Raw genomic sequence first — 144,179 nt, forward strand, 5'->3', positions numbered from 1 at the left:
TTGGTTGCTATGGACAACATCCCATCTTTAACAGAACTCCCATCTTAGGAAATGTAACCCATTGTAGGGAAATGGGTGTATAGCAGTCTTTTTTACAGTTCCTTAATTCATCATTGCCACGACAAAAGCAATGTTCCTGTGGCTTCATGTCTGACCATGGGTTTAATCCCCTTGCACCCTGCCATGACAACCTCCTTACTTGGGGATATGTTTACTCATGACATAGGACGGTATTCAATGAGGCTGATTCGCCATGTTTTTATGGCGATTTTGTGCTGTTTGGCGAATTTCTGACTAAAACGGTGAATCACCCTATAATGACCAGATGGCGAATACATTTCAAGGTTTTTTTCGCCATGATTCACCGAGTAGCAATCGCTATCTTTTTAAGGTGAAGTGGAATGTGAACTTTTAAAATAAAGTGGTTTTTTTTTACAATTGATGTCAAAAAATCTGGAATTTTATTCTGAGGAGGGGCATGCTATTTTTATTCATGTGCTGTAAGCACATGAATATATATTTAATTAAAAAATATATTTTTTTTTTACACAGAGCAGCCAGCAGGGGGCCGGAGCCGAGCCGCTCATTAGATATTCATATATTCACTTCACCCGATCATTACATATTCATGATCGGGTGTAGTGAATATACGCGGTCCCCTGCTGGCACCCCCGGGGGGCAGCCTGTGCTGCCTGGCACTCGGGGAGCCCACCTCCCCCCACAAACGTTCTGGGGCAGGCAGGGAGACTCCCATCTCCCTGCCTGCCACCGTCCTCAGGCTCCCTGCGGCATTCGCCGCAGGAGCTCAAATTCGCCGGTCAGGGGCAGCGAGCCCCTGACTCGTTGAATACCGGAGCCGGCGAGGCTCCGGAACGCGGCGACCAGTGGCGAATGTGCAGCAAATCCTTAACAGGATTCGCTGCACATCGCCAAAATCCACATTGAATACCGCCCATAGCCTTAAGGTGCCCATACACGGTGCGATGACCTCCTTGCTTTTAGTACTAGATTGCATAGCATTAGGATCTAGTTCAAAAAGCATACAATGTGCTACAGCACCGTACTTTTTGTACTAGATACGATGTACTAGATACGATGAATCTAGTACTGAAAGCACGGGCTGCACAGAATTTGGGCGGGATGTTCTAACATCCGCAGCCCTCTAACGCCCCCCCTCGCGGGGTAACACAATGTTAAAAATTGCATATGCTCTAATATATGCGATCATTAATTGCGATAAGAGCTGTCCCTTGCGATGCGGCCACAGCGCTGGAATTCTGGGTCTGAGACCCGGGAGTCTGTCTGCGCAGAGCACCGGAGCCGGCCACAGGGCATGCTGGGAGGATCCCTTACACAGCGCTGCGGTAAGAAGCCCATAGGCTTCTGCAGGGAATCATCAGAGTTTGCTGGCGATTCCCTCTGCATCGCTGACACTGCGGAGGGGGGTTAGAGAATACAGAAATTAGGTAAAAACCCCGATAACTGGGGTTTTACCGCATTTCTGATTTAGAGCATCCCACCCTTTATGTGGTGTGTAATGGGATGCCCACAGGAGCGTGCACTGCATCGCACAGGACCAGCCGTGTATGGGCACCTTTAGAAAAAGCTGCCTGCCACTTACTAGGCATGGATCACTTGGATTATGTCTTCTGTACTCAGACTTTACGCTGAATTATGGTGCCAGTTTTGAGTATCACTTGGACGTACAGTACTGTAAAAGTTACATGCTGAAATAAGAAGAAAAAAAACCCCTCTCAGCCAATATATTTCCTATTAGTTGAGCAATCTGAACGGGAAAAAGTAAAGGTTCAAGAGGATTCCTCTATAGAGATCTCTTTGCAAAAAGTATCATTTTACCATTATAGTTTAAAAAAAACAGTGATTATTGTATGACATCACTAGGATTACTCTTTAGAGTAGAAAGTATATTATAATAATAATTGATGTTATAAATGAAGTTTTTTTGTTTTTTTACATCAGATGGCAATGGAGTGCATGATTAGTGCAAATGGCCCAGCAGGTGGATAAGGACAGCACTACCATATGTAAGGAGACAATCTCCATTCACAACTTGGTGTTGGAGTTACAGTAGTTGAACACAAATATGGGATAGGTTTGATAGCCAAACCAAACAATCCAGCCCCTTTTCATAATGTTCATCATTCATGCCAATACTCGAAAGACTACTGCAATTGCTGAAACAGACATTTTGTTGGCTGATCTGAATGTTATCAGTGCATGGCCACTATCAGTGCTGACAAAAAGGGCAAACCTATTGGTCTCAGCTCCTCCTGGTATACCCTGGTTTAAAGAAATAATAAGTTCATGAAAAAAAAAAAAATTCTCCTTTCTAAATGAAACTTTAGCCCTGCTTGATGTACATATATTGGTGTTGTGATACTTGTGAGAAGTCAGGAATAATATGTGGAGGGAATTTTCTCTACACTTATTACGTAAACGTGGGTTTGGTACAATTGGTCTAGAGTGACCATATTGACATCCGTCGTGTCTACATGGTGACCATGTCTACATTGTGGTGTAGATATTATGAATGTTAACATGGTTACTGTCAAACATCTGACTGGATACCATAGGGGTAATGTGAAAATCAATATGTGCAATATACAGGCAAACCAAAGTTCATGCTATTCTGTAAAATAAATTAATGTCAAAAGTTACAGAAGTTACAAATAAAAAGTTATATAATAAACCATATTAGTCACATATTGGTATGGTCCTGTAAACTACCTCCAGTCATGAGGGATAGCTATAAAATAATATCTCTCCAAAACAATACAAGAATAGAGAACTATTTGCATGTATATTCTTTACATGTAATAATCTTAATTATATAGTAATATGTAAGCTGCAGCATATTCACTTTAAATAAAAATAAAATCTCTTTTACGTATGTATCTCATCTTAGCATGTGTTTATTAGCTGTCTCTGCCACAGTGGTGGAATAGCCACGGGTCGATAGGGGCGGTCGCCCCGGGGCCCCCACAGTTCTAGGGGCCCCCACAACCGCCACCCCACTGCTGCGGTGGCAGGTCACGGGTGGCAGGCAGCGCGGTCTGGCAGCGCAGGGTGTGTAGGGGGGTCCCTGCGGCGTATGTGAAGTGAGTGGCAGGGTCCCTGCAGCCTCCTCTATCATCCTCAAAAACTGTCCTTCATATGGGGGCAGCCATTTTCCGATTGTCACTTTTTTTATAAGCAGCAGGAGCCGGGAGAGCCGGGACCCGCAAGACAGTCGGGATCCGCAAGGGCAGGAGGTACCGGCCGCACCGGGGGGGGGGGGGGGGGGGGTGTTTAACCCTATGGAGGGGGGGGGTTTCCTAACCCTACTGGGGGGGGGGTCTTTTTGTCCAGGGCCCCCACACACCTTAATCCGGCCCTGCTCTGCCATCTTAGTAGCTGCCTCTGCCATCCTTACTAGCTGCCTCTGCCATCCTTACTAGCTGCCTCTGCCATCCTTACTAGCTGCCTCAGCCATCCTTAATAGCTGCCTTTGCCATCCCTACTAGCTGCATCTGACATCCTTACTAGCTGTCTCTGCCATCCCTACTAGCTGCCTCAGCCATCCCTACTAGCTGCCTCTGCCATCCTTACTAGCTGCCTCTACCATCCTTACTAGCTGCCTCTGCCATCCCTACTAGCTGCCTCTGCCATCCCTACTAGCTGTCTCAGCCATCCCTACTAGCTGCCTCTGCCATCCTTACTAGCTGCCTCTGCCATCCCTACTAGCTGCCTCTGCCATCCCTACTAGCTGCCTCTGCCATCCTTACTAGCTGCCTCTGCCATCCCTACTAGCTCTCATCCTTACTAGCTGCCTCTGCCATCCCTATTAGCTGTCTCTGCCATCCTTACTAGCTGCCTCAGCCATCCTTAATAGCTGCCTCTGCCATCCCTACTAGCTGCCTCTGCCATCCCTACTAGCTGCCTCTGCCATCCCTACTAGCTGCCTCTGCCATCCCTACTAGCTGTCTCTGTCATCCCTACTAGCTGCCTCTGCCATCCCTACTAGCTGTCTCTGTCATCCTTACTAGCTGCCTCTGCCATCCCTATTAACTGCGTCTGCCATCCCTACTAGCTGCCTCAGCCATCCTTACTAGCTGCCTCTGCCATCCCTACTAGCTGTCTCTGTCATCCTTACTAGCTGCCTCTGCCATCCCTACTAGCTGCCTCTGCCATCCCTACTAGCTGTCTCTGTCATCCCTACTAGCTGTCTCTGCCATCCTTACTAGCTGTCTCTGCCATCCTTACTAGCTGCCTCTGCCATCCCTACTAGCTGCCTCTGCCATCCTTACTAGCTGCCTCTGCCATCCCTATTAGCTGTGTCTGCCATCCCTACTAGCTGCCTCAGCCATCCTTACTAGCTGCCTCTGCCATCCCTACTAGCTGTCTCTGTCATCCTTACTAGCTGCCTCTGCCATCCCTACTAGCTGTCTCTGCCATCCTTAATAGCTGCCTCTGCCATCCTTACTAGCTGAATCTGCCATCCTTACTAGCTGTCTCTGCCATCCTTACTAGCTGAATCTGCCATCCTTACTAGCTGTCTCTGCCATCCTTACTAGCTGCCTCTGCCATCCCTACTAGCTGTCTCTGTCATCCTTACTAGCTGCCTCTGCCATCCCTACTAGCTGTCTCTGCCATCCTTAATAGCTGCCTCTACCATCCTTACTAGCTGAATCTGCCATCCTTACTAGCTGTCTCTGCCATCCTTACTAGCTGCCTCTGCCATCCCTACTAGCTGTCTCTGTCATCCTTACTAGCTGCATCTGCCATCCCTATTAACTGTGTCTGCCATCCCTACTAGCTGCCTCAGCCATCCTTAATAGCTGCCTCTGCCATCCCTACTAGCTGTCTCTGTCATCCTTACTAGCTGTCACTGCCATCCCTACTAGCTGTCTCTGTCATCCTTACTAGCTGCATCTGCCATCCCTACTAGCTGTCTCTGCCATCCCTACTAGCTGCCTCTGCCATCCCTACTAGCTGTCTCTGTCATCCCTACTAGCTGTCTCTGCCATCCTTACTAGCTGTCTCTGCCATCCTTACTAGCTTCCTCTGCCATTCCTACTAGCTGCCTCTTCCATCCCTACTAGCTGTCTCTGTCATCCTTACTAGCTGCCTCTGCCATCCCTACTAGCTGTCTCTGCCATCCTTAATAGCTGCCTCTGCCATCCTTACTAGCTGAATCTGCCATCCTTACTAGCTGTCTCTGCCATCCTTACTAGCTGAATCTGCCATCCTTACTAGCTGTCTCTGCCATCCTTACTAGCTGCCTCTGCCATCCCTACTAGCTGTCTCTGTCATCCTTACTAGCTGCCTCAGCCATCCTTAATAGCTGCCTCTGCCATCCTTAATAGCTGCCTCTGCCATCCTTATTAACTGTGTCTGCCATCCCTATTAACTGTGTCTGCCATCCCTACTAGCTGCCTCAGCCATCCTTAATAGCTGCCTCTGCCATCCCTACTAGCTGTCTCTGTCATCTTTACTAGCTGTCACTGCCATCCCTACTAGCTGTCTCTGTCATCCTTACTAGCTGCATCTGCCATCCCTACTAGCTGTCTCTGCCATCCCTACTAGCTGCCTCTGCCATCCCTACTAGCTGTCTCTGTCATCCCTACTAGCTGTCTCTGCCATCCTTACTAGCTGTCTCTGCCATCCTTACTAGCTGCCTCTGCCATCCCTACTAGCTGCCTCTGCCATCCTTACTAGCTGCCTCTGCCATCCCTATTAGCTGTGTCTGCCATCCCTACTAGCTGCCTCAGCCATCCTTACTAGCTGCCTCTGCCATCTCTACTAGCTGTCTCTGTCATCCTTACTAGCTGCCTCTGCCATCCCTACTAGCTGTCTCTGCCATCCTTAATAGCTGCCTCTGCCATCCTTACTAGCTGAATCTGCCATCCTTACTAGCTGTCTCTGCCATCCCTACTAGCTGTCTCTGTCATCCTTACTAGCTGCCTCTGCCATCCCTACTAGCTGTCTCTGCCATCCTTAATAGCTGCCTCTGCCATCCTTACTAGCTGAATCTGCCATCCTTACTAGCTGTCTCTGCCATCCTTACTAGCTGAATCTGCCATCCTTACTAGCTGTCTCTGCCATCCTTACTAGCTGCCTCTGCCATCCCTACTAGCTGTCTCTGTCATCCTTACTAGCTGCCTCTGCCATCCCTACTAGCTGTCTCTGCCATCCTTAATAGCTGCCTCTGCCATCCTTACTAGCTGAATCTGCCATCCTTACTAGCTGTCTCTGCCATCCTTACTAGCTGCCTCTGCCATCCCTACTAGCTGTCTCTGTCATCCTTACTAGCTGCATCTGCCATCCCTATTAACTGTGTCTGCCATCCCTACTAGCTGCCTCAGCCATCCTTAATAGCTGCCTCTGCCATCCCTACTAGCTGTCTCTGTCATCCTTACTAGCTGTCACTGCCATCCCTACTAGCTGTCTCTGTCATCCTTACTAGCTGCATCTGCCATCCCTACTAGCTGTCTCTGCCATCCCTACTAGCTGCCTCTGCCATCCCTACTAGCTGTCTCTGTCATCCCTACTAGCTGTCTCTGCCATCCTTACTAGCTGTCTCTGCCATCCTTACTAGCTTCCTCTGCCATTCCTACTAGCTGCCTCTTCCATCCCTACTAGCTGTCTCTGCCATCCCTACTAGCTGTCTCTGCCATTCCTACTAGCTGTCTCTGCCATTCCTACTAGCTGTCTCTGCCATCCCTACTAGCTGCATCTGCCATCCCTACTAGCTGTGTCTGCCAGTTTCCACATTCACATATCAGCTGTACTGTGCATGAAAAGTGTCCATCTGTCCCAAGAAAATAATCTGCGCCTGTGGGGTCTGAGATTAATTACCACTCCCCACCTCCCCCATATCACTTACATTAATGAAACTGGTACACAGATCAGTCCAATTAACCCTGTTACAGTCATTAAATACCCGGCTTTCCATTTGGGTAATGACTAATGTGATTGATCTGCAGATTTGTGTTGGTTGGTGATAAATCCTAGAAGAATTTGCCATCCCATGGGCCTTCTATCCACACAGTGTCTGTATTTTAAGATCAATTCCTCAGACATTACATTGTCCCTTTCACATTCCTGCAGTGTCTCATGGGCAAGTATATGGAAAATATGCAGTATGTTACATAACATATGGCAGTGGTTCCCAAACATATTTAAATCACAGAGCCCCTGAACAAATCTTTATCATTGATAAAATCAGAAAAAAGATATAATTAAGTATATCTCATCCTTAGGGTCAGTTATGTGGTACTGGTAAGGATTCACCTCTGTTTGTCCACAATTTGTCTATTACATTGGTTATAAATAATTTTGAATTGGTCATGGACCACCCATTCAGGGTACCCGTGCAAGTTCCCAAGACACCCCAGGGTGCCACAGCATACAGTTTGGAAACCACTGACATATGGTTTAAATAGTGCATCAAATATTGGGGCAGATGTATTAAGCCTCGCAAAGAGATAAACTGGAGATAAAGTGGAAGTAGATAACGCACCAGCCAATTAACTCCCAACTGTCATATTTCAAACACAGCTGATTGGCTGGTGCGTTATCTCCTTCCAATTTATCTCCAGTTTATCTCTTTAGCATGTATGTTCTATATCAGTAGAACCCTATGTGCAAATCATTAGCTGAAGCAATATGGGTTTCACAGGGGTTCCATAGTCTGCACAAGGAAGAGTCCTGTAGGAGCAGTAATGTATCATCAGTAAATGGTGTACTGCATGGGCTGCACCTATCAGCCCCAGTCTCCCTGACAAAGTATAGCTACACTGCTCTTTCATCCAATTATTATTATTATTATTTTGCTTAAGGGGAGCAAAAGCCCAAATCTGATCTTTCATATCTGCAGCTCACGTACAAGCGGACTAGTCAGCTCATTGCTGTCCTGGAGCATTACTCTAGCTTAATACCCCAGGACACTCTGATAGACATGAGCAGCTTACCACTTCAGAGTCCGGAGCACTATCACACAACTACCCTAGCCATATTTTATTGACAAACTGTGCTAACAATAAGTGACTATAAAGAAATTGTCCTGATAGCCACAGAAAGTCCTTATATTCAAATAATCAAATGACCTTGTAAGGATTGGTCAGTACATGTTGGCTAGCACTGTGTTCTTGCCCCCCAGGCCCTTGCCTGTAGCCCATAGCAAGCAACCTTAAGTACCCAAGTGCCTCCATTGTGTATGGCAGTGGTTCCCAAACTGTGGGGGTTATCCTGGTTCACTCCTTCTGGCAAATTCCTTCTTAGATGGACAAAACCATATGCACTGCAGGCGGGGCAGATGTAAAATGTGCAGAGAGAATAAGATTTGGGTGGGGTTTTGCTTCAAAGTAGGCTGACAATGAGTGCGCCAGAATAATAGAGGATCCCTGCCACCTATGATCACAGTCACACGCTGCCTCTAGTTAACAGACAGCTTTATATTTATTTCTGATTCACTGCTGTCTGTGAAATAAAGGCAGCTGACAACCGGTCTTGTGTATATGACCTAATGCCAAACTGAGGAAAACAGCAGTGGCAGAGGACAGAGCAGAGGCTGTTGTGTTCCTGTCCCACGAAGGTACATGCCCAGTGTTCCCGGCAACAACATTTGTGTTTATACCGATCACTCTTTGCCTCGCCTTGCCTCTCACTGTAACCCTATGCATCCCCTTGCATTCAGTCATCACCGTCTGCCTCTCTATGTCAACCTCTCCCTCTTACCTACGGCTGTGTGATAAACAGTATTGTGAACTTAGGTTGTGGTCGATGATGGGTTTGAGCATTTGTTGAGATAAAACCATGGACCTTGTTTTGCCTTAAAATTAGTTGCAGCTTTATATCTAGCAGCTGTCTCAGACTGATGCCAGAAAATCGAAGAAAGTCAGTTGCTGAAACTGCAAGAGTATCGTTCCTGCATTTTGTCCAGGATCACTATTTTGGTGGACTTCTTGGGGATTATTTATTAGGATGGGAGTTCTCGTGAAGGTGGGATGTTGCTATGGGCAATCAATCTGATTCCATCTATTATCTTTTAGAAGATGCTAAATAATTAAGAAATAGATACTGATCGGTTGCCCATAGCAATAGAACTCCCATCTTAGTTAATAAACCCCTATGGGTGAAATGTAGGGTTACCACCTAGTCCCAAAAAGAGGGAATTCCCGCACCAGTATCTTTTGTTTGGATTCTCCTCCCCCAGTTATTTTCAAAATTTAGTGGAGATCCAATCTTCCTCTAAAAATGTCCGGGGGGTGCTGCCCACTACTTAAAGTTAAACCTATACACCCACAGAAAAAGAAGTATCTTATTGGGTGCACTGAGAATCAAATATTTATTATAAAATTTAACTTTTAATAGTTCCTATAAAAAGGTCTCTTTAATCAAACGGAGACCACATGACCTTGTCTCAGAGTGAAATATTAAAAGATAGAACAATGTGATAAAGATTGAAAAAATGTGAAAGAATTAAAAAATTAAAAGAAAAGGATGAACGTGTGTGTGTCAGTTACTTATATATTTCTTGGCTTTAATTGCCTTTATAATAAGTTGCTGCTTACTGCTGCTATTATGTTGCAGCTGAGTAAACAGTAGTGTTGCCACCAGGGTTTATAGAATCGGGTATTTAATGAGGAGGCACTCTATTATATTGCAATGTCAATTTTTCCTCATACGAGCAATATTTTATGCTGCCCAGTAATATGTGATTTTTCTCCTAATTAAGTAGCGATTTTATACACGCCTGCACTACAGAGGTATGTGGGGGGGAACCTTTATAGATCAGGTTGACAATGACATGTCCCTTCTATATTTATTATCCAATCTGCATATCCCTATATCCGTATTTGAGCGGACTATACCGCCAGATCGGGTGCAGTCGGACCGTGTGGTTTTATTGTCACACCTCTCCTTAAAATGGAGTTGGTTAATATAATACAGCCTATATGTATCAATAGGCTCTCTATTACCCAAAATTAAGCGATGTCCTCGCTGGGTTTGAAATGGCTGTGTAGGTATGTGACAGTCATGGACAGTCTAATAATAAAATAGTCCTTCCGGGGTCTAGGGTGGTTTATATCAGCACCTTGTCAAGGTTACCTTGAGGAAGCGATAGTGAAACGGTCGTTGGTAGTTAGACTAGGATGATACGTGTGTTGTAGTCAGTCAGTATAATTGTTCCACTTAGGGTTTACTTAAACGAGCACAAGTAATACCATTAAAACTGTCTGTTATATGTACCCAGCCTGTAATTGAAAGCCAACAGCGGCACGAGCGTACAGCAACGCCGGGAGCACATTCAAAGTGCTACCCGGGACCTGTACTACTAGGCAGCCTATTGTTGAAGCCGACAGCGATATAAGTGTACAGTAACGCCGGGAGCATATTACTAGTGCTACCCGGGATCTGCACTATTGGGCAACCTGTAAATAAAGTAGCGGCATGAATGCATAGTAACGCCGGGAGCACGCTCTCAGCGCTACTCGGGACCTGTACTATCAGGCAGCGGCGTAGCATACCTTGTGCGACCGCAGGGCAGGGAGCAGACGGACAGTGTCGGGAGCAGATACACTGTGCCACCCGTAATAGAAAACTGACAGGCGGCGGCGCAACAGTACATGCGACCGCTGATCACTGATATTGATAATTAATACTGTCTTACTGGGAACTTGCGCATAGCACTTTCCGTACTGGCACAGTTACTGTCATGACCCTTGTAGTACTGGGGTAAAGAAAGGGAATCGTGCGTATGAACGCATAGACCCTAATATCTCTATGGTAATAAAAGTATTAAAACTATACATAGTAATAGTTACTGCTCAGTATGTGTGGTGTTCATATGTGTAAAAAATACATTTAACGTTGTGTGTCCAATTGAAGCACATTTAATAAAATCTGAGTACATGACTGCACTTCCCGGCGGTAAACCGCTTAGTACCGGGATTGAAAAGAGGTGGGGAGTATCACAAGGGGTGCTGATATAAACCACCCTAGAACCCAGAAGGACTATTTTTTATTAGACTGTCCATGACTGTCACATACCTACACAGCCATTCCAAACCCAGCGAGGACATCGCTTAATTTTGGGTAATAGAGAGCCTATTGATACATATAGGCTGTATTATATTAACCAACTCCATTTTAAGGAGAGGTGTGACAATAAAACCACACGGTCCGACTGCACCCGATCTGGCGGTATAGTCCGTTCAAATACGGATATAGGGATATGCAGATTGGATAATAAATATAGAAGGGACATGTCATTGTCAACCTGATCTATAAAGGTTCCCCCCCACATACCTCTGTAGTGCAGGCGTGTATAAAATCGCTACTTAATTAGGAGAAAAATCACATATTACTGGGCAGCATAAAATATTGCTCGTATGAGGAAAAATTGACATTGCAATATAATAGAGTGCCTCCTCATTAAATACCCGATTCTATAAACCCTGGTGGCAACACTACTGTTTACTCAGCTGCAACATAATAGCAGCAGTAAGCAGCAACTTATTATAAAGGCAATTAAAGCCAAGAAATATATAAGTAACTGACACACACACACACGTTCATCCTTTTCTTTTCATTTTTTAATTCTTTCAAATTTTTTCAATCTTTATCACATTGTTCTATCTTTTAATATTTCACTCTGAGACAAGGTCATGTGGTCTCCGTTTGATTAAAGAGACCTTTTTATAGGAACTATTAAAAGTTACATTTTATAATAAATATTTGATTCTCAGTGCACCCAATAAGATACTTCTTTTTCTGTGGGTGTATAGGTTACCACCTAGTCCCTTTAATTCCGGACACATGTTAATTACACAGGTTCTGTGGCAGTTTAAAATCAGGTGAAGTGGAGTCTTGAAGTCAGCCAGCCACAGAACCTGTGTAATTAATATGTGTCCGGAATTAAAGGGACTAGGTGGTAACCCTAGTGAAATGTAAGAAATGCTGGCTTCACTAACAGGAATCTCAGCACATCGCCTGTTTGGTGGGCTGAAGCTGAAGATTGTAGCACTGTACTATCAACTCAAAATTTGTCACATGATTTTGTTCCACTAGTGTGGCTGTACCACAGGCTTTAAATGCTCTATGGCCCATAGTCTCCAGTGATAAAGATTTACGATGTCTCTGTGCAGGCCCAGTGCAAACCCCAGGAACCCCCCGCCCCCCTCTACTCCCCCTCTCCCCTCTGGTGGGGGAATTTCCAAGGCACTACACGCGCTCCGGGGGGGCTATGGACGATACTGCGGCTGTCCAGCACGGGATGCAGTTAAGATCCCGGCGGTCGGGATCCCGGCGTTCAGAATCCCGACGCCGGAATCCCGACCGCCGAAATGCCGACACTTTCTCCCTCCTGGGGTGTCCACGACACCCCTGGAGGGAGAATAAAATAGCGTGCCGAGCGTAGCGAGGCACCGGGCCCGCTGCGTGGGGGGGGTGATCGGACGCTTGCTTCCCGCTGCAGGGGGTGGGGGACACACAATACTGTGGCTGTCCAGCACGGGACCAGCGGGGGGGGGGGGGGGCAGTGTTTATTCACGGGCGGGATCTGGGCGGGGGGATGCACACTGACTCACATGTTCCCTGCTTTCAATAGTACCTGCTCTCCTCGGCGTCTCAGTACCGCCCTCCAGTGGACAGCGCCCTAGGCAAATGCCTATAACTGCGTAGTGGTGGTGCCGGTCCTGTCTCTGTGATAGAAAGTTTATGTCTAGCTATAAGAGAGGAAAACATATCAGGACCATGGTGGTCAAATATACAATAAGAGATACTGCATGTGACTCAGGTCAAAAAAAGACAAGTTGTTATAAATGCCCATCTTGTGTCACCTGTGGGTTTATGGAACCAGACAGTTACATAAACAGCCCCATTCTGGGTATAAATATAAAATGAATTATACTTTAACAAGTATATATATATATATATATATATATATATATATATATATATATGCGAAAAAACAGGAGACGGGCGCACAATGAGCAATAAAATACAATTCACTTTTATAAAGTATAGCAGCTCACATACATATAGGTTTACAGGTAAGAGCTTGCCAGCATATTATAGTAAAGAGCGGGTGGTCATCTCTCACAAAAACACCATAGCCGCAGAGCTCCCAGCGTCTCGTCGGTCAGATTTCCCGGCTCAACCAATGCGTCACAGCAGAAACACGCCCAACCGGTTTCGTCGCTTGTTGGACTTCGTCAGGGGGTGTATCTATCACTGCTAGGTCTGCTTCTTAAATACCTAGCTTCCTCTGGGGATCCTTTCTCTGTCTCTCTATTACTCCTCTGTCCTCCCAACTCTCCAACCAGTAACTGATCCAGCAGCTCCACCATGGTTGAACTTCAATAACAAGGAAACAGACACTCAACGCGTTTCCTCATAACGACTTCAGGGGTAATGTTCTATCAGATGTTCATAAACGTGGGAGAAAAAAATCTTTTTAATTCCACTGTAGGTAGATCACCTTCTGATCAAAATGGGCTGGCATGTCTCATAGAGTTCCTTTATTGGATAACGGTCAAATGGTCTCAATCCAAATGAATCATTTTGGAAAAAGTTTTTTTGCAGGTCTGGAAAGGGACCACAATTAATAGGTCTTCCACAGGTAAGTCTCTTAATAGTGAATCTAACAAGTGTGTCCTTCTCAAACTGCATATATATATATGCATATATATATAACTGCATATATATATGCATATATATAACTGCATATATATATATATATATATATATATATATATATATATATATATAAGAACTTTGTACCTGTTAGCAGAGGAGATTGGATGTTGTTACTGGGGCCATCTGCCAGCATTATATCATCTGTCAGCAGTTTGTTCAGAAATTAAAATTTTTGGGAACGCCATTCGTTGATGTGAAGGTACTTGTGGACCGGATTATTTTATCTCATTTTGTATAAATGGGTGGAGCTTATCCATGGACTACCAAGATTATGGTACATTTGCCCCACCTGCAGCACAACATGGATTTATCCATTTGTTAAAATAGCAGCTTGAATTAGGCCCTTAGTGACAACAATAACCAACGTATTACCAGACAAAAATAACCAAATTGGGTCCATGGTCTTCAGTTCTGTATCTAGGGAAGTGCGAGCAGAGCTGTAACCTGTCTGAATGAGGCCCTATGATATCATATTATAAATCTGGTAAATAATACCAAGGAAGTACTTATCTCTGTTCTGCACAAGCCATCAATTCCTGAAATTATACAGATTTAACAAACCTGAAAGGCATAATTTATTTCTAAAGCTATCATATTTTCTAAGTGTTCTTTCTGGAAGAGATCTACAATATGTGCTGCTGCTGTACGCTTTCCCTCTGCCTAACACTTCCATTAATGATGACTGGCAGTAAAACCTGTTACTGCTTTGTGAATTTATCTTTACAATTATTAACCTGTTAAATGGTGAAGATGATGGAGAACATTAAGGGATGTCAAATGAGAACTTTCTGACAGCTGACGTCAGAACTGTCATCAAGTGCAACATCAGTCCTGTAATCAACTAGCACAACCAATTGCAAGGACAATGCTAATGTAGAAATCAAATGTACTTGGGTTTATACTGTTATTGCTTTAGAAGCCATCATTACTGTCAGTTTTTGCATTGTCTCCCCAAGGATACAATGCAGCCTTTCCATCTGTTGTATCAGAACATAGACATAAGAAGCCTTATCCCACGACCTTGGATGATCCTTTTGGCTTGCGATAGTGGCTAGAAATGTAGTTGACATTTGGCATGCATTTCTTGGGTTAGAACCTTTCTTGGCATTACTTTGTAGGTGATGGATTATTGGCATTCATAGTGATGTCTGGAGCTGAAAGATCAGTTTTACTTACTGTATGAAAAAGGACTTCCTCATATTTTACCTGTACGCTATAAAGGATAAGTTCAAGTATACATTTATCTGTACTGTATATTAGACACTTAACTGTAAGATAAAAAAGGTAACAAATTTTGAAAACTTTCTGTTAAAAGGAAGTTAACAGTTAAGGTGTAAATAACTGTAATGTAAATATTTCACTGTTCGTGCAAAAATGTAATATATATGACAAATGACAGCTTGCACTGACAAAACATTTAAACATGGTCACTTCCTGTTCTGGCTCAGAGCTCTGCATCCAACGGCCACTACTAGCATTTTCCCCTGATCCCAACACCAGCCACAGGCATCAGCACAGGATGAGGCCACCCACTAGTACGTTCAGCTTACTATACCCTTGGCACCACCCTACCAGCCTGTGTGTGCTGCACTCACACCACTGTCTAGTGAGTGAAACAAGCAGGATGTCACACTACCTTGATGCAGGACCAGTGTGAGGCTTCTCAGCACCCTAGGCAAAGCTTCAAACTACTCTCCCCCCCCCCCCACACACACACACACACATACTGCCACCAATACCCACTTTCCAAACCCTTAAGGCATACTTGCCTAACATTCCTGAATGGCAGGGAGGCTCCCAAAAATGTGGTGGTCCAGCCAGCCCCCCGAGAAGGTGGGCAAGTCCCCTGCTTTCCCTGGAGGCCTCCATTTGACACAAACAATAGAATACAAGGAGGAGGGGGCAACAAAGTAAGCAATTATGCCTCAAGTGAAAGTATGGAGGTGAGGTCTTCTAAGTTCCACGGCAGCCACCAGCATTAAGTACAACAAGGATCCTCATAGACAGCTTTGATTTTTGATAGGCAGACTTGGTAGCGCCCCCCTAGATCCTGGCGCCCTAGGCAGTTGCCTAAAGCTCCCTAGAGATTGATGTATACAGTATATTTTATTTAGAAACAAAGGCACTCACAGGTAACTTTTATGTAGCCCATACACTTATGAGATATTGCATGCAATCATTCTATTTCATTTTTTTAGGGACCGTGCGACATGATGCGCGGGCCCGCCATCGAATGTTGCATCGATAGATAGTATGTGCTGCATATAATATCTATCGAATTGCAGGAGTTTGTAATCACACGCGATCCCTTGAATGCAACCCACGGGTGATGGGCGGAGGGAAAGCTTTTGGTTGTGTCGGGCTTGGGGAATGGGTGCCGGCGGTGTCCACCTGGGTAGTTTAGCGCTGTAAAGGATCGCTAACGGGTGTCGGAATTTGAAAAAAATGTTTAAACCAATCAGAGGGCCACCCAGTGTTTTAATTTTTTTCTCAAATTCTGCCCCTGCATTGACCCACACTGCCCATTAGCGCTCCTTAACAGTGCTACGCTACACCGCCACCTCTGCCCGCCCTCTGAAAGCACCCGACTTCGGGTGCTGAAAGGGGGCACTTTTTAGTGTATAGGCAGCAAAAAAAAACCTTATCTTATGGAAAGTACAATTTGACCCAGAACAGGTTCAGGAAACTAGTTCCTGGTGATCTCATATTTAATTAGAGGTTCAGGAACTGAGTTCCTGCTTGTTCCTGCTTGTTCCTGCTGAAAATAGCATTGATAACAACATTAGGCTTTCATTTGTGTGCTTTTTACATCCTGAAGATCTATACTGGACTACGATTGGCTAGTTTGAATTCTCATTGTTACTTTACCAACTTTCACTCTGTAACATGCATTACGCTTTGGCAGCACAGCTTTACTAACCTGTTCAGCGACAACCATTATTAACCCTTACAGAGAACTGTGCTAATCCTGCTTGCTGCCTCCATAATCCATATATATGTGCTTATGGAAACTTGCTGTTTAGAACACCTGCTAACTGTTGCTTGGACGCCAGCTTTTTTATAATTAGAATTATATTGTTTATTATATGTAAATGCTGATCTGATTAATCTGTTGAGATTTTATTGTATGTCTATTCTTTATATAATAATAAATTATTAACCTATTGAGTCTTGTGTCATCTATATTGCCAAAATGGACACCTTGGGTGAAATGTAATAGGATGAGAGATTCAGAAAGTGAGAGATTTGGTAAGAAATCTCCAGTTTTTTTAAAGCAGCAATCATTTACAATGCAAAACCAATTTGATATTGCCGTGTAAATGATTGCCACATTAATTCAGGCTTTAAAAAATGGTGGCAAGTCATAAGGGATAATCCCATCAGTGCTGTGCAGACATTTCAGCCATGTGGGTTAGGTTCTCCGGCCACAATACCCGCTCCCCAAGTGGGCCACCAGTTGGCCATAACCCAACAATTTGGCTCCTGGTCCTACAGTTGTTTTAGGAAAAAGGGAGCTACCTGGGGGTGGGGGGCTTTGGTTCCAGCCTAGACTGTCCATTCATATTGCAGTGGGCCTTTGCTCCTGCCGTATATCTCCTCATGGCTCATCATTGCTCCCAGTCCATGCTATGATGAATTTGTACCATTAGCACTGCAGCTTGTACCAGAGCCATTGTCAATAACTGGAAAGCCAATTCACAAACGAGTGTAAAGTACACTAAAATGGGATGAGCCTCTTTAGTCAAATCTGTAAAGAGTGTCACAACAGGACTAAAGACAGGGACAATTTATTTCAACAGCTTCACAGTTCCTAAGGTCAGTACCTATCTTGGAGTTGTGGACTGAGTACTGGTTGTCTCCACCGCTACTGATTTGGGCCCACCCCTGCCTCCTCCCACTCCATATCCCAAGTACAGCATCTTTGTCAATTCTAACCATCATCCATTTGTCCTAGCAAACACTGGAGAACACAAACACTGGAGAGCCTAATCTGCTAACACACATGACAGGATTTACAGCTCATCGGTCTGGTTAAGGGCAGTCACACAGAAGTCAGTGTGGCAGAGTTGGCAAACTATGGACAGGAGCATCAGTGGCCACCCCGATGCTGTGGTCGGCAGTTGTCTAGTTGCTGTGGTCTTTTCTTCTGGGATGAGCTGTGTTGGTGTAGAAGGAGATGACTATAATCTTGCCACTGGACTCTGTGTGATGGTATTAGCAAAGACAGTAATGATTCCACCACCAAGATAATTTTCCAAGACCAAGTCAATGATCGCAACATCTCTCTCAACCAGCTCCCCTGTCCAACTAGATCCTTGCCATGGGTACCTCTCTCCATTTCATTGGCCACGGTCACTATGGCTATGCGACCCTGCAATACTGCAGCAGGATCAATAAAGTGGGGACTCACAACAGTGATTGAGACCCCAGAGTTTGTTAGGTTTTTGTCATGTGATCCTATATATTTTAGGGTGCTTCCTTGACCATGCAAGGAACTCTCTCCATAGAGTCCATCTACTACACATAGAGATGCCGCCTTTCACCATTTCTGCACCCACTGCAAATGTGGGGATGAGCAGGCCAAGTAAACATGGTGATGACGACATAATAGACATTGAGGATGTATAAGTGCAACAGGATTAAGGGGATATTTGTGTACTATCTGACCATAAGGAGTATATTGATGATGATGATGATGTTTGTGTAAGTCAGTCACCAGTGGCAGCAGTTCTTGCACATAATAAAAAAAAAGACTTTGTGATTCCTTGGCATAAAACCAAAAACAAAAAAGCCACCTCTCAAGGGGGGGACTACTTTTACCCAAATCCTGACAACATCTAGGTACCTCCATGTTACATCATTTGCACTTATGTCATGAAATTTAGTTTACAAAATTATAATAACAAATTGGTTTGTGGGGGCCCAAACAAACAGAGCACTTTAGCCGCAAAAGTTGCAGCTGCTGTAACTAAAATGCTTGGTTTGTTAAATTGTGCATATGCTTTTTAATATCCAAAAAATGGAGTGAAGGCCGAGAACAATTCCATCTTGAAGCCCTTTTCTTTTCATAATTAGCTGTATTTGCCCACCCCTAGTAGGAAATTTCCTTTGCTTTGTTACATCTCAGCTGTATTGTGTACTGATAATTGTGGTACTTATTGTTACCTTTGCTCTGTTTTTAGTGTTTCAGTTAATGTAATGTCAAGTTCTGTGTACACAGTATTGTTCTAATATGTGCTATATGTATGGGGCAATGATTGTGGCATAGTGATTACAGCTCTTCTGCACTCCCAGGCCCATACAGAGGCCTGACACAGGGTCATCTGTACCCATCCCCGGCTTAGTGTCACTGCGCTGTATTAACCCCTTCCCGACATTTGACGTACATTTACGTCATGGCCGGGATGTACTTCCCGACGCATGGCATAAATGTACGTCATGGCTTTAAACTGTCACCGCGTCTAAAGACGCGGTGACAGTTTGGAGATGTCTGCTGTCCCTGACAGCAGACATGTCCCAGCATGTCCAGGGGGGGCGGCGATGCCTCCCCCCCGTCGGCGATCGCTGTGATTGGCTGTTCAAATGTGAACAGCCAATTACAGCGTTTTCTGTGTACCGGCGAATAACGTTCGCCGGTGACACAGGGATCGGTGGTGATTGGTGCTGTAAAGTACAGCACCAATCACCACGGGGTGTAAGGGTGACACTGGTGTCACCCCACCTCACCCCACCCGCCCCCAAAGGCCGTGATTGGTTCGTCGGACCGACGGACCAATCACAGCCATGGAGGGTGATTTAAACTAACGGTGACTGCACTGCAGACGCCATTCCAGTCTGGAATTGCGTGCAGTGCGGTCACCGTGCCTATCTGCCGTGATATACTGACCTGATCCTTGCAAATACTTACCTGATCACTGCTTGTAGCGTGCTGGATGCTTCCTGGATCTTGTGACTTCTTGTGACTTCCTGTGTTGTGCTGCTGCAGTGTGATAGAGTTATAGATAGAGAGATAGAGAGAGATAGAGAGAGATAGTGACAGAGAGTGCTATATTTTGTGTCTGCTGCCCCCCCCCTGTTGTGCTGATCAGTATATCTGTGCTGATCAGCAACTTTTTGGGGGTGCTGGTTTTTTTTTAAATATATATACAGCTGTGCTGCGTGTGCAACTGACTGCTGTCCCCCCTTTTGTGCTGATCAGTATAAATTAACTGATCAGCAACTTTTTGGGGGTGCAGAGTTTTTTTTATATATATATACCTGTCAGTGCTGCTGCTGCAGTGTCATAGAGTGATAGATAGTGAGAGATAGAGAGATAGAGAGAGATAGTGACAGAGAGTGATAGAGAGTGCTATATTTTGTGTCTGCTGCCCCCCCTTTTGTGCTGATCAGTATATCTGTGCTGATCAGCAACTTTTTGGGGGTGCAGAGTTTTTTTTTTATATATATACCTGTCAGTGCTGCTGCTGCAGTGTCATAGAGTGATAGATAGTGAGAGATAGAGAGAGATAGTGACAGAGAGTGATAGAGAGTGCTATATTTTGTGTCTGCTGTCCCCCCTTTTGTGCTGATCAGTATATCTGTGCTGATCAGCAACTTTTTGGGGGTGCAGGGTTTTTTTTTATATATACCTGTCAGTTGCTGCCAGTTGCACTGTCAGTTGCACCAAAGGTTGTGCACCTGCTGCCCCTCACTGGTAATCAGTGTCGCATCAGTGATCACCTTTTTTTTTTTTTGAGGGTGCTGTGGGGTCTTTTTTTAATTTTTTTTTTACACACACTGTGATTTTGTGGGTGTCCTGTGGCCACTGTGCGCTGATCAGTGACGTACATCACTGATCAGCTTTTTCGGTACAGGGTTGATCTTTTTTTTTTTTTTTTTTTATCAAATTCCTGTTGCCTTTGAGCGCTGTTCAGTGACGGACGTTACTGACCAACATCTGTGCTCAATTTTTGGCGCAGGACCTTTTTTTTTTTTTTGCACTACATACACACTACACACTACATACCCCCCCGGGTTGAAATAAAGTTTGTACCCCCCCTACACTATACACGTGTTGAAACATTTCACTACCAGAAACACAAAAATAAAAATGGCATCCCAAATGTCATCCCAGTCATCCAGAAGAATGTATTCAGCGGAGGAAGCATATGCCATGCTTGCCTCTGACTCTGACACAGCCAGTGATGCAAGCGGGGAATTTGAAGGATTCATCTTAAGCTCCTCTTCCTCCTCTAGTGATGAGGGACCCCCTCAAAGACGCCCCCGTAGAGCAGCTGAGACCCCCCCCCCCCCAATAATTGATCTCGCATGGACCCCACCACCAGACAATTTTGAGCCCCAGGTTCCTGAGTTTTTGGCCATCCCAGGAATCCAATTTGATTCCACAGGTCTCAGAGAAATTGACTTTTTCAAATTATTTTTCTCTGATGATTTTATAAATTTAATGGTGGACCAAAGTAATTTATATGCCCAGCAGTTTATTGCTCAAAACTCCACGTCATCATTTGCTAGGTGGACCCCTGTAGATGCAGTAGAGATGATGACGTTATGGGGTTTGGTGTTTCATATGGGCATAGTAAAAAAGCCAGAAATTAGGCAATATTGGAGTACAGATGTTCTGTACAGCACCCCACTTTACCGTATGGCCATGACCCGGACTCGTTTTGAGTTAATCCTTAAATTTTTGCATTACAACAATAATGCACAGTGCCCACCCAGAGATGATCCCACCTTTGACCGGCTATTCAAAGTGAGGCCGGTCATTGATCATTTCAGTGCCAAATTTGCAGAGATGTACATCCCAGATAAATTCATTTGCATAGACGAGTCCCTTATACATTTTAAAGGAAGGGTTAAATTCCGCCAGTACCTTCCCAATAAGAGGGCAAGGTATGGCATAAAAATGTATAAGCTGTGTGAAAGCACCTCAGGGTACACCCACAGGTTTAGGGTATATGAAGGGAAGGATTCAAGAATTGAACCGCCAGAATGCCCCCCCTCCCTCGTAGGTGTTAGTGGAAAAATTGTCTGGGATTTAGTGCACCCCTTCCTGGATAAAGGTTATCACCTCTATGTGGATAACTTTTACACTAGCATCCCCCTGTTTAAGGCCCTTGGTTCAAGAGGTACAGCAGCTTGCGGTACTGTGCGCAAGAACCAAAGAGGCCTCCCAAAAACGCACATTGCCCAAGTAATGAGAAGGGGTGAAAGCAGGGCACAATCCACCGAAAATATGTTGTTGGTCAAATATAAGGACAAGAGGGATGTCCTTATACTGACAACAATTCACGGAGACAGTACCACCTCCATCCCTGTACGAGGTACCAGTACCCACACCTCAAAACCTAATTGTATCCTGGATTACAATAAGTACATGGGCGGAGTGGATCTTTCAGATCAGGTACTGAAGCCGTACAGTGCCCTGCGGAAAACAAAAATCTGGTACAAGAAGCTGGCCGTGTATATCATCCAGATGGCACTGTATAACGCTTACGTGCTATTCCGTTCTACCAGCCAGAGGGGGACATTTATGCACTTTCAAGAGGAAGTCATAAAGGGCCTAATATTTGGGAACCAGCAGGCAGAGGGCCCCAGTACTTCTAGTACTGGCCCCCGTATTGTACCAGGGCAGCATTTTCCTGATGAAATCCCCTCCACTGGGAAAAAGGGCAGGACACAAAAAAGGTGCAAAGTTTGCTATAAAAAGGGAATAAGAAAGCAAACTATTTTCCAGTGTGACACTTGCGCCGACAAACCCGGCCTATGTATAAAGGAGTGTTTTAAAATATACCACACATCTATGGATTATTAGGTTCATCATTTCACCGTGCTTCGGGGGTCTTGCTAATGCCACATAGCACCCACCATTCATTCCACCAGAATCTGAGCCGCAAAATCCAAAAATCACTCCTTCCCTTCTGAGTCCTGCCATGCACCTAACTGGTATTTTTTGGTCACATGTGAGGCATTGCCGTACTCGGGAGAAATTGGGGCACAGATTTTGGGGTGCTTTTTCTCCTTCATACCTTATGAAAATGAAAAATTTTGAGCCAGAACTGCATTTTTGTGTAAAAAAAGTTAATTTTTCATTTGCACAGCCCAGTTGTATCAAAATTGGTGAAACCCCTGGGGGTTTGAAATGTACACTATACCCCTAGATGAATTCCCTGAGGGGTGTAGTTTGCAAAATGGGGTCACTTGTGGGGGGGTTCCACTGTATTGGTGCTTTGGGGGTCTTGCTAATGCGACATAGCACCCACCAACATTCCACCAGAATCTGTGCTGCAAAATCCAAATATCACTCCTTCCCTTCTGAGTCCTGCCATTTTTGGTCACACATGAAGCATTGCCGTACTCGGGAGAAATTGTGGCACAGATTTTGGGGTGCTTTGTCTCCTTCATTCCTTGTGAAAATGAAAAATTTTGAGCCAGAACTGCATTTTTGTGTAAAAAAATGTAATTTTTCATTTGCACAGCCCAGTTGTATCAAAATTGGTGAAACCCCTGGGGGTTTGAAATGTACACTATACCCCTAGATGAATTCCCTGAGGGGTGTAGTTTGCAAAATGGGGTCACTTGTGGGGGGGTTCCACTGTATTGGTGCTTTGGGGGTCTTGCTAATGCGACATAGCACCCACCAACATTCCACCAGAATCTGTGCTGCAAAATCCAAATATCACTCCTTCCCTTCTGAGTCCTGCCATTTTTGGTCACACATGAAGCATTGCCGTACTCGGGAGAAATTGGGGCACAGATTTTGGGGTGCTTTGTCTCCTTCATTCCTTGTGAAAATGAAAAATTTTAAGCCAGAACTGCATTTTTGTGTAAAAAAATTTAATTTTTCATTATTACTGCCCAGTTGTACCACAATTGGTGAAACCCCTGGGGGTTTGAAATGTACATTATACCCCTAGATGAATTCCCAGAGGGGTGTAGTTTGCAAAATGGGGTCACTTGTGGGGGGCTTCCACTGTATTGGTGCTTCGGGGGTCTTGCTAATGCGACATAGCACCCACCAAAATTCCACCAGGATCTGAGCTGCAAAATCCAAAAATCACTCCTTCCCTTCTGAGTCCTGCCATGCACCCAACTGGTATTTTTTGGTCACATGTGAGGCATTGCCGTACTCGGGAGAAATTGGGGCACAGATTTTGGGGTGCTTTGTCTCCTTCATACCTTGTGAAAATGAAAAATTTTGAGCCAGAACTGCATTTTTGTGTAAAAAAATGTAATTTTTCATTTGCACAGCCCAGTTGTATCAAAATTGGTGAAACCACTGGGGGTTTGAAATGTACACTATACCCCTAGATGAATTCCCTGAGGGGTGTAGTTTGCAAAATGGGGTCACTTGTGGGGGGCTTCCACTGTATTGGTGCTTTGGGGGTCTTGCTAATGCGACATAGCACCCACCAAAATTCCACCAGAATCTGAGCTGCAAAATACAAAAATCACTCCTTCCCTTCTGAGTCCTGCCATGCACCCAAATGGTATTTTTTGGTCACATGTGAGGCATTGCCGTACTCGGGAGAAATTGGGGCACAGATTTTGGGGTGCTTATTCTCCTTCATACCTTATGAAAATGAAAAATTTTGAGCCAGAACTGCATTTTTGTGTAAAAAATTTAATTTTTCATTTTCACTGCCCAGTTGTACCACAATTGGTGAAACCCCTGGGGGTTTGAAATGTACATTATACCCCTAGATGAATTCCCAGAGGGGTGTAGTTTGCAAAATGGGGTCACTTGTGGGGGGCTTCCACTGTATTGGTGCTTCGGGGGTCTTGCTAATGCGACATAGCACCCACCAAAATTCCACCAGAATCTGAGCTGCAAAATCCAAAAATCACTCCTTCCCTTCTGAGTCCTGCCATGCACCCAACTGGTATTTTTTGGTCACATGTGAGGCATTGCCGTACTTGGGAGAAATTGGGGCACAGATTTTGGGGTGCTTTGTCTCCTTCATTCCTTGTGAAAATGAAAAATTTTGAGCCAGAACTGCATTTTTGTGTAAAAAATTTAATTTTTCATTTTCACTGCCCAGTTGTACCACAATTGGTGAAACCCCTGGGGGTTTGAAATGTACATTATACCCCTAGATGAATTCCCAGAGGGGTGTAGTTTGCAAAATGGGGTCACTTGTGGGGGGCTTCCACTGTATTGGTGCTTCGGGGGTCTTGCTAATGCGACATAGCACCCACCAAAATTCCACCAGAATCTGAGCTGCAAAATCCAAAAATCACTCCTTCCCTTCTGAGTCCTGCCATGCACCCAACTGGTATTTTTTGGTCACATGTGAGGCATTGCCGTACTCGGGAGAAATTGGGGCACAGATTTTGGGGTGCTTTTTCTCCTTCATACCTTATGAAAATGAAAACTTTTGAGCCAGAACTGCATTTTTGTGTAAAAAAATGTAATTTTTCATTTGCACAGCCCAGTTGTATCAAAATTGGTGAAACCCCTGGGGGTTTGAAATGTACACTATACCCCTAGATGAATTCCCTGAGGGGTGTAGTTTGCAAAATGGGGTCACTTGTGGGGGGCTTCCACTGTATTGGTGCTTTGGGGGTCTTGCTAATGCGACATAGCACCCACCAAAATTCCACCAGAATCTGAGCTGCAAAATACAAAAATCACTCCTTCCCTTCTGAGTCCTGCCATGCACCCAAATGGTATTTTTTGGTCACATGTGAGGCATTGCCGTACTCGGGAGAAATTGGGGCACAGATTTTGGGGTGCTTTGTCTCCTTCATTCCTTGTGAAAATGAACAATTTTGAGCCAGAACTGCATTTTTGTGTAAAAAATTTAATTTTTCATTTTCACTGCCCAGTTGTACCACAATTGGTGAAACCCCTGGGGGTTTGAAATGTACATTATACCCCTAGATGAATTCCCTGAGGGGTGTAGTTTGCAAAATGGGGTCACTTGTGGGGGTTTCCTAACTTTTAGCATCTTATGGTGCCTAGAAACCTACATGGTGCCTAAAAAATAATCTCATAAAAAGGAGGCTCCAAAATCAAGTAGGTGCTCCTTCTATTATGAAGCCTGTGGTTTGGTCAACGTGCACACTAGGGCCACATATAGGATATTTATGAAAACAAAAGAATTGGGGGAATCAATTTTTAGTCACATTTCTCTAGGAAAAATGTACTGTGTTCCTTAGAAAAATGTATTAAAATTGAAAATCTGCAAAAAAAATGAAATTTTGAAATTTCACCTACACTTTGTTTTAATTCCTGTGAAACACCTAAAGGGTTAACAAACTTCCAAAATGCTGTTTTGAATACTGTGAGGGGTGCAGTTTTTGAAATGGCATCATTTATGGGGGTGTCTCACATACAAGTCCCTCAAAGTCACATCAGAACTGAACTGGTCCCTAAAAAAATCAGTGTTTGAAATTTTCTTGAAAATTTGAGAATTTGCTATTCATATTTTAAGCCTCCTAGTGTCCAAAAAAATTAAAAGGAGGTTGAAATAATGATGGCAACATAAAGTAGACATATGGTCTATGTTAGTTATTAACTATTTTGAGTGGTATGATTATTTGTCTCACAAGCAGAAAATTTAACATTTTGAAAATTGCAAAATTTTCCATTTTTTTACGACATTTTGGTATTTTTCACAAAAAAACACAGACTGTATCGACGAAAATTTACCACTAACTTGAAGTACAATGTGTCACGAGAAAACAATCTCAAAATCACTGGGATAAGTAAAAGCAAAAAAAAGTTATCCCCACTTAAGTGATACATGTCAGATTTGAAAAAAAGGGCTCTGTCAGGAAGGCAAAAACAGGCTGCGGCGGGAAGGGGTTCATATAGTTTACAATAGGGCACCACCGAAGTGAAAGTGACTGGTTTGCTTCATAGAAAGTGCTAAACCAGTATGCTAGGTCTATTGGTATACAGCAGGTATCAAAACCAATAGAGGTATCAAACAATGGTAAATGCACGTCTTCACCTCAGGAGCTAAGTGCCATACTATGTATACACAGTAAAGATAACTGCAGTTTGCACATGTGCAGTAACACTTCAGGCTGGAAATTGTACCTCACAGCTTTTACCTGTCTCCGGCTGCATAAAAAAACCCATATACATCGCTGTAAACCATGCTTGCCTACTTTTCAGCTGCCATGGGGGGTGGGGGAGTGGAGGGGGAGAGACATAAGAGCGGTGTGGCTAGGAGGCAGCTTACTGTTTTGGGGGTGTAGTCAGTGCATCAATGCATCACCATGCGCCCCCCACATGCAATGTCGGCATGCGCTGGACCTGGGACCGAAAAGCAGCCCATAGAGGCTGGGGCCAGCGTCATTTACAGTATTTAAGAAGCTACTACGGCAGCAGCAGGGACCACAAGCACAGCAGCGGCGGCAGCAGCAGAGGGGGGGTGCATCGTGGCAGCCCCCTCCTCCACAGAGATAAGCCGGTATAACAGGCATTGCACAGCAGGGGGAGGGGCTACAATGAAGTCATTAAAGTTGGGGACTTGACCCAGTGTAGGGGACTTGCCTTACTTTTTAAGGGGGGCAAGGAGTAGGATCCCAATTTTGGGGGGGAGCTTCCTGGCCAATACGAGAGGGTAGACAGCTATGAAAGTATGAAGTAAACAGAAAAAGTGGGGTTATGCAACAAATTAACGTAATAAAGCTTATAAAGATGCATACCTCTCAACTGTCCCGCTTTTCACGGGAACATCCCACGTCCCGCATGTGGCCGATAGTGTCCTGCGTGGGGGGGGAGGAGGAGTTGGAACCGCTAGCCATTCCCCCACAGCGGCAAAAAACCGGGCCTTGTGGGGACAAGCCCCGCCTCCTTGTCGCTAAGTCACGCCCCCAGAATTTCGGAAGTGCCTATGTCCCTCTTCACACTGGTTCGATGTCGGGAGGTTTGAAGTTATAAAGTGTGTTCTAGTTCACATCCCCTCAGGTGCACATTTAGGAAATTATATTATCAGTCCCTTTGTCTTCTATATTCTCACTCACTACAAAGATGATGCTGACAGACTTTTTCTCCACTTCACAGATGAAGTGATGTCTGATAGCTGTGTGCATAGACCTGCCATGGTGCTTTGGGCTGTAGGACAGGTCTATTGCCCCTTTGTCACACTCTGATGATGGTTTAAACATAACATTAATGATAGCGTCAGGGATTGTAGATGCCCAAAAGATCATCTTAACGCATGGGCTTACTGGGCAGCTGCCCTAGGGTCCTTCGAGCAGGGGTTTGCTGATGCCTCACAAGTTTTTTTTGGGAGGCTAGCAGAGATTGCCGCCCAGCTGCTTTTGTTGTGAATTACAGAAAATCAGAGCTGGGAAACATTCTCTAGCAGGCTGCAGCCAATCAGTTACTGGCTGTAAGCTGCTGATTGCTGGACGGCTGATAGCAGGATAAGGGACACTACAGGAAGTTATGTTTTTTTGTTTTGTTTTACTTAAGTAGGGGCCCCAGTGCATTGCTTTGCCTAGGGCCCCAATGCAGTTAAGATGGCCCTGAAAGAAACAGCATTTGAATTTCTCTTTCGGGCACCATCAATGGCCATCAGCACGCAAAAAAAACACTTGAGTTCCCCCCATAGAGGTGAGCCTTTATTATATAGGATAGTTACTTTGAGGGCCAAATTGTCAGAAATCCTACTGTAAGTCATAGAAAATTCCCACCTATTATATTCCCCAACATACAGTGCAGTGAAAATCTAAAATGCTAAAATAGTTTTTAGAAGATGCTGATTAAAAAAGTTACAAAACTAAATATTTAGATAGAAACATGCAAGGCAAATACATTAAACTTAAATAAAACACATATACACACACAAACACACAAGATAGCCAGCTTTTCAGTCCAACTATAATTCCCTAAGTCATGTGTCCACATAGAAGAGCCCGGCCACCTACAGTAGTGGACAGGAGTTAAGTAATATTGTTCCCAGATATAATGTGAATTATATAAATCAATGGACAGGAAGCCTTCCCCTCTTTTATTATATATATATATATGGATCCTGTATGAAAGACTGAGGGGTCCTTGGAGAAGAGTTTTCACTAACGAGCTTTGTCTCCTGTTTATCCATTAAACCCCTTACTTTCACCCTGCATATTCCATTAATCCACCTGCATTATTAATGGTACTGGGAGCAGAGCAGATGGGATGCACTGTGCATCCTTGTGACCCCCTGTTATGTTTCCATTGTACTACTGCCCGTTGACACCTCCTGTCTAGGTCTGGTAGCCTTACACCCTGAAGTGTTCTTAGAATATATGCAAAGTAGGGAAGCGATAGTCATTTTGCAGAGGGTGAATAAGCATGCTGTGCAACTAGGGGCAGAATATTTATTTTATATTTAGTTCATGAATATTCATCAATTATGGTGATTTTACTACATTTGCACAGATTATTCATGTGAATACACAAACTATTTCTACATATGCACTCATATACGCTGTGCGTGTGCTATTTAAATATGTGCTATGTAATAATTGTATTTAATAATTATCAAGTACTAAACAGGCAATGGATTTAGTGTTACTGTGCTTACTGTACCTGTGTGTTTCATTGATACAGTACAAATCCAGTCTACATACACAATAAATGTGTTACTACAAAGAAGGTTACAGACATGGTCATGATATACTGTACTTAACTAATAAACCATACAGTACAAGTATGCTGTATACTGTAACTTGTGAAACATATACCTGAGAAAAAGTCAGGGGGTAAATATATAAATACTGAGTGTCCCTCAAAATGACAATTACGGAGTATGGTATTCTACAGTATATTCTGACAGATACCCATCTACTGTATGTTGCAACTTTTATATTTATTATTTCTATATAGTACATACAATATAAAGTACACTGACTTGGGACAAGTTATGTTTTACAATGACTATCAATACTAATAAAATATTATTTCCATAATGTTAATATACAATACCCCTTTTCCACCAAAATGCTGGGTCCTACCCAGGTATTTGATCACAGTCCAACCTGTGATATTGTTGGCTCAGACTTCATTCACACTGTATTCTTTTCCGGCATGTTGGCGGGTAAACCACTTTCAGACTACACCAGTGTGCACTGTGGTCGGACTGTTCTGCTGGAGCTTCTAGATGACACCCATCTCTAAGCGCTGAAGACTCAGTTCCTGTTAACTTTTAGCAGCTGATGAAGTGATAAAGTGGAAGGTGATAAGGTACAAGCCAATCAGCTCCTAACTGTCATTTATGTGCACACACAAGGTGCAATATAATCATAACATATCGCGGCGTGTGTATACAGCTTGTGATATCGATGCACGGCATGGCACGAAAAAATAGTCTCTGCATACATGACTATATTGTATAAAGTCTAGTGTTCTAATATAGTCAAAATCTTAATAGCCATAATCTTAACATAGCTTAACATAACATAGTCAATTAGGAGCCGATTGACTGGTGCCCCTTCAACTTTATCACCTCTTTATTAGGCTAATTACATCTGCCCCCTAGGGTGTTATTCAATTGTTATATTGCGCCCGATCTCCCATCTAAAGTGAAGGGAGATTATGGGTGGGATGTATTAAGCGGAAAATGCGGTAAAACCCCCGCATTTTCCTATGTACTAAAACCCGGCCGCACCGATACCGCCGGGCAGGGTATCGCCAACTTTGGGTGGCGATACCCTATAGAAGCCTATGGGCTTCTTTTCGCCGCCCGCCACCTCGCCGACCCCCCTCCCCCTGGCTTACCTTCCTGCAGGTCTTTCTGGCCCCCGGAAGGTAAACCCCTCCTACCCCTAGCAAGGCAGCCGGACGTCCTTCCGGCTGCAAGGGGGAGGAGGAGGCACCGGGGACAGCCACGCTGAGCTGTCCTGGCATGATGGGAGGAGGAGAACCCAGGGAGGTGATGGAGACCCCCCGCACACCACATTACAGGTATCGCGGGGGGGCCTCCATCACTGTACCATGATGCCAGCCGAATATGTTAGTATATATGCACTGGCATCACGGTGACCGGGCGGCGATGTATATTAATACATCCCGCCCCGTGGAGCAATATTCGATTTAATCTATTTTTTGCACATAATTTTTTCACCTTAAATATGTTAAGGGTTAGCCATGCATTTGCGCATTTCTGCTCATCCACCCCAGCGATAGTGAACTGAAGTGCTGGTAGAAACATCATTTAATACCACCCATAGTGTTGATGATGCACCATTACCAGGGTTAGTGCCAGGTACTACCCTGGTAGATATCCAGGCCGGTTTTCCATGTAATGTGGCCCAGGTTATTTTTTTTTTTCAAACAAACCTCAATCCGGGTTGCCCCTGCAATAACTTGTGTTAAAAATTTGGTGGGAAAGGGAAATTGAACATCTCGGAGAACTTTCTAGTTATATAAATCACAGGCAAGTAACTTCCCAGTATGTCATTATACCATGGGGTAAACCAAAAACCTGCAGAAAGCCGTCTGAGCACAAACAAGCTCCACGCTGACATCACCTCAGTCAGTATAGAATTCGGGATTTAGTACAAATGTGTGAAATATATCTGTATGTTGTTTACATTCAAAAAGTTGTTACTGCAATGCTGAGTGCTATTGTCTCTATACACTGTTAATTAACAGATTATTCAGTTCACATTGAGTTCTACTGTATACCTGGATTGAAGTATAAGGAAAACATTGCATTTATCTCTATTATGATGTACCAGTATAAATAAAACTGACACAGTCTGTGCATCTGCCAATGTGTCTGTGCTACTGCTGCCCTCTGTCAGGGAGGACTCTGAAGAGAAAGGGAGGGAGTTAGAGAGACTGGAAAGAAGGGAGGGAGAGAAGGAGAGAGAGAGGGAGAGAAGGAGAGATAGGAGGAGCATATACTGATGCAGTCAGCTTGCAGTATCCTGATACACACACATATATATCCACACACTCTGAACCTGCACCCTCCTTCCTCGCTGCAGATTTCTGTGTGTGATGTGAACAGAGAGACAGAAGTACCCGCTGGTGTAGCACCTGTCTTTGGCATTCAGGTAGGATTTGTGATGTGTCACTGTTTGTGGTTGGCATGAAAACATTTATTTTGCAGCAGGTTATCCTTCTTATTCTTAGTCATTTACGGATGCTTATAGATGATTTTGGAGCACCTACTTTTTTGGCACAGGATGTTTTATTAAAGTGATTTTCCTGCATTAAGATTCAGGCTTTTAGATGGATAGTGTTTAACGTTAAATGCTCCCATGATTGGAGATGTACAGGAATGCATATCTTGGCAACATACATTAAGAGGCAGCTTGGCACCAAGTCAGGTGAGTCTATAGCTTAGTGAATACAGCAATAAACTCAGGGTGCTAAGCCTGGCCTTGGAGCCTCAGGAACACATTCTAGTAGACAGGGCACTTCTGGTGCTGATGCTGCATGGAAGTGTTCAGGCTCAACTAGGAAGCAATGCTTGGATAACCTGAAAACTGTGCTGCAGGAGACTAGACAGGTACAGGAGACTAGACAGGTACTGAACTCCTGCAGAACATTACATGGAAGACTATCGTACCCAGGTGATGGGAGTAATTCATCACAATAAGTTTGGATAAGTTTTAGCTGTTTTCCAAATGTATCAATATGAATAGTAAGTATGTGACTGACAGTCTGCAAATTATGGGGATGCTCTACAAAAAATAAACTTACTTGGTTCAGTTTGTATATTGGACCAGGTTCAGTAAGAGCAATACCTGAAAGATAATATGTGTTTGAGCCCAACTCTTCACTTTTCGTAGAACTGAATAGCGAGTAGGTGATGTGCGCTGATTGGGTGGACAAGACACAAGAACAAGTTTAAGTTCATATGAAAAGCCCTCGACTCTGAGGATGCTTTGACGTTTTGATGTCATGTACATTACTACCAGCTAAAGTTGGTATGGATGCTATGACTACATTACGCTATAGGCAATCCTTGTGGAAGATCTCATCCCTATGAGAAAAGATGACAGTGACTGCCCAGTAGTGTAACATTAGCCCTTATGGAAGTGTAACTACTGCTGTAAACTAAATCAAATTAATCAACATACAATCCTTAAATTGTGTTCTTATCTAGGCAATGAGAAAGATGCATATTATTAAAGGGCAGTACAATATGCTAGTAATATATAAGTAAATAACATATATGTATTTACTAGTCACATACAGTATAATATATGATGAAGCATCTATGGTAAAACAGCTTAGCATTAAATACAAAATGTAACCATTTAATAGAGTCACTGTCCAGCATGGCAAGAAGCCCCCTACTTCGTATAGCACTTACCCATTTACTCTCACTGCAGCCCGCTCTCAGCCAACGTGTACAGACTGACCACACCCCTTCTTAATCCTTTGAACCTTTAAGGAATACCCCTGACACCCCTTCCCTTACACTTCTCTTTCTCTGTTATGTATTTATTATATTATAATGAATGCAGTTTGCAATTTGAAATTTCAGATATTACTTATTAATTATTTAGTTTAGTTTTCTTTGCTTTAATCATTCTCACTGATTGTATCCCACTTCTGTTCACTAAAAGTTAAATTATAAAGAAAACCCTAAGTCTTATTTTATTTATATGTAGTAATGTGATTCTAACAACATGGTAGACCTGTGCTAAATCCAAGCATATATAAACAGCAAATTGTATACTGTGTGTTTGCCATGAGGATGGAGTTTGTTTCAAGTAGCTGATACTGTTTCAGTACAAACCTATGTTCTAGAATCACTCCTACTCTGTATGTCTACAAGTTTGAGAGAATTACCTATTTCTGTACAATTTAACATATATGTTCTCTGTTCTCATAGTGAATTTGTTTAAATCAATTTAGTTTCTCACCTGTACAGGTTAGGATCGATGAGTTTTGTCATATGTTGTCACACACACACTCTCTTAGCTGCCCATACAGTTTATACAGATTTATTGTCAGATCTGGCTGATTGGAACAAAAACCTGGTAATATCTGAGTGACAGTTTTCGGCAGTTTTCCAGCATTTCAAAGCAAATGGTTAATTGTTATCTGCTCTCATCCATTACCAGGTTTTTGTTCCAACCAGCCAGATCTGACAATCAATCTGTAGATGTATGGCCAGCTTTACTTTACATCCAGGTCTCCTCACAGAATAACAAGTGAGATAATTAGCTCCACCTGTGGATCTTTTAAAATGTGTCAGTGAGTAATGAATGCACCTGTGCACCTGGAAAACATGAACTGGGGGTACTTAAGGACCTAGGTTGGAACCACTGCACTAGAACCAGGGGAACACATGATTCTGCCAGCCTTTTTTTCTACTGTGCATCTGAGCAATTGACATTTTTACACTTATCCTAAATACCTCTGCACGTTTACAACAATGTGGTACATTTATATATTGCATACAGACAATCATTTTATTTAGTTTAAAAAGAAAAATAAAGTTTGTGGCACAAGTGACAATAAACTCCATGTTTCTTACAATACCAGGATAAGGCACAAATAAAATAAAAAAACTACACCACACCAAGCACAATAAATGGCAATAAGCCAGGGGTAGATAACATGGTTCCCCAGCTGCTGTGTAACAACAAGCCTCTGTAATGTGTTGACTGGGAATCCTGGGACTTGTAGCTCTACGAAGACAGGAGAAATGGTGTCTCGCTCTTCTACAAGGAATCGTGTCTCTGAAATGCTTTTCCAATCATTACTTCAATTATTATTTATATTTGTCTTTCTGTTTTCAAATTTGCAAACTCTCTTGATATACAGCTAAGCATATATACTGTAGATCAGCAGCAGACCCATTTAACAATGTCCTTTTTCTTTTTGGCTATGAAGTTAGAGCAGCTTATAACCCATCTGTTGCTGCACACCCTGCATATGAGTAACCTGGGGCAATGCACGCCATATCAAAAAAGCCTAAGAAATAGACAAATACTCTTTGTAGCTATCAACTGAGGAAGATCTAACTCAGACCACACACATCTCTCTTTCTCTCTCTCCCTACATTTAATGTGTGTTCTTATTTATATGTTATGCATCCACTACATGCAAATGTACACATCATTTTCTGAAATTTGAAGCACAAATAGCAAAACAAAGAAGCACAAAAAAACAAATACACATGTTTATACTGGACACCAACTTTAGATAGAAGATGAAATACAACAATATACTGTATCACTAGAGCATCAAGCATAGCTTTCATTCACATAAGAATAAACATCAAACATACTTATTCTAACGCTTAACGATAACACCTTTTTCTAAAATTTCCTACCAATCAAACAAACATGCCGTGCCAAGAAGTATATTGGTGCACCATGGTTATATAAGAACCTAAACAATAAATGTGCAAATGAGACATAAAACTACTACTTCTTATGTAACCCTTGCGAAATTATGATGTGTACAATTGCGGCTTTTCTTTGTTGTGTGTAATGTGTACTCTTATACTTTTCAATAAAAAGATTATTACAAAAAAAAAAGTGCAAATGCAGGGCTGCCACTAGGAATTTTGGGGCCCGGGATGGATTTCCAATCTGGGACCCTCCAGCCCCCACTTCCCCATCTACCCCCCCCCACCCCCCTCCCTTCACTTACCGCCCGACTCCTGCTGCAGGTCCCGAAGCACAGGCTTATTCAGTGCAGGATGCCAGCAGCCAATTTAAATGCAGCAGCGGCTGGTGAGCCAATCAGAGCCCGTGTACCGGCTGCCACTCTGATTGGTAACCGTACACAAGCTCTGATTGGCTCAAAAGTCGGTGCAGCATTTTAATTGGCGTCCTACATTAAAGGAGGCAGCACGGTGGAGGCAGGTTGCGATGCGCAAAATTAGTTGCCAGGGCCCTTCCAGGGGCCTGGGCCCGGGACAGCTGTACCCACAGCACCCCCCTGTCGGCGGCCCTGTGCAAATGAAAGCAACACAAATGTACCCAGAAGTATTGGTGTAAAGATCAGGAAAGGGGACTATAGCGAGATCAAGGACAGTCTATCAACCACATATCTAACAGGGATATCATCAAATTTGGTGTGGTTTATTTTGCTGACACTGACAATGCCTACATTCTTTATGTTGACATGAGCATATCAAAATCTTTGTAATGTCGGCATTGAACATTAAGCATGTTGGCACCAATGTAATGTTGAAATTTTTTAAATGTTGACACCAAAAATATTAAGACTGTGAATGTAGTCTATTTCTATGTCTATCCCTAACCCTGAAGGACATGTTGACATTGCAAATGTTACTATTTTGCAGGTGTCAGCATTAATGATGAGGTTTTTACTGTCACCATAATCAATGTCGATCTTCTGCTGACATTTGAACTGCATACAGATAGAGCCCGTCTCATTGTTGTCCGGCTCTTGCCAGACTGTTCCCGCTGGCGAGAGCCGGTGGAGAGGGACTCCATTAGACTTAGTCTCTCTTGTCGGCTGGGCAGCGGCATCCTGCCCTTTTACACTGGCGTCCACCCCGCCACCCCGAAGGTGGTGGTTTGTGAGCTGGTGGGAAATCTGCCAACAGGGACACCCACAAGTCATCTCCAGCTGAAGGGGCAAGCCCAGACCCAAGGTGAGCTGCTGGGTTGCCCCCAGCCTCTGTGCACTCCCCTAGCCCCCCAAAGTGAATGTATGCTGCACACAGGCATCCATTTACCTCCTCCCTGCCTGTATGCAGAGTACAGCAGACAGCAGCGGAGGCTGTGTGCATCCCCCTGCCGAACCTTCATCCATTGGTGTAAACAGGAACCGGGTCGAATGACCCTGCATACCTGTTTACACTGCCCACCACCCCATCCTCCGCGTGTTCCACCCTGGTCAGGAACAAGCTAGTATTCACAGGAAATTGGTGTTTTTGCCTCGGTGTAAAAGGGGTATTAGAGAAGAATGTAAATCTAACTAAAAATAACTAACAAGGTATTACAAGCAAGCTCATGGAAGGGTAAGAAGATGAAAACAAAAGAGGGCACCTCACTCTCTGAGAGAACAAGTACCGGGAGAAAAGGGCCTGATTCAAATATGTCACTTTTTCAGCTGAGCAATTATCGGTCAAAGTAGCGCACACGGAGGGGGGTGTTTTTCCAGAGACAGACTTGATACACCTGCGATCAGAGTTGCCCGGCTACTGACGGTTCAGCCGTCAGTGGTACAGCGTTGGGTGGCTTTAATAACCAAGCTGAATAACTACCACTGTACAGGCAGTAGCCTGTCAGCTCTGATGTGACTCCATTTCTCACTCTGGATGCACTGGGGCTGACCACAGAGCTGCATGAAAGACAATGCTGGGTCAGTGTCTCTTCTAGCACTGACTGGTTGCAGTGGCTGTAGTCAAGGTCCAGACCAGGCTGTCAGGGAGGTGGTGCAGTGTGTTGCCAGCCGCCAAACGGTGTATTGCCAGATGCTCACTGCCCCCCGGTTTTTATCACCCTGACTCCAGCCAGCTATACCTCCTGCACTGTGTCAGCAAGTGAAGATAGCTGCATCAGGCAGCTCCTGAAGAATAAGCGGCCAACCTGGAGGAACTCTGGGAGCAATGTCAACACCGTAGAAGTTTGGGGGGACTTGATTCAGTACGAATGGTGGTACGGATGGTGTAATGGTTAGCATTACTGCCTCACAGCACTGAGGTCATGGTTCCATTCCCACCATGGCTCTAACTGTGCGGAGTATATTCTCCCCGTTCTTGCTCCTAACAAATTAACCCTAGAATGTCTGTCTGTGCATGTGGTAGGGAATATACATTGTAAGCTTCACTGGGGCAGGGACCGATGTGAATGTTCATATATTCTCTGTAAAGCGCTGCGGAATATGTGTGCGCTATATAAGAAACTCTTAATAAATAAATAATAAATTCACTTCAGAGTTTTGATGTAGTACTTTATCTCCTACTGGCTATGAATGGCTCTTAGGTTTAGGCACTAGGGGTAAAATTAGATCTAGGCTGCGGAGTTGGAAGGTCTGTGGAGAGAGAAGGCTAGGGTGAGGCACTCCCTCACCTGAGGAAAAGGTGGTGAGGCTGCAGGGTGGGGGTTAGAATTAGGCAACGGGTACAGGGGTTGGGGATAAGTACTAGTGGCGAGGGAGGGTTAGGGTTATGCTGTATTGAGTAGGGTTAGGCTTTGAGGAGGGAGGGTTAGGGGAAAAGGTAACTAACCTGACCCCTATTGGAATTCCATCCTTCAGGCTGCCAGCATCAGGATTCAGAACACGGTCATCTCAGGGTTGCCGACTTTCAAAAAATCCTCTCCGGGAGAAGCCCGGAGAGGAATCTTGCATTACGAGTTTTGGGGGCGGGGCTTAACAGTGATGTCATTAAGCCCCGCCCCCATTACGACAAATAACAAAGGAACTGATATCCATGGAGGGGGCGGGGCTAAAACGTCACGATTGTGCCGTTTTAGCTCCGCCCCCTCCCCTGAGACCCGCGGATTGCGGCATATAAATGCAGCGATCGGGGGGCTCAGTGGGGGTCCCCCTGATTCCGGGAGGGTTGCCCACCCTTCCGGGGGCCGGGAGGAAGGACCCGATTTTCGGGAGACTCCCGCAAATTCCGGGAGGGTCGGCAACCCTGCGTCATCTCCAACGCCAGACATCCATATGTAAAATATATATATATATAGATAGTCCAAATCTGCCGTCACTCAATGATGAGAATAGGAATAAATAAACAGCGGGCCCCGGTGCCCAATGAAAGATCAGTACACAAACTCCAAAAGAATGGCACTCCAGAGGCAAAGGTACAGCATATGAAAAAAGCGTGTATTAAAACATCAAGCTTTCGGGGTTTGATCCCCTTCGTCAGGATACACTACAGCAAAGAAGCACCACACAAAACATACATAAATACCTGGTACCTGAAGTCCCTCCGCCCTCCGTCGTCCATTGCACGAGGCGCACGCACTCACCGCCGGAAGTCGGGCTTTAGTGACATCTTCAGACATGGAGTGTGCTGAAGCGCCGTTGCTAGGCAACCGGCGCCGCTTGCGTTCCACTCGGCATCCATCTTGCCACCCTCCACACTTATATATATATATACATACACTCGGACACAGTAGTTCAATGGAAAAATAAAGTGAATTCAGGCCAGAGGGTGTGGTATGGTGGTCTGACAATCGGGATCCCGACGGGCAGTATCCCAATGTCAGAATACTGACTGCCGACGCTCCAACGTAGGGCGAGCACAAAGAAGCCCCTTGCGGGCCCGTTGGCTAACTTCGCTCACCACATTTTCTATTCTCCTTCTATGGGGGTCATGGATACCCACAAGGGAGAATAGCCCCTGTGAGTTGGGATCCCCCCTGTTGGAGCACCAGCAGTCGGAATTCCAACCTCAGGATTTGTCCATTTAACTGTTTTGTCCGAGTGCCTCCTTTCTTCTTGGATTTAGATGTTTTCTATTTGGAGGGCACCAGAATTGGTGACTTATAGAGCTCAGTATATATACACACACGAACATGTAAATTTGGAAACCGCCCATAAAATTCCAGCGTTTGCCCCTGGGCCAGCTGCACAAGCATGATGACTGAATTATGATCAAATGCGAATACACCTGCAGTGATGATTATTATGTAAGGGATTGACAGACTTGGGTCATTATGTAAGAAGTACCAGGGACTGGTGGCAAAAACACTGGCATGTCATAACTATTTTCTGAGCATGTATCTGCCGTCTCAGTTCCCGTGGCCATTCTGTGTGACCATAGGGTTTCTTAGATGGCCAATTATTAAAGCATTAGCTGAGATTTGCGAGGCCATCGGTGGAAATCTACCTACATTTCCATCAATGGCACTACGGAGTTACCACCACAGTAGTCATAAATAAAATAAAGTGGGTACAAATCAGAGAGCCCAGATTGCAAGGAAGGTAGAAATTATGGGTCAGACCACATTAGACTCTGGGGATATTCAAAACTCTTCCATTCGGATAAATACAGTATTTGTGCTTCATGTGGAGTCTAGACAATCTGTCTTTCGCATGCACAATTAGGATTCTAAGATAGCACACGGCCAGAGTGAAATCATCGTAAAAAGAAGCCAACTAGGATGTCCCATCTACCAGAAATCCTCTGAGAACAATTAATATACATTTCATATACCGTAAATATGTGCAATTGACATACTTAATGTTTTATGAATGAATCTATACATGGCAAACAAAGCTTTGCATTTATTTCAATGTCATATTCTTTTTTATGGAGAGGATGGCATGTGAAAACCACACTGAAATTAATGGCAGAAATTAATGACAGAAGTTAATTAAGGAAGGCTTGCCTGCCATCTAAAGCCTGCATCTTAAGCAAGTCATCTAAAGCAAGCAATGAGTTAGAACTGGAGTTTGGACTGGATTTGGACATAAACCGAAACACTGCCACATTTTATTTTCGCTTTTTCCCAAATTACCATCTGTCTTAGCCTCTGAACTGAGGAAAGCTATGTATTACTCTTCGTTTTACTGTTTCTTTACCATGATCTTCATCATGTACCTCTGCCCCCACTGTATGCAAAGCCTGTATGCTGTACCTACACTGGTTGCACACCCTGCCAGCAACAATCTGTACAGTGCACCTCAGATATTTACCTCTGTGTGCAGGATGTAGTGTCCATTCTTGCACCCTCCATGTTTTGGGGCCTATGCTTTTTCCTCTGTACTGCATGGGGTGTTGCTCTCTGCCTTTGTGCTTCTGGTGCTCCTTGGTCTGTATTTCAGCACTGAGTTGCAGGCCGGGCAGTGATGGAAGCACCGTGGGGTAGAGCGGCACCCTGAGTAGGGGGGAGGGGCTGGGTTTTGGGAGTTGCAGGGTGCTAGAGTGTACACAGAGATTGTATTACTTAATGCAGAGTTATCATACTATTATACATATCAGTTTTCCCATATGTATCTCCTACAGCATAACCATCGTAGTGCGCCCAAAATGGCTGCCTTATTTGGTATGCCTGCGGATAGGATGAAAAACACATGGACCCGATGGTTACGATGGGACACTAGCACTAGGACGCTGAAAACACCCATTTTGTGTTATCTCTTCTGGGCGTGACCTATTTCCCCCAAGGTAATCCTACGTTGTGCACCCAAGACTGCTGCCGCGTCTGGTACCTTCTATGGTTGGAATATATAACCCATAGAAATTATTACCCAAAATGTCTGCACCAACCCAGCAGTATGCTTAATGTGCTCTCTACGTTAAATCCTTAATTCTCTCTGTTTTTAAACTTCAGGCAATTCTAATGCCTTTGTTCATTGTACCATGTTTTCAATGTATTTTAAGCGACTTTGAGTCCTATGGGAGAAAAGTGCTATATAAATAAAATTATTATTATATAATCAAGGAAATACAAAATAAGTAAATGTATCAATCATAACAAGGCAGAAAGACAAATATAATTTAAGTAAAGAAGCAAAAGAAGGTAATATATCTCCAGGAGAGGGCAGCCAGCTTGGCAAAACAGGGAGAGGGACCACATGGCATATTGCAAATGGGGGTGGGGTGTTTTCAAATAAGTAGGCTGTATAAAGAGTGTGACACACACGATTGCATCCTTGTGGCCACGCTCCCACTGCACAATGCTGGTTTATTGCATGAATTGCATCATCTGTGCACCACGAGTTGTGGTGGGGTGTGGGGGACTTGTGCACCTTTCTAGGGACTCTTGATGGGACTCCCAATTTTCAGGAGCCTCCCAGGTGTTTTGGGAGGGTAGGCAAGTATGTGTGAAAGTTGCGACTAATGAGTAATATTTAGCAGCAACAAAGGCATAAAAAAGCACTACAAAATCCAAATGTGTAAATAACATTACCCCATAAACATAAGCAACTAACACCATAAATGTTAAAGAAGAGTAGAAAGACAAACAGCAAGAACAGTATCTGAATTTCATTTACCACCCAAAGTAGCTATAGAGGTATGCATAGTGGCATTGGGTATGGATCATTGGATAGACACCAACTAGGTCGTCAAGCATTAGGTCAACACCACTAGGTCGACATGCATGAAGGTCGACATGACTAAAGGTCAACATGACTGAAGGTCGACAGGGTCATTAGGTCAACACAAGCATTAGGTCGACATGGGGAAGGTTGACAGTCCAAAGGTCGACTTGGGGTTTTTGACTTTTTTTTCCCCAAAAGTCGAAATGGACACTGAAGTGTAGCACCGCGTCCTCTCACATGGCTCGCTGCGCTCGCCATGCTTTAGGCACGGTGCCTCGCTATGCTTGCCATACTATTTTATTCTCCCTACACTCGGCACACTATTTTATTCTTCCACCATGCCCTAGTTGATGGTGGGGCATGAAATACCGACTGTTGTCACAATGGGGGTTATTCTAGTCCATTCTTTCTGACAAAATCCTTCTTAGATGGACAAAACCATGTGCACTGCAGGTGGGGCAGATGTAACTTGTGCAGAGAGAATTAGATTTGGGTGGGGTTTTTCTTCAAAGTGAGATCTATATTGAAGTGTAAAATCATGCAGTCAGTATTTTCCCTGCACAGAAACAAAATAACTCACCCAAATCTAATTCTCTCTGCACATGTTACATCTGCCCCCCTGCAGTGCACATTTTTTTGTCCATCTAAGAAGGATTTTGTCAGAAAGAATGAACTAGAATAAACCCCCAGATGACTATATCCCAAAAGCAGAACATGATCCCTAGAAAATGGTATGGGGTCCTCCGTTTTCAAACTTTGAAGATACATAACTTTGGAATTTATTAAAGGAGCAGACACCATCTGCAGATAGCATTGGTTCTCTGTGCCATGCTCTTGGATGTACATGGGATGTAGTACAAAGAGAGATCCATTCAGAACCCTCTGCCCTTGTTTCCCTCACTCTGCCAGACATCAAGCTCTTTGTACACATGTGTGAACCCCATGGGGTAATTTCAATAAGATGGGAGTTCTATTGAAGATGGGATGTTGCCCCTAGCAACCAATTAAATTCTACTTCTTATTTATTTATTTATTTAGCATCTTCTAGAAAATAATAGATAGGATCTGACTGATTGCTTTGGGCAACATCCCATCTTCAAAAGATCTACCATCTTAGTACATTTACCCGCAAGCAGGCACCTTAGCTTTGCCAAGTCCCACTTGGTGGTGTTACATTTTACTGCTACGGTACTAACAGTGATAGAGTTAACCCCTTCCCGCCGCAGCCTGTTTTTGCCTTCCTGACAGAGCCCTTTTTTTCAAATCTGACAGGTATCACTTAAGTGGGGATAACTTTTTTTTGCTTTTACTTATCCCAGTGATTTTGAGATTGTTTTCTCGTGACACATTGTACTTCAAGTTAGTGGTAAATTTGGGTCGATACAGTCTGTGTTTTTTTGTGAAAAATACCAAAATGTCGTAAAAAAATGGAAAATTTAGCAATTTTCAAAATGTTAAATTCTCTGCTTGTGAGACAAATAATCATACCACTCAAAATAGTTATTAACTAACATAGACCATATGTCTACTTTATGTTGCCATCATTATTTCAACCTCCTTTTAATTTTTTTGGACACTAGGAGGCTTAAAATATGAATAGCAAATTCTCAAATTTTCAAGAAAATTTCAAACACTGATTTTTTTAGGGACCAGTTCAGTTCTGATGTGACTTTGAGGGACTTGTATGTGAGACACCCCCATAAATTCTGCCATTTCAAAAACTGCACCCCTCACAGTATTCAAAACAGCATTTTGGAAGTTTGTTAACCCTTTAGGTGTTTCACAGGAATTAAAACAAAGTGTAGGTGAAATTTCAAAATTTCATTTTTTTTGCAGATTTGCAATTTTAATACATTTTTCTAAGGAACACAGTAGATTTTACTAGAGAAATGTGACTAAAAATTGATTCCCCCAATTCTTTTGTTTTCATAAATATCCTATATGTGGCCCTAGTGTGCACGTTGACCAAACCACAGGCTTCATAATAGAAGGAGCACCTACTTGATTTTGGAGCCTCCTTTTTATGAGATTATTTTTTAGGCACCATGTAGGTTTCTAGGCACCATAAGATGCTAAAAGTTAGGAACCCCCCCACAAGTGACCCCATTTTGCAAACTACACCCCTCAGGGAATTCATCTAGGGGTATAATGTACATTTCAAACCCCCAGGGGTTTCACCAATTGTGGTACAACTGGGCAGTGAAAATGAAAAATTAAATTTTTTACACAAAAATGCAGTTCTGGCTCAAAATTTTTCATTTTCACAAGGAATGAAGGAGACAAAGCACCCCAAAATCTGTGCCCCAATTTCTCCCGAGTACGGCAATGCCTAACATGTGACCAAAAAATACCATTTGGGTGCATGGCAGGACTCAGAAGGGAAGGAGTGATTTTTGGATTTTGCAGCTCAGATTCTGGTGGAATTTTGGTGGGTGCTATGTCGCATTAGCAAGACCCCCAAAGCACCAATACAGTGGAACCCCCCCACAAGTGACCCCATTTTGCAAACTACACCCCTCAGGGAATTCATCTAGGGGTATAGCGTACATTTCAAACCCCCAGGGGTTTCACCAATTTTGATACAACTGGGCTGTGCAAATGAAAAATTACATTTTTTTACACAAAAATGCAGTTCTGGCTCAAAATTTTTCATTTTCATAAGGTATGAAGGAGAAAAAGCACCCCAAAATCTGTGCACCAATTTCTCCCGAGTATGGCAATGCCTCACATGTGACCAAAAAATACCATTTGGGTGCATGGCAGGACTCAGAAGGGAAGGAGTGATTTTTGTATTTTGCAGCTCAGATTCTGGTGGAATTTTGGTGGGTGCTATGTCGCATTAGCAAGACCCCCAAAGCACCAATACAGTGGAAGCCCCCCACAAGTGACCCCATTTTGCAAACTACACCCCTCAGGGAATTCATCTAGGGGTATAGTGTACATTTCAAACCCCCAGGGGTTTCACCAATTTTGATACAACTGGGCTGTGCAAATGAAAAATTACATTTTTTTACACAAAAATGCAGTTCTGGCTCAAAATTTTTCATTTTCATAAGGTATGAAGGAGAAAAAGCACCCCAAAATCTGTGCCCCAATTTCTCCCGAGTACGGCAATGCCTCACATGTGACCAAAAAATACCATTTGGGTGCATGGCAGGACTCAGAAGGGAAGGAGTGATTTTTGTATTTTGCAGCTCAGATTCTGGTGGAATTTTGGTGGGTGCTATGTCGCATTAGCAAGACCCCCAAAGCACCAATACAGTGGAAGCCCCCCACAAGTGACCCCATTTTGCAAACTACACCCCTCAGGGAATTCATCTAGGGGTATAGTGTACATTTTAAACCCCCAGGGGTTTCACCAATTTTGATACAACTGGGCTGTGCAAATGAAAAATTACATTTTTTTACACAAAAATACAGTTCTGGCTCAAAATTTTTCATTTTCATAAGGTATGAAGGAGAAAAAGCACCCCAAAATCTGTGCACCAATTTCTCCCGAGTATGGCAATGCCTCACATGTGACCAAAAAATACCAGTTGGGTGCATGGCAGGACTCAGAAGGGAAGGAGTGATTTTTGTATTTTGCAGCTCAGATTCTGGTGGAATTTTGGTGGGTGCTATGTCGCATTAGCAAGACCCCCAAAGCACCAATACAGTGGAAGCCCCCCACAAGTGACCCCATTTTGCAAACTACACCCCTCAGGGAATTCATCTAGGGGTATAGTGTACATTTCAAACCCCCCGGGGTTTCACCAATTGTGGTACAACTGGGCAGTGAAAATGAAAAATTAAATTTTTTACACAAAAATGCAGTTCTGGCTCAAAATTTTTCATTTTCACAAGGAATGAAGGAGACAAAGCACCCCAAAATCTGTGCCCCAATTTCTCCCGAGTACGGCAATGCTTCATGTGTGACCAAAAAATGGCAGGACTCAGAAGGGAAGGAGTGATATTTGGATTTTGCAGCACAGATTCTGGTGGAATGTTGGTGGGTGCTATGTCGCATTAGCAAGACCCCCAAAGCACCAATACAGTGGAACCCCCCCACAAGTGACCCCATTTTGCAAACTACACCCCTCAGGGAATTCATCTAGGGGTATAGCGTACATTTCAAACCCCCAGGGGTTTCACCAATTTTGATACAACTGGGCTGTGCAAATGAAAAATTACATTTTTTTACACAAAAATGCAGTTCTGGCTCAAAATTTTTCATTTTCATAAGGTATGAAGGAGAAAAAGCACCCCAAAATCTGTGCACCAATTTCTCCCGAGTATGGCAATGCCTCACATGTGACCAAAAAATACCATTTGGGTGCATGGCAGGACTCAGAAGGGAAGGAGTGATTTTTGTATTTTGCAGCTCAGATTCTGGTGGAATTTTGGTGGGTGCTATGTCGCATTAGCAAGACCCCCAAAGCACCAATACAGTGGAAGCCCCCCACAAGTGACCCCATTTTGCAAACTACACCCCTCAGGGAATTCATCTAGGGGTATAGTGTACATTTCAAACCCCCAGGGGTTTCACCAATTTTGATACAACTGGGCTGTGCAAATGAAAAATTACATTTTTTTACACAAAAATGCAGTTCTGGCTCAAAATTTTTCATTTTCATAAGGTATGAAGGAGAAAAAGCACCCCAAAATCTGTGCCCCAATTTCTCCCGAGTACGGCAATGCCTCACATGTGACCAAAAAATACCATTTGGGTGCATGGCAGGACTCAGAAGGGAAGGAGTGATTTTTGTATTTTGCAGCTCAGATTCTGGTGGAATTTTGGTGGGTGCTATGTCGCATTAGCAAGACCCCCAAAGCACCAATACAGTGGAAGCCCCCCACAAGTGACCCCATTTTGCAAACTACACCCCTCAGGGAATTCATCTAGGGGTATAGTGTACATTTTAAACCCCCAGGGGTTTCACCAATTTTGATACAACTGGGCTGTGCAAATGAAAAATTACATTTTTTTACACAAAAATACAGTTCTGGCTCAAAATTTTTCATTTTCATAAGGTATGAAGGAGAAAAAGCACCCCAAAATCTGTGCACCAATTTCTCCCGAGTATGGCAATGCCTCACATGTGACCAAAAAATACCAGTTGGGTGCATGGCAGGACTCAGAAGGGAAGGAGTGATTTTTGTATTTTGCAGCTCAGATTCTGGTGGAATTTTGGTGGGTGCTATGTCGCATTAGCAAGACCCCCAAAGCACCAATACAGTGGAAGCCCCCCACAAGTGACCCCATTTTGCAAACTACACCCCTCAGGGAATTCATCTAGGGGTATAGTGTACATTTCAAACCCCCCGGGGTTTCACCAATTGTGGTACAACTGGGCAGTGAAAATGAAAAATTAAATTTTTTACACAAAAATGCAGTTCTGGCTCAAAATTTTTCATTTTCACAAGGAATGAAGGAGACAAAGCACCCCAAAATCTGTGCCCCAATTTCTCCCGAGTACGGCAATGCTTCATGTGTGACCAAAAAATGGCAGGACTCAGAAGGGAAGGAGTGATATTTGGATTTTGCAGCACAGATTCTGGTGGAATGTTGGTGGGTGCTATGTCGCATTAGCAAGACCCCCAAAGCACCAATACAGTGGAACCCCCCCACAAGTGACCCCATTTTGCAAACTACACCCCTCAGGGAATTCATCTAGGGGTATAGTGTACATTTCAAACCCCCAGGGGTTTCACCAATTTTGATACAACTGGGCTGTGCAAATGAAAAATTACATTTTTTTACACAAAAATGCAGTTCTGGCTCAAAATTTTTCATTTTCATAAGGTATGAAGGAGAAAAAGCACCCCAAAATCTGTGCCCCAATTTCTCCCGAGTACGGCAATGCCTCACATGTGACCAAAAAATACCAGTTGGGTGCATGGCAGGACTCAGAAGGGAAGGAGTGATTTTTAGATTTTGCGGCTCAGATTCTGGTGGAATGAATGGTGGGTGCTATGTGGCATTAGCAAGACCCCCGAAGCACGGTGAAATGATGAACCTAATAATCCATAGATGTGTGGTATATTTTAAAACACTCCTTTATACATAGGCCGGGTTTGTCAGGGCAAGTGTCACACTGGAAAATAGTTTGCTTTCTTATTCCCTTTTTATAGCAAACTTTGCACCTTTTTTGTGTCCTGCCCTTTTTTCCAGTGGAGGGGATTTCATCAGGAAAATGCTGCCCTGGTACAATACGGGGGCCAGTACTAGAAGTACTGGGGCCCTCTGCCTGCTGGTTCCCAAATATTAGGCTCTTTATGACTTCCTCTTGAAAGTGCATAAATGTCCCCCTCTGGCTGGTAGAACGGAATAGCACGTAAGCGTTATACAGTGCCATCTGGATGATATACACGGCCAGCTTCTTGTACCAGATTTTTGTTTTCCGCAGGGCACTGTACGGCTTCAGTACCTGATCTGAAAGATCCACTCCGCCCATGTACTTATTGTAATCCAGGATACAATTAGGTTTTGAGGTGTGGGTACTGGTACCTCGTACAGGGACGGAGGTGGTACTGTCTCCGTGAATTGTTGTCAGTATAAGGACATCCCTCTTGTCCTTATATTTGACCAACAACATATTTTCGGTGGATTGTGCCCTGCTTTCACCCCTTCTCATTACTTGGGCAATGTGCGTTTTTGGGAGGCCTCTTTGGTTCTTGCGCACAGTACCGCAAGCTGCTGTACCTCTTGAACCAAGGGCCTTAAACAGGGGGATGCTAGTGTAAAAGTTATCCACATAGAGGTGATAACCTTTATCCAGGAAGGGGTGCACTAAATCCCAGACAATTTTTCCACTAACACCTACGAGGGAGGGGGGGGGGGCATTCTGGCGGTTCAATTCTTGAATCCTTCCCTTCATATACCCTAAACCTGTGAGTGTACCCTGAGGTGCTTTCACACAGCTTATACATTTTTATGCCATACCTTGCCCTCTTATTGGGAAGGTACTGGCGGAATTTAACCCTTCCTTTAAAATGTATAAGGGACTCGTCTATGCAAATGAATTTATCTGGGATGTACATCTCTTCAAATTTGGCACTGAAATGATCAATGACCGGCCTGACTTTGAATAGCCGGTCAAAGGTGGAATCATCTCTGGGTGGGCACTGTGCATTATCGTTGTAATGCAAAAATTTAAGGATTAACTCAAAACGAGTCCGGGTCATGGCCATACGGTAAAGTAGGGTGCTGTACAAAACATCTGTACTCCAATATTGCCTAATTTCTGGCTTTTTTACTATGCCCATATGAAACACCAGACCCCAAAACGTCAGCATCTCTACTGCATCTACAGGGGTCCACCTAGCAAATGATGACGTGGGGTTTTGAGCAATAAACTGCTGGGCATATAAATTAGTTTGGTCCACCATTAAATTTATAAAATCATCAGAGAAAAATAATTTGAAAAAGTCAATTTCTCTGAGACCTGTGGAATCAAATTGGATTCCTGGGATGGCCAAAAACTCAGGAACCTGGGGCTCAAAATTGTCTGGTGGTGGGGTCCATACGAGATCAATTATTGGGGGGGGTCTCAGCTGCTCTACGGGGGCGTCTTTGAGGGGGTCCCTCATCACTAGAGGAGGAAGAGGAGCTTAAGATGAATCCTTCAAATTCCCCGCTTGCCTCACTGGCTGTGTCAGAGTCAGAGGCAAGCATGGCATATGCCTCCTCCGCTGAATACATTCTTCTGGATGACTGGGATGACATTTGGGATGACATTTGGGATGACATTTTTATTTTTGTGTTTCTGGTAGTGAAATGTTTCAACACGTGTATAGTGTAGGGGGGTACAAACTTTATTTCAACACGGGGGGTATGTAGTGTGTAGTGTGTATGTAGTGCAGAAAAAAAAAATACTTTATACAGGAATTTGATCCCAATAAAAAAAAAAAAAATTGAAGGGGTAAAAAAAAAAAAAAAAAAGGTCCTGCGCCAAAAATTGAGCACAGATGTTGGTCAGTAACGTCCGTCACTGAACAGCGCTCAAAGGCAACAGGAATTTGATCAAAAAAAAAAAATAGATCAACCCTGTGCCGAAAAAGCTGATCAGTGATGTACGTCACTGATCAGTGCACAGTGGCCACAGGACACCCACAAAATCACAGTGTGTGTAAAAAAAAAAATTAAAAAAAAGACCCCACAGCACCCTCAAAAAAAAAAAAAAGGTGATCAGTGATGCGACACTGATTACCAGTGAGGGGCAGCAGGTGCACAACCTTTGGTGCAACTGACAGTGCAACTGGCAGCAACTGACAGGTATATATTAAAAAAAAAAAACCCCTGCACCCCCAAAAAGTTGCTGATCAGCACAGATATACTGATCAGCACAAAAGGGGGGGTAGCAGACACAAAATATAACACTCTCTATCACTCTCTGTCACTATCTCTCTCTATCTCTCACTATCTATCACTCTATGACACTGCAGCAGCAGCACTGACAGTTATATATATAAAAAAAAAACTGCACCCCCAAAAAGGGGGGGTAGCAGACACAAAATATAGCACTCTCTATCACTCTTTGTCACTATCTCTCTCTATCTCTCACTATCACTCTATGACACTGCAGCAGCAGCACTGACAGTTATATATATATATATATAAAAAAAACCTGCACCCCCAAAAAGGGGGGGTAGCAGACACAAAATATAGCACTCTCTATCACTATCTCTCTCTATCTCTCACTATCTCTCACTATCTATCACTATCTATCACTCTATGACACTGCAGCAGCAGCACTGACAGTTATATATATATAAAAAAAAAAACTGCACCCCCAAAAAGGGGGGTAGCAGACACAAAATATAGCACACTCTGTCACTATCTCTCTCTATCTCTCTCTATCTCTCTCTATCTCTCTATCTATAACTCTATCACACTGCAGCAGCAGCAGGAAGTCACAAGAAGTCAGATCCAGGAAGCATCCAGCACGCTACAAGCAGTGATCAGGTGATCAGGTAAGTATTTTGCAAGGATCAGGTCAGTATATCACGGCAGATAGGTATGGTGACCGCACTGCACGCAATTCCAGACCGGAATGGCGTCTGCAGTGCAGTCACCGTTAGTTTAAATCACCCTCCATGGCTGTGATTGGTCCGTCGGTCCGGCGAACCAATCACGGCCTTTGGGGGCGGGTGGGGTGAGGTGGGGTGACACCAGTGTCACCCTTACACCCCGTGGTGATTGGTGCTGTACTTTACAGCACCAATCACCACCGATCCCTGTGTCACCGGCGAACGTTATTCGCCGGTACACAGAAAACGCTGTAATTGGCTGTTCACATTTGAACAGCCAATCACAGCGATCGCCGACGGGGGGGAGGCATCGCCACCCCCCCTGGGCATGCAGGGACATGTCTGCTGTCAGGGACAGCAGACATGTTTAAACTGTCACCGCGTCTATAGACGCGGTGACAGTTAAATGGCATGACGTACATTTATGCCATGTGTCGGGAAGTACATCCCGGCCATGACGTAAATGTACGTCAAATGTCGGGAAGGGGTTAAGGTGGCCATACATCTACAGATTGATTGTCAGATCTGTCTGGTTGGAACAAAAACCTGGTAATGAATGAGAGCAAATAACAGTTGACCATTTGCTTTAAAATGCTGGAAAACTGACAAACTGTCATTCAGATACTATCAGGTTTTTGTTCCAGCCAGCCCAATCTGACAATCGATCTGTAGATGTATGGCCACCTTAAGTTTGGCAGTTGAGCTGTCACCGCACTGGAGCAATGTTGGATTGTGTTTTAGTATCTAGTGCTGCTATTTTCAGGAAGTTGGACACTAAAGTAACACTGCCGAGACGCAATACTTGATGAATAGACCCTTATAAGGGAAAGCATTGAAAGGGTATAGTACTGCATACCAACAACTACCAGCACATACATTGTGCATCTGCTTTTTTTCCTCTTCACACTACTGAGATGCTGCTGTGAAATAGACACCTCCTGGACCATATTTCCATTTCAGTGCACTCTATGCGGAGGGAATGGTCTAAGGCAGTGGTGTCAAACTCATGGCCCTCCAGCTGTTGTGAAACTACACATCCCAGCATGCCCTGCCACAGAATTTATATAATTGCTGAAACTGTGGCAGGGCTTGCTGGAATGTGTAGTTCCACAGCAGCTGGAGGGCCATGAGTTTGACACCACTGGTCTAAGGAGCAAACTGATTATCCAGGGACATCTTTGGGGGTTCTTGCAGCGCCACTCAGCACATGTAGTATAGAAGATAAAGCTAGTGCTCTTCACAGCAGGAGGAGTGGAAGAAATGGAGAGGAACCTGGATGAATGTCTTAGTGAGAAGAAAACAATGTTGGTAAGAAATATATACATAATCCAAACTTAATGAAGTCTCCAAATAATGCCCCTATGCAGAGGTTGCATACACATACTACAATAGAGAGACATGAGTGTAGGGGAGATGTAACATCCCGCAATCATGGCCACCAATATGCACATCAAACTATTGTATGCAATGAACAGGTATAGCTGTGCTCCCTCCAGCCACTATGCACTTGGACCTGCCAATTTACAAATGTGGGTGGTGTACACAATTGGTATGGGTTAATCTAACTGGAGGTGTTAGCAAGCCAGATTTAAAGAATAAGCTGTGTACCATAATGTGTAAAAGGAGATGGGCACTCTGAGAACAAATATATGTAAAATATAATGTGTATGAGACCTGCTGTATCTGTGTTGCTTAGATTTAGAGTAAATCTGGGTACACAATATACGTTTATCTGTCCAATCTTACCACATTCAATGGTTTTCAGCATTATATAGTTTGCAACTTCACATCTGCAGTGCTGCTCAGATGGAATTATGCAACAGACAATGTTGTGTAGATAGTAAGCAAAGTGGGAGTTTGAAAAGCAGGATGTTAGGAGGTATGTACTGTATACTGCATTGTTATATGATAGATTGTGCAGCGTGTTTGACAATACAATGTTACATCACATGGTTATGTCTCTGGGGCCCCACGACAAAGTTATGTGATGTTACAATGTTGCCAAACACACTAACAGGGCCACTGACAGGGGGGTGCTGTGGGTACAGCTGTCCCACGCCCCGGCCTCTGGAGGGGCTCGGGCAGCTGCCCACAGCAACAGCGGCACAGTGCCACCGTGCCACCCCCACAGCCGCACACCGCCTCCCCCACCCGACAACCCCCCCCCCCCAGCCAGGCACGCACAATACACAGTGCAGCCTGCAGAGCGCAAAGCCTAGGACACAGAGGGGCTCAGCGCTCTGCAGGCTGCACTGTGTGGATAAGGAATGACTCCCCACGCAGCAACTAAACAGAAGCAGCCTGTATGTATAATCGCATTAACCCCCGTGTGCCGGGCAGTGTGCAGTGTAATAACTCGTGCTTGGCATAACTAATACAGCGCGCCGGCCATTGTCTTGAGGAGGTAACAATACTAATAATGGCAGGAGCTGTCCCGGGGGGGGGGGATGTCAGTCCCGGGCCCCATGATTCCTGGTGGCGGCCCTGCACACTAAGGTGTGTGCCCAGCTTAGAGTAGTTAAAAGAGCAGTGATACTTGCAAAATGTAGAAAGAGTATGAAATGCCAAACTTAAATGGATTCTCATATATTTTCAAAGTAACAAATGTGGCTGAAATGTATGGAAGCATCACATATTAAACACAATACGGCACTCTCTAAAGTCTAACATCTTTGAACAAATATGAACTGGTTTGACTGCTAAAGGCATATTTTATCATTAAATATGTGCAGCACATTCCTTAAAAACACCTGTTTTCCACAATTATTTACTATCACCACAAAGAGCTATATGAAGGTGGAACTGCAACAGGTATCTCTGTATCTACCACTGTCATATTTACATCTAGTCTCAATACACAATGCAGTGTGAGATGCCTTGTGTGATTGAGCCACCAGGTCCCGTGCAACGCCGCTAGCGTTGAATGTCTTTTGCTGAAAATTCATCGTAAGCCCCCATACACACTAGAAGATAAAGTGAATGATATCGTTCAGAAAGAGCGTTGATATCTTTTACAATTTCATCAGTGTACACTCAATATCGTTACACTCTCATCATATTTAACGATGAGTGATATTTACTGAACATGCAGATCAATTTGGCAATAAAGCCAAGTGACCTGCATGTTTAGCAGGCTGCGGCAGCCAATATCGTTCAGTGTGGAGGCACAATATCAGCTGTCCGCGGCCGCAGCCCCCATCGACTAGTGTGTATGGACTTAAATTGCAGTGATTTGACTGGGACGCATGAGAAGACCGTGCTGATTAATTTGATATATGACTCTTGTATATTGTGTGGTTGAGGATTTACAGTATACTGAACAGAACAAAACTTGTATTGGGAAAAAAAAGCTGCACACAGATATACACAGTGTCGCATATAAAAATGAATCAACACCATCTTCTGGTGCATCCTAGCTGCATTACCAGTGCGACTAAGTTGCATTTTTGGCAAATTATGAAATTATTCCCGATGCTGGCAGAGCCTCACAGGTGCACAGATAAGGGCAATGCAGCAATGGTGTATGAGTACACATCTGTTCTGAGCTCTGGAATGTGAAGTTTGGCTCCCTCAGCTAATATCTCCTGAACATAGAGTTGTGCTGCAGTGGCCTATGCATTACACTGCAGAACCCTCCCTGGCAATGACCTAAACCTGCGGTAGCCAACCCTAGTCCTCGAGAGCTACCAACAGTGCATGTTTTGCAGATCTCCTCACAGAATCACAAGTGAGCTAATTAGCTCCATCTGTGGATCTTTTAAAATGTGTCAGTGATTAATGAGTGCAGCTGTGCAGCAGCTAGGTTGTCTGGAACATGTGAACTGTTGGTAGCTCTCGAGGGCTAGGGTTGGCTACCACTGACCTAAACGCATGCATTGTCAGTAGACCAGGCATTTGCAGAAGTCCCATCACAGGAGAGAAGAGACCCCAGTTTATTAGACTCCTTCACTCTGAGCACATGCAGGGGTATAATCACACCCATCTAAACAATTTTGAGTGCTAATATCTCCCCCAGATAACATTGCATATATGATTATTGATAAAGTGCCCCTTTAAGAGTGTGCCATTAGGTCTACAGTGTCTAGGTAGACAGTCAAAAGGTTAATCACTATTGGTTGACAATCAAAAGGTAGACACATGAAAAAGGTTGACATGCATTAGGTCGATATGGTCAAAAGGTCGATACAAGCAAAAGGTCTACATGAAAAAAGTCGACATGAGTTTTTCATGTTTTTTTTTTTCAACCGACTTTATACTTTACCAACCTAGAGGGCAAAGAGAGAGAATAAAATAGTGGGCTGAGCTCAGCGATACACCCAGCCCAAAGCAACGTGAGAGCAGCGAGCCATGCGAGGGGACGTGGTACACTTACGACCTATGTCAACACAGACAACCATTTTTTCATATAAAAACTCATGTTAAACTTTTTTCATGACGACCTTTTGACCATGTTGACCTAATGCATGTCAACCTTATCATGTGTTGGCCTTTTGACTGTCAACCAATAATAGTCGGCCTTGACCGTCTTCCTAGACACTGTAGATCTAACAACCTATACCCAAGACTGTATGGGTTTCTCCATCGTCTCATACTGGGTGGGATGTTTTCGGGGGTTTTACCGCATTTTTAAATGTACCAAGACCTGGCCGCAGTGTTTTTGCCGCCCAGAGTATAGCCACCTTTGGATGGCGATACCCTATAGAAGCCTATAAGCTTCTTATCACCGGACGCCGCAATCCGCCATCTCCACTGACCGCCCAGGCAGATGCCAACCCCCCCTCCCTCCTGGCAAACCTTCCTCCAGTAAGCCTGGGCCCGGAATGTAAACTCCTCCTCACCCTGGCAACACAGCTGGAGGATATTGGCTAACCTTCTAGGACATGGGTCCTCAAACTGCGGCCCTCCAGATGTTGTGAAACTACAAATCCCAGCATGCCTTGCCACAGTTTTAACACTCCCTTATAGCAAAACTGTGGCAAGGCATGCTGGGATTTGTATTTTCACAACATCTGGAGGGCCGCAGTTTGAGGACCCATGTTCTAGGATATTTTGACTATCTAGTCAAAATCTACTGCCAAAATCTCACCATGTGTACGCCCCATGAGGACCACATGGGGAAGCTAAAATCTCTCCTTCCCTGGGGATGATCACTACAAGCTACAGAATGGCAGAGTTTGCTGCAGGTAGCCTATCCGGTATTCCGGGCTCCGTACTGTTACACTTTTTACCTAGTCCCAGGAAAAGCACCCACTTGCCAGTTGTAAATCTATTTAGACTCTACAATGTATTTTTTAAGCAAATTTTTATAATCCATTATCTCACAAGGTCAGCCTACTTTTTCTGCTAAAATATTATTAATCTTTTTATATGTGATAGGTCTTTGTTTCATATATGTGAAAGCACAGCCACAAAAGTAGTAACATCAGAATAAAGACAAAGTGCCTTATCTTAATCATTATAAAAGGGTACTTTGTAAAGTGGTCTATGATGAAATTAACTGCAAACGGTGGGGGTGCTCCCTGTGGTATTAGACAGATAAGATACAGGGTCGTGTGTCATCTAGAACTTGAACAAACACTAATGGAAACCCATAAGTCAGACCCGCTCATCCTTGTCATTAAGTAGCATCTCGTAATCTCATATGAGATCATAGAAATTAATTAGAGATGTACTTTAACGATATGATGTATGATGACTAAGTTATAGGTCCAACTAAACCGCAGCTGATATATTTTATACTGTTCATTAATGCAGATTCATTTAATATTTTTAATCACTTAAAGTTATTTCATGCCAATTTAAAACGTATTTTATCACAGGTCAAAGTTTTTGAAGCCTAATTTGGCAAAGAAAAAAATCGTTCTTTAGTACCACGGTGACTTAATGGAAATTACAGTTTCATCTTTATAAATAGCAATTAGATTACCGTATGAAAAAAATGTACAATTTAAATGATAAGTTACGGCTGCCCGTGTGGAAATCATGACATTACTGTATACATACACAGTAACTTATACACAGTACATATTTCAATCTTCCTATTTAAAGAAATAAAAAGGACATGATATTCTTTAATATTGAATGTAGTTTTGTTAGATAGTTCACTGCAATGTACTGTCCTATTCTTGTTATTGTAAGCTATTAGTTGTTCCCTCAGGCATGCTGTAATGTATCTGTAGACAGGAAGTCAGCTCTGCAAAGGAAAATGCTTCCCCCATAATTGTTAGACTATTGCCTTTTTTGCTTATATTTTTGAAAGTTGCTACAATGTTTTCACATAATGTAACTTGAATTTCATACTTCTTATAAATGATGTAAGTATATTAGCATGTAACCTGTCTCTGCACTTCAGTGACTGAGCACTGTGATAAATCGTGGTTAAGGAGAAATCTCATTTCTGTAAATAGAGCCTCAATTTTAAATCACTACTAGACAAAACACGGCCATTAATTCAGGACAATGGGAAAATTATAGCTCAGTTGTAATGATGAGAACATGTCTCTCTGTACTTTGACAGAGCTAAGGTTATTAAGGAATTGTCATTGCCTGTTTGTTTAACCATTTGAGTGCCAAGTGAATTTGTCAAAATATGTGTGAAAATTGGCAAGCAAACATTTTTATTTATTATAATGGCCTGTAATGTTTACCTTATATAGGAAATATTGCGCGTAATGTAATGCTGCCCAAGTTTGGTGGCAGTGCGGGATACCGGCTGAACTTGGATGTGTTTTTTTTAAAAAGGGCAATCACATACTAGGCATGGTTTTGCCTTGTAAGTGATTGCCCCTTTAAAAAAATGTCCGAGTTCAGCCGGCATCTTACACTGCTGATGAACTCGGTACGGCATTACCCATAATCTTTTTTAGCACAACATTTTTAATGTGAGTAGCTGGAAAAATACATTTTAAGATACTAGCAACTTTAAATATGACTTACATATATATGCATAATGTCTATCATCATTATCAAAAATTCAAGTTATACAAGTTTCACACAATGCACAAATCAAATAAGGATACCATTGGCGTGCCATTAGTGCACTGCACTTACAGGTGAACATTTATCCACCTCTCCAAGTGAAAGCAGCTGCAAATATAAACATTGCTGTACACAAATCACAGGGACAAGTTGTTTACATAGGAAAGATGTATTCTGACAGGAGGCAATGTACTTACAGCCATCTCCCCAGTGCTGAGGGCTTTGTATAAACTGCTCTTTACACACTGTATTATTTGGGCAGTATTCAATGCTCCCGATTCACCTTTTTTTCGGCGGATCGGGCTGTTTTCACTCCTTGCAGTGAATCTTTTTCACTGAAAATCTTATTCACCCTATTCAATGTTCGAACAGTGAATGCTGGCCAGTTCTCTGTTTCATGCTCGCTGCAATTCGCTGGTGTATTTCAATGGTTTTTTTTTTTTGGGATTCGCCGAGAGTGTATTCACTGCTAGGATGGAGAACTGCTTTTAGCATGATTTTCGCCATGATTTACCCTTTTGCATTCGACATCTTTTTAAGGTGAACTGGAAAGTGATCTTTTAAAATAAAGTTTTTTGGGGGTTTTTTGGTGTCGAAAAAAATCCGAATTTTTTTCTGTGAAGGGGCATGCTATTTTTATTCATGTGCTTGCAGCATATATATAGATATTATTTAAAATATATATATATATATATTTTTACACATTTGGGGACTGGGAGCCGGGAGCTGCTCCCGTTCATTACATATGCACCAGTGGGAGCAGTGCAGCGGCTCCCTACCTGTGTCCCCTGCCAGCTCTCCCGGGGGGGGCAGCTTCTGCTGCCTGTGTCCCCAGGAGCCCTCCTCCCCCCCACACACACACACATTCTGGGGCAGACAGGGAGGCTTCCATCTCCCTGCCTGCCGTCGTCCCCCAGCGTCAGGGGCAACGAGCCCCTGCGGCATTGAATAGGGTGACAGGGAGGGCTGGCAGCGAATGCTGCAGCCCTCTGGAACCCTGTAAATGTGCAGCGAATCCTAAACAGGATTCGCTGCACATCGTGAAAAAACGCATTGAATACTCCCCTTTGTGTTTTGCAACGAATTACACCTAAGGAATTTTGTGTTTTGTCATGATCACAGATTTATTAATCCTAGACATGTGTTATCATTGTGTTGCTCACAAGTGAATGCAATGCAGAATCTGATAGTGCTGATCATTGGTTGTATTCAGCCTCTATTTCCATGTCTTCCAGTGGCACACATGAGCATGATCAAAACATTGATGAGTGTAGATCAGGCATTCCCAACCACAGTCTTCAAGGCACACAAACAGTGCAGGTTTTAGTGATATCCAGGCTTGAGAACGGGTGGTTTAACTAGTACCTGGGTAATTTTGATTTAACCATCTGTGTTGAAGCCTGGACATCACTAAAACCTGCACTGTTGGTGTGCCTGGAGGACTGTGGAGGAGCATTGCCAGGGGCCTTGCCCCTTGACTATCCACGCCACCACTGGTTGCGTTTAGTAACCAGGTGGTAAACGAAGCGGAGTGGAGCGATCCACCATGCCCGAAGCTTGGCGTGGGTACCTTATTACAACCTTGCTCCTCCACTTTCTTCCCCCTCTGCTCCCCTGTCACGTGACCAGATCCTTTAGCCCACTTGAATTTAGCCCAAACCAATGCACTACTGGGTAATTACTCATATAGATCTGTACTTTCACTGTATACTTGTTACTTACCTGGCTGTTGCACATAAATTCAAATCTAATTCCTAGTATACGCAAGTATACCTGGCCAAATTAAGCTGATTCTGAATCTGACATGTTACATAAAACATTAAAGGAAATAAAAATGTTCAGAATCTTGTGCCTAATGATCACTTTAAATTGTAGAAAGTGACGTTATTTGGCTTGGCTGTTTACATCTTGTTTTGGTTTGGCACCGTGGAGCTGTCGTCTATACCTGACTGCCAACTTTGTTCTTCTGAAACATTGTATGCCGATTCCAAAAGGATATACATGGCAATACACATTTAGCATAAATGTCATTTAAAACTATATATTTTCAATATTTCCCTTGTGCAGCCCTTTTTATTACACTTACTGGCATCCTGTGCTATACTTAGAGGAAATAGTGTTTATTACTGGAAATTGATTGATACAGTAATTCATTCATATATGTTGGAAACCGTAACTAACTTTATACTCTTAGTATAGCAGAAGATGCCTCTTCTGTAGAATTTGCCACCTAAAGTACACTACCGTTCAAAAGTTTGGGGGTCACCCCGACAATTTCACGTGTTACATGAAAACTGACTCTTTTTTATCAAATGAGTTGCAAAATGAATAGAACATATAGTCAAAACATTGGCAAGGTTAGAAATAATGATTTTTACTTGAAATAATAATTTTGTCCATCAACTTTGCTTTCTTTAAAGAATGCTTCTGCTGAAGCAATTACAGCATTGCAGACCTTTGGCGTTCTAGCTGTTAATTGTTGAGGTAATCTGAAGAAATTTTACAGCATGCTTCCTGAAGCACCTCACACAAGTTGGATTGGCTTGATGGACACTTCTTGCTCCCACAACAGCTCAATGGGGGTTGAGATCAGGTGACTACGCTGGCCACTCCATTACAGACAGAATACCAGCTGCCTGCTCCTTCCCCAAATAGTTCTTTCATAATTTGGTAGTGTGCTGTGGGTCATTGTCCTGTTGGAGGATGAAATTGAAGGTGTGGCATGGCATTTCAAAATGGAGTGATAGCCTTCCTTATTCAAAATCCCTTTTACCTTGTACAAATTTCCTACTTTACCAGCACCAAAGCAGCCCCAGACCATCACTTTACCTCCACCATGTTTACCAGATGATGTCAGGCACTCTTCTAGCATCTTTTCACTTTTTCCTGCGTCTCACAAATGTACTTCTGTGTGATCCAAACACCTCAAACTTCGATTCATCTGCCCATAACGCTTTTTTCCAATCTTCCTCTGTCCAATGTCTGTGTTCTTTTGCGCATATTAAACTTTTTGCTTTTATTGTCCAGTCTCAGATATGGCTTTTTCTTTGCCACTCTGCCTTGACGGCCAGCTTCCCGAAGTCACCACTTCACTGTAGATGTTGACATTGGAGTTTTGTGGGTACCATTTAATGAATCTACCAGCTGAGGACCTTTCTCAAACTAGAGACTCAAATTTACTTGTCATCTTGCTCAGTTGGGCACCGGGGCCTCCCACTTTTCTTTCTCCTCTGGTTAGAGCCTGTTTGTGCTGTTCTCTGAAGGGAGTAGGACATGTTCAGTTTCTTGGAAATTTCTCGCATGGAATAGCCTTCATTTAAAAAAATAAAAATAAAAACAACTGTTGGGTTTCACATCACAGTTCTCTTTTTCTGGCCATTTTGTATGTATAATCGAACCCAAGATGTGATGCTCCAGATACTTAACTAGCTCAAAGGAAGGCCAGTCTTTTTAGCTTCTCTAATGAGCAAATCCATTTTCAGCTGTGCTAACATAATTGCACAAGGGTTTTCTAATCATCTATTAGTCTTCTAATCCAATATTGTACCATTGTACTGGAGTGATTGTTGCTGGAAATGGGCCTCTATACACCTACAGTATGTAGATATTCCTTTAAAAAACAGATTTTTGCAGCTAGTATAGTCATTTACCACATTAACAATGTATAAAGTGTATCTTTTATTAATGTAATATAATCTTCATTGAAAAAAAAAACTTTGCTTTTCTTAAAAAAAAAAAGGTCATTTCTAAGTGACCCCAAACTTTTGAACAGTAGTGTATATTATATGACAATAAATACTAACAAATCTTTCCTGTTCTACAAAACAAATAAAGAAAGTCATATGAGAAACTAAATGATGAAAAGAGAAAACTTGTACCACACATTTGTAAATATTTTGAAAAATAACAACAACAACCTAGGTTTTAACAATATAATACATATAATGCATGTTATTAGCTGCTGCATAGCATAATAACACCATGTGTGTTGCTGGGTACACACTAGAATGACAACCTATTTCATGACTGGTAAGGGCATACACATTTATCAATTGCCAGTCCAATGTGTCGTGCATAAAACACAATTTTGTGATAGCCAGAATCCCAGTATACAGAGTAGGATTAGGTTGTGGGGTGCATGTGTGTTGGGTGGGGGAGGGGGGGTAGGCACTAGGGGAGGGGCTATGGTCAGGGCCGTTTTTTCGTATGGGCTTAATGGGCACTTGCCCAGGGGCCCCAGGTGTATAAGGGCCCCATGCTGATAGCTGATGATCCCCTTTTTCCAGGGATACCAGAATTTTGGGTACTTGTTTCCTAGCACTGCCACAACGATCATGATCGTGGGCATCGTGAGGAAAAATCGGGGGCATCGCGGCCATCGCATGCACTAAAAAATCGGGTGCGATGGTACGACGCGATGCCCGTGATTTCCCCATAGGGAACAATGTTAATGCATGAATTTACCCGCGATGCCCCCCGATTTCCCATAGGAATCAATGTGAAATGGCTCAATTTACCCAAATCATCATAGGGAACACTGGTAAATGGGCCAGAAACCCAAAAAACACAGCTGAACAGTGAAATGTCCCCCCAAAAGTAGTTTACTCCACCCCACGATCAACGCGAACCCGAAGCGTGGCGAGCGCAGTGAGCCCGCGAGGGGCGGCGGTACGCGTCCTCCGACCTTTTCATACCCCCACTATCCACGTCGGCGTGGAGTTGAGAATAGAATAGTGTGGCGAGTGCAGCGAGCCACCGAGTCCGAAGCGTGGCAAGCGCAGCGAGCCCCGCGAGGGGACGCGGATACCTGTGAAGCCCGCGAAGGGACGCGTTTACCTGTGAAGGTATCCGCGTCCCCTCGCCACGCTTCGGGCTCGGTGGCTAGCTGCGCTCGCCACACTACCGAATTTTGAAAATCGGCCCTGGGGAACTGGAGATATCCAACTTCAAAGCAGCAGTCCACATCTGACCTGTTAATTGCAATTCCCAGTCATATTTCTCAGGTTCTCTCTGACGTAGAGTGTTTCTAAGAGTAAATTCCAAAAGTTTCTGTCGACACTAGCGGCTTGTCTCTATCATGCCCACAACCAGAGATATCATCCTTCCAGCAGCCGGTCCCTGCTCCAGCTCCAAACGTCTGGTGTACAGTTTTATATTTTTGTCAATGGATTGCTCTGGCTCAGTCCTGATCTCTGATCCCCAAGTTCCCAGCACCTCCTGAAAGTTGGGACTCTAGGTTTTTATACTATTGAAGACTAAGAAATCTATTTTCAGATAATGGCGATATCTGCAGTCAAATAAGCTGCACTTCCACCGGAAAATGACGAATATTAAGCCCACTCCATTATCCAACCCTCCACTACGTATAAAACACCCCCTACCTCCCTGGAAGTCATTTACAAGGGACCCTTCATTCAGCTTAGTGCCCCCTTCCACACGTTAGTGTTCTCCCTCCCACCACCTGTGCAGTAAAGGAGTAATTAGCAGAAGTTACTGCTCCAGGTCCTACATGTTGAGTGGAAGATAGAGCACCTCCTGCCACCCATGGGACATCAAAGCTGCAGCTGATAGCACCCCCATGGGTAAGGGCCCCAGTGCATTGCTTTGCCCAGGGGCCCACACTGCTGTTAAGATGGCCCTGGTTATGGTTAGGCTGCGAGACGAGGGGGGTTAGGGTTTGGCTGCAGGTAAGGAAGGTTACAGTTAGGCTGTGGGAGTGAGGGTTAAGGTTAGACTCTGGTTATGGATAGTTTGGGAGAGGTTAAGGGGTAGGGTTTGGTTATCTTCCACAAAGTGTTGAGATTCTAACAATCAGGATGCTGCTATTGGTATTCTAACCATTAGCATCCTGTACCCAACCCATTGGCCAGTATGTACCCAGCTTTAGCAAATAAAAGCATGGACATTGTGTATATATTTTGATTAAAACAGTAAAGTTTGCAACCCAATTTCGAAGGAACCTCAAATGTCTGCAAGTCCCTACACTGGCATGCATATATATCGCCTAGTTTTTATGTCAACAGTAGGCCTTCTTAAAAAATAAAACAATAATTTTTATAAATAAAAATCTCAAAGTTATGTATGAACCATTATTAAAGTGTGTGTTTTATACTATGTAGCTATGTAACTGTCTATATTCATGGCTGCACAGCTCTCTCCCGTTTGTGTGGCACTTTGGGCACTTTGGAACATTTTACTGTCCCATAAATAAATTATGGCATGGTGGATACACTTTGTTCTCATCTTCTAAGAGCTTGTAAATGAGCTGTCCCTGACTCTTCCCTCTTAATCCTGTCCCATAAGGAGGCTTTAGCAAAATAAGGATGTCTTATTAATAATTGTGTGTGTGTGTGTGTGTGGGAGGGGGGGGGGGGGTGTTAAGAAAGAGAGGCCGGGGGCCTAATGAAAGAAGGTTCTAGGAGGAGCACTATGTGACCTACTGTAATGGATCCAATGACCCCTCCAGGGAGCAATGAGAAGGGATTAGCAAATAAGGAGGAGGGAGTGTACTGTATGTCTTAACATCAATACCCGCATCAAGTCACCCTAGGGAAAAGGTCATTAGAAATAAATTTATTAACAGAGTCCTTTTAGTCTGCCAGATTGTACGTGCTTACTGAGAAACCAGTGGGCACATCCTTAGTGCTGAAATGAAACAAAATGGTTTCATTTTAGTCACTTTGGGGCCGATTGTATTGATTGGGATATACAGTACAACTGCATAATTGTAGTGATAGCAGAGTGAAAGAGATTACATAAAGGGTTATAATTAGGGTCTGTGCACAGTTGACAGCAGGTATCGTATGCTCAGAAAACTATTCTAAATCTGGGTATACACCACTGATATTGCTAACTATATCAGCAATGCCACAGGAGAACAATACATCCCCCAGCTCCGACACAGTCACTGAAGTTATTGTCAGATTGAGCAGCATGTACAAATGCAGGAAGGGGTGCTTACGAAGTGCGGGAGCGTGCATTATTAACCATATAGAGGGTACCCACTGAGTGATTTGCACAAATTATCATTAACGACATGGGTCTTCAAACTGAGGCCCTCCAGATGTTGTGAAACTACAAATCCCAGCATGCCTTGCCACATTTTTGCTATAAGGGATATCATTAACGATATCATTCATATCAGTAATAATATATTGCCCAATGTGTACCGAGCTTAAGTCATGGTTTATAGATCTTTATTTGTATAATAGAGAAAAATCTTTAATATAGGAATTTTATCCAAGGAAAGATAGAGTTTCAGGTAACCATCATTCCCACTGAATTTTGGAATTTATTTCACATTATTTGAAACTACTTAATAAATAAATAAAATTTAAACACCTGCACAGGTAATCACATGTGACTTAACCAGTACCTCAGTCAATTTGAGTTACCCATCTTTGCTCAAGCATGTGTATCCTTAAAACCTGTGCTGTTGGTGTATCACGAGCAATAAGTGTGAGTAGCACTGCTATAGAGCATGCAAATAGCATGATGTCCAGCCCAAAATTCACCATCACTTACACAAGTTGTGCAAAACTTCATACTATACTTACTTACCGTGAAATCTACTCTCCGGATTAGCCCAGAGAGGAGACTTTGCAGGGCATAGGGAAACACCTGCAATTCGTGGGTCTGTGATCTAGTCATTTAGCCCCACCCCCTTCCCACGATTACTGGTGAGTCGCATACAATGCTGCCCACTTCACTAGGAAGCAACCAGGATTCGGTAGTCACCTACTCTTCCAAGGTTGTAGGGGGCTACCCCAAAAATCAGGAGCGTGCTATCACAGCTTCTGGGAAGGTAGGCAAGTACACTTTATGCTATTGCTATAAACGTAAATGGCATTTTGCGCTAAATAAAGTACTTTATCTTATATTCACTCTGCACTTCTATGGGGGAATTCAATTCAGCACAATGGGTAAGCAGTCAGGAAAGGTGTGCATGAAAATGAATAACTATTATGCTGTGAATACAATTCTCTAGATAGATATATAAATCCTTGATGGTATCAAAATCCTAATTAGTCAATAATGAATTAATACCGCGAGGCAGATATTTAATCAATCACAATAAACAGTTTTCATTGTGACAATAATAAAAGGCTTTTAAGTGTGTTTCCATCAAGTAAATACACAGACAAGCAATATAGAAAATATAGAAAATAGACGTATTGCTCATGCTGACATATGACAAATATCAAATGATCATGTTAAAATGTGTAATGAAGTAATTAGTTCCAGAGAAGGCAACGAGTGACACTCCAGCTGCTGCAGAACTATACATACTTGCATGCCTTACCACTTAGCATTTCCTAACAGTATAACTGTAGCAGGGCATGCTGGGCTGTGTATGCCATAGCAGCTGGAGTGTCACATCCTTGTAGCGATAGTAAAGTAATTAGTGATGACAATATTTAGATACATCTAGTAAGATTAAAAACAGAGTATAGTTAGAGAATCGCTGATCAGTCAAATGGCATTATATACCAATTAGACTTTTAGGACTACAGAACATGTCCATGAATACCAGAACATAACATTCCTATTATCATCTTACTACTGCCATTACAATATCGCACAAGTACTCCTAAATAGCTATTATAAATATATTATATCTATACGTGGTTACAATTGTTCTTGTATTATTGGTTATTTTAGGTCACGTGTAACGGGTTCTCTTCGTGCCTCCTCTGACAACGCCGGCTGGTGACATCATCATTGGACGCCCACCCGGGCCGCGGCGGGAGCTACGAACGGTCCTCAAGGGTATTTTGGTAAGTGTTTGTTTGTTTTTCATTCATTTCTTGCACCTTGATAAAGAAGCCAATTGACTTTCAAAATTGGCCTGGTGTCCTTTTATTCGAGTGCCGTCATTCCTGCATACACTATATCAGTGTCGACACGTCTGTCGGCAATTATCGGAAGGCACTGGATTGTTTATTAATCAATATTTTACATCACAGTACAGTTGGAATGCTGACCAATGGGAAATTTCACTTACAAATTTAAAAAACACCATGGTTCAATTTACCTTGCTTGATGATCTGGAAACAAGATTGATGATCTAGGAAACTGATGACTAAGTTTCCACACCTGATTTCATTTCTATAAATGAGGGTTAGATTTATTAAGCTCGTGATGTGATAAAGTGTCTTGTCTTTATCACCGGCCAATCAGCTCCTACCTGTCATTTTTCAAACCAAGCCTGTAACTTCACAGTTAGGAGCTGATTGGCTGGTGATAAAGTACCAGCCACATTATCACTTCACGGAGCTTAATAAATCTGCCCCTATGTATGGATGCAAACACATTCTAACATTATGGTGGAGGCTTTAAACAATTAGGAATAATTGGGGATATACATATACCACACATCACACACGTACACACACAAACACACAAACAGTACATAACATATGCACACACAGCACACCATACACATATATACGTAGCGCACTTCGCACACATTGGATAGATACACACAGCACAACACACACACATACATAACACACCACATGCAGTACAACACACACCCAAAAACAGTACAGCACACACAAACACACAGAACACCCACACTTAAACATTTATATGTATATATATATATATATATATATATGTAGCACACCTCACACACTTACACTTTGGACAGATAAACACAACACATCACTCACAGTACAACACACATCCACATTCACTACAACACACACAAAAACAGTACAACACACGGAACACACACACTTAAACATTGCACAGATACACAAACACATAACACACACTTAAACCAGTGGCGCCGGAACGGGGGGGGCGAGGGGGCAGCTTGCCCCCCCCCCCAAAATTACTGAGGCGCCAGTATCATCCGCCCGGCCGCCTATATTTCATACCAGGCGCCGGGGATGGCTGCTGCTGCTGCCGCCGGGGAGATGTGCATAAGACGCGCCAGCCAATCACTGCCGGCGCATCCCCTTCACATACACTGTGATTGGCGGGCGCGTCTTCTACACATCTCCCCGGCGGCAGCAGCAGCAGCCATCCACGGCGCCTGGTATGTAATATAGGAGGGCGGGCGGGCGGATGATGATACCAGAGGCGTAGCCATCACGCCCGCTCAGGTGCCCAAGTCAGTGCGGCTCCCCCGCCGGCTGCCCGCTGCCCCCAGGAGACGTGGTATATTTAAAAGTCACTCACATCTCCCGCTGGACCGCGCTAGCCAATAGGCGCTCGCGGTCCAGTAGCCACCAGTTGATTGCCTGCTGGACCGCAAGCGCCTATTGGCTAGCGCGGTCCAGCGGGAGATGTGAGTGACTTTTGAATAGCAGCACTGTGCACAGCAGGGAGCCGGGAGCCGGCAACCCCGGCGACAGGGGGGAGGGGGTGCGCGGAAAGCACCGCTGCTGCTTTGCCGACTGTGGGTGGGGTGGGGTGCACTAATCTCTGCACTATCCTCGCCCACCCACCCACCCACCCTGCTGTGCACTATCCTCGCTCACCCACCCACCCTGCTGTGCACTATCCTCCAACACCCACCCACCCATGCACTATCCTCACCCACCCACCCTGCTGTGTACTATCCTCACTCACCCTGCTGTGCACTATCCTCACCCACCCTGCTGTGCACTATCCTCACCCACCCACCCTGCTGTGCACTATCCTCACCCACCCACCCTGCTGTGCACTCTATCCTCACCCACCCACCCACCCTGCTGTGCACTCTATCCTCACCCACCCACCCACCCTGCTGTGCACTCTATCCTCGCTCACCCACCCACCCTGCTGTGCACTATCACTCCCACCCTCCCTGCTCTGCACTATCATTTACTCACACCTTCCCGCCCTGCGAGCAAATTTCAGTCCCCCTTGGCAACGAGCAATTTCAGTCCCCCTTGGCATCGAGCATGAAGCCCATGGCATCGAGCATGAAGCCCCTGGCACCGAGCATGTAGGTAAGTGGCACTTATGTGTTAAATGTGTAATGGACATTACGATTTGTTAAATAGTGTGCGATGGGCATTGCGGTGTGTTAGTATGCGACGGGCATTACGGTGTGTTCTATAGTATGCAATTGGCATCATGTGTGGCCTTATGTGTAATTGTCATTATGGCATGTGGCTTTATGTGTAATTGGTATTACAAAGTTTGCTAAAATGTGCAATGGGCATTACGGTGTGTGGTATAATGTTGGGCCGTGCCCACTTTTCACGGAGCAGGAGCCTCACCTACTACAAATTGGGGGGGGGGGGGGGCGCGAAACATGCCCTTGCTCCGGGCACTGTGGCACCTAGCTACACCACTGGATAATACAAAAGAAATATAGGGGCGGGCGGGCGGCTGATAATAAATCAGTTATATAGCCTGGCGGGCGGGTGGGCAGCTGATTAATCAGTAATATAGCCGGGCGGGTGGCAGGGAAGATGTGCGCCCGCCAATGCTGCTTCTCTCACCCTCCCTTCCCCAGTGACTGACACATCCAGGGGTTGTCATTTACCCCTGGATTCACACCCAAACAGGTTTATGTAATTATGTCTGATTATCATAATCAGACATAATCACATAAATCTGTTTGGGGGTGACACTGCCACTTTTTCCACTTTTTACGAGTAAATGACAACCCCTGGATTAATGTCAGTCCTGGTGTCTCTGGCCACATGTATATGCCGCTGCCCGGTGTATAATGCCCACGTGTATATGCCGCTGCCCTGTGTATAATGCCCATGCGTAAATGCCGCTGCCTTGTGTATAATGCCCACGCATATATGCCGCTGCCCTGTGTATAATGCCCATGCATATATGCCGCTGCCAGTGTGTATAGTGCCCGGGGGTAACATATAGCAATTTAGGGGGCGCCAAAATGAGATTATATCTTGCCCCCCCCAACCTAAAAACGTTCCAGCGCCTCTGACTTAAACATTACACAAATAAACACATACTGTAACACACACTTAAACATTGCACAGATACACACAGGGCCGGCGCCACCACTAGGCAGCTTTAGGCATTTGCACGGAGTGCCGGCAAGTTGAGGGCGGTACCTGGGAGCAGCCACTGCCCCTCTCAGTGGAGCCTGGTGAGCGGCGCCGGAAACTCCCTACCCCCCTCCCCTGTAACCTGGAGCCGGTCAGCGGCAGGTGAGCTGTGGGGCTGCCGCACCCTCCTTCCACTGGGCAGGTGAACGGCGCCGCAAACCCCACTCCCTAACATGCAGGATATACGGCTGCAGACACCCCCTGCCCCCCCCCCACATGTAGCAATACGACCGCAATATATATATAAATATATATATATATATATATATATATATAGATATATACACACATTAAAACTGAGACATAGGAGACAGACACTTTCCTTTAAAAACCGCAGTAGTGCTGCCTATACATATGCCCACACCAGTTGCCAACACTAGTAGCGCTGCCTATACATATGCCCACACCAGCTGCAGACACTAGTAGTGCTGCCTATACATATGCCCACATCAGGGCACTTCAGGCTGGCAGCTCATCCTCTCCTGCTTCTTTTTTCATCAGTCTTGCTTCCTTATAGCTCTGGCAGGGACCAAAAAATGGGTGTAGCTAATGACAGGAGTGGTGGGGCTGTATGGATGGAGGATCCATGCAGCACCACCCCTCCTGTATTAGCCGCACCCATTTTTCGGTCCCTGCCTTGGCACCGACCGAGGTGTTTAGGAGCAGGGAGGGAGCTCTGTGCTGCTGCCACTGCTGCCTGTCATGCAGTATGACAGGTGCAGCAGCAGCCGGCAGCAACAAAGGACAGCAGGGGTTGTGGAGTAGGGAGAGCGCCTCTACTGCCAGGCAACTCCCTGCCCTGCATCCTCTGCTGAGCTGGTAGTGCTGGCCCTGGTGCTGAATTTGGATGAGAAATTCAGAGAGGGATGCTTCAGAGAGGGATGGCAAATGGTCTGGGATACCTATTGGAGTGACCAGGACCTCTGTCCGATGTCATGTTGGTGTACCCCAGGCTGATCTTTGACCCGGGGAGCGTGTTCTGGTCCTTCCACTAGATGGAGTATGATGGCAACGTCACAGACGGCTGACAAATTGTCTGGGATGACTAACTAAGTTCTTAGGTTCCTGGTGTGACTTCTACCAAAAAAAATTTACAAAATGCAAAAGATCCCCCCCCCCCCCAAAATACAAAATGTAAAAAATAATAAACAATTTACAAACTTCCGAAACTACCAAAAGAAAATGCAAAATGCTACAAATACAGAATAAGTCAAAGGCATTGTCCCTCAAAAAAAAATATTGAAAATAAGATTGCTGCTCAGAGAAAGTCTAGGGATTATGGCTACAAATGATACCCCATTAGCACAAATGACACTAGGCAGCCACCTCCTGGGTCTGTTGGAACAGCTTTCAAGCTTTGAACAAGAGGATAAAGTTTAAGTCATGCTAATTGCTCAACCAAACCTGAGCAATGCTTGGTACCTCAGCTATTAATTTAATAAAGATGTGTCCTGCTATTTAACTACTGTACATGAATTATTTAAATTACAATAAGGGTGCCAGTGCCACCAGGCAGGGATTCATTCTATATCACCTCCTCTGGTCAAAACCCATTACCTGCATCTCTTGAACACGCTTTCCAGGCTTTGTAGTTCGGCATAGCTGCAGAATCACCCTGCAATGACAGGCATCAGCAGGCTGTTCACGAAGGTGGTGGTCAGTAGTAGAATGCAGCTCTAGCCTCGCACACCTAATCCCTCCTCCTCCTATAATGTTAAATAAATTATGCTTTGGCAGCCCCAGCAAGAGGTGTAGGTGCCCCAACCATGGTCCTCGACCTCACGTGCCTAGTGGGAAATCAGATATCAGTCATACACTGCCTATGTCTATTACATTAAAGAGGCAGCTGCACGTGGCCATAAATGGACAAGCTGCCTCTATATGCGCACCTATGTCCTTGCACCAGTCTCTACCTTCCCAGCATTCACCCCCTCCCATTTCATGTCCCATTTGTTCTTGAGTACAAAACCCTATCCCAGCAAAAATATTATCTGACGATTTCCAGAGGATTTAATTCCTGTACCTCTCTTTGTAATTCTCTAGATAATCCATTTATTTTGTCCTAATGAAAACAAATCCAATTGTTTGAAGTTTCTTTGCCTTCTTGTTACAAGAAGTATTACTTTTGTTTAATCCATTTTGCATCTTAATACTTGACCTGGATCAATGTTGTTGATTTGAGTGCGTAGTATGTATGCAAACAATGACCTCACCACAGGGTCTCTACTGGTGATAGAAAATATAGGAAGTCTAATCAGAATCTCTGTTTCTGATGCACTTTATATTGAATTAAAAAATCTACTTTATCTACACAATTTTATTAAACATATAGATACAGGTTTTATGGTTAAGTCAATTAGAACAAAGCATGCACACAACAAAGCCTCAATGACTGATGATGATATTTATGTATTACACTAAAAATACTATGCAGTAGGGTAAAGAAAGGATATGACTCTTGATGAAAGCCTTAATATATTTTTGTTCAAATAATATTAAATAAATATTATAATTATTAATAATTGTAATATTATTATTATTAATAATAATAATGATAATAATAATAATAAAAAAGTTAGGTCTAATGAAATGATTGGATGTATTACAAAATAAAACAAATGTTGGAAAATATATTTTTAATTATATTTATCTGTTCTTTTTACATGATACAAATCTGCATCATTTTGCTATTAAATGCTCAGTATATCCCAGTTACGAACTGAGGTCTACAAAATCTGGAAGTGTAGGGGGAAGTGGCAGTACTTGTACCACAATACCTGTGCTCTTCATGAAATGGGGAAAACCAATGAAAATCCTTTATTTGTTTTTCAAATATTTACTTCTAAAATTTAAATATTTATTTTTCTTTTAACCTTTTTTTTTTTTTACTAGTGAATCTGACAGCCCAATATAGGGCTTTAGATTTAATAATGTAGTGAGGGACTAGATTAGCTTCTGTTTATCCACATACAGTATGTTATGACTGGCAGCCACAATCATTGGATTTGACTATTACATGGACCATAAATAGTTTTATTTGGTCCTGGACCCCCAACCTTGGGCATGCCTGCAAGGGTCATAAGGTACCCCAGGGGACCACAGCACACCATTTTGTGAACCACTGATATAGCCTGTATACTATAATCCACTTTTTAAGGATAGGCTGCTGCTTTGGCCTGAGCTTCCTGCTTTAACCACCAGGCTTATTAATAAGATGAATGTGTTTTATTATACTGTACTACAAAAATCTGCACTGTATATATACATATATACACACATACAGAATATTCACATCTGTGAATGTTACAAGACGAACCAAAAATACATGTGATTTCATATAACAGCAACACTTTTAGCTAATCTAGCTTTTGTTGGAAAGTGAAATAAGTTTTTTTATAGAAAAAATATGGTATTTTCCTCATGGTATAATAAATAAATCACAGTGGTGTTATTTGTTCTGTGTGAGTTATTGTCAAATGCCTACAAAATATTATCACAAAAGTAGAAAAGGTAAAGTTCACAGTTTTCATATAATTTTCCATCAATAGATTGGGTTTACGAAGGCCAGTTCCATCAAAACACATTGTAGAATTTATATTCAAGGTCAATGTGTTTTATTCAGTACAGAGTACTCATGGTCTTCCCTTGAGATTGCAACCTAAACAGTGTCTATTTTCAGTCATGCTAGGAGATCGTCATGTACAGTATTTAGCACACACAGCTGGAAGCTTTGGACCTGCAGAACTGTACAGTACAGTACATGGTACTGCATAAAGAGGGCTGGTCTTATAGCAGGGTTGCCGACTTTAAGATTCTCCTCTCCGGGAGAAGCCCGGAGAGGAGAGTTTCAGCAGCCGCTCAGGGGGCGGGGCTTACAAGTGACATCACTAAGCCCCGCCCCCATGCTGTTAAAGCAGCGAATTCACATATCTCCGTGGAGGGGGCGGGGCTAAAATGACGCGATTGTGCCGTTTTAGCTCCGCCCCCTCCTCTGAGACCCGAGGATTGCGGCATTTTAATGCCGCGATCCGGGGGTCAGCGGGGGTCCCCCCTGAATCCGAGAGGGTTGCCCACCTTTCCGGGGGACCGGGAGGGGGTACCCGATTTTCGGGAGACTCCCGGAAATTCCGGGAGGGTCGGCAACCCTGTCTTATAGAGACAGATACAAAATGTGACATGGGGCATATTATGAGAGGAGGTGGCCTGTGTGCAGTCTCTGTCAGGGCCCCGTCCTATCTAGCCTGCAATATGGGTATAAGTGCTAGTAGCCTCCAGCGGTGTGCTAGAGTCCAGTAAAAGAGGTTAAGGTCTCAGGTGATTTCCTAACTGCGAATTTGCAGCTCTGCTGCTGTCAATGCGGGACTCTGTGGAGGTAAAGTATAGAAAAAATGGGTGCAGCGTGTGCCCCCCTGGACCATTAAATGTGGCCCAACAAGCCCTGTAGCTCACCATAAGCTCCACTTCCTGTCACCTCTACAGATAATTTAAATTGTTGATAATTTCTGTGCATTCTGAAAAGTAAATATCCATCCTAATATGCCCTAAACTGAGGGCAAATCAAATGCAGTGAGAGGGCCACCATTAGGGATGTGCACCGGCCACTTTTCGGGTTTTGGGTTTTGGGTTCTGATTACCTTGAGGTTTTGGGTTCTAATGGGTTTTGGCAAAACACCTCCTAAGTGTTTTGTGTTTGGATTTTTTGGGTTCTGATTTTTTTGCTCCTACGCTATATTAACCTCAATAACATTCATTTCCACTCATTTCCAGTCTATTCTGAACACCTCACACCTCACAATATTGTTTTTAGGGCAAAAGGTTGCAACGAGGTAGCTGGATAACTATGCTAAGCCACAGAAGTGTGCGGCACAAACACGTGGCTCATGTAAGAGTGGCACTGCAGCGGCAGACAGGATGGCAGTTTAAAAACCTAGGCCCCAAAAAGACCCCTATCAGGGTAGATACGGCAGTATTAGGCAGTGGGCCCCAGACCAGACAGGTAGATACGGCAGTATTAGGCAGTGAGCTCCAGACCAGACAGGTAGATACGGCAGTATTAGGCAGTGAGCCCCAGACCAGACAGGTAGATACGGCAGTATTAGGCAGTGAGGGTCAGACCAGACAGGCAGATACGGCAGTATTAGGCAGTGAGCCCCAGACCAGACAGGTAGATACGGCAGTATTAGGCAGTTAGCGCCAGACCAGACAGGTAGATACGGCAGTATAAGGCAGTGAGCCCCAGACCAGATGGTAGATACGCCAGTATTAGGCAGTGAGCACCAAAACAGATGGTAGATACGGCAGTATTAGGCAGTGTGCGCCAGACCAGACAGGCAGATACGGCAGTATTAGGCAGTGAGCCCCAGACCAGACAGGTAGATACGGCAGTATTAGGCAGTGAGCGCCAGACCAGACAGGTAGATACGGTAGTATTAGGCAGTGAGCCCCAGACCAGACGGTAGATACGCCAGTATTAAGCAGTGAGCCCCAAAACAGACGGTAGATACGGCAGTATTAGGCAGTGTGCGCCAGACCAGACAGGTAGATACGGCAGTACTAGGCACCAGACGGTAGATACAGCAGTACTAGGCAGCAGACGGTAGATACAGCAGTACTAGGCAGTGGGCACAAGACAGGTAGATATGGCAGTGGGCACCAGACGGTAGATACGGCAGTACTAGGCACCAGACGGTAGATACAGCAGTACTAGGCACCAGACGGTAGATACAGCAGTACTAGGCAGTGGGCACAAGACAGGTAGATATGGCAGTCGGCACCAGACGGTAGATACGGCAGTACTAGGCACCAGACGGTAGATACAGCAGTACTAGGCACCAGACGATGGATACAGCAGTACTAGGCAGTGGGCACAAGACAGGTAGATATGGCAGTGGGCACCAGACGGTAGATACGGCAGTACTAGACGGTAGATACAGCAGTACTAGGCAGTGGGCACAAGACAGGTAGATATGGCAGTGGGCACCAGACGGTAGATACGGCAGTACTAGGCACCAGACGGTAGATACAGAAGTACTAGGCACCAGACGGTAGATACAGCAGTACTAGGCAGTGGGCACAAGACAGGTAGATACGGCAGTACTGGGCACAAGACAGGTAGATACGGCAGTACTGGGCACAAGACAGGTAGATACGGCAGTACTAGGCACCAGACGGTAGATACAGCAGTACTAGGCAGTGGGCACAAAACAAGTAGATATGGCAGTACTAGGCAGTGGTGACACAAGACAGGTAGATACGGCAGCACTAGGCACAAGACAGGTAGATAATATATACGTCGGCAATACTAGTATATGTGCGGTACACCAGCAGAATTTATAATAATTAATTATAAGGTACCGGTTAGGCAGTGCACGAGTCCAGCAGAATTATTTATGCAGGACAGGTATTATTTTTTAATTAAATAATATAGCAGCCTAGTAGTAGGTAGAGAAACTACTAGGTAGGCAGTAGCACTGGCAGTGGGCACCACACAGGTAATCAATTATTACAGCAGGAGCAGACTACTATGCACCAGCAGAATTTATAATGATAATTAATTATGTTTTATTAGGTACTGGTTGGCCAGTGCACCAGTCCAGCAGAATTATTTATAATTAATTATTATTACAGTTACAGGCAGCACAGGTATTATTTTTTTAATTAAATAATATAGCAGCCTAGTAGGTAGATAAACTACTTGGTAGGCAGTAGCACTGGCAGTGGGCAGCACACAGGTAGTTACAGCAGTAGCAGACTACTATATGCACCAGCAGAAATTATAATAATTAATTAATTTATTAGGTACTGGATGGGCAGTGCACCAGTCCAGCAGCATTATTTATTACAGTTCCAGGCAGCACTGCAGGACAGGTATTATTTTTAATTAAATAATATAGCAGCTTAGTAGGTACTATAGGTAGTACTACTAGGTAGGTACTTAGGCAGTAGCACTGTCAGTGGCACCAGTGGACTGAGTAGGTACTGGCAGCCTCTATTCAGTGCAGGCACTAGCAGGCAGCACCAGTGGACTATATATATATATATATATATATATATATATATATATAATTATTATATTAGGTACAGCACAGCACCAGAGGTAGGCCCCAGCACAGAGGAGACAGTAGTACTACAAGTACACAGTTAGAGCCGACTGTCCTCCTTGCTAGGGTGATCCCACCCTAAGCAGAGAGGAGAGCAGTACTGAGGGAGACAGACAGCAGACAGCCCCAGCCAAAAAAATATTGCGGTTTCAAGGTCAAGTTTAAGTTTAAGCCCCAGCAGCAGCACCAGCACACCCTCTCCCAACCCGCTCCTAGACTGGAGTGAAGATGGCGGGCGCGGGAGCCGCTATTTAAAGCCTCGCGAAATCCGGCGCCAGGCGATGACGTTTTGCGCTGCTCGGACCTGTGCTCTGATTGATGACGTCCGTGGGGGCTCGGGTCTCTGGAATCCGAGTCCGCACATCCCTAATATATATATATATATATATATATATATATATATATATATATATATATATATATATATATATATAAAGATATACACACATACAGAGTACATAAATGTATTTTCCTCATTCCGTTCTTGCTTCCCTATTTCCACTGTCCACTTACCAATGTATTCTCTCCCTGTGCAGAAACACCATGCTGCCTCCGTCCTCTGCCTTTCTTATGTCCTCTGTTCTCCTCTCTTATGCAGGTACGTTGAGGGAAATTCAACTATACTGTATTTCCACAATACTGTACATACTATTTCTTGCTTATATTTTGCTCTGTCCTTTTTTTTTTTAATTAGGTTGGGTGATCATATAATACCATTAAATGCCACAATATGTTCACAGTTTTATGTTATTTATAGATTGTTTTCTGTTCTCAGACAGTAACGATACTTCTATTTCTGAAGAAATGGTAACTCCTTGCTCTGGTATTGACTCATTTTGGCCAGAGAAAAGAGTTTATGCTGATTTCCCCAGTTTACCAAGATGTAAACTGTGGAGAAATGACAGATTTAGGGCCAGATTCTCTAATCTTCCAAAGTGATAAAATGGAGAGTGATAAACAGCCAGCCGATGAGCTCCTACCTGCCATGTCATAAACTGTGTTTGAAAAATGTCAGACAGGAGCTGATTGGCTGGCTGTTTATCACTCTCCATTTTATCACTTTTGAAGCTTAGAGAATCTGACCCATAGGCTCCAACAGACTGAGTATGGCAATTTTTAGTTGTGGAATTTCACTGCTAACAAAAGCCATCCTGATAGTTTTAGCTATATCCAGCATCGGGGACCAAGAGAATGGATTTTTGTTTGTAACCTGCGCTCTGAATCCTTTTGTGTCAGGTTAGCAGCCGCACTAAACGGATGACTGTTTCCGTTTCAATTTATACAGATTTCTATTGGGGTTTGTGCTGCGCTCTACCTTTAATATATTTGCCTCTGCAAATAATTAATGCGAATATATGTCTTTAAGAACTTTAAATTTATTTACACATCAGAGGACCAAGAGAAGCCTGATAGAACTTGCTGTATTTCCCCTACAGGTAACATATATATGTGTATACGTTAGCTCACATGCCCTTATTGCCATTACCTTACTCTTGAGGAGTGGAGATTTCCTTTGGGCTACAGGAGAAATCCCAACATGGCAAATTACTGTATAAATAGTTAATTGCTGTGATAAGTGCCAGTATATGTAAGTAGAGATATGTAATGATACCCCTGTGTTTTTCTTTATAAGCAAACTGTTTGTAACATATAACCTATTTTTCACACTAGCCTTGTACCCTACCAAAGGATTGACGGAAGGATATGGTCCAGTGTTTGAGGAGCAGCCCCAGAACACATTGTTTCCTGAAGGTTCAGAGGAGCAACTCACCCTGTCCTGCCGTGCACGGGCAATCCCATCTGCTACCTACAGGTCAGGAGACAAGAGACCGTGTATTTGTAGATGCACATATATATTACAGATTTCAATAGTTACTATCTTTCTATCTATCTGCTAAGCAATCAATCAGAAATAAACCAGCACATCCACAACATAGTTAAATGCCATCTATACAACACACATAAATTATGAGGACACTGAACCCATCAATGCTGTGGGATGAGAATTTTGCATCTATTATCATGTGTAAATCTTTATAGTACGTCTAATATGTTTTGCCATCACCATGTATTGTTGGAGGAGCAAGGTCTCTGTATCTGTACATAACAACCTTCCCGAGGTCACTACTCATGTGGATTTCATATTGATTTTTTCCTGTATACAGTATGTATTTATTATACATTTTATGTATTTATTTGTTCAATAGAAACCACTTTTTGAAGGCTGCAATTGCTTTTAGTGTTAGTACCAAACTAATCTAATTATTCAAGTGCTGTATTTTGCTACTTTTTCTGTCATGCTAACCAATATATCACTTAACTGCAGCAATGTACAGTACATGTGCTTTACCTTCATTTTGCCTTCAATTTGCACAGGGTAGTTTGAAAAGCTCTTTGGGTGGATGCACTAACACCTACTGCCCCATATCGCCGGTATTCCCCGACTGCCACATTCTTAATAATCACATATGCACTAACATACAGATGGAGCCTGGCTCATCCAGGAAGGGGCTGGTGAATTTCTCACCAGCACCCGCCAGGGGGCGCACGCACACCAGATACTCGCGTGCCCCGTGGCAATTGAGCTCCCCCCAGGTCCCCACTGCCTTCCCCGCCACCAGTCCCCCTCAATGCCCGACCCCCCCCTAACCCTGCCCGTCTCCCTGAAGCAGAGATGGGCAGGATGCCGCTGCCCCGCTGCGAAAGGATTGGGACGCGCATGCACATGAGACGCACGCGGGCCCCGGTTCAATGTAGTCCCTGTCTGCCGGCGCCCGCCAGAGGGGAGGCTCTGGCGGGCGCCGAGCAAAGGTGACAGGGGCAGAGCCGGCCCTAGCCTAAATGATGCCCTAGGCAATATTTTGGCTGGTGCCCCCTAGCACCGCCACTAGTTCTGCCTCTGAACCTGCTCCCCTTTCCCAGCACCATCAACCCTCATCATTTTGGTGCTCCTACCCGCAATATTTTAAATAGAAACCGTGCACACATTCGGTGCGCAGTCCAAGCAGGGGTGTGTTCTTGCTGGGAAGGGGCATGGCCACACAATAGTACCCCCAATTCAAATTATGCCGCACAGTAGTGCAACTTTATTCACATTATATCATGTTATGGTGTCCCTTATTCACGTTTCATCACACATTAGTACCACTTTACCTTAAATACATTACTCCTCACATTATTCACATTATACCCTTAGAAAACAATCCTGAGAAAATATTGTATTTTAAGCACCTCCATGGCCACACTGAAACCCAGAACAAAGCAGTGTGTGCTGGGCAGAGGAGAAGAGCTGCAGCTGCTGCTGTCATTTAAGGGGAGGGGGCCCGGGGCCCCCACTGGGCCCTTCCATCAGACTTTGCCCGGAGTAATTTGTACCCCCCTACCCCTTTCTCTCGGCACTCCTGATAATACCACATAGCCCCTTACACATGACACACATTATTAATGTCCTTATAAGCATAATGCCCCTTACACATTATGCCAACCTTTATTAATGCCCTCATACACATAATGACACACATAATGCCCCTTACACATATGTTGCACTTTATTAATGCCCTTATACACATAACACACATAATGCCCCTTACACATATGTTGCACATTATTAATGCAATTATACACATGACACACATAATGTCCATTACACATATGTTGCACATAATTAATGCCCTTATACACATGACACACATTATGCCTGTTACACATGTCGCACATTATTAATGCATTTATACATGACACATATAATGCCCCTTACACATATGCCGAACACTATTGCACAACCAACCCACCCCCAGACAGCACTCCCAGAGCCGCTAACAATGTGACCTCTGCCTCTGTTTGGATACAGATGTTACCTCATACATCTTGCCTCAATAGGCCATGCAGCTCCTGGCCAGTTCTGCTAATGTTGGGTGCCTTTTTTGCTGAAAATTCATCTTATTTGCATTGTTATGTGACTGGGACACACAAGGAGCTTCAGATGATTAAAATGATATGCGACATGCCTATATTCTGTGTGCGACTGTGGCTGTACCTGCATACGGATTGCTATGTTACAGTGATTTCCATGAATACACTATTTCATATGCAGATACAGCCTCACTCACACACAGAATATAGGCATGTTGCATATCATTTTAATCAGCAGAAGCTGCTGGTGCCCATAGGCTTTCCAAATGCCCTAGGCAATTGCCTAGTTTGCCTATGCCTAGGGCCGGCTCTGGACAGGGGCTACATCTGTATGCGATTATTAACGCAAAGGACAGAGCTGTCTATGCGATGTGGCTCTGGACTTCTGGGTTTGAGAAACAGGAGACCCTCTGCACATACGCAAAGTGATGGCGCCGGCTGCGGGGCATGCTGGGAGGGACGGATCCCATAGGCTTCTATAGGGTATTGCCAAGTTTTTGCTGGCGTTATTACCCACAGTGGTATACTGGCATCCGGGCTTTAGTGCATTTGAAAATGCGGTAAAACTCCCAAAATGGGATTTTTACCACATTTTCATTTAAGTACATCCCACCCTTTGTCTAAATTAGCTTTATCTTATTTGCCCCATTATTGATCTGGAGCTGCTTGCGCACCCTTCTGCTGAGTGGATAGCTCCTTTCATGGTGATGTATTTTAGGGAGGGATAGTCCTGACAGATAAACTCTGTAGACTCCACTAAACCCTGTGTGGAATATCACAGAGGCGTAACTCTTAGAGGCAATGAAGTCATCTGCCGCTGGGCTCCTGCACCCAAGGGGGCACCTCTCCACCCTTGCAAGTTTCAGCGGGTGAGCAGGCGGCACAGTTTGCGGTGCACGGCTCCGGCACACTGTGATCTTGCGACGCCCAGAGCTCGTGCTACGCATGCTGCGCCCTCGCTACACCCCTGCACACATGCATACATGTATTCATATAGGGTGCTGTGTTTGTGTGTGTGTGTTGGGGGGGGACACACAAATATTTCGCCAATGGAATGTCATTTTATTTTATGGCAACAAATGTGAGACATGCACATTTCTGGAATAATTTTTTGTAACATGGATGTTATGAACTGGGATTCAATTAATAATTTGAGTAATTAGCTCCACCTGTGGATCTTTTAAAATGTGTCAGTGAGTAATGAGTGCACCTGTGCAGCAGGTTGTCTGGAAAATGTGAACTGTTGGTAGCTCTCGAGGACTGGAGTTGGCTACCACTGGTCTAATAGAACAACCTCTGATATGGCTTTTGCCTTTGTAAAAGCCTTTCCTTACTTTTATTTGGAGTTATGACAGTTTCATAGCAATTCATGTTAGGAGTACAGGCATGCTGTGAACCAAACATGTGCCTATTCTTTCATCAGTGACATGGGCAGAACAATGCATTATTGAGCCCAATAGCACAATTACAGAGCATGCAGTGATATTCATTAGCAATGTAGGTGCTTCAGTAGTGGGAAGGGGAATGGAGGCCTAATGCTGGCCACACATCAGACCTAATTTCCTCCAACCATCCAACTAGTTGCATGGATGGAATAACAATCTGGTACTGTATGGAATTTAAGGACAATCAGAAATGTGCTCACAAACCCAGGAAAATGGACAAAAACATTCAGTCAAATTGTTTAAATCAAACAGGTTCAACTACAGTACCGTGTCTGAGCGACAGTTTTTGTCCTTTTCCAGATTTTGGGAGCAAATTTCTGAAGTAAATATTACATTTTCTCCCATCCACTACCATATTTTTATTCCATCCAAGCAAATACTGTAGTTGTACTGTGGCCAGCATAAGGCAGGACAACATACAGATGGGTCTTGTCCCCTCTTTGCAGGGCTGGTGTTTCTTATGCCAGCCCCGCCAGGGGGCGCGCACACACGAGACATTCGCGCACCCCCTGGGCAACGGAGCCTGCCTCCAGTCCCCGCTGCCTCCCCTGCCGTCACCATCGCCGCCCCAAGCGGCCCCTAACCCTGCCTGTCTCCCTGAAGCGGACACGGGCAGGAACACGCAGCGTCCCCGCCGAGAGACTGAGACGCGTGTGTGTGTGAGACGCATGCGTGTCCCAGTTCAGTGTAGCCGGCCAAGGATGGCAGGGGCTTCATCTGTAGCACTGCCGTGCCAAGCACCTTTCACATTCAGATCACCTTCATTGCTATATTCCCTGCACCTTGTAAAGTGCCCCACTGAAACATGCTTTAAAAAAATATTGTAACGTTTTTAATATATGTAAAAATAGTAGTATAGGGAACCTACATTATGGGGGATGATTCTGATGTACATGCTCCCCTTGGCGACCATTAAATGATTTTGCCCCCGCACCCAAGGCTGTAAATGGAGGTTTATGCAAAACATCCATTCGCATGTCTGCGGGGGATCTTGGCCAGCGAGGGGTGGCTGGTGGCCCTGTGGGCGGCATTACATCCACAGAATAAGTTCCTAAATGTAACTATTTCTATTGCTGCTGTTTATTTAATCAGTAATTCTGCCTTTATAACCTACTTGCAGATGGAAGCTCAATGGCACAGAGCTGAACTTAGAGGAAAACCCCAGTTACCAACTTGTGGGCGGGAACCTGGCCATCTCTAGCCCTACACAATCTCAACACACAGGAACCTATCAGTGTGTGGCCTCTAACCCCAGGGGTACAGTGCTCAGCAATGAAGTCTCCCTGCGCTTTGGATGTACGTAGAAAACCTCAAAGCGCTATTAACTTTGCATTGGCTATCATCAGCAATACCACTACACATTTTGATTCTTTATATCATGTCTCAGATTTGCATGAGTTCCCCCTTGAGGAGAAGGATCCAGTGAAAGCAACAGAGGGATGGGGAGTTATGCTGCCATGTAATCCCCCACTACATTATCCAGGTAATAAAAATGTGCTTTGATTGTGAATCAGGTCTTCTTTGGGTTTTTATCAACTTTTTGCAATGCATCTTTGCTCATGTGAGTGTTAAAAAATAAGTATGATGTAGCTATATAATCAAGCAATCATGGCAGACATTGTCAAGAGGTACAACTGGCATAAGTATTCCCAAAGATACAGTATGCAAGTGTCTTTGTAATCCTGGCAAAGTCTTAACATCCAATATAACAGTAGGCTTGTTATTCCAGATCCAGCCACAGGTGGGAATGTCATAGTGGAAAGGATTTATATATATTAGCTATTATATGAAAAGTTTTACTTTATGTCAATAGGCCATAAAAGTCTTTACCAATAACAGCATCTATGAGGGGTGTCAGGGTAGCACAATGTCATAGTACAAGGCTCACCACTCCTCTGAGGCCTGCTGGCATCTGTTTGGCAGTAGAATGGTGTACACTCATTGCTGGGGCTCAATATGCAGTAATTGTTGCTTTCTGAAGCTGGCTGTCTGCTTGTATGTCTATGTACAGTCAGGGCCGGCAACAGAAATCTTGGGGCCCGGTACACTGATATCTCTGGTGGGCCCCCCCTAACCCCGCCCCCTTGAGCAAATTTTTTTCCGTATACTACATATTGAATGTTTTTTTTTATTGTTACAATATTTCACTAATACCAGAGGAGGGTCCGAGTAAGTACCCTTACAGGAACCAGGGGGTGCCTTTATAAACCATTGCTAGTCACTGCATTGCTGCAGCTATGCTAACACCACCTGAGCACCTCAGAACCTTGGGGCCCCTAACAAGCTTGAGGCCCGATACAGGTGTCCCCTTTGACCCGCCTTGTAGCCTGCCCTGTGTACAGTAGGTTCTATCTGGTGCAGCTGTAGACTGTCTGACTTGCACAGGCTGCAGTAGTAGGAAAGGACTCACAGCTCTCCATGGTGCCTCTAACAAGCCTCTGCCTCTGCTGTTTCCTGTTTCTGTACCTGTTATTGCACCTGGGTCTCTGGTACTTGAGTCAAAGCTCTTGCATTCTCTGCTGCGACTTTCCACAGCTCAGGGTCCCAGCCAAGCTCCAAATACAGCTCTCAGCACAGTACCGTCTGGGACTCTCTCCTCAGATCCTTAGAGCAGCTACATGGTCCTCTCTCACAATACTGAGGGGCAGATTTATTAAGCTTGGTGAAGTTATAATGTGGCTGGTTTTTTATCACCGGCCAATCAGCTCCTAACTGTGAAGTTACAAGCTTGGTTTGAAAAATGACTGGTAGGAGCTGATTGGCCGGTGATAAAAACCAGACACAACCATGACTTCACCGAGCTTAATAAATCTACCCCTGACTTCCTGTCTCAGCACACTCTCTACACGTTGGGTCCTAAAGCCCTCCTTCACAAAACTGCAGTCTTGTGCTGTTCATGTGCAAGAAGCTACCAATGAGTTAACCCCCCGATGTGCACATTTAACACTGTAATACCCGAGAATGGGGGTATTACATATTCATGTACATTCTGTGATATGGCAGCTATTGAATGACCCCTGATGAAGTATTTCTAGAGATGAAACGCATTGAGATCCTTTCTACATTGATCGTATCCTAGTCATGTTAACAATTGATAAAACCATACCAAAGGATCAACATTGTATAAAGCTTTTAGCTGTTTTTATGACTCTTTCTGATTATTATTCACTAATCGTGATTGCTAACTCTACTATTGAGACTTCAACTTGGGGTCCCAAACCACCATTGTTTGTGTTATTGACGATATAACCATTTTCTTGCAGCTTTGTCATACCGCTGGCTACTGAATGAGTCCCCTACGTTCCTGCCTGCTGACAGCAGGTATTTTGTATCCCAAGCGACAGGAAACCTATACATCTCTCACACAAAGGCAGATGATGAAGGGGGATATTCCTGTCTGACTACCAGCCACATCGCTTTTACCACCAAAAGTGTTTATAGCAGCTTCACCCAACTCAGCATCAGCCACAATGGTGAGTGTCTCAGATAAATTGTGCATAAACTGCTAAAAACTGGTAGTATGCAATATGCAGGCACCCTGGTAGGCATTCCTCATTGCTGTAGGTGCAATCATTTAAAAAATAAATTGACCCCTATTGTACTCCGGCAACTTCTCCCCTCATGGAAGTCGCCGGAAAATCCCTGTTGAGCCTCCCAATATATTGCATGTGATCCCAGTCAAGCCTGTCCAGCTCAAAAGCAATGCAAGCGATTGCTTGTGCAGCTGGTGCGACTCGCAGGCTTGAGTGCGTGAATCGAAACAGTCATGCTGTAATTCACCTGCAATTTGGGCTCTTTTCTTTGTGACTGATCACCGCAATGCAGGAAATGAGGCCAAATTGCAGGTAAATTGCCTAGTGCAGGCATGTCCAAAGCCACTGGCTTCTACTGCGCCTGGCCCCGATGGCCTGATCTTTATAAATTGTAAAAAAAAAAAATTACTATGCAACAGGAATTACTATGCGTGCCTCCCCCCCTTAAATCCGCCCATGGTCCGAATACACCTTTACTTTGATGGTGCCACAAACTTTGCAACTTATTCTCGTAATTCATATTTTTCCTTAATATATGCATCTTATTTAAACCAATGAAGCAACAAAACTACAATGCAAATGCAATGAAACCACTGGAGATGGTTTTGCTTGTTCACCTACGTGCAGGGCCAGTGCAAGGCACCGGAGCGCCCCAGGCAAGTCGGGGTGGGGGCGCCCCGGTGTCTGCCGCCCGGGTACCTGTCCTGCGGTGCTGTAAAGCTAGTGGCGGCGGCGGCAGAGGGGGGTCCCTGCAGTCAATAAGAAATAACGAGCGCTATCCGCCGGGCTATGCGGAAGCGCATCTGTTTTGGAAACACTGGCCGCACGGCGCACGCTGATTGGTGGAATCTCAGCCAATCAGCGTGCGGCCAGTGTTTCAAAAACAGAAGTGCTTCCGCATAGCCCGGGGCCGGCGGATAGCGCTCGTTATTTCTTATTGACTGCAGGGACCCCCCGCTGCCGCCAGCTTTATATACGCACATATATGCCGCAGGACAGGTACCCGGGTGGCAAGGGGGGGCGAAATACCGCCCTCCAGTGACCGGCGCCCTAGGCAAATGCCTAGATTTGCCTAGTGGTGGCGCCGGCCCTGTCTACGTGTAACTAATCCCAGATCTGTGTAGAAAATGTTCCAATGTAAGTGGCAGCGGCCATTGTTCCTGCCACAATTAATTTTGCTTAATCTCCAAGTTTATACACACATTATACCAAAATTAACAATCTAGTGTGCCAGTGGAGATGTTGCCCACGACAACCAATCAGCTTTGAGGTAACAATAGTGCAGTCACTAAAAAATACAAAGCAGCTGATTGGTAGCTACAGCATTTTTAAACCTTTCGAACTGTGAAATAATGAACTATAATTGTTTTTTTTTTTATCTTGCCGCAGAGCCCCGTCTGTATGCCCCAAGTATTAAATTGCGGTTCCCTGCTGAGACATATACTCTTTCCAAACAATCAGTGACGTTGGAGTGCTTTGCTTTTGGGAAGTAAGTTACCTAGTTTTTAGTCTTTATACATTAATCATTGATATTTGAAGCATTGGTCACCACTGACTATAAATCTGGTTTTCATTAAAACCAACTTGCCTTCACTAACATTATCACACAAGTGAACAGATTGCCATCTACCATATTAAAGGCACACTGTACTCACTGACATTGTATGTACTGCTGTTGCCAATGCAATCATAATGAGTATCCCAGACAAGCAGAAGAGCAAAACTTAATGAAACAAATGGTTCAAACCTTAGTCAAATGTACCTTAAAAATTGTCTTTTCTATGGTTTGGGCTAAAATGACCTTGCTGTTGTTCTCTTTAATTTACATAAAACCTAATAACTTTCAGCCCAGAGCCTAGCATTCGATGGAGAAAGGTGGATACAACACAACCCCCTCAGTGGTTTGCTTCAGAACCTGTTCTGCACATTCAAAGTGTCAGCTTTGATGATGATGGAACCTATGAATGTGAAGCTGAAAACTCTAAAGGCAGGGACACCTACCAAGGGCGTGTGATAGTACAAGGTGAGGTTCTAGTGTTCATAATATTACTTTTTAGCTCATATATTCCATTGTTTTAGGGCAGTGGTTCCCAACCTTTTTTGTCTCCCGTACACCTTGATTAGGCTTTTTGTTTATGAGTACCCGCTTGTGTCATATCAACCCCACCCATCCCTCCATACAAAATAACATGTTTTTGTTTGTTATTAATGTTCTTAGGTTAGCTTAATAACCAAACTTTAATGGTATTTATAGACTTTTAGAGGGAAAGTTACTAAGATCGAATGGGTACGAATGGTCGTATTTTTATGGGAAATATGGACCTGGGCCTGGGTACTTCTCTCTCACCCCTCTTGGTGCCCCTGACTGTTATAACCATACTTTTAAAATGGAGAGTGATAAACAGTCAACCAATCAGCTCCTGTCTCACAGTTTTTAAACAAAGTGTGTGACATGGCAGGTAGGAGCTGATTGGATGGCTGTTTATCACTCTCCAGTTTAACACTTTTGAAGTTTAGAGAATCTAGCCCATTATCAGCTGCAATATTACAGCATGTATTGCCAAAAGTCAAGTGGACTTTTCTATGTTTTAATAAACTGTTAGACTCTTTACAAGTGAATAATGTACTATATAATCAACACAAGAAATGAACTGCTTAATTATCTCTGCATGGAGATTATTATCTTTCCCTTTTATTCCGGGCAGCCCAACCAGAATGGCTTCAAATTATCTCTGACACTGAAGCAAAGATCGGTTCTGATCTTAGTTGGAGCTGCGCAGCCTCTGGAAAACCACGTCCTATGATTCGCTGGCTACGAGATGGCAAACCACTAATATCACAGGTGAGATAAAAAGTATTTACTTATATACCTATTTTTATGAAGCAAAAACACAGTACAATACATGATGTCTGAATTCTGGGTACTGTGAAACGGAGTTGGGAGAAAGGCAAAACAAAACAAATAACTGTGCACATTGGTAAAACCATGTTGCAATGCAGGAGGTGTAGATATAAATGGGAATAGAGATATAAATGTGAGATGTGCTTAGTGGGAGCACTATGGGCGGGATTTACTATTATATAATAGGGGTCCTTTATGCATTTTTGCTGTCAGAAGAAGTAAATCCCTCCCAGCATCCCCATAGATGCTGCGTCACTCTACACATGCACAGGTAGACTTCTGGGTTGTAAATCTAGAAATCCAGTGATTAACCCTCCAAACTGCTGTATATTTCATAACAATATGTAAGCCCATGAGGGGTGAGGGGTACAACACCTTCCAAACACTCTGTGATCTAGATGAAAGTCCTGATCGCTGGACTGCACAATAATGTGAATATCCTTACTCAGTATGTGAAAGTTCTGACTCCAATGTTGTGAATATCCTGACTCCATTATTGTGAATATCCTGCTGATAGTGAGACGGTTGGGAGGTATACAATTGCTGTGCTATGTAACTACAGAGATAAAGGAAGGAACTCTTGCTGCAGCTTCTTATGCCACATTTGTTTAAATCCCGGCTCAGGCTCGAGTGGAGATAAACAATGGACAGCTGAAAATCACCAATCTGAATCTACAGGACTCGGGCATGTACCAATGTGTAGCAGGGAACAAGCATGGCACCATCTACACCAGTGCAGAGCTCAGTGTGCAAGGTCAGTAGAATAACAGGACATTACAGAGCCCCTTAGCAGAAAAATGATGTAACCATTATCCCAGTAATCTACTACCTAACATCTTTATCTTTCTAAGACAATACTGAACACCGCAGTGCCCATACTTACAGGGCATCCAGAAAGTATTCACAGCGCTTCCCTTTTTCCACATTTTGTTATGTCACAGTCTTATTCTAAAATGGAATAAATAATTTTTTCCCACAAAATTCTACACATAATACCCTATAATGACAACATAAAAACAGTTTTTGGGAGATTTTAGCAAAATTATTAGAAATAAAAAACTAATAGATCACATGTACAGTACATAAGTATTCACAGATGTGCTCAATACTTTGTTGATGCACCTATGGTAGCAATTACAGCCTCAAGTCTTTTTAAATATGATGCCACAAGCTTGGCACACCTATCTTTGGGCATTTTTGCCCATTCCTCTTTGCAGCATCTGTCAAGCTCCATCAGGTTGGATGGAAAGCATCGGTGCACAGCCATTTTCAGATCTGTCCAGAGATGTTCAATCGGATTCAAGTCTGGATTCTGGCTGTCCCACTCAAGGACATTCACTGAGTTGTCCTGAAGCCCCTACTTTGAAATCTTGGCTGTGTCCTTAGGATCGTTATCCTGCTGAAAGATAAACCGTCGCCCTGGTCTAAGGTCAAGAGCAGCCTGCAGCAGGTTTTCATACAGGATGTCTCTGTATATTGCTGCATTCATCTTTCCCTCTATCCTGCCTTGTCTCCCAGTTCCTGCCACTAAAAACATCCCCACAGCATGATGCTGTCACCACCATGCTTCACTGTAGGGATGGAATTGGCCTGGAGAGGAGTGGTTTCCTCCAAACATGACGCCTGGCATTCACACCAATGAATTCAATCTTTGTCTCATTAGACCAGAGGATTTTGTTTCTCATTGTCTGAGAGTCCTTAAGGTGTATTTAGGCAAACTACAGGCAGGCTGCAGTGTACTTTTTTTTACTAAGGAGTGGCTTCTGTCTGGTCACTCTAACATACAGGTGTGACTGGTGGATTGCTTCAGAGATGGTTGTCCTGGAAGGTTCTCCACTCTACACAGAGAAATGCTGTAGCTCTGACAGGGTGACCATCAGGTTCTTGATCACCTCCCTGACTAGGGCCCTTCTCCCTCGATCGTTCAGTTTATACGACCGGCCAGCTTTAGGAAGAGTCCCGGTGGTTCAAAACTTCTTCCCTTTATGGATGATGGAGGCCACTGCGATCATTGCGACCTTCAAAGCAGCAAATCAATTTATTTATCCTTTCCCAGATTTATGCCTTGAGGCAATCCTGTCTCGGAGGTCTACAGACAATTCCTTTGACTTAATGCTTGGTTTGTGCTCTGACATGCACTGTCAAGTGTGTACCTTTCCAAATCCTGTCCAATCAGTTGAATTTACCACAGGTGGACTCCAACTAAGCTGTAGGAACATCTCAAGGATGATCAGTGGAAACAGGATGCACCTGAGCTCAATTTTGAGTTCATAGCAAAGGCTGTGTATACGTATGTACATTTCTTAGTTTTTATTTTTAGTCAATTTTGAAAAATCTCCCCAAATATTTTTTTCATGTTGTCATTATGGAGTAGTGTGTGTAGAATTTTGAGCGGTGAATAATATTTATTCCCTTTTGAAATAAGGCTGTAACATAACAAAATGTGGAAAAATTGAAGCGATGTGAATACTTTCCACATGCACTGTAAATGTCTAGTATACAGTATGATTATTGTATACTCGTTTTTAGCTTAGTAAAGTTATTGCTGAATTTAAATGCTGCCTGAATAATTGAAAGTACCAGTAGCCTTGCACATCACCAGGTTTGCTATACAGACTAAGGAGTTTGAGAATATAAAAACTCTCATGGGGCATACACACGGGGCAAATTAAGCACCATTTCAAAGCAATCTGACAAGATTGCTTAGAAATAAAGCACGGATCACTCTGTAGTGTGCCCCATAGTGATGGTGATGCATGGTCCCGCACATCGCCCGCAGACCTGTTCGCTAGGCGGCATATGTTTGCAACCTATCAAACAGATAAACGCCAACTGCCCCCCCCCCCATTGTGTGACTACCCGCATTTGCTTGCGAGCGGATATATGCGACCCTTTTTGCAAATATAAGTCAGTCTAGACTAACTTTTATTTCAGTTGACCGAAACGGGGGCGGGAGCAAAATCAAACTGTTTTTGCAGTGTAGAGGATTGCTGCTTTAAAAAAAACTTTCTTACCAAATCTCTCACTTTCTGATTCTTTCATCCTATTACATTTCACCAGTTATGTGAATGAAATAAATCATGAAAAACTCATGTCGACCTTTTCATGTGTCGACCATTGCCTTGCTGATCTATTATTCATGTCGACCTTTGTCTGTCCACCAATCAGTTTCGACCTAAAAAACAGCTGCATCACAGCACTTCATGTGCAGATTCGGAAACTGAGTTGCTTACAGATATACAAGTGTCACATGTCAAGTTGATCAGTGAAGTCTCCTGATGCATCCTAATAACATTACATTGTGACTAAGATGCAAAAAAACACAAGTTCCTGTTTGGCACAACTGCAGTAATGATTAATGAAGACACATCTGTCTTGTGGTCAATTGCTTCATAACCACAAGATGGCACTGTGACATTAGACTGTCCTTGCTATGTTTCTACGTTCAAGTTTAATTCACCAGTAAGCAATGCAAATTAGTTTTGGAAGCAAAATTTCATATTACTGTATTTGGAAGCATCCCTGTAACAAATGTGTGCCTAGTTTTACAAGTTAAAATGGTCGACACTATGTAGTGTCGAAATTAGGGCGCTATATGCAATTTATAGCACAGAAAAAAGTGTTTTTAAACAGTAATTGGTGATATATAGATAATATATACTATAAGAGCTGCAGCCCTCTGAGTATACAAGTGTGGGTACACTGCAACTGATCTCTAGCTGGAAATATAGTATAACCAGCTGAGAATCAGAGGTAAAATGTATACAACAGAAAAGGGGTGGAGAGCTGCGCTAATAAAAATATCAAGTACCATGGAAGAATACACTTACACAAAGGGGTGTTTTTTATATTTTTACTGAATATATTAAATCGTATTTTAATTTTAAGAAAAAACAATTGTACATAAAAAATATATATAAAAATTCATATACTTTCCAGGTGGCCACCTAAAGACATATATCAATATACATTAGTACATAAAAATGCAATTGGATGAATTATAAACGTATATGTTTTATAGTAAAACAGGTGTTTGTACTACACCCTATAATTTGCAAAAAAAAGGAACAATAAAAGAAACAAATCCTGTCTCCGTATTATCTGAGTGTCCCTCCGGAGCAACGGTGGAGGGGAGCTGGAGGGGAACATCCACCTGGCCATCTCCCCTCCACCGTTGCTCCGGAGGGACACTCAGATCTTCTAGCCAGCAGCACTCTGAGGCGCAGGTGAGAGACGCGCACTCAGCGTCTGCATACACACTTTCAATCCAGATTATAACCACAAATTGTGACTGCACTACAACCACTAAATTTAAAGTGGTACCAAAATACGGAGACAGGATTTGTTTCTTTTATTGTTCCTTTTTTTTGCAAATTATAAAATTTAAATATGATTTAATATATTCAGTAAAAATATAAAAAACACCCCCTTTGTGTAAGTGTATTCTTCCATGGTACTTGATATTTTTATTAGTGCAGCTCTCCACCCCTTTTCTGTTGTATACAGTTTTACAAGTTGACTTACAGGATGAAAAAAAATGAAAATGTCACGTTAATTCCACTTTCAGACAAAATAGCCACTAATTCCCGGCTTTTACTCTGCATTTGAGTGCCAGGTTGTTTTGCAGGACCCATCCTCACCCCTCTTTCACACAGCAAAATATATTACTGGGTTAAACACTTCTTGTATGTGAAAGGGTCAACCCTTGTTAAAATTTCCAGGTCTTTAACCCTGGTAAATTCCTGGATTGATGGCCCGGGAATTTCGGGCCAGGCTGACTATTTCATGCAAGAAAAGGACCTGTGTTGAAAGAATGAATGAATTAAATTACCAGGAAGTAATGTTTAACTCTGTAATTTGCTTTTCTGTGTGAAAGGGGAATAAAATTTAACCCAATCTCCAACACCTTATTTCATACCAACTTGCCCAAAATACTACTTCCTTTAATTAAAACAAAAGAGAACATTTGGGATTTTTTTTGTTACATGATTTTTTTTACATTGACCAATATGTTACTTAGCATTTCTCTTCCCAAAAAGTGCCACCAAAAGGTCCAAAATAAGTCTTGATCTCCTGACGTTTTGCATGGAGCTTAACCCTTTCAGTGCCAATGGAATTTGTCAAAATAGGTGTAAAAATTGCCAATCAAACCTTCTTATTCACCATAATGACCTGTAATGTTTACCTTATATAGGAAATATAATCTTTTTTTTATTTAACATTTTTTATTTGAATTTATATAACAAATGTGAGCAACACTGACATTTTTTGAGGATGTTTTGTGCATCTCTCATAGGCCCTTATTCTGGTTGGTGCGGTATTATCCGAGTGCGTTCGTGCCGCCGATGTTTTGTGTCTGCGCATGTGCAGAGGCGTCTCTGCGCATGTGCGAGCGGGGCGCACGGCCACATTCCGCATGAAATGTGTACACTACGAGCAGGGGGTGGAGAGGGGTGTGAAGGGCTGTTTGGGCTCATTACCATATGTTTACACCCCGAGTTTCATGGGCGTTCCCATGAAAACGCTGGGCGTACGTATGGTAATGCGGCTGTGACGCACGTGTAGGGGGCGGACATATGACATTGCCGGATGTCAGCTGCCCACCCAGATCCCTGCTTTTGCACGGATAAAAGCCCATGTGGTCTGAAGTTGCGGGAGCTGCCTGGCCACTCGGTCCTGCATTCGATGGTCTGTGACCATCGAATGATGGGGGAGGTTCCCTGAGATGGAGGAGGTGTATTCATGAGAAATACACGTGCGGTCCGTTCGGCCAGCTTCTTACCGCGTACGGACGGAGTTGGCGATCCGTATGGAAGGCGGGGTTTAGGACACATGGTGCTGGCCGCATATTCGGATCCGGCCGCACCGATCAGAATAAGGGCCATAGAGATGTTGGCAATCATAGGGTTAATGTTATGGTCCTTGTGTTTAAATAAAAAGTACTTGTGCACCTTATCCTCGCACGGCAGAAAAATGCCTGATTCACACAACGCCGTCCTAAGGGATTGTATATAAACTTAATGCGCTTCCCATTGTAATGGAGTCTGATTGCACAAAAATGAGCTTGTATACCTCTTTAACTCTTATAATCTTTTTTTTATCTTTGTCCTGTAGCGCTGGCTCCTGATTTTCGACTGTCACCTGTGAAACCACTGATTCCTGCAGCACGTGGTGGGGAAATTACTATACAGTGTAACCCACGAGCAGCACCTTCCCCAGTCATCCTGTGGAGTAAAGGGACTGAAATTCTGCGCAACAGCAGCAGGTAACATCATTATGTCTGAAAGCAAAGATCACCTGTTCAGGCCAAATATACCTTTCTTGTCTCCTAATAGGTAAGTATCTACTGCAATAAATGTCTTGCTTTCAAGTATAACTGTCTTTGTTTCTCTTAATTGTTTAACAGAGTAACGATCACAGCAAATGGAACACTAATCTTGAAGAATATTTCTCGTTCTGATGAAGGGAACTATACCTGTTTCGCTGAGAATCTCATGGGAAAGTCAAACAGTACTGGCATCTTAAGTGTGAGGGGTAAGAGGAGAATATATCCTTTGTAGGGCAAAGTGATTAGACTGTTTAAGGTGACAGTCACTCTTATGGTACGAACCAATGTTGGCTAATTGAATATGTAAAAGAGGGACCAATAACAAGTCAAAAGCTTAAGTGATAAAAAAGCAGATCTTCTGAATATGATTAAAGACAAAGAAACCAGATGCTACCTGGATGCCAGGACGGGGCTGTGCGGCTGTGTGGCCTGCACAGCTTGACCTCGTCACGCTGCGCAGAGCCACACTGCCGGGACGGGTGAAGCCGGGCAGCATCTGAGCACTCGCTCAGACACTGCCCGGCATTAGACTGCGCATGGGGCCAAATCCCGGGATCCTGACCACCCTAGTTGGGAGGTATGGGTTAGGAATGTTCAACCAATTAGGTTTAAAGGGGAGTGGTTAGAATGGATCTGAAGGCATCTTGTGACTAGGACAAGTTAGGATCTGTGTCTTTTTTTCCAGATTCCCCACCCTCCCTCCCTAGATCCCCAATCCTTGCTTCTTTTTTTCTTTTTCTTTGCCGGTTAGGGGTTGTCAACCTATACATGGTGGGAAAGAATGGCAGAGCAGTGGCTTTTGCTCTGCTTTATGGAGTTGCGCTCTCTTCCCAATACATTTATATAGTCTGACCTTCCCTACTGGGGGTTATGGGGCACTGGCTGTTTATCCGGCCCTATTTTGGTATATTGGGGGGAGGCTTGGGGCCTCAGCAGTCTGTTGGCATGGCTAATGGGATTAGGTAAAGACATGTCAAGGACATGAGATCAGGTTTAAGACGTAATGTCGTTAATCATCTGCCCATTCTGTCTTCCACCACCATACTTATTTAAAGTGTTGTTTAAATAAATTAATGGTTGACCGATTTTAATGGCCTTCCAGTTGTTGTGTCATTATTTCTTGAAACGTTAGAGGTGCATTAGATTAGTAATTAAGATTGAATGTGTGGGGATATCACTCGGTCTCACATCTGCCGGTAGGAGGTTTATAGCATCATTTAGATATGTGCAGGGAGGTCAGTATTTAGGAAGTTATACTGCATGGTGTGGCCCTGTTCCAAGGGTCTGGCTATCAAATTTTTAGTCTGAGGCTACACATCTTAGGACTGAGTAATGTTCATGTAGTGGCATAGCCCAGGGCACCGTTGCTGCCATCACAGCCCCTACATCTGGCTAGCAGTGTGCCTGGAATGCCACCCTGAGCCCGTCCCTGCGATCTGCTGTGCCGGGGGCGGGGAGTCTGCGCATGCTCGGTAAGCGCTAGCCTGCATTATGAAAGTAGCACATGGGCTACCGCCATCTCAGAATGGCGCTAGCCACGGGACCTGATGCAATGCTCCCCGATATTGATACATCAGGCAGCATCCCATCCCCCATAGAAACCTATGGGGGATGCGGCTGCAAGCAGGACCAGCAGGGATTGGGGATTCCAGCTGCCGTCCCTCCTAGATACATTTCGGAGGTACTTAAGATTTGCGGCTAACACAAAAAAATGGGTGTTTTCACACAAGCCACAAATATTCAATGAGCCCCTATAAGTTAATCTTCATGTGACCACCAGTACCAGTTGCTGTCCAATTACTCCCCAGTTTCACCCAGCTGTAAGTGGAGATATGGATGAGATCATATTACTCTGAATCACCTATACAAAAGTTGATGCATATATTCTCATAAACATGCAGAGCACACAAAATGGACTTACATGCAACTTATCCATGCCCCAAGTTTGTGGCTTAAAGAGAATACCATTGTTTTATTGTAATTCGTGTGGAATTGAATTTGGACAACTAATGACTGTTGGGTCAGACCAGAAAGATCATACAATGGTCGCACGATCTGTTGGAGCACACGATCTGCTCACGTTCTGCATCCAATACGAACGCGATCTGTACCTAGCTGAAGGGATCGTTTTCAAATCCTGACTGCAGCAGGTAGGATCGGCAAAATGACTTAGGGGGAGATTCTCTATGCAAGAAATGCGGTAAAAACCCTGTTATCAGGGTTTTTACCGCATTTTGGGATGCTGTAAGCATCCCCCGCCGGGTTAACGCGGCGGAGGGCATCGCCAGAAAAATCTGGCGATGCCCCATAGAAGCCAATGGGCTTCTACCGCATCCCACCGCCGCCCCGCAACGACCCGCCGCCGCCCCGCACGGACCCCCGCCGCATCGCCCCCTCCTCCCTCACCTGTGTCCGGGCAGCACAGCGCAGTGCTGCCCGGATCTTTGACCTCCTCCCTGCACTGATCCTCTTCCGGGTGCAGGGAGGAGGAGAGCCCGGCGACTCTCACCGTAAAGGACAGCTCTTAACGCAAGAGCTGTCCTTTGCTATAATTATCGCAAATGTTAGAACATATGCGATAATTATAAATGCGATGGGCGGCGAAGGGGGGCGGAGATTCTTAGAGAATCTCCCCCTAAACGACCAGCGGGGATGCACATTGGATTGGAATTGGCTAAAAAACATGCCTGGTCGATATTGTATCGAAATTGGCGGAATTGAGGCCAGCATTATTGTTTTAAAATATTTTTTTTTTATAAATCAATTAGACTTGTCCTATAGATAAAATTATATATATTATGATCTTATAAAGCATATGGCACATTGTACAACAAGAGCATATTGTAACCAGTGTTTGTCCTGAGTCGAGAGTAAAGTAAAAAAGAACAATTACATCATGGGTATATCGCCGATGGTGAGGCATATGCACATGAACCATTCTACACATGTGCAGAATGGGGCCTTGCTTGACCGCATTCAGAGCCCCCTGAGCATAACATGATTGACAGGCTGTGTCCTTTCGAGAGCAGTGTGGGGGCAGAGTCGGTCTCCGTTGTGAAAAACGTTGGCGTGTCGCTCCATTTGCTGGGAGTGCGGAGGCCAGTGCCTGCGTATTTTGATACAGACTACCTAGCCTCGGCAACAGAGTTTCAGAGGGTGATAGCTCAGTGTCATCAAGTTAACTCAGATGGCTGACGGTTTGCAGATGCAGTGCCCAGAATTATAATGTCATCAGGAGGGGGCTTTTTCCCCTGGTATTAAAAGGGGCCCTGGGAAATATTTCCCAAAAGTGGCCCCCTTACACACCCACATTCCCAGCCTGACAACCAAATATACACACAACAGTTTGCCACAATCTCTCCCCTAACACTTCCAACACCACCAGTCTGTCACCCTCTACCCTCTCCCAGCCACAGGTGACCCACAAGCACATCGGCCCACCTGAAATGTCCCCAGTGACTTCTGTTGACAATCCTCCCCTGGCTGCGGACATTCTGTGTAACATTAGGGCTACTCAGAAATCCAATGTTGTGACTGATGATCAAAATATTGATCTATTACTGCTCCTTTGGATGCAGCCAGAGCATCAGAAAAGTCAGCAGTGGGGGCATTTTACTCAAGATGCCTCCTGTCTCATTTGCATATATTTGCACAGCAGCTGCATACAAAGACACATTAGTCACAACATACAGTATGCAGTAAATTACCGCTGCTAACAGGATATCCCCTTTAGTCCAAAAATGTGTAATATGTTTCAATACTGCATAAAACATTTTTGGGATTTTGATATTGAATGACAAAAAATTGGCCCAGCACAGGATTAAGAAAAACCTATGCAGAGAAAGGGTTACTCAGCCTTGGGGACATTTAGTAAGAATGTATTCTGTATATACAATGTCAGATTTTATATTGCAGAAGCCACTAGAATCACCTTGGCTCCATCTGGATCAGACATTAACCAGGGTGACAGTGTCACGTTGCAATGCCATGCCTCCCATGATCCCACTATGGATCTCACATTTACATGGGAGCTGGATGGAGTGACCATCAACTTTGACATGGAAGAAGAACATTATCAGAGAGCTTCAGCGGTGAGGGACTCAGATTTGATTGCTAATTAATGGAACATGACCTTTCCTGTATATATTACTAAAGTGTATATCAGTTACCTGTTACATATTTGGGAGATATGTGTGTTTTTTTAAATTCACGGTGATATATATATATATATATATATATATATATATTCCCGCAGACCGGCACTCCCAGCAATCCGAATATATTGCGCTGGTGGCCTGGTGCCCTCACAGCTTAAAAAACATTACACAGATTCTGGAGGTGTGGCACTTAGCTCTTTAGTAATAAAACAAAAAAATACAGTGTCATTTGCTTCAATGTTTCGGTGCTTTAATTACACCATCATCAGTATATATATATATATATATATATATATATATATATATATATATAAAATCCAAAGAATATTCAGGGCACTCACCAGATAGCAGTAAACCAATGATTTTTTATTCCATCATAGTCAGAGAAAATAAGCCCTGAAGTGAGTGCCCTGAATATTTTTTGGATTTTGGATCTGGACCATGTGCAAATGCGTGCCTGATGGGAGCACCATCGTGAAAAAACCTGTAACTGTGAGTGCATTGGACATATATATATATAGAGTTGAATATCGGCACTCTCCCCTCCTGTAAACAATAGTAAGCCAGGTGCCCTCCAGGGTATTCCGGTAGGTAGCAAGGTGTAGGTGGCGGCACTCACGGCGAATGGAATAAATCAAGCAACAGCAAAGAGGAAGCTTAACGTTTCAATTCTCGACAGGAATTTTCATCTGCTTCTGATTTATTCCATTCGCCGTGAGTGCCGCCACCTACACCTTGCTACATATATATATATATATATATATATATATATATATATACAAACACTCAGAAACCAGCCTTGTAGCCAATGTTTCAATGGCAAACAACCATTTTCATCAGGACATTTTCATTCATTGTCCTGATGAAAATGGTTGTTTGCCATTGAAACGTTGGCTACAAGGCTGGTTTCCGAGTGTTTTATTTATACTGAGTGCCACCGACACAGGTCTATATTGGGGGTATTTACTCCGTCTTCTTCGGGCGGCAACAGGACCAGTTATATCTTTATAGAGAGTGCCGGTATCTATGCTCCGTATATATATATATGTAGAGGATAGCAGCGGCACTCAGGACTTAATCAAGCAAACAAACGACTCGTAGCCAAGACCAGTGACGTTTCAGCCCCTCAGGGCTTTTATTAAAAAACAGCTTACATTGATAAAAGCCCTGAGGGGCTGAAACGTCACTGGTCTTGGCTACGAGTCGTTTGTTTGTTTGCTTGATTAAGTCCTGAGTGCCGCTGCTATCCTCTACATGTATTTGGATTCATGCTTTGGCGTTATCCCTGCTGAAGGCACCAGGCCCTGAGAGAGTATTCTGAGATTGGAGTGCCAGCCTATCACACTATATATATATATATATATATATATATATATATATATATATATATATATATATATATATATATATATATATATATATATATATATATAGAGCAGGGTAGGATATGGTTAATCCAATAAGGGCACTCACCAAAGTCTCATCATGAAAGATTTATTCTTGGTACATTACCAGTCAAAAAAGTGTAGGTCTACGTTTCGGCCACCAGGTGGCCTTTCTCAAGACAGTTCAGCAGTGGACGTCTTCACAGTACAAGAGTATCCAGACTCTTGTGCTGTGACGACGTCCACTGCTGACCAGTCTTGAGAAAGGCCACCTGGTGGCCGAAACGTAGACCTACACTTGTTTGACTGGTAATGTACCAAGAATAAATCTTTCATGATGAGACTTTGGTGAGTGCCCTTATTGTAATAACCATATCCTACCCTGCTCTATATTTTGGACATATTGTGTCGCCTTAAAGGAGCACCCCGCATATTTTCCAATGCTGGCCGGGAGTGCGGAATTACAAGAACTATATATATATATATATATATATATATATATATATATATATATAATGGTTTGGATAAAGGTCTAAGCGACTACAAATATCTGTATAGGAAACGTTTTACTTTTAAAACATATAAAAGTTTTATTAGTACAAAAAAAATTTTGTATATAAAAAATGCACAATAGTATTTATATAAGAACAAACAGTACAAGAAATATAGAAAAAAGCAATATATAAAAAAATGCGAAGCTAAGTAAAAAATGCCTATAAAAAATATCGCTAAAAAGGGGAGATATAAAATAAGTTATAGGTAAAAGATACAGAAGTATCAGAACTTATCTCTTTATGGAGGAGTCAGCAGGCAGTACCCAACGCGTTTCGTCATCTAAGACTTCATCAAGGGGTCCTTCGCATTTTTTTATATATTGCTTTTTTCTATGATATTTCTTGTACTGTTTATTCTTATATAAATACTATTGTGCATTTTTTATATACAAAAAATTTTTTGTACTAATAAAACTTTTATATGTTTTAAAAGTAAAACGTTTCCTATACAGATATTTGTAGTCGCTTAGACCTTTATCCAAACCATTGTATCTTTTTGCTACACCCCTTACCAAGGTGTTTTTCTTAGAGGTCAGCTGACACCCTTTTTTCTAAAGGTATATCTGTCTTTTTGATTTTAAAAAAACTAAGTTGTTCAGAACACAAGTGGCGCCCTACATTTCCCTTCTTTTCCCCATATATATATATATATATATATATATATATATATATATATATATATATATACATATATACATATACACACACACACACACACACACACACAAATTTAATTGAGTCATCAGTGCCAACTATGGCCACCCGAAAGTAGGGATACCAAAAGTCATTACACCGACATCAGAATACTGACTGTTAAAACCCCAACAGTCAACTGACAGGGGCTATTCTCCCTTGCTTGCCCCGCTGTCCGAGTCCCGGCGGTCAGGATTCCAACTTAAGACTAATGACTGTCGGAATCCCCCCGTCAGCGCGCTATACCAGAACCCTTAAATTAAACCACACAATACATGAAAATGCTCACACGCATCAGTGTCTTTTCAAGTACAATTGAATTCAACAATTAAAGCTTTGTGGCTCATCTACATTTGGATGTACTGTAAGTCATTGTATGACACGCCACACAGAATGGCTGCCATCAGGCGCCTCGGACTGACAAAACAGGCATGGCCCCCATTCCCTTTCTCGAACACCTGGGACCATAATGAGACCATTATCTGCAGCTCTGACGGCACTACTCAGCCTATACAATGCTTCATGGGAAATGTGATCTTTGTTTATGCCAAATTTATGCCTGATGGCTGCCCTGCCTGTCAGACTTAGCAGTACATGTTTGAGCTTATCGGAGGGCAAATATGCAAGTATGGTGTGAATATTATATATGTGTATATACTGTAGATAGATAAATAGTCTTTATTATTATGTGCACCAAACACTTACAGAGATATTTGCAAATATAGATTCAGGGTTGCCTAATAATTTATGTTGCATCTACCCAGGACATACAGAACATTACCCAGTACTATGTTTTCAGTGCTGTCTAAAAATACTTTCTGTGGTATTTGGACTTACATATCTTATACAAAATACAAGCATTCCTATGGCGTGAATTTTAAAAATACATTGTTTTTGCAGGAAGAATCTTTTGGAGATCTACGCATTGTTAATGCTAAACTGAGGCATGCTGGGAAATACACATGTACAGCACAGACTGTGGTGGACCGAACTTCCGCTTCAGCTTCTCTCCTGATACGAGGTAATCGATGTCTACAAATTTGTGTTATCTCCGTAGCAGCAATACACTGATCATTTGTATTACGCTGACAATGATTTGTGATGACATTGAAATGCATTTTTTTATATATTACAAATCCTTCACACAGGACCCCCTGGACCACCAGGAGGTGTGGTTGTGAGGGATGTGAGGGAAACAAATGTTCAGCTGGCCTGGAGTCGAGGCTTTGATAATCACAACCCAATAAGTCGTTATATGGTGCAATTCAGTGAGCCGGAAATTGAAGTATGGAAAACAGCACGGACAGGTTAGAATTTTTTTATGGGTCAATAGCGTGTGTTTTTCTTGCTATCACTTATTTCCAGGGGTTAACTTGGGGGGAAAGCAGGGTGGAACTGAATTCTGAAAAGGTTCTCAAACCAATCAACTATTATATGTTTGAACAAATGACTGAACTCCCATCTTAGCAAATGTCCCCCTATATCAGGGCTGGGCAACACCGGCCCTCCAGATGTTAATGAACTACACATCCCAGGATGCCTTGCATCAGTTTCAGCATGGCCACATAGCAAAACTAATGCAAAGCATCCTGGGATGTGTAGTTCATTAACATCTGGAGGGCCGGTGTTGCCCAGCCCTGCCCTATATCCAATGTTGTACATTATTATAAAAACTTTATTTTCAAGTTTTCTTTATGTCATTTGGAAACTTGCATGTACCACTAAATCACTTTGCTAATCTTGACAGATCCCCCCACTGTGGAGGGAAACGCAGAGTCTGCTGTTGTGGTTGGACTGACTCCGTGGACGGACTATCTATTCCGAGTAGTTGCCAGTAATATTTTAGGAGTCGGGGAACCCAGTGTTCCTTCTGCCATAATCAGAACAAAAGAAGCTGGTAAGAGATTAAAAGAGTTTTTTTATTTTCTGTAATAATATATTAAGGGTCGATTTATCACCATGAGCATATAAGGATGCGGATGTGATAATATCGGTCTAAGTCGCAATCTGATAATTGATTATATCGCATGGTTGTATCAATTATCTCATGCAGGGACAGAGCTTGCGAGAAAGCTTGTTCCTTCAAATGCCTTCCGTAGCATTATGGGGGTATTTTTTACCACTATTCCCCCCACACAAACACCACCACTGCTTATACTCAGCTGACAAGTGATCGGTGCTCCGGGAGGGCTGCCAGCCACCAGAACCTCTTCTGTTGAGTAGCCACCGGTGCTGTTAAATGAGATGCTGAGTTGCAGAATAACTTGACTGCACTGGGGGTCACACAGGACGACCCGATAACCGGCAGCCCTCACCAAAGCACCTATTACCGGTCCCTGGCTGGAGTATAATTTTATTTTCTTTCATTTTCGTTTACAGTGACTAGCTTGGGTGACTATCAAGTCCTTTCACAGCTTTCTTGCATGCGGCCAGAGAAAGCTGTGCAGGGTCAGGCATATTGCAGTGGGCCCCATGATTACCCTATCGCAGGATGGGTAAATAATCACAGGACTCACTGTTGTATTTTTTAATCTTTCGGTAAATTTGCCCAGGTTGCATCTCCCATTATAAGAATGGAAATTCGATCTTGTTCCAAAAAAATAAAACTGCCTTTAAAAAATGTCCTTTCATACATTTATAGGTAATACTAAAATAATGTGCAAAGAATTGTAATCTTTTATTACACTAGAATTCCAGCATTATTTAGTAGATTGTAGATTGTAATTTCTACCAATTGTATATCGTTCTATGCAATGGAGCATTGTAGTGCAGGTAAAGAGTCTCTCATCTGGAAACTCATTATCCAGAAGGCAAAGAAAGCTTCTCATTGATTAGCAGTAACGTATTTACTCACATTGATCACAAAGATCCATATTCCTAGAGCAACTTCAAGGAAAACTGGTATTCAAATGAATAGACTGAAGATCCCCAGGGCTGTGTGCGGAAGGATATGGGTAATTTAAATGCAATTAAATATATAGTTATGATAGTCCAAATTGCAGAAAAAAAGAGTATTACAGGTAATAGATCTGATCCGTCTCCTGTAATACAGCTGCAATATGTGCACAAGTTTCTCCCCAGAAAATGCTAAGCGGATACAACTGTTATAAATAAAAATAAACTTCCTGTTTCTACAGCTCCAAATGTTGCCCCATCAGGGGTTAATGGAGGAGGTGGTGCACCAAATGAGCTCACAATTAACTGGACGGTAAGTGACTAAATCACACCTAATGATTTTTTTTTCAAGTTTCTCTCAAAACATATATGTCCATAAGTAGAGTGGGGGTCTCAGGTCCTGCTTGCTGATTCAGATTTGTCGGGTATGTGGAGGTCTCAGCATGGCTTTGCTCTTGTCCCTGGCATACTGGCGGCATAGCTCCTTGGGGTTGGACAGGGATGGTGAATTGTGAAACATTATCACTGCTCAATAACACAAATCCCCTAAAAATCCTATGTCCACCCCATCTACACCCAGCTGTGAGGCCATGTATATTGGGCACCCAATTATTTTTATCAATAGAGTTTGTCCTATACTTTCTATCAGAATTTGGCATAAACAATAACAAACCATGGATCCATGAAGGCAGCCGATAAATTTGTATCAAATGCATGATGCTATCTTGCCAACAAAGGAGAGGGCTAGAAAGATGTACCAGCATTACTTTCACCCATCATATTTGTTTTAATTTGTAGAACATATCAACTAAGGATGCTAATTCCTGGGCATTTTTTCAATCCCGGAATTCGGAATTGAAAAATGCCCAATCCCAGGATCCCCTAATTTTTTTAAAAATATGCCCTGCATAATTTACCTTTTTGGTGCGGATGGGAGCAGCCGGGGAGCTGTGCAGGCAGGCGGCTGTGAGCCTGGCATTGGGGAGCTGGGAGCCCGACTGGGTAGCTGGTCTGCTGGATGTGCGGCCAGGAGTGGGTGAGCTGGAGCAGGTGCCAGATAACTGGGAGCCAGGCCGGGGAGCTGGAGACGCATCTGGGAGCCAGGTCAGGGAGCGATGGGCGGGCCTGTGGATGGGCAGATTGACTGTTGACCTCTGACCATCACGCTGCACAGAGCCGCAGGCTGGGCATCGGGAACAGCCGGGCAGTGCAGTCTAATCCTGAAATTGAAATCCCATCGTTTGGGGGGGGGGAAGGGGGTCAAATCCCATTGGCCACCCTAATACCAACAATAAGTCTGGTTTTTGTTTGTTTTCAGTTTAATAATCCAACCAGTAATGTTGCTGAAAAGTGCCTATGTCCCAATGCAAATGGAAGCATCGTACATAGGCCCATCCAAAAACCTCTCATTATCTGTTTTGTGTCTGTCTACTGACCCACCCCCCATGTTGGCCTCACACCTTTACTGTCTATCTAATTTTTCTTTCAAGTCAGTCTTCCATGTTCAGTCCCACTTCATGCCTCTTGTGCATCATCAATGGGACCAGCTCAGGCTATTTAATAGATTTAGGGAACTTTATGTAATTTACATATTTACTCTGGTAATACTGTGTAAGTAAGAAGGGGAAGAGAAATAGGAAGACCTGATTCAGTGTGATATATAAGATCAGGGGCATGGACACAGTATTTCAGTCAAAATGTTGACATCAATACTGTATGTAGAATGTTATGATGTTAACATGGTTGAAACGTTGACATGGACGTGCAGTCAGGGGAGGCAGTGCTTCCCCTGTCAATTTGTTTTAAAATAATACAAAGAATATACCTATGAGAATATACCTATGTTCTGTGTCATAAGTATTTTCTTTATATTATTTTACTAGTTTGAATGATTTAACCTAGTTTGGGAGCCACGATAAGCGTGCCTCCCAAACAGAACTGCAAGGGGACGAAGCGGGGGGCGGGGCTTGGGGCAGGGCTAAGCAGTGGTCTGAAAAATCCATTAAAAATAACACTAAAAGCGGCACTACTAGAAGTGCCTAATTGACAGGGGCTGCTGTGATTGGACAGCAGAGCCAGCTGCTGTCCAATCACAGCAGCCCCTGTCATGTAAGCCGACAGTGCCGCGTTTGCTCCCTATGCTGTGACCTGTGCCACTGCCGGCTCCCGAGTCCCGGTTCCCTAACTGTGTGGCTGCTGCTCCCCTCTCCCCTGCCCCCTGCCCAGTGAGTATCATTTTTTTCGGGGGGGGGGGTACAGTGGGCGGTACATAGCGCGGGGACGTAGGTTTGCGGCAGGGGACAGGTGCTGGCTGCTGCTGGAGGAGGGGGGCAGCGGGTGTCGGCGGCAGCCAGGAGGGGGGGGGGTGGTGCGGTGGTGGCTGTGACAGTGCCTCTCCGTTCACAACCACCACCGCACGTCACTGGTCTTAACTTGCCATGAAATGCCCTGTTTGCTGTCACTGCTACTAAAAGAGGTGAGTACAGTTCAATTGCAAAACATATTGCTAGGCACTGTGCTTATCCATTTTTAAAAGCCATTGGGGCCTTTGCGGACATAGTAAAATAGTTATTCCTTTTGTCTCATGGGTTTTAGCAAAACCTCCCTATGCCCCGGGTCACCACAGAGACGATTGGTGTTCTACCTTTAGCAGATTTCCTTTGGTTGCTGCCTGCTTCCCTCCAAAAGCAAACAATTATGTGCTCAGCAACTAAAGCCACAGTGAAGGTGTGGCATGCTATTATGAGAAATAAGGATGTTTTTTTTTACCATCCCCTCTCCTGTCCTTGAGGTCAGTATTGACCTTGATTCCTAACCTGTCATTGGAAGCCTGGATAGCAGGGGGAGTAGTCACTTATTCTTTGAAAAGCAACTAACCTCTATCTCATATATACAAGATAAATATGGAGTTCAGAGAGGAGATTTTTTTTTAAATACCTACAGTTGAGAAGCTGGTTCTCATTCTTTCTCCTTGCACTCGCCACAGAACCGCTGTTGGCCGCTCATGTTCAATCTAAGATATGTAGCTCAAGTCACAAAGGTGAGATTTCATGGTGGTAGGAATACCAGATCTTGCTTAAGAAGCCGGCTAAACTCCAATCCCAACTGTTGTGGGAGAGAGATCTGAGGAGAGTTCTACAAGATGAGGAGTGGGATATTATCTTTTAAACATGCTATAGACTCTCCAGGTGTATTAACTATTTTGAAATGTTCTTTTAGCTAATGCATAGAGCATACTTTACCCTTGCCCATCAACATTCAATTTGGCCGTATATATCTAAAATGTGTTGGAGGAATTGCAGGGGAGTAGTTAGCATTATGCATGTATTTTGCCCTGTGTTGAAGTCGCTATGGGAAACCATGCTTACCATGATCAGCAGTATGGTTGGAGTACCGAAATTCTGAAATGGCCCTATTTCATTTATATGGAGGCTGCCTGTCCTCAGGTGAGAGGTATGTCCTCGGCCATATCCTGATCGCTGCTAAGGCATCAATTGCCCAACTATGAAGAACATCTGCACATCCTAACATTGATATTATTAGGGATAAGGTCCAGAGCCATTATACATTTGAGACAGCAGATGTTAAATACTCCTCTTCCGCAGATTCTCTCCACACATGCAGTGGTTGATATGGAATACCTACAGAGAATTGTTTGGTCATTCTACGATTTATAGCACTCCAATTGAGGTTAATCTTCTAAACTCCCCACAATCAGAATAAATTCCATTACTGTATATATTTGACATTGAATATAGACTTTTTGAATGATATTGAATGTAGACTTTTTCTGAATCTATAGCCTATTGGTGGTTATGTATTTATTGGGCAATGGTTTCCTGGTTTTCCCTTCTTTTTTGATCTGTACACCCCCCCCCCCCCCCCCCAAAAAAAAAAAATATTTTCATTCTAAATATAATTTTGAAAATGTTAATAAAAGTTATTGTTAAAAAAAAAAGTAATCAGAAGCACTGGCTTCTAATGTTTCAGCACCAAGTCACAAACTTAATTCCACATGCGTAAAAGGACACTACAGTTGTTTATTTCACTTGAGTCTGTGCTATGTTAAACTAATTCTTAATACGCATATTCTAATCTTTGTTATAACAGCCTCTGGGGAGACAGTACCAGAATGGAGATGGCTTTGGATACATCATTGCCTACAAGAGAAATACAGAGGACTCTTGGCAGATAGTTAAAGTTTCTGGGGCACAGTCTCAACACTTTGTATACAGAAATGAAAGCATTGCCGCGTACACTCCTTTTGATGTAATGATCAAAGCATTTAATCGTAAAGGAGAAGGGCCTTACAGTCTGGAAACCACTGTGTACTCTGCAGAAGAAGGTACAATATTCACAGCTGCATTTAGTTATTAGTACAGGTTGAGTATCCCTTATCCAAAATGCTTGGGACCAGGAGAATTTTGGATAACGGATTATTCCGTATTTCTGAATATTTTAATATTAATATTTCAATGATGTATTTTGAAGTATCTTGCATTTATACTGTATAAACACATAAAATACACACAAATATATTTTATTACCACATAAAATACACACAAACATATTTTATTTGTTCAAAAAACAAGGTTTCAAAACATGAAACAAAATGTGAGTACTATCTCAGCACTGAATTTGAATGCCAAGCAATCATTGTCTTGCACATATATAGTGCCAGTTACATATCATGTCCCCAGTGATGCTGTTACAAATGTCCCCAGTGAGTTTTTCTGGAATGTCTGGTTTTCGGAATAATTCGGATAACGGATATTCGGATACGGGATACTCGACCTGTATAGTATATCCTATTTATGTTCTCTACAAGCTTTATCTCTCTAACCAGAGTCTGCAAGTTTACGTATAGAAAAATACATACAGAGATTAGAATGAGGGGGCGGTGCCTATGTGGAAAATTAACTTGGAAAATAGGAGAATGGTTCCCTACAATAAAATAATTATGAAATAGTAGAGGATCACTTTAGACTGTGTAAAAAGGCAGATGTGCAGTACAGGGTATTTCTCCCTGCTTTGGGGTATATGCAATGTGGCCGGTCAAGGGGGTTTGTATTTGTAGTGAATATTAGGTAATATGCGCTCAAGTTTATCATTAGTGTAGGTCCTATAGGTATGGAGAGGTATGTGTATGGTCTTAAAGGGGCTGCAGTCTATCAGGTGTGTACTGGACACCCTGTGAGGTAGTATGAGAAAGAAATGGATAGACTGCGCTCACCTGTGATGCGCTTATGATGAATATACAAATATAGTGTGTAGATGTAAGCAAAAGAAGAGAGTAAGATGGTAAGTGGGTAAAAATTAATAATAATTTATGCCCACTTACCATCTTACTCTCTTCTTTTGCTTACATCTACACACTATATTTGTATATTCATCATAAGCGCATCACAGGTGAGCGCAGTCTATCCATTTCTTTCTCAAGGGGGTTTGTATGGCGAGGGTCGCCGAAAACAAGCCATCCTCACCATCAAACCCCCTCGCCGGCCGCTCGCTGTATTCAATACTCCGGGGGATTTCCCAGAAAAGCGAGGATTGCCGCAAATGCAGGCAGCCTGCGGCATATAGTCGCAAGCTTCTCTGTTTGACGGCCGCACTCACCGTTTCCACCTCGCTTTTTAGAAATGTGAGGTGGAAATGGCGAGTGAAGGGGGTGGGATAAATTCTGAGGGCAGGCTCGCCGCCATTGCTCGCTTAAAGGACATTGTCTTGTTTTTTATGCCATTATAATAATAAACCCAACTAAAAATACATTCAAACATACAATTTTTGATGGCTATGATGTTCTAATATTGTCAATCCATGTGTCGAAACTGTATATTATTATTTGATCATTTAGTGGGCGGCCACAGGTGCCCAGAACTGCGGATGTTTGGTGGTAATTTGAAAATATATAAGGCTGTGGCTTTTGATGTAGTAGGCCTGGTGTCTCCAAAAAAGATTTACTTTAACACTTAATAAAGTATACTTCTCCTCCACTGACCTGACAATACCCAGTTTTTTTCAACAAGAATAGTAACCAGGTCCAGACTGGTCACCTAGCACTTCTGGCAAATGATAGAGGGGAACATGGCCAGGTGGGCACAGAGAGTGTTTGAGTCCCCCACCACCACTTCCCCAGCTTTAACCCTCTTTGCTAGTGTCTAAGTCTTCCCCTGCAGCCTAACCTTAACTATCCCCACTTAGTACCTATCCCTAACCCACACTTTTTAGTATGTATCCCTCCCAACCCTAATGCTACTTACGATAGGGGTGTCAGCATCAGCACTAATGATGGAAATCTGGTGCCCGTATTGTGGTCGCTGATCGGTATTCTGGCACTCATAGTTTGACTGTCGGCTTCCTGATTGCCAATCATCGTAACCACATCCTACGCCAAAGGCGCGTGCGCACACTAAATACCAAGGCTGGAAAGCAGACCCAATCCGCCTCATGGTAAGACACAGACTTACAAACAATGTGCATAATTAATATTTATGTCACTGTACAGGTATATAGAATGCATTTCATATAACATCTGTGTAATACATATTTTCAGTGCAATAGGCTGATGTGTACGCTACAAAGAGTAAGAGAATATTGTATTGTTGCACTATTTTTTTGTTGCTCTTGAGTTTATTGGCTTACTTTGTTGATCCTTAGAGCCAAGTGTCCATCCTTCAAAGGTGAAGGCCACAGCTATATCATCATCTGATATTGAGGTGGAATGGAAATCTGTGTCTACTGTCAATGGAGTCTTACTAGGTTATGAGGTAAGACATTCCCAGTTGTTAGTGTCAAGCACTTTGTGATTGTAAGTATTCTGTCATTAATGGGCAAATGTATTAAACCTGTTAGTAATAAACATTAGCAGAGAATTGAAATTACTAAGTATAATGGTGATAGCTTGTACCTACAATGGGCCCCTGAATGCAGAGGAGCTCACACTGCACACATTTCCTGAATTCTCAACTCTCCAAGTCCCTACCAGCTCTCCATAAGTCAATGGGAAGATGCCATTTTCACATTTATCTGCACATGAGTCTGCAGACTAAGCTCCTAGTAAACACTACTGCTGCTGCCAGCTAGAGAGGAGGGTGCCAGTCAGGATATAGGCTGTGCATGGGCCTTCTCACCTCTTGAAGGTTGCATTGATAGAAGAAGGGCCCTCTTAACAACATTGAAGGCAACATACATACATACATATATATATATATATATATATATATTATATTTATTAGAGAAAAACTTCATGCGCAAATCATAAAGTAATGAAAGTATGGGTCCTTTAACCAGACGGGACTCCTCATGCAGGCTGCTGCCAATTTTCAACTGTGTTTAGATCTTACTAAAGATCTGAGGGCGGATTTTATCAAAAAGATAGGAAGGCGCACCGTAAGTGAAAAGTATTTATGTATAAAAAATATAGAAATAAGGCTCACATACATGAAGGTTAAAATCAATTAGCTTGCCAGCATATTAATTAAAAGCCAGTACTCCACCAACTCAGCAGCTTGACGGATGGTAGTAGCAATCAGCGTGCTAACGAGCCGGACCGGCTACAGGATGCAGGCGGTGATTCTGCGTGTCCAAGGTACAGATGGAGGCGCTGCCATCCTTGGCCGGCGCTTGCCAGGTCCCTTTCACTGTCGAGCGCCGTCTATAGAGACTGGGACGCACGTGCTTCTCACGGGCATGCGCGTCCCTTATCACAGTGGCTGGGCAGCGTCTCACTGTCCATCTCTGCTTCAGGGAGACTCTGCCCAGTTCGTCCGGCAAGGGGGACTGGCGGCGACGGAGGAGGCAGCAGCAGGGACCCCGACAAGCTCCTTTGCCACAGTGCGCACAGTACCTGTAGCTCCTAATGGCAAATGGCAGGCTCGGCTACTGGAGGAGAAGGCGGTGTCTGCTGGTAGATCAGGCTGGATGTATCTCTTGCGTCAAGATTAGCCACTCCCAACGCATTTCATCCGGCAATGGGACTTCGTCAGGGGGTGTGTTTACAGGCTCTAGCTAACTGTCTAATATACTAGGTTTAATTGGCCGACTCAGCTTCAAATAATCAGTTGTTAATTAACACATGCATTTTAAAAACTACAGCTTCAGTGATACATCGCTTGACAAGCATTATTAAACAAATACATTATTATAACAAATATGATGCTGACAATCAATAAAAAATTATGATAATAATGTCACATGTTTTAACATCAAAAACACATATATGATTATAATAATAATAATAATAATAATAATAATAGAAATTATTATACTATGTAACCATGGAGAGAGATAAAAAAAAGAGAGAGATAAAATTCAATTAGTAACATTATGTTTTCACAATGAAATACAAGTCACAATATTTTTCTCAATATACAACCAAGGATAATTTTTGGTGGGAGAGGCAGTAATTATATAACAGTTCTTTAATTTATGAATTATTAGACATCATTACACTGCACACAAAAGTTCTGTTCAGAGGATCCCTATAGGATCCATTACTGATCCGGGCGCCTTCACCATCATTTGATGGTCGGCGACCATGAAAAGATGGGAGAGGTTCCCAATGGTATGCGAATGGATGTTCATGTAAAAATCTGTTCGCAAGCCTTGCAAACGGATTCGGCGTGCGAATGGGTGGCGGGGTTTGGTTCATTAGCAAAGGTGAGTACAGGAGTTTGAGCGAATTAACCAGAATAAGGGCCTATGTCCTCAGGACCCCACACAGTGGGCCTTATTTTGGTTCACTCTTTCTGACAAAATACTTCTTAGATGGACAAAACCATGTGCACTGCAGGGGGGCAGATGTAACATGTGCAGAAAGAATTAGATTTGGGTGAGTAATTTTGTTTCTGTGCAGGGAAAATACTGGCTGCTTTATTTTTACACTTCAATATAGATCTCACTTTGAAATAAAACCCCACCCAAATCTAACTCTCTCTGCACATTTTGCATATGCTCCCCTGCAGTGCATATGGTTTTGTCCATCTAAGAAGGATTTTGTCAGAAAGAGTGAACCAAAATAACACAAGTGAAATAATTAGCTCCACCTGTGGATCTTTTCAAATGTGTCAATGCGTTATAAATGCACCTGTGGACTTGCTGGGTGACCCGAGGATTGCGGGTGAGAACCCCTGTACTAGCACGATTAGGGCACTTTTCTTTTGATGGATCGTTCTGATAAATTGGATGAAAAGTATTAAATCGCATGTGTTTCAGCTCCAATTCTGATCTGATGTGCAGTCCCGTACGCATCGGATTGGAGACGGAGATCGCAAGGCCTGCATTATTGAGTTATGGGATCCCGCAGGCCTTCTTGGGGTTGCATAGGATACATCGTATGCAAAAGGGCTGCATACAATGTATCATACCCAATCCCATACCTCCCAACTTTTCATGTGAAGAAATAGGGACACTCGCGCGGCGAAGCCGCGCGAGCGCCCAAAAAGGGGGCGTGGCGTATGCAAATGAGGGCGCGGCTTATGCTAATTAGCCGCGACCTCATTTTCATACGAGAATAGACGCTGTGCGCATGCGCACAGCGTCTATTCTACTACATTGGGGGGTCTCCCAACTGCCACCCCCCCCGCAGCGGGACAATGCCTGCCGCGGGTGGGACGTCGGGACAGGACCCGAAAATCGGGACTGTCCCGACGGAATCGTGACAGTTGGGAGGTATGCAATCCTGCCACTGGGAAGGTGCCGGGCGGTTCAAGGGGGATTATATGCAACTTCTCCCATCGGAAACAGCTGCATATTGTATGGGGGCCTTAATGATTATGATGTGCTTTTGAAATAAATGTAAACGAACAGTATTTATAAATATTGCAGAAATGCAGGTTAAAGAAAATACATTAATGTTCCTTTCACACCGCACTTTTTGAACGGTATATTGCCGTTTTTTTCCCATTTTAAAACGTTTAAGGCTGCAGTGGGAAAGCACCAGAGTTCATTTACCGGTTAAAGATAACCAGTATTTCAAAACGTTTAAAAAGCAGTCATACATGTTTCACAGCCTTTTTTATGCAGTGAGAAATGGTATTTAGTAAAAACAACAGACTACAGACCTGTGATAGGCTGGCTGCCTTGAAACGTGTTCAGGGGATTAAACGGGTTGACTGATGTGAATGGTATCTAAACGGTATTTAAAACAGTAATCTACTGCAATGTGAAGGCTCAGACCCGTTTTAAATACCGTTTCAAAATACCAGTTTTTAAAACATTTAGGCAGTGTGAAAGTGGTATAAAGGTGCCAATAAACGCACAGCTCAAAAAGTATGTGGTGCACATACAGTACTTTTTGAATTAGATCGCATTGCACACAAATCGCATGCAAATCACACGTGATGCAATGCGATCTAGTCCATAACGTATACAATTATTGTATCGTGTATGGGCACCTTAATACTGTCTCAAAGTGGAAACTTAGAAACCTTATAAGAGTGATGAATAATCTGTTAGCTCATCCTTCCCCTGAATTGTTTAATGAAAACATGAGTGGCAGATTTTCTTTCATGCTTGGAGGCTCACTTGCACACTCCCAATCTATCCACAGATCCGATACTGGAAGGCGGGAGATAAAGAGGAATCTGCCGATAGGGTGAGGTCAGCCAGCCTGGACACTGTTGCAAGAGTGAGTGGTCTGAGGCCAAACACTATGTACCATGTGACGGTGCGTGCCTACAACAGAGCTGGCACTGGGCCCCCTAGCCCCACTGCCAATGTTACTACCAACAAAGCAGGTAAGTACAATGCAAGAAGGCAGCTAATAGCTAACAATTTGAAGCATAACTAATTCAAAGATTTACAATAAAAATACATGCGAATGGCGGAGATGTATGTTGATACATCCCGCCCATAGAGCGGATTTTGGTTTTGCTATTACATTGTAGATGAGGGTCACTTATGCTCTGTCATCCTTCAGCTCCAAATAGGCCCCCTGGAAATATTTCCTGGACAGTTTCCCGTTCCGCCATCAGCATCAAGTGGGATCCTGTGATAGCAATGAAAAACGAGTCGTCTGTGACTGGATACAAGGTCGTTACCTCATTTTGTTTTGTGACTTCTAACACATAACTCTTTTGGCAAGTTTGTATTGTATAAAGTAAGTAAGGGATATAACGTAGTGCTCTATCCTATTACAGTGGACCTCACACTTGGTCCTTATAACCCCAAGCAGATCATGTTTTCTAGCACATCCAGCAGGTGCACAAGTGTCACATTGGGCCTTATTTTGGTTCATTCTTTCTGACAAAATCCTTCTTAGATGGGCAAAACCATGTGCACTGCAGGTGGGGCAGATGTAACATGTGCAGAGAGAATTAGATTTGGGTGGGGTTTTACTTCAAAGTGAGATCTATATTGCAGTGTAAAAATAAAGCAGTCAGTATTTTCCCTGCACAGAAACAAAATAACTCACCCAAATCTAACTCTCTCTGCACATGTTACATCTGCCCCCCTGCAGTGCACATGGTTTTGTCCATCTAAGAAGGATTTTGTCAGAAAGAATGAACCAAAATAAGGCCCATTATAAAGACCCACAGGTGACCTGGAAACACACAAACTGTGTGGTGTCCTGTAGACTGAGCTGGAGAACCAATGCCCTAGTGTAAACTACAGTATACAGAACTATACTGCAGACACCATGCTTTTAAACAGGGCACAACAATTATAATTCAGTTTATAATTCACAGAGTCAATTCAACACCAGGAAAATGTTGATGTTATCAATAACATGTACTAAGTAAATCAATTATTTCTTTCTATAGATGCTTTATAGGTTGGATTCACATTCAACCCCCACTCTCTATGTGACCAGCAAAACACGAGCAGAGCTTCCACTTCCAGAGGGTGCCAGTCATGTGACCATACAGCTCCGTGCCACGGGATTGGGAGGAGATGGGGAGTCAGCAGAGGTGCACATTCCCACAGATTCAGGTAAATGTTTTACAATTGTATAGCAGCACCTTTGCATTCAGCCTTGTGTTATGCACTACAGCGCTCCAACACTGACGTGCAGTGTGTGATTCTAGAGCTGACATAGAATACATGGCACACAATGCAATGATATTAGCACTATGATTGGTTATATGATGATGTACTACTTAGGATACTAAATGAATGTATACTTCCTCTTAGTGTAGTAGGGTATCGGTTGTTAGGCCAACAGTCAAAAGGTCAACCACTATTGTCCGACAGTTAAAAAGAATGACACATCAAAAAGGTTGACATGCATTAGGTCAACATGGTCAAAAGGTAGACATGGAAAAAGTTTGACATGAGTTTTTCCCTTTTTTGGTCTTTATGTTGACTTAGGTCAACATGCACTCCATCATATAAGTGTCCCGCGTCACCTCACATGGCTCGCTGCATGTGCCATGCTTCGGGCAGGGTGCTTCTCTGCATTCGGCCCACTATTATAGTCCCCCTCCATGCTTGATGGGATGGGAAAGTATGAACAAGTCGGTTTAAAAAAAGAATACATTTAAAAACTCAAGTTGTGTCCTTTTTCAGGTCAACCTTTTGCTTGTGTCGACCTTTTTACCTTGTCAACCCTTTTCATGTGTCAACCTTTTGACTGTCGACCTAGACACTGTCAATGTAAGGACTGCATCCCGTGTAGAAAGTGACAATTCAGATGTACCCAGAGCCAATGTTACATAGGGGCTTATACGGCTTAGAAATTGGTATATACTTTTTGCTTTAACGACATGGTTATTTAAATAATGAACCGCGTTAATGTAATATATTTAACTGAGCAACAGCTTGGGAAAAATACAATTTAATATTGCAATACAATAGGTAGAGTAGATAATTAGTAGGATTGATTATATGTAAATTTATCTAATGCTTTTACTTTTCATAGCATGCAAGAGAAGCTTTCCAAGTTAAAGTTTGTGTTTAGATGCCCTTTAAATGTATTTCTATGTAGTATTTACATGGATTTAACTTTATGCTATCACATACATTTCTATTAACTCGCACTATGTCCCTTATTCAGGTTGACTCGCTCAGGTGCGAATTCGCACCCTTGCAAGTCACTCTAACCCCGCCTTGCGAATAGATAGCCGGGGCCACCCATTTCAGCGTCGTTCATCCGGCACACAAATGGAAGTTTTACATAGACAATCATTTGCATGCCAGTGGGAACCTCCCCATCTTTCGATGGTCGCTGACCATCGAATGATGGGAAAGGCACACGCATATGTACGGGTGGTCCAAACCACTGGTACATATGAGCGAAGAAATGCAGTGATATGGCCGGACATCCCCCCCCCGCACGTGCGTTATGACCACATTACCATATGTACGCCCAGCGTTTTCACGGAAAATGCCCATGAAACACTGGGCATATGCATATACAAATGCCCCTGGCCAGCTCCCCACACCACATTCCACCACCCACTCGAAAGGAAGGGAGCATGCACTCAGAGTAAGCACCGAGTTCTCACACTCCCAGTGTATGCACATGCACAAAAGTGCAGCATGCAGAAATTCCCGGTGCGAATTTCCGCCCGACCGAATCAATCTGAATAAGGGTATATATATATATATATATATATATATATATATATATATATAGATAGATAGATAGATAGATAGATAGATAGATAGATAGATAGATAGACTGTATATTATCCTTTTAAGTTTGTTTGTATTTTCTCCTAGGCACCAGTATGATGGTAGAAAACTCCGCCTCCCATCTACAGACTCACACCCAAGTGGCTAACTCAGTTGTAGGTTTGGTCCTGATGAGATATCTTGCAGTCTGATGCTGCTCAGCGATCACTCTGAGGATGGAAGATGGGGATGTAATCTACAGCCTCTCACCTCTCTGAAAATCTACTATCCCTAACAGCAGGAGACGTCGTTCTTTTGTAGATTACAGTTAAACAGGGGAATAAAAGTATTTCTGTGAGAATACAAGCGCATCTAGAAGCAAAAGGGCGTCACAAATGTTTTCCTAAAAATTAGGGGATTCACTTTTAGAATTTGGGGGAGGGGTATGCAAGCACTTTTTGATGGGACACATTGGGGAGTTTTGTCTTATTAAGCCATGTGTACATGCTTTATAAATAGCAAGATTTTTTTTTCTACAATTGTCTTTCTTTTCTGTTTATTCCTACCTCTAACAACTCAGGTATTATTGGGACAGCGACATCCTTGGGGCTGAATGTAAACCAATATAAAGATCTGCCAACAATTCTCTGCTACTTAAGGACTTTCAAAGTGGTACAATATAATATGAAGCCTCCGCAAAAGGAAAGGTTGTTTGGGATATTGCCATTCCATCTGTAGCCCTGTGAAGCTGCCTTACTAAAACAATGACTGGATTTTTCTTATGGCAACAGGCAAACCCCCTGCATTATGCAGAAGCCCTTTCTCGTTATGGAGCGGTGCTACGTTACATTTTTCACCCGATAACAATGGGCTAAAGTTCTCTCTTTACTGTTTATTCATTGTTCTACTGAAAACTGCAGCTCACTAATATTAAAACAACTCCCCCATATGAACATAATAGGGAGCCCAGTAATCTGCATTTTAGAATTTAGCTGGCAAACCTGGAGAAAAAAAACCAGGGAATCAGCGTTTCTTACAGCGACAAAAACAGGGGATGGTTTGGATCAGTATAATTTAGAACCAAAGAGACTGATCTTAAACAAACAAGGACAATGCATCACAATACAAAGTAATACACGAGAAGAGATGCTAAGAGGATCCCAGCGACAAAAATCCCACCATCGGAGATCCGATTATGAGAATTTGACAGATACCAGAGGGTTTTAGGGTTAGGACTAGGCACTAGTGGGAGGGTTAGGGATAAAATGCCAAAAAGCTGTTGGCATTCTCAGCGTCAGGATTTTAATGTTAGGATTCCAATTATAGGCATCCTAACTACAAGGATTTCATAGCTGAGCCCCTGAGGATTATACACCATCCTTTTGTATGGTTTATATCAGTGCTTCTCAAACTCGGTCCTCAGGACCCCACACAGTTCATGTTTTCTAGGTCACCCGGCAGGGGCACTCATTACTGACACATTTTAAAATATCTACAGGTGGAGCTAATTATTTCACTTGATTGTGTGAGGAGACCTGGAAAACATGCACTGTGATGGGTCCTGAGGACCGACTTTGAGAACCTGTGGTTTCTATAATCTGGGCTTTTACTTGGGAGCTGCCATTAGGGTTACCACCTAGTCCCTTTAATTCCGGACACATGTTAATTACACAGGTTCTGTGGCAGTTTAAAATCAGGTGAAGTGGAGTCTTGAAGTCAGCCAGCCACAGAACCTGTGTAATTAATATGTGTCCGGAATTAAAGGGACTAGGTGGTAACCCTAGCTGCCATGAAGATCTCCTATGATCATTAATAACAGATGTCTCTCTCTGTTTTCCAGAATTGCTGTATATACAGTGCTGCTAACAGCATGTTACTAGTTATTCCCTTTTGATTTTGCTTAAATATGGCATGGTTCAGTGAAAACCATGTTTTTTTTTCTATGAATAAAGGTGATTTAACATTTAAGGAAATATAAGATGTGAAGTGTACATGTAGAAAAGGAAGAAACACCACTGGTAACAGTCACATAGACAACTGTAGAAAATATACTTTTTTCTCAAGAAAACAGTTTGAATTAGTTCACACACAGATTATGGGCGGATGTACTGTACGGAGCTTTAAAAAACAAATACAGTAAAGAGCATTATACTGTACGTATCACTTCTCAATAATGTACTAAAGCATTTTCCCTGGTCTGAATATCGCTCTTCCATAGGTTACTATGGAAGTGATATTACCCAAATCTATTACCAACAGCCGTGATGATTCAGGTCCCATAAAGGGGAAGGCAGGTCAGGTATTATACCTGCGGTTGATATCTGGTGGAGTGTATAAAAAGATGGTCATGGGTGGTGGACCAAGACCCCAGCAACAGATTATAAGGAGGCCAGCCACAGTGAATAATACATTAACCCCTTCCTGACAGAGCCAGTTTTTGCGTTCCTGACAGAGCCCTTTTTTTCAAATCTGACATGTATCACTTAAGTGGGGATAACTTTTTTTTGCTTTTACTTATCCCAGTGATTTTGAGATTGTTTTTTCGTGACACATTGTACTTCAAATTAGTGGTAAATTTGGGTCGATACAGTCTGTGTTTTTTTGTGAAAAATACCAAAATGTCGTAAAAAAATGGAAAATTTAGCAATTTGCAAAATGTTAAATTTTCTGCTTGTGAGACAAATAATCATACCACTCAAAATAGTTAATAACTAACATAGACCATATGTCTACTTTATGTTTCCATCATTATTTCAACTTCCTTTTAATTTTTTTGGACACTAGGAGGCTTACAATATGAATAGCAAATTCTCAAATTTTCAAGAAAATTTCAAACACTGATTTTTTTAGGGACCAGTTCAGTTCTGATGTGACTTTGATGGACTTGTATGTGAGACACCCCCATAAATGATACCATTTCAAAAACTGCACCCCTCACAGTATTCAAAACAGCATTTTGGAAGTTTGTTAACCCTTTAGGTGTTTCACAGGAATTAAAACAAAGTGTAGGTGAAATTTCAAAATTTCATTTTTTTTGCAGATTTGCAATTTTAATACATTTTTCTAAGGAACACAGTACATTTTACTAGAGAAATGTGACTAAAAATTGATTCCCCCAATTCTTTTGTTTTCATAAATATCCTATATGTGGCCCTAGTGTGCACGTTGACCAAACCACAGGCTTCATAATAGAAGGAGCACCTACTTGATTTTGGAGCCTCCTTTTTATGAGATTATTTTTTAGGCACCATGTAGGTTTCTAGGCACCATAAGATGCTAAAATTTAGGAACCCCCCCACAAGTGACCCCATTTTGCAAACTACACCCCTCAGGGAATTCATCTAGGGGTATAGTGTACATTTCAAACCCCCAGGGGTTTCACCAATTGTGGTACAACTGGGCAGTGAAAATGAAAAATTAATTTTTTTACACAAAAATGCAGTTCTGGCTCCAAATTTTTCATTTTCACAAGGAATGAAGGAGAAAAAGCACCCCAAAATCTGTGCCCCAATTTCTCCTGAGTACGGCAATGCCTCACATGTGACCAAAAAATACCATTTGGGTGCATGGCAGGACTCAGAAGAGAAGGAGTGATTTTTGGATTTTGCAGCTCAGATTCTGGTGGAATGTTGGTGGGTGCTATGTTGCATTAGCAAGACCCCCCAAGCACCAATACAGTGGAACCCCCCCACAAGTGACCCCATTTTGCAAACTACACCCCTCAGGGAATTCATCTAGGGGTATAGTGTACATTTCAAACCCCCAGGGGTTTCACCAATTTTGATACAACTGGGCAGTGAAAATGAAAAATTACATTTTTTTACACAAAAATGCAGTTCTGGCTCAAAATTTTTCATTTTCATAAGGTATGAAGGAGAAAAAGCACCCCAAAATCTGTGCCCCAATTTCTCCCGAGTATGGCAATGCCTCATATGTGACCAAAAAATACCAGTTGGGTGCATGGCAGGACTCAGAAGGGAAGGAGTGATTTTTGGTGGTGGAATGTTGGTGGGTGCTATGTCGCATTAGCAAGACCCCCAAAGCACCAATACAGTGGAACCCCCCCACAAGTGACCCCATTTTGCAAACTACACCCCTCAGGAAATTCATCTAGGGGTATAGTGTATATTTCAAACCCCCAGGGGTTTCACCAATTTTGATACAACTGGGCAATGAAAATGAAAAATTACATTTTTTTACACAAAAATGCAGTTCTTGCTCAAAATATTTCATTTTCAGAAGGTAAGAAGGAGAAAAAGCACCCCAAAATCTGTGCCCCAATTTCTCCCGAGTACGGCAATGCCTCACATGTGACCAAAAAATACCATTTGGGTGCATGGCAGGACTCAGAAGGGAAGGAGTGATTTTTGGATTTTGCAGCTCAGATTCTGGTGGAATTTTGGTGGGTGCTATGTCGCATTAGCAAGACCCCCCAAGCACCAATACAGTGGAACCCCCCCACAAGTGACCCCATTTTGCAAACTACACCCCTCAGGGAATTCATCTAGGGGTATAGTGTACATTTCAAACCCCCAGGGGTTTCACCAATTTTGATACAACTGGGCTGTGCAAATGAAAAATTACATTTTTTACACAAAAATGCAGTTCTGGCTCAAAATTTTTCATTTTCACAAGGAATGAAGGAGACAAAGCACCCCAAAATCTGTGCCCCAATTTCTCCCGAGTACGGCAATGCCTCACATGTGACCAAAAAATACCATTTGGGTGCATGGCAGGACTCAGAAAGGAAGGAGTGATTTTTGGATTTTGCAGCTCAGATTCTGGTGGAATGTTGGTGGGTGCTATGTTGCATTAGCAAGACCCCCCAAGCACCAATACAGTGGAACCCCCCCACAAGTGACCCCATTTTGCAAACTACACCCCTCAGGGAATTCATCTAGGGGTATAGTGTACATTTCAAACCCCCAGGGGTTTCACCAATTTTGATACAACTGGGCAGTGAAAATGAAAAATTACATTTTTTTACACAAAAATGCAGTTCTGGCTCAAAATTTTTCATTTTCATAAGGTATGAAGGAGAAAAAGCACCCCAAAATCTGTGCCCCAATTTCTCCCGAGTATGGCAATGCCTCATATGTGACCAAAAAATACCAGTTGGGTGCATGGCAGGACTCAGAAGGGAAGGAGTGATTTTTGGTGGTGGAATGTTGGTGGGTGCTATGTCGCATTAGCAAGACCCCCCAAGCACCAATACAGTGGAACCCCCCCACAAGTGACCCCATTTTGCAAACTACACCCCTCAGGGAATTCATCTAGGGGTATAGTGTACATTTCAAACCCCCAGGGGTTTCACCAATTTTGATACAACTGGGCAGTGAAAATGAAAAATTAAATTTTTTTACACAAAAATGCAGTTCTGGCTCAAAATTTTTCATTTTCAGAAGGTATGAAGGAGAAAAAGCACCCCAAAATCTGTGCCCCAATTTCTCCCGAGTACGGCAATGCCTCATGTGTGACCAAAAAGTGGCAGGACTCAGAAGGGAAGGAGTGATATTTGGATTTTGCAGCACAAATTCTGGTGGATTGTTGGTGGGTGCTATGTCGCATTAGCAAGACCCCCAAAGCACCAATACAGTGGAACCACCCCACAAGTGACCCCATTTTGCAAACTACACCCCTCAGGGAATTCATCTAGGGGTATAGTGTACATTTCAAACCCCCAGGGGTTTCACCAATTTTGATACAACTGGGCAGTGAAAATGAAAAATTACATTTTTTACACAAAAATGCAGTTCTGGCTCAAAATTTTTCATTTTCAGAAGGTATGAAGGAGAAAAAGCACCCCAAAATCTGTGCCCCAATTTCTCCCGAGTATGGCAATGCCTCATATGTGACCAAAAAATACCAGTTGGGTGCATGGCAGGACTCAGAAGGGAAGGAGTGATTTTTGGATTTTGCAGCTCAGATTCTGGTGGAATGTTGGTGGGTGCTATGTGGCATTAGCAAGACCCCCGAAGCACGGTGAAATGATGAACCTAATAATCCATAGATGTGTGGTATATTTTAAAACACTCCTTTATACATAGGCCGGGTTTGTCGGGGCAAGTTTCACAGTGGAAAATAGTTTCCTTTCTTATTCCCTTTTTATAGCAAACTTTGCACCTTTTTTGTGTCCTGCCCTTTCTTGCAGTGGAGGGGATTTTGTTCGGAAAATGCTGCCCTGGTACAATACGGGGGCCAGTACTAGAAGTACTGGGGCCCTCTGCCTGCTGGTTCCCAAATACTAGGCCCTTTATGACTTCCTCTTGAAAGTGCATAAATGTCCCCCTCTGGCCGGTAGAACGGAATAGCACGTAAGCGTTATACAGTGCCATCTGGATGATATACACGGCCAGCTTCTTGTACCAGATTTTTGTTTTCCGCAGGGCACTGTACGGCTTCAGTACCTGATCTGAAAGATCCACTCCGCCCATGTACCTATTGTAATCCAGGATACAATTAGGTTTTGAGGTGTGGGTACTGGTACCTCGTACAGGGACGGAGGTTGTACTGTCTCCGTGAATTGTTGTCAGTATAAGAACATCCCTCTTGTCCTTATATTTGACCAACAACATATTTTCGGTGCATATTCCCCTGCTTTCACCCCTTCTCATTACTTGGGCAATGTGCGTTTTTGGGAGGCCTCTTTGGTTCTTGCGCACAGTACCGCAAGCTGCTGTACCTCTTGAACCAAGGGCCTTAAACAGGGGGATGCTAGTGTAAAAGTTATCCACATAGAGGTGATAACCTTTATCCAGGAAGGGGTGCACTAAATCCCAGACAATTTTTCCACTAACACCTACGAGGGAGGGGGGGCATTCTGGCGGTTCAATTCTTGAATCCTTCCCTTCATATACCCTAAACCTGTGAGTGTACCCTGAGGTGCTTTCACACAGCTTATACATTTTTATGCCATACCTTGCCCTCTTACTGGGAAGGTACTGGCGGAATTTAACCCTTCCTTTAAAATGTATAAGGGACTCGTCTATGCAAATGAATTTATCTGGGATGTACATCTCTGCAAATTTGGCACTGAAATGATCAATGACCGGCCTGACTTTGAATAGCCGGTCAAAGGTGGGATAATCTCTGGGTGGGCACTGTGCATTATCGTTGTAATGCAAAAATTTAAGGATCGTCTCAAATCGAGCCCGGGGCATGGCCATACGGTAAAATGGGGTGCTGTACAGAACATCTGTACTCCAATATTGCCTAATTTCTGGCTTTTTTACTATGCCCATATGAAACACCAGACCCCAAAACGTCATCATCTCTACTGCATCTACAGGGGTCCACCTAGCAAATGATGACGTGGGGTTTTGAGCAATAAACTGCTGGGCATATAAATTAGTTTGGTCCACCATTAAATTTATAAAATCATCAGAGAAAAATAATTTGAAAAAGTCAATTTCTCTGAGACCTGTGGAATCAAATTGGATTCCTGGCATGGCCAAAAACTCAGGAACCTGGGGCTCAAAATTGTCTGGTGGTGGGGTCCATACGAGATCAATTATTGTGGGGTGGGTCTCAGCTGCTCTACGGGGGCGTCTTTGAGGGGGTCCCTCATCACCAGAGGAGGAAGAGGAGCTTAAGACGAATCCTTCAAATTCCCCGCTTGCCTCACTGGCTGTGTCAGAGTCAGAGGCAAGCATGGCATATGCCTCCTCCACTGAATACATTCTTCTGGATGACTGGGATGACATTTGGGATGACATTTGGGATGACATTTGGGATGCCATTTTTATTTTTGTGTTACTGGTAGTGAAATGTTTCAACACGTGTATAGTGTAGGGGGGGGTACAAACTTTATTTCAACCCGGGGGGTATGTAGTGTGTAGTGTGTATGTAGTGCAGAAAAAAAAAAATACTTTATACAAAAAAAAAAAAATTGAAGGGGTTAAAAAAAAAAAAAAATTGAAGGGGTTAAAAAAAAAAAAAAAAAAGGTCCTGCGCCAAAAATTGAGCACAGATGTTGGTCAGTAACGTCCGTCACTGAACAGCGCTCAAAGGCAACAGGAATTTGATCAAAAAATAAATAAAAAATAGATCAACCCTGTGCCGAAAAAGCTGATCAGTGATGTACGTCACTGATCAGCGCACAGTGGCCACAGGACACCCACAAAATCACAGTGTGTGTAAAAAAAAAATTAAAAAAAGACCCCACAGCACCCACAAAAAAAAAAAAAGGTGATCAGTGATGTGACACTGATTACCAGTGAGGGGCAGCAGGTGCACAACCTTTGGTGCAACTGACAGTGCAACTGGCAGCAACTGACAGGTATATATAAAAAAAAAAACCTCTGCACCCCCAAAAAGTTGCTGATCACCTCAGATATAGTGATCAGCACAAAAGGCGGGGGCAGCAGACACAAAATTTAGCACTCTCTATCACTCTCTGTCACTATCTCTCTCTATCTCTCTATCTCTCACTATCTATCACTCTATGACACTGCAGCAGCAGCACTGACAGTTATATATATGAAAAATAACCCCTGCACCCCCAAAAAGTTGCTGGGGGTGCACAAAAGGGGGGCAGCAGACACAAAATATAGCAGTCTCTATCACTCTCTGTCACTATCTCTCTCTATCTCTCTATCTCTCACTCTATGACACTGCACCAGCAGCACTGACAGGTATATATATCTAAAAAAAAAACCTGCGCCCCCAAAAAGTTGCTGATCAGTTAATTTATACTGATCAGCACAAAAGGGGGGGCAGCAGTCAGTTATATAAAAAATATATAGCACAATCTGTCACTATCTCTCTATCTCTCTCTCTCTATCTCTCTCTATCTCTCTATCTATAGCTCTATCACACTGCAGCAGCACAAAATATAGCACTCTCTGTCACTAGGCCTCTCTATCTCTCTCTCTCTATCTCTCTATCTAATAACTCGCAGCAGCACAACACAGCACAGGATGTCACAGGATGTCACAGGATGTCACAAGAATAAGCAAGATCCAGGCAGTGATCAGGTAAGTATTTAGAGGGGTTCTGGTCAGTAAATGGCGGCAGCTGGGCACGGTGACCGCACTGCATGCTATTCCAGACCGGAATGGCGTCTGCAGTGCAGTCACCGTTAGTTTAAACCCCCCTCCATGGCTGTGATTGGTCCGTCGGTCCGACGAACCAATCACGGCCTTTGGGGGCGGGCGGGGTGAGGTGGGGTGACACCAGTGTCACCCTTACACCCCGCGGTGATTGGTGCTGTACTTTACAGCACCAATCACCTCCGATCCCTGTGTTACCGGCGAACGTTATTCGCTGGTGACACAGAAAACGCTGTGAATGGCTGTTCACACTGAACAGCCAATCACAGCGATCGCCGACGGGGGGGGCGGCATCGCAGCCCCCCCTGGGCATGCAGGGACATGTCTGATGTCAGGGACAGCAGACATCGTCCCTCTGTCACTGCGTCTCTAGACGCAGTGACAGTTAGAAGTCATGACGTATATATACGTCATGTGTCGGGAAGTACTTCCCGGCCATGACGTATATATACGTCAAATGTCGGGAAGGGGTTAAAGACACACAAGGAATAAATAGGAGAGTCATTCACTTACATAGCAGACTCCTTGATACACAGTAAAATGATGTGCAGGAATAGACATAGAAGGACCAAACATAGCAGGATGGTATGTGATTGGACAACTGAGTTTGAACATGTGCTGTAATCTCATCAGCAAAGTAGTATGAATCAAGTCTCTCATTGTTGACCGGGTGAATTACCATTCACTCTCTTGTCAAGGGGAATAATTTCATGCACCTTTACCCCAGACACCTACCTCTCACACATATTTAGCCAACCCTGCCCCAGGCACCTCTCTATCACACACCATTACCACAGCCACCCACCTCTCACACATATATAGCCAACCCTGACCCAGGCACCTCTGTATCACACACCAACACCCCAGCCACCTACCTCTCATACATATATAGCCAGCCCTGTCCCAGGCATCTCCCTTTCATGCACCAATACACAAGCCACCTACCTCCCACACATATATAGCCAGCCCTGCCCCAGGCACCTCTCTATTACACACCAATATCCCAGCCACCTACCTCTCACACATATATAGCCATCCCTCCACCAGGTACCTCCCTTTCATGCACCTTTACCCCAGCCACCTACCTCTCACCATATATATAGCCAGCCCTGCCCCAGGCACCTCTCTGTTACACACCAATATCCCAGTCACCTACCTCACACATACTGTATATAGCCAGCCCGGCCCCAGGCACCTCTCCGGTGGGAGAACCCTGCCGATGCCAAGATTGATGGACACTGTCCATCAATCTCGGCCAGCGATAAAGACGCACGGGGATGCGCACTGCTGCCGATATAGCCCCCACACATACACCGATGTGAGGGCATTTGCTAAGGGACTTTGCCAAACTAAGCAAAATCGCTTAGAAAATGCCTTAATATCGGCATGTGTGTAGGCCGTATAATATAGATTTAGCTGATTGTGCAGGCAATGCAATTTTGACTAGATAACAGACTATCATTACTCTGACAAAACCTCTTAGTCAAAATCTCCAGTGCATCTAGCTAAAATCTCCAGTGCATCTAGCCAAAATCTCCAGTGCATCTAGCCAAAATCTCCAGTGCATCTAGCCAAAATCTCCAGTGCATCTAGCCAAAATCTCCAGTGCATCTAGCCAAAATCTCCAGTGCATCCAGCCAAAATCTCCAGTGCATCTAGCCAAAATCTCCAGTGCATCCAGCCAAAATCTCCAGTGTATCTACTCAAAATTGCTTTGTCAAAATTGGCCATTAGCCAATATCTCACCGTGTGTATGGAGCTTTACAAAAGAAAAGATAACTCTGTGACACAATAGCAAGCCTTCACCAAACTTGAAATGACATAACACAAACTGTGGCGTAAGTTTGTTCCAGTTGCCCGGAGGCAAGATATATATTGGTGCCCCCACCACAAACACACAGACACACACACAATCCTATATAACTTTATATAAAATATATATTTCTGTTCAGAAATATAGATAGATAGAGATAACATATATTTCAGAAGCAATATTGTTGGCTTTTACATGACTAATTTAAACTTCCAGGGGAGGAGAGGTGTCCCCTTGAGAGCAGAAGCCCGGCAGCAGATGACTCCATTGCCTCCCAGAGTTCTGCCTCTGAACACAAACTTACATACATTGGTCACACAAATTAATACCACAAAGGAAAATTCATCCTTTTTTAGGGAAAAAAAATAATAATCATCCTTACATCAAATAGGTAGGCTGGGTCAGTGTTTTGTATCAATTGATTAATTCTTTCTGGAAAAAACTTGAATGTTTATAGGTGTGCCATTGGCCCAAACTATGTCCACTGTTACTATATGTCAGTCCGTGTCCTCTAAGCAGAGGGAGAACACTGTAGCTTTTTTCTCAAATTCGGGCAAAGGTGATGATTTATGAACAGGGTGCGGACAGGCTTGCCATCATGAAGAAACCTTGCCATGCTTTTTCGCTGACTGGTAAAAGCAGATTTCTCAGAAGGTGGAGTTTCACACTTCACCTTATATTTGTATCCCCTTTCAGAGGACCTGCAGCAGGTGGAGGAATTGAGCATACACATTGAACAATATCGGTAAACAATATAGTTCTTTGATGTGAACGGGATCCAGGGCTGTCTTATCAGCAATGTAAGCCCCGGGCAAAGCAATGTACTTGGGGCCCCTCCACACCCATTTACAGGAAAAAATTTTAACAAAAAGAAAATCATAACACGCCACTGGTCCCATGCCATCTCTCAACATGCTTCCATAGAGTGGATGACTGATGGGTGTATAGCTCCAGCCATCCATCACTAGGCATGATGATAGCCATTCACTATTTAGCTGCATTTTGAGAGGCAGTCAAAAAATTCTGGGCTCTGGCCGATAGCTTCAGCTATCGTCCATTCAGTTTGCTGACAGTCATTCAGTGTCTGGCAGCTGCCGGCCGGAAAGCAGGAAGAAAATGCTGCCTGGTCGCTCTTTGTGTGATTCACAATCAGAGTGACCAGGCAGCATACTCTATGGCCTCCCAAGAAGCTGAGGAGACAGATGCCCACAACCCAATCTGCCCCAGCTCAAAGGTGAGTCCATTGAGCCACGACCCGCTGAACTTGCGCATTGCTGGCTATATAGCCAAAGTCAACCTGCATGTTCAGCCAGGGGGAGGGCTTTAACAATATAAAGTGTACACACACTAGACACACATCTATTTCTCTGCATTTTTTGTGGCAGTTCCATCTCCGATTTTATTCAAATTCTGCCAAGTTCTTCCCTTGTGTACATCTGAATGTGCGAGCACTGATTGAGATGCTCACTTTCAGTGTCGGTAAATGCAAAAAAATATAGCTTGATGTGTCTTTAGAAGCAAGATCGGTGGCAGGTATCTGAGTACAGTCTGCTTTGCGAATGGTCCGGCATCTGAGTGTAACCACCATCAGTGTAACATGTGTGACACTGCACTAGTAATCATCATAACACGTCTGTTTATCCCCGTTACCTCTCAGTCCAGGAACACCTCTCACACCACACATGCCTACTTTTCCCCTAGAGAAGTCTGGAGCGGAGACGCAGCCGACCACTTCTGAGAGTTAGAACCAGCCTGTCACCTCATTAGTGTCATATAGCCCCTCTGCCAGGGAATGCAATTCCGGCTATTTTCTCCCCATCCTGCCCACTTCACTGGGAAGTCTACCACCGGAGACTATCTGGGAGTCTCTGCCAACTTCCAGGAGGGTAGGCAACAATGTCCCAAACAGTTCTGCCATCATATAGCTAAATGAGTGCTGCAACTCTGTATGACATTGCCACTGCATCTGAAACAGGCTCATGTGAAATAATTAAACAGTAATTTCAAGAAAGTGCCTGACAAATTTATTTATAAATGTATTTGTCACGATTCCAGGTGCAGCGATTTCCCAGATACGCCAATCAGAGAATCGCTGCCTGTGGCACCTTACTGATTACCTCAGCACGTGTAGGAAATCAACACGGTTACTGCCACCAGCCAGAGTACGGAGTTTAGAGCCTCGCGCAAGTCAAGCTCTTACTCTTACACACACACACACACACAGTTGTTAATACAAATAGAATATGGTAACGTGCCTCTCAGGATTTGGGATTGGAAAACACAGAACCAGTACTAAGATTAAGATTTTTAATCCAAGTCAAAACTTCATAGTTTATAGTTACAGAAAAAAGAAAGTTACAAGAATATAATAATTTAAAAAGTCACACACGTAATTACAATTTCAAGAAAATAAAAATAGGGAAATAAAACCCACCAATCCAAACACATGCAGAGTGGCACAACGGGGCGAAGTTGAAGACGCTTTCGATATTGGGTGTCATCAAAAGAGCACCCATTGACTTGCTTCATGATAATGAACGTTTCCATCCAAACATACATTTTCATCCCCTTTCAGACTGTTCTTGGTCACTCCCCATTATTGGAGGGTTTTAACCCCACCCTATCAAACCAGGGTGATTTGTTTAGTGGACTGTAACACAGGGTCTCCTGGTCACATGAGTAGGGGTTATTTATTTGCTTATCTCATTCTGTTTGAAGCTATGGGACCAGGATTATGTTCTTCAGACCGTAGCCCAAGCATCTTCTCTAGACTATGAGGATGACCCCTGTTGTGAAAGTAAATGCCAGGAAGGAGTCACAACTGGGCAATTTGCAGGTCTTTCAGGAATTGCAGACCTGGCCCTTGTTTATTTTCAGATCTGGGCTCTGGTAAGGGTCTCCAAGCAGACCCTGGATAACTTACCTTCCTTTGGAGCTCTGTTGCTAGAATGAGATACTAGCAAGGCCATTAAACTCCATATAAAAACAATTAACTGAAATCCATGGATATTTCAGATAACATGAATAATACAATTTTTACAAACGAAGAGGAAAGGCCATAGACTTTTCGTAAACACTTTTTCTGCCCTACTTCCAAGAAGCTTGTCACTTCTTCTCACAGCAGAGCTCAGGTTGGGTAGAGTGTCTTTAGAATGACCTTTAACAAAGGATTGCTACAACAATGGTATATAATGGGCAGAAATGCATGTTATTATCAATACAATATCATTCAATGTTATGCCCATTCTGATGTAAAATGGGCTCTTTCACTACAGTATTATACCATTAAAAGTTCATTTATCATATTTACCCAACATGATATAGATTCATATGGACATGTAGGTATCATTATATACCATTATATAGTGGGGGATATATATATTTTTTGAAAATAGAGTTATTTTAATTAAAAAGAAGACTCCTCCCTGTGAGCCGCGGTGAATCTGGTCTTCAGCTGATTCCCATATTTGCTACAATAACCCGATCAGGATCGTTCAAGTCTAATAGCAACAGGAAAATTGTCCTTTTATTAAAAAAAAATATAATAAGAAAAAAAAAGCTTTAATATTTTATTATAAATTACTGGACAATAAAATGTACAATTGAGAACCTTGGGCCTAATTCTGGTTGTTACTGAGCACTGAAATACTGCGCGACCAAAAATCATAACTTACTGATAACCAACTCTTTTCAGATTTATGCTAATTAGGAAACTTATTCAGTGAACAATTGCGTAGAGCACATCCTCCAAAATTGGATATCAATAGTGTTAATAGGTTCCACTGTACATATTAGTTATTTAAATACCAGGTGCCGTATATTCATATATCCATGACAAAATACAGAGTTTGGTTGTTTAAATACCAGGTGTGTAACATATACATCACTCAGAGAAAAGGTGCAGAGTATAGTGTGCTCAAGTTGTGTGCCCTAGTCCACTTCTGCTTTTGTCACGTCATACCACTTGGTATAGGACTTGGAATGAGGGCAGGGACAGATCCAGGAGAAAATGACAAGGATGGCACCATGATAGGGGAGGGTTTGGGAGGGGGGGTTGTTAGTGGTGCCCATGTACATGCTGAGAGAGTGACGAGAGAGAGGAGGAGAGCAGAGAGAGTGTGGGAATGGGAATAATAATAGGCACTGGTGGTTAAAGTATGCAGGCCCACCTTGGTGTAAAAAGTGAAGGATGTAGTTGTGCACGTGCCAAAGGCTCACTCTAGAAAGGGTGATGTGGCCACTCAAGGGGGGGGGGTGTCCTTGAGTGTAGTGTACCACACCATATACCACTTCTACACATTATGCAACAAAATACTAGACCCCATTATATTTGCTCCTTGCACATGATGCCAAATGAAATGAGCCAAAATTCACATAATGCCATACTGATTGAGCCAAAATTCACACAATGTCACACAGATTGATTCAAAATTCACAATATGCTTCATAAACAGGGACATTGCAAACATATACAGCATCATCCCAATTACATGTTAAGTCACACACCATAATGTCCATTACGTATTATGCCAAACACCATAATGCCTATTAAAAATTATGCTACATAAGTGCTCATTGCCAAGGGTTCAATGCTCATTGCCAGGGGTTCCATGCTCATTGCCATGTGGGATTACATGCTCATTGCCAAGGGGAATACATGCTCGTGGTAACTGGGGGACACTGGCTGCTGGGCATAAGTGACAGCCAGGCAGAGAGCGGGGGGCTGCCCGACTGTATTCAGAGCACTGCAAGTCGCAGCTATTTGAAATAATACACCTTTCACACCAGAAAATGCAGGGACATTCCCGGGTTGGCCCCTTTTATACCAGCCTAGGCCCTGCCCTCACCCCCCATTTTAACCGGCCATATTGTTTAACCGGCTATATCTTCGGAACTGACCCATTTATATGAGACCAGTATCATATTGAAAAACTTTTGAGTGGACTTCAAATGATTTTGGTCCCATGAAGCTGGGGCTTTTGGTTCCAGAGAACATGAACAGCCATGAAATGATGGTTTACCCGCAATATCTCCGGAAACAATTGACCCATATGGATCAGCCTGATATCAAATGAAAGGCCCAGCTATTTGAGTTCGAATGAGATAAACCATGAGCTTCTGTGATGCTGAAAGGGTAACTGGTAGCAGTCGGAACTGGATGGGGGTCAGAATTAGCGGGTTCCATGTTTTCCTATGGGGAAACGTTCCAGCTTTGCCTGGCTGTGTCTCCGGTTCCCGGGTGCTAGCGACGCAGGGCCCCCCTGAATCTGCCATGGAGTGATCAGTACCAACTATTAGCTGAAAGGAAAGAAAGCAGGGTTGCATGTGAGTATGTAATTTCTGTAACTAGGTGCCCTGTTGCATAGCATTGCAGGGTCTATCCTAGCCAGTTACTTTGATCAGACACTTTACCCCTAAACTTGGAAAGAAGAAAGGCATATACAGTATATAAAGGATATGATAACAGTATCTATTGCACCCAATATTTCACTGATATGCACTCGAATAACCAGCCCTTAGGGATGTTTACATATCACAGTTGTTCCCAAACTTTTTTGAATCACAAGCACACTAGAGTATAAGAATTCTTTTTTTCATGGCTCCCCTATGCCAATAGTTTGTTACTGGGATTTTAGAAAATAATTTTAATTAAATAAGTGGTGCTTATATGTCATCCAGGTATGTGATGAGGAACATGATTCACTTCTGTTTATCCACATATTTCATAATTTGAAGTCACAAGCACTATTTTTCCTTAATACATTGTCCATAAATAATTTGAATTGGTCCTGGACCACCAACTCAGGGCACCCCTGGGAGCCACTGCGCACAGTTTGGGAACCACTGACATATCACATACTCAAACACTCAGTGCCTCTAGTGGTACGTTGGTTGAGTCCTCACTACTTATATTTAAGCTGTAATGTGTATTGAACTGTGACTCTCTTTACATGTACTCTACTTTTGTTATTTATTCAATGTAATTTAAGTTTTGTCTCCCTGTACTGTTCCTTTGTACGACGCTGAAAAACACTTGTGGCGCCTTATAAATAAAATTATAATAATAATATAAATAGCATAAAGCATTAGGGATAATCCCGTGTATACACAATAATATGTGCTGTAATGCTGACCAGCTGTAATGCTGGACGATATAAAGTAAACGGGTTACTGCCTCTTTATGAGAACCTTCTTATGCCCCTTTCAGACCGCACTTTTAAAACGGTAAATTGCCGTTTTTTTACCGTTTTAAAACGGTAATGTGTGCGGTCTGAAAGGTCCAGTCCCACTTAACCGGTTAGAAAATGCCGTTTTTTCTAACCGGTTAAAATGCAGGGTCCTACCCGTTTCTGAACCGGTATTTTAGCGCAAAAATCGGCTCAGAAACGGTATTTAGGACCCAGCCAATGAGCTGGGTCCTAAATTCAGCACAGTGAATACTTAATGAGCGCTCATTAAGTATTCACAGCACTGGAGCCCCCCCCGCGCGTGTCGACACCCCCCGCGCGCGTGTCGACGCCCCCCCGCGCGTGTCGATGGCCCCCCCGCGTGTCGACCCCCCCGCGCGTGTCGGCGCCCCCCCCCCCCCGTGTCGACTTACCCCGTGCCGGTATCTCCGTTGTGGTTCCCGGCACTGCAGCTCAGTATGCTCGGAAAGCACTTATGAAAAAAGTGTCTTTCAGAAAATGGCTGCCCCCCATACGGAAGACAGTTTTTTTAAACAGGGTTTCCTATGGGGCAGCCATTTTCTGGAAGACACTTTTTTCATAAGTGCTTTCCGAGCATACTGAGCTGCAGTCCACAACGGAGGTACCGGCACGGGGTAAGTCGACACGGGGGGGGGGGCGCCGACACGCGGGGTGGGGTGGGGGGGGGCGTCGACACGCGCGGGGGGCGTCGACACGCGCGGGGGGCGTCGACATGCGCGGGGGGGCGTCGACATGCTCTCGGTCGACACGCGAGGGGGGGGGGAGCTGCACGGAGGGGAGGGCTGAAGGCTGCACTGGCTTTGACCCTGTATTTGGAAAGTTTCCAAAAACGGGTCTGCCAGTGTCAAAAAATCGGCACTTAAACGGTAATATACCGTTTAAGTGCTGCGGTGTGAAAGGGGTTTTATCTGGCAGACCCGTTTTTGGAAACGTTTCCAAATACAGGGTCAAAGCCAGTTATGCGGTCTGAAAGCAGCATTAGTGTAGCTGAGATGTACTCAGGGGTTAAAGTGAGGAGGAACAGGGTGAAACTGAGTTCTGCCAAGGTGGAACATTTTAATCCCCACATTGGTCCTGCACAGTAACTCTTACAGAAAAGCATTCTAATGTGCAAGGGGATGAAAAAACCCTAGCACTGGCCCTGTCTCTGCCTAATGGGGGGGGGGGGGGTAATTAGGTGGCATAGAGAAAGGAGTCCCCCACCTCTGCATGACCACTTTAAGCCCTGGATGTACTATATCTAATATTGACACAATGTATTGCAGAGGGGTATATTACCTTAGAATGCTAGTGCCTGTATGTGACAGTGCCCCTGTACGGTGTGGTGCAAGATGGCGTACCTTAAAACTGGAGCTGGTGACGGCGGCGGCTTCTGGATTCTTCGCGGCTTCTGCTGGAGAACCTGTGGCAGGGAACAGGACAACCCAAAGAGACCCACAGAAGACAACGCTACTTCGGGAAACAGCGACAAATATTTATTGAAGAAAAAAAACAACTGCACTAGTCGCTGTGATATACTCCTACACATATGCAAACATCAATAAACAAGACAAAAAAAACAACCACAAAGAAAATGACATCAAAGAGAGAAATATTAAAGACAATAATATGACATCACTAGAATGCTTCACTACACCTGTAATACTATAACTCAAGGTGTCCAATGGGTGGCGCTGCACACCCTTTAACTACAGTCTCAGATATCACACGCAGTTCCTGAGAGCAATCATGGTCCCACGACGCACAAATCCTCACAGGTGAATTAGGCCCTAACAGTGTGCACACTACTTTTAGAGATATCAATAAAACAATCCTCATTCAGAGAGGGACAAGCCGATTCCCGTTACCTAGGGTAACCGCTTGTATTTAAAGGCAAAAAGACAGGCTTCAGGCACACTCTCTTTTATAAAGCTCTATCAGCAAGGAGTCTCACTGGATGCCTGGTGCAGGGCTTTCAGGACAGCAATGGGACAACACAATATCCCTGTAGCTGGGGGTGACTTGGGAAATCTGTGATGGGGCAATATGGGTACAGGCTGGGTGGGGTATAGAGCACTCCAGTACCTTATATGTTGCTGGCTCCTGCCAGTTGGACCACCAGCTGTGCTGCTCTTGTGTCTCCAGGTGCACCATGCACCACCATGCGGCTCCCAGCTCTCTGTATCACATGCAGGGGTATGGGTCTTGATGTGTGCCTCTCCACTGTTCTCCTCTCTCCCTCTGCAGGGTCACTCTTCTGCCTGCTTCCAGGTTCAAGCTACAAGCTGTCCTCTTCTCCCATTACTCTCTGGGCTGCTCTTCACATATCTAGCACACTGCTCTGCTTTGATGCTCTCTCTCTTGGTCTCTCCTGGCTGCTGCACTTCACGCTGCCCAGCTCTGGCTACTGGACACACACTACACAGTGTCTCCTCTCTGGCTGGCAGCACATGAGTCTCTTCTCTCTCACGCTGCTGCAGACTTCTCCCTCTCATCAGTTTCAGTTTCAGTTCCTCCTCACGCTCCCTCAGCCAGCTAATCAGGGGGGTGTCAGGTTCTCTGCACGTGGATGTGAGCTGGGTCTGTTAACCCCTCACATCCCTGCAGTGTCTATGAAGCTGCAGTCTTTCCTAACAGCAGCATTGGCTGCAATTAAATCCTTGTGGCACAGTCACACCTCTGGGGTGGACTGCCACATACCTCCCTGCTAGAAATTTGCCTGTCCGCAGGCAACTTACCCGGACCAATAACTACTTGACAAAGTCCTGTCAATAAACATCCTAATGGCAAAAATAAAAAAAATTGCAAACACTTACATAATAATACAAATGTCAAATTACTCCCTATCACCTGATATCTAATGTGGGCTCCCCGGGTCAACCATCCCTCCGCCACAGGTCTCCCATCCCTCTGCGGTCCAGGTGCTTCATCGACGTCCATGGATGGCGCCCACTCTCACGGCATACGACCGGCACTTAAGCACGTCTCGCCTCTCGATCTTGCCTCTTGGATCGCAGAATCGCCTGCTGTATCTGGAAGGCAAATTCTTCCCCAGAGATGGTCGTGTACTCGCCGTCCGTTACAGGCTTCCCATTGATGAAACAGGTCTCAGCCTTTTCAACTCTCTCTGCTGGTTCTATCTTGGCCTTGGGTTCAGGCAACGGTATAGCTGGTTCCACTTCTGATGGCTCCACGGTCTCTGTCACGGCCGTATGGACCACAATTTTGGGGTTTCTCTCTGGTTCAGCCATTCTGGCAGTTCTTGGCCCTAGGTTCGCCGCTCGGTAACCGGCATCATCCATTCTAGGGACGTACTCTCTTGTTGGCTCTGCAAGTTGAGGCCTAGTCACTGCTTGCTGCCTCTGGTGAACTGCCTCACTCCACATGACCGGTTTCTCGCTTGTCCTTGTGAACTCAGGTTCTGGTGGGCGGGGCATCTGTCCTGGTCGAGGGCGTTTGACGCTAACCCTTTCATTCTCGCACTTGATCTCCCTTGGTTCGGCTCTACTTCCACCATGGCTGTACTCTTGCTGATAGTACGGTGGAGGCTCTCGATGGTGTGGATAGTGCTCTGGAGCGCGTCTGTTACGTTGCACTGGTGTGCCATCTGGCCCGGTCACGTTGGCGGCCTTGGTGCCTTTCTTCCCGCTTGTCAATTCGAATTCTACAGCCTCACCGTTGCTCAGGCTCCGGAAGCTATTTTGGGGATCGGCATGCTGAATGGCGGTATAGTGCACATACACGCTACGGCCGGTATCTGCGCGTTTAATGAAGCCATACCCGCGTGGTACATCAAACCACAGGACACGACCTGCAATTCTTCTTGGGCTGGCTCGTGGTCTACCCCTCGACGATATCACACCGGATGCTCTTGCCGTGTTCTGAAACACTGCCGGTGGACCTCCTGTCCTGTGTCTTCTCACGGTCTGTGGGCATACATTGGTTCGGTCAGTGGGTAGTTGTCCTGACCTCCATGGGGGATTCCGCTTCTGTCTGCGCCTTCCGCCACATTCACGTCGCTGTCTTTCCTTTTCATCCTCCGCCCATTCCTGACGCATCTCACGGATCATCCTGGTCATTTCGGTCATCGCTCCGATGATGGCCCCAATCGCGTTCTGATTGGCTTGGGCTGGTGGAGTGGCGGTTCTTCGCATCTCCTGCGGTTCTGTGTACTGCGATCGCCACATCTTGCCGTTCACAGGGGTCTTGTGCAATCCTGTTCGTAGACGCCAAGTGTGACAGTGCCCCTGTACGGTGTGGTGCAAGATGGCGTACCTTAAAACTGGAGCTGGTGACGGCGGCGGCTTCTGGATTCTTCGCGGCTTCTGCTGGAGAACCTGTGGCAGGGAACAGGACAACCCAAAGAGACCCACAGAAGACAACGCTACTTCGGGAAACAGCGACAAATATTTATTGAAGAAAAAAAACAACTGCACTAGTCGCTGTGATATACTCCTACACATATGCAAACATCAATAAACAAGACAAAAAAAACAACCACAAAGAAAATGACATCAAAGAGAGAAATATTAAAGACAATAATATGACATCACTAGAATGCTTCACTACACCTGTAATACTATAACTCAAGGTGTCCAATGGGTGGCGCTGCACACCCTTTAACTACAGTCTCAGATATCACACGCAGTTCCTGAGAGCAATCATGGTCCCACGACACACAAATCCTCACAGGTGAATTAGGCCCTAACAGTGTGCACACTACTTTTAGAGATATCAATAAAACAATCCTCATTCAGAGAGGGACAAGCCGATTCCCGTTACCTAGGGTAACCGCTTGTATTTAAAGGCAAAAAGACAGGCTTCAGGCACACTCTCTTTTATAAAGCTCTATCAGCAAGGAGTCTCACTGGATGCCTGGTGCAGGGCTTTCAGGACAGCAATGGGACAACACAATATCCCTGTAGCTGGGGGTGACTTGGGAAATCTGTGATGGGGCAATATGGGTACAGGCTGGGTGGGGTATAGAGCACTCCAGTACCTTATATGTTGCTGGCTCCTGCCAGTTGGACCACCAGCTGTGCTGCTCTTGTGTCTCCAGGTGCACCATGCACCACCATGCGGCTCCCAGCTCTCTGTATCACATGCAGGGGTATGGGTCTTGATGTGTGCCTCTCCACTGTTCTCCTCTCTCCCTCTGCAGGGTCACTCTTCTGCCTGCTTCCAGGTTCAAGCTACAAGCTGTCCTCTTCTCCCATTACTCTCTGGGCTGCTCTTCACATATCTAGCACACTGCTCTGCTTTGATGCTCTCTCTCTTGGTCTCTCCTGGCTGCTGCACTTCACGCTGCCCAGCTCTGGCTACTGGACACACACTACACAGTGTCTCCTCTCTGGCTGGCAGCACATGAGTCTCTTCTCTCTCACGCTGCTGCAGACTTCTCCCTCTCATCAGTTTCAGTTTCAGTTCCTCCTCACGCTCCCTCAGCCAGCTAATCAGGGGGGTGTCAGGTTCTCTGCACGTGGATGTGAGCTGGGTCTGTTAACCCCTCACATCCCTGCAGTGTCTATGAAGCTGCAGTCTTTCCTAACAGCAGCATTGGCTGCAATTAAATCCTTGTGGCACAGTCACACCTCTGGGGTGGACTGCCACATGTACATATACTGCGGGAATATCATATACAATGTACAGTATACATTTTAATATTTTTTGGGTTTTGAGTTCTGATTACCTTCAGGTTTTGGGTTCTAATGGGTTTTGCGAAAACACCCCCGAAACGTTTTAGGTTCTGATTTTGTTTTAAAAAGCATAAAAACTGCTAAAATCACAGAATTTCTTTTTAATTTTTTGCTCCTACGCTATTATTAATCTCAATAACATTCATTTCCACAATATTGTTTTTAGGGCAAAAGGTTTCACCATGGTAGCTGGATAACTATGCTAAGCCAAACAATTGTGCGGCACAAACATATGGCTCATCTAGGAGTGGCACTGCAGCGGCAGAAAGGATAGCAGTTTGAAAAACTAGGCACCAAAAAGACCCCTATCTGGCTTGATCGTGTTTACGATGTGCAGCCGAGGAGCAGTGGGCGTTTCATGCAGCACTGAGTTGTTCTGCGAGTGTGTATCTGTTTTTGTCAGTTTAATACAAAATAAGACCCCTATCTGGCTTGATCGTGTTTGCCACCAGCCGAGGAGCAGTGGGCAATTCGTGCAGCAATGCAATAGCTGCACTGCAGAGCTGCAAAGGAGTGGAACCTACTTACCAGATATAACCAGGCGACAACCAGCCGAGGAGCAGTGGGCGATTCGTGCAGCACTGAGTTGTTCTGCGTATCTGTTTTTGTCAGTTTAATATCCAATAAGACCCCTATCTGGCTTGATCATGTTTACCACCAGCCAAGAAGCAGTGGGCGATTCATGCAGCAATGCAATAGCTGCACTGCAGAGCTGCAAAAGAGTGGAACCTTCTGACCAGATGTAACCAGGCGACGACCAGCCGAGGAGCAGTGGGCGATTCGTGCAGCAATGCAATAGCTGCACTGCGGAGCTGCAAAGGAGTGGAACCTTCTGACCAGATATAACCAGGCGACGACCAGATGAGGAGCAGTGGGCGATTCTTGCAGCAATGCAATAGCTGCACTGTGGAGCTGCAAAGGAGTGGAACCTTCTCACCAGATATAACCAGGCGACGACCAGCCGAGTAGCAGTGAGGGATTAATGCAGCAATGCAATAGCTGCACTGCGGAGTTGCAAACGAGTGAAACCTTCTGACCAGATATAACCAGGCGACGACCAGCCGAGAAGCAGTGGGCCATTCATGCAGCAATGCAATAGCTGCACTGCAGAGCTGCAAAAGAGGGTCACCTTCTGACCAGATATAACCAGGTGACGACCAGCCGAGGAGCAGTGAGCGATTCGTGCAGCAATGCAATAGGTGCACTGTGGAGCTGCAAAGGAGTGGAACCTTTTGACCAGATATAACCAGGCGACGACCAGCTGAGGAGCAGTGGGCGATTCGTGCAGCAATGCAATAGCTGCACTGAAGAGCTGCAAAGGAGTGGAACCTTCTGATCAGATATAACCAGGCGACGACCAGCCAAGGAGCAGTGGGCGATTCATGCAGCACTGAGATGTTCTGTGAGTGGTATCTGTTTTTGTCAGTTTAATATCCAATAAGACCCCTATCTGGCTTGATTGTGTTTACCACCAGCCGAGGAGCAGAGGGCGATTCATGCAGCAATGCAATAGCTGCACTGCGGAGCTGCAAAGGAGTGGAACCTTCTGACCAGTGGTATTGCTCAGCTCTGTGATTATTACCACTTGAGCGCAAACAGTTGTATGTGATTAGAGACGAGTCCACTTACAGTATCTCATATATCAATGACTCTCAGCAGTGGGATTAATGAATGGTGATGCAAGATGGAATTGTCCTTGGGCCCTCCCACCCACCCTTATGTTGCGTAAATAGGACATGCACACTTTAACAAACCAAACATTTCAGTGACAGGGCCCACAAAACTGTGGCTGAAATTATTGTTTGTTTGGGCCCCCACACAAAAAAAACGGTACTCTTTACTTAGAAGGGCGCCCATCATGGCCATCTCAGGCATTGAATGCACTAAAAAATCGGGTGCGATGCGACCGACGAGATGCCCGAGATTTCCAATAGGGAACAATGTTAAATGTCTCAATTGACCCGATTTTCCTGTTCAATGCCTCAATTGACCCAATTTTTCCATAGGAAACAATGTTAAATGGGCCACAGAGGCCAAATAGGCACCCTGAAGTGAATAATGGCCACCCGAATTGTTAACGCCACCCCACGATCAACGTCAACCCGAAGCGTGGCGCGCGCAGCGAGCTCACGAGGGGCGGCGGTACGCGTCCTACGACCTTTTCATACCCCCACTATCCACGTCGGCGTGGAGTTGAGAATAGAAAGTGTGGCGAGCGCAGCGAGCCACCGAGCCCAAAGCGTGGCGAGCGCAGCGAGCCCCGCGAGGGGACGCGGATACCTTCACAGGTATCCGCGTCCCCTCGCGGGCTTCACAGTTGTCCGCGTACCCTCGCGGGGCTCGCTGCGCTCGCCACGCTTCGGGCTCGGTGGCTCGCTGCGCTCGCCACACTTTCTATTCTCAACTCCACGCCGACGTGGATAGTGGGGGTATGAAAAGGTCGTAGGACGCGTACCGCCGCCCCTCGCGGGCTTGCTGCGCTCACCACGCTTCGGGTTGACGTTGATCGTGGGGTGGCGTTAACAATTCGGGTGGCCATTATACACTTCAGGGTGCCTATTTGGCCTCTGTGGCCCATTTAACATTGTTTCCTATGGAAAAATCGGGTCAATTGAGGCATTGAACAGGAAAATTGGGTCAATTGAGACATTTAACATTGTTCCCTATGGGAAATCGCGGGCATCTCGTCGGTTGCATCGCACCCGATTTTTTAGTGCATTCAATGCCCGAGATGCCCGAGATTTTTTACTAACGATGCCCACGATCAAAATCGTGGGCGCCGTTCTAAGTAAAGAGTACCAAAAAAACAATTCATATCTCCCTGTATAAACTGGCTCTACAGAGACAAAATGTCATCGTCATTCGTCATCCTCCTCCTCTGATTCTTCGCCCCCTTCAGTGTGTATTTCCTCATCCTCACAGATTATCAATTCGTCCCCGCTGGACTCCACAATAACAGGTCCCTTTATAATCTCTGGAGGCAATTCCTGGTCTTCATTGAATAATTGATAATTCATTTTTATCAACATCAACAACACATGCTGTCACCAAAGTAAAGAAACTACAGAAAGCAGCGCTTGAAATTAATGATGGGTGAATCAATTTTTTTAAAATGACAAATTTAATCTGGGTTTAAATAAAATAAAATAAAGGACATTCACAGTAATGCATAAAAATAAATACAAAAAAAGTAATAAAACGGTCATATGCTAAGGGGTAAAAAGGTGTTATCCAGATCTCACATGTTTGGAAAGTCCCCAGTCGGGGTGACGTTATGACCTGCACTGTCCACACTATCGATAGTCCCAATATGTAGATGGAGTCTGGGAAACAGCAGTTGAAAATCCTGTGTGTCGGCTGAGGGA

General features: G+C 43.8%; 1 protein-coding gene across 1 annotated transcript; it reads left to right on the forward strand.

Moving 5' to 3' along the window:
• The first annotated feature begins 31,531 nt into the window (after positions 1-31,531).
• Positions 31,532-118,606, forward strand: CNTN2 (contactin 2). The gene is made up of 24 exons (XM_083172923.1): positions 31,532-31,707; positions 66,248-66,363; positions 77,246-77,307; positions 78,381-78,522; positions 83,187-83,362; positions 83,454-83,549; positions 85,330-85,539; positions 86,989-87,088; positions 87,447-87,622; positions 88,305-88,441; positions 89,126-89,255; positions 94,616-94,766; positions 94,908-95,035; positions 98,745-98,920; positions 102,519-102,639; positions 102,767-102,925; positions 103,366-103,515; positions 104,756-104,826; positions 108,624-108,858; positions 111,171-111,280; positions 115,063-115,249; positions 115,432-115,544; positions 116,276-116,444; positions 118,176-118,606. The coding sequence occupies exons 3-24, from the start codon at positions 77,253-77,255 to the stop codon at positions 118,277-118,279; spliced, it is 3,096 nt and encodes a 1,031-aa protein (XP_083029049.1). The 5' UTR covers positions 31,532-31,707; positions 66,248-66,363; positions 77,246-77,252; the 3' UTR covers positions 118,280-118,606.
• The last annotated feature ends 25,573 nt before the right edge of the window (positions 118,607-144,179 follow it).

This window comes from Crinia signifera, chromosome 2, assembly GCF_055691185.1.
Source record: "Crinia signifera chromosome 2, ASM5569118v1, whole genome shotgun sequence".
NCBI lineage: Eukaryota > Metazoa > Chordata > Amphibia > Anura > Myobatrachidae > Crinia > Crinia signifera.

Coding starts and splice junctions, on each gene's coding strand:
- CNTN2 (XM_083172923.1), top strand. CDS start 77,253: ATGCTGCCTCCGTCCTCTGCCTTTCTTATGTCCTCTGTTCTCCTCTCT. Junction 83,550..85,329: donor TCCCCCACTACATTATCCAG/GTAATAAAAATG, acceptor ATTTTCTTGCAG/CTTTGTCATACCGCTGGCTA. Junction 94,767..94,907: donor ATTCTGCGCAACAGCAGCAG/GTAACATCATTA, acceptor ATTGTTTAACAG/AGTAACGATCACAGCAAATG.